At 42.3% G+C, this 144,179-nt stretch overlaps 2 protein-coding genes across 2 annotated transcripts; both read left to right on the top strand.

Annotated features, from left to right (window-relative positions):
- The first annotated feature begins 52,777 nt into the window (after positions 1 to 52,777).
- actriib (activin receptor IIB) lies at positions 52,778 to 116,636 on the top strand. Its single transcript, NM_001190941.1, is given in 11 exon segments — positions 52,778 to 52,828; positions 100,130 to 100,337; positions 102,567 to 102,673; positions 103,831 to 103,979; positions 104,656 to 104,802; positions 104,888 to 105,031; positions 105,591 to 105,739; positions 107,049 to 107,163; positions 107,396 to 107,534; positions 107,733 to 107,863; positions 116,442 to 116,636. Coding segments are annotated over 11 exon segments (1,533 nt in total). The 5' UTR covers positions 52,778 to 52,779.
- A 10,138-nt stretch (positions 116,637 to 126,774) lies between these two features.
- On the top strand, positions 126,775 to 140,472 carry exog (exo/endonuclease G). The gene is made up of 6 exons (XM_021562575.3): positions 126,775 to 127,873; positions 128,103 to 128,252; positions 128,397 to 128,536; positions 128,725 to 128,801; positions 129,031 to 129,145; positions 139,565 to 140,472. Exons 1-6 carry the CDS (start codon positions 127,576 to 127,578, stop codon positions 140,048 to 140,050), a joined length of 1,266 nt encoding a protein of 421 aa, XP_021418250.2. The 5' UTR covers positions 126,775 to 127,575; the 3' UTR covers positions 140,051 to 140,472.
- Positions 140,473 to 144,179: the final 3,707 nt, after the last annotated feature.

Here is a 144,179-nt window from a genome sequence, read left to right as displayed (position 1 = left end):
TACAAATGACGTCAATTACCTCAACTTACAAGTACCCACTGTATATAGCCTTGTCATTATTATTTTGTTGTGTTACTTTTTTCAACTTTAGTTTATTTAGTAAATATTTTCTTAACTCTATTTTCTTAAAAATGCATTGTTGGTTAAGGGCTTGTAAGTAAACATTTCATGGTAAGGTGTACCTGTTGTATTCGGCGCATATGACAAATACAATTTGATTTGAACTCCAGTGTAGATTTGGCCTTGCGTTTTAGGTTATTTGTCCTGCTGAAAGGTGAATTAATCTCCCAGTGTCTGGTGGAAAGCAGACTGAACCAGATTTTCCACTCAGATTTTGCCTGTGCTTAGCTCCATTCTGTTAATTTTTTTATCCTAAAAATCTCCCCAGTCCTTAACGATTACAAGCATACCCATAACATGATGCAGCCACCACTATGCTTGAAAATATGGAGAGTGGTACTCTCTGTGTTGTATTGGATTTGCTCCAAACATAACACTTTCTATTCAGGAGAAAAAGTGTATTTTTTGCCAATTTTTTGCAGTATTACTTTTGTGTCTTGTGGCAAACAGGATGAATGTTTTGGAAAAATGTACAGGCTTCCTTCTTTTCACTCTGTCAATTAGGTTAGTATCGTCTGAGATCCCTAAGGATTGGAAAGCTGCCGCAGTCATCCCCCTCTTCAAAGGGGGAGACACCCTGGACCCAAACTGTTACAGACCTATATCTATCCTGCCCTGCCTTTCTAAGGTCTTCGAAAGCCAAGTCAACAAACAGGTCACTGACCATCTCGAATCCCACCGTACCTTCTCCGCTGTACAATCTGGTTTCCGAGACGGTCACGGGTGCACCTCAGCCACGTTCAAGGTACTAAACGATATCATAACCGCTATCGATAAAAGACAGTACTGTGCAGCCGTCTTCATCGACCTTGCCAAGGCTTTCGACTCTGTCAATCACCATATTCTTATCGGCAGACTCAGTAGCCTCGGTTTTTCTGATGACTGCCTTGCCTGGTTCACCAACTACTTTGCAGACAGAGTTCAGTGTGTCAAATCGGAGGGCATGCTGTCCGGTCCTCTGGCAGTCTCTATGGGGGTGCCACAGGGTTCAATTCTCGGGCCGACTCTTTTCTCTGTATATATCAATGATGTTGCTCTTGCTGCGGGCGATTCCCTGATCCACCTCTACGCAGACGACATCATTCTGTATACTTCCGGCCCGTCCTTGGACACTGTGCTATCTAACCTCCAAACGAGCTTCAATGCCGTACAACACTCCTTCCGTGGCCTCCAACTCCTCTTAAACGCTAGTAAAACCAAATGCATGCTTTTCAACCGTTCGCTGCCAGCACCCGCACGCCCGGCTAGCATCACCACCCTGGATGGTTCCGACCTAGAATATGTGGACATCTATAAGTACCTAGGTGTCTGGCTAGACTGTACTCTCCTTCCAGACTCATATCAAACATCTCCAATCTAAAATCAAATCTAGAGTCGGCTTTCTATTCCGCAACAAAGTGTCACGGCCGTCCTCCTCTTCATCTGAAGAGGAGACGAGATGGATCTGAGGACCAATACGCGGCGTGGTAAGTGTCCATGGCAAATCTTTAATCAAGAAAGACTGAACACTATACAAACGAGTAACAAAAACAATAAACCAAATTCGACCGTGAAGCTACAAAATGAGACCTGTGCTGAAACAAGCCATCAACATAGACAATCACCCACAAACAAACAGTGCAACCCAGGCTACCTAAGTATGATTCTCAATCAGAGACAACTAATGACACCTGCCTCTGATTGAGAACCATACTAGGCCGAAAACATAGAAATGCCCCAAAACATAGAAAAACAAACATAGACTGCCCACCCAACTCACGCCCTGACCATACTAAATAAATACAAAACAACGGAAATAAAGGTCAGAACGTGACAGTACCCCCCCCCAAAGGTGCGGACTCCGGCCGCAAAACCTTGACCTATAGGGGAGGGTCTGGGTGGGCGTCTGTCCGCGGTGGCGGCTCTGGCGCGGGACGCGGACCCCACCTCATCATTGTCTTAGTCCGCCTTATTGTCCGCCTCCGTGGCTTTCTCAGCATGACCACCCCTCTCAATGACCCCACTGGACAGAGGGGCAGCTCGGGACAGAGGGACAGCTGCTCGGGACAGAGAGACAGCTGCTCGGGACAGAGAGACAGCTGCTCGGGACAGAGAGACAGCTGCTCGGGACAGAGAGACAGCTGCTCGGGACAGAGAGACAGCTGCTCTGGGCAGAGGGGCTCCGGCAGCGGCGCCGGACAGGCGGGAGGCTCCGGCAGCGGCGCCGGACAGGCGGGAGGCTCCGGCAGCGGCGCCGGACAGGCGGGAGGCTCCGGCAGCGGCGCCGGACAGGCGGGAGGCTCCGGCAGCGGCGCCGGACAGGCGGGAGGCTCCGGCAGCGGCGCCGGACAGGCGGGAGGCTCCGGCAGAGGCGCCGGACAGGCGGGAGGCTCCGGCAGAGGCGCCGGACAGGCGGGAGGCTCCGGCAGAGGCGCCGGACAGGCGGGAGGCTCCGGCAGAGGCGCCGGACAGGCGGGAGGCTCCGGCAGAGGCGCCGGACAGGCGGGAGGCTCCGGCAGAGGCGCCGGACAGGCGGGAGGCTCCGGCAGAGGCGCCGGACAGGCGGGAGGCTCCGGCAGAGGCGCCGGACAGGCGGGAGGCTCCGGCAGCGGCGCCGGACAGGCGGGAGACTCCGGCAGCGGCGCCGGACAGGCGGGAGACTCCGGCAGCGGCGCCGGACAGGCGGGAGACTCCGGCAGCGGCGCCGGACAGGCGGGAGACTCCGGCAGCGGCGCCGGACAGACAGGACCACCTGCAGGGAGGAGACAGAGAGACAGCCTGGTGCGTGGGGCTGCCACAGGTACCACCAGGCTGGGGAGCCCTTCAGGAGGCTTGGGGTTAGGAGGAGGCACCTGAAGGACCGGGCTGTGGGGGAGCACTGGAGCTCTGGTGCGCAACCTTGGCACCACCTCCCCAGGCTGGATAACCACTCTAGCCCGGACCGTCCAGAGTGCAGGCACAGGTTGAACCGGGCTGTGGGTAAGCACGGGAGATCTAGTGCTTACTACACGCACCTCTCCCTTCGGCTCCATTCCCACATTCGCCCGGCACGAGCGGAGCGCAGGCAGAGGACGCACTGCACCCTCCCAGCGCCCCGGAGACACAGCACGCAGAGCCGGCGCAGGATACCCTGGACCAAAACTGCGTACCGGCGACCAGACCCGCTGAGCAGGCACCATACGCCCTGGCTCGATGCCCGCACTCGCATGACACTCTCGGGGGGCTGTCCTATAGCGCACCGGGCTATGGACACGTACTGGCGACACCGTGCGCTTAACCGCATAACACGGTGCCTGCCCAGTATCGCGCTGCTTATAATAAGCACGAGGGGTGAGCGCAGGTCTGCTACCTGGCTTAGCTCCACCCCTCGTGTGCCCCCCCCCCAAAAAATGTTGGGGCTGTCTCTCGTACCTGTCGCACTGCCGTGCTGCCTCCTCATATCGCCGCCGCTCAGCTTTCGCTGCCTCCAGCTCTGCTTTGGGGCGGCGATATTCCCCAGCCTGTGCCCAGGGTCCCTCTCCGTTCAGTATCTCCTCCCATGTCCAGGAGTCCTGTGATACCGGCCGCTGTTGTTGTTGCTGCTGCTGCTGCTGTCGTCGCTGTTTTCTACCACGCCGCTTGGTCCTTGGTTGGTGGGTGATTCTGTCACGGCCGTCCTCCTCTTCATCTGAAGAGGAGAGACGAGATGGATCTGAGGACCAATACGCGGCGTGGTAAGTGTCCATGGCAAATCTTTAATCAAGAAAGACTGAACACTATACAAACGAGTAACAAAAACAATAAACCAAATTCGACCGTGAAGCTACAAAATGAGACCTGTGCTGAAACAAGCCATCAACATAGACAATCACCCACAAACAAACAGTGCAACCCAGGCTACCTAAGTATGATTCTCAATCAGAGACAACTAATGACACCTGCCTCTGATTGAGAACCATACTAGGCCGAAAACATAGAAATGCCCCAAAACATAGAAAAACAAACATAGACTGCCCACCCAACTCACGCCCTGACCATACTAAATAAATACAAAACAACGGAAATAAAGGTCAGAACGTGACACAAAGCCTCCTTCACTCTCGCCGCCAAACTTACCCTAGTAAAACTGACTATCCTACTGATCCTCGACTTCGGCGATGTCATCTACAAAATAGCCTCCAACACTCTACTCAGCAAACTGGATGCAGTTTATCACAGTGCCATCCGTTTTGTTACTAAAGCACCTTATACCACACACCACTGCGACCTGTATGCTCTAGTCGGTTGGCCCTCGCTACATATTCGTCGCCAGACCCACTGGCTCCAGGTCATCTGATGAAACAGTCAGAGATCACCTAGCGCAACATAGCTTCTGCGTGTAAATCAGCTAGAAAGATGTGTCGGCATCGAGTAATTGTCTCTGGCCCCCTCACAGTTAGGGGGAGTGATGAGCTCTACAGCAGAGTCTCACAACTCAATCGCTGGTTGAAAACTGTTTTCTGCCCCTCCCAAAAGATAGAATTTGTAGATAATTGGCCCTCTTTCTGGGACTCACCCACAAACAGGACCAAGCCTGACCTGCTGAGGAGTGACGGACTCCATCCTAGCTGGAGGGGTGCTCTCATCTTATCTACCAACATAGACAGGGCTCTAACTCCTCTAGCTCCACAATGAAATAGGGTGCAGGCCAGGCAGCAGGCTGTTAGCCAGCCTGCCAGCATAGTGGAGTCTGCCACTAGCACAATCAGTGTAGTCAGCTCAGCTATCACCATTGAGACCGTGTCTGTGCCTCGACCTAGGTTGGGCAAAACTAAACATGGCGGTGTTCGCCTTAGCAATCTCACTAGGATAAAGACCACCTCCATTCCCGTCATTATTGAAAGAGATCATGATAACTCACATCTCAAAATAGGGCTACTTAATTTTAGATCCCTTACTTCAAAGGCAATTATAGTCAATGAACTAATCACTGATCATAATCTTGATGTGATTGGCCTGACTGAAACATGGCTTAAGCCTGATGAATTTACTGTGTTAAATGTGGCCTCACCTCCTGGCTACACTAGTGACCATATCCCCCGTGCATCCCGCAAAGGCGGAGGTGTTGCTAACATTTACGATAGCAAATTTCAATTTGCAAAAAAAAAAATGAAGTTTTCGTCTTTTGAGCTTCTAGTCATGAAATCTATGCAGCCTACTCAATCACTTTTTATAGCTACTGTTTACAGGCCTCCTGGGCCATATACAGCGTTCCTCACTGAGTTCCCTGAATTCCTATCGGACCTTGTCGTCATAGCAGATAATATTCTAATCTTTGGTGACTTTAATATTCACATGGAAAAGTCCACAGACCCACTCCAAAAGGCTTTCGGAGCCATCATCGACTCAGTGGGTTTTGTCCAACATGTCTCTGGACCCACTCACTGTCACAGTCAAACGCTGGACCTAGTTTTGTCCCATGGAATAAATGTTGTGGATCTTAATGTTTTTCCTCATAATCCTGGACTATCGGACCACCATTTTATTACGTTTGCAATTGCAAAAAATAATCTGCTCAGACTCCAACCAAGGAACATCAAAAGTCGTGCTATTAATTCACAGACAACACAAAGATTCCTTGATGTCCTTCCAGATTCCCTCTGTCTACCCAAGGATGCCAGAGGACAAAAATCAGTTAACCACCTAACTGAGGAACTCAATTTAACCTTGCGCAATACCCTAGATGCAGTTGCACCCCTAAAAACTAAAAACATTTCTCATAAGAAACTAGCTCCCTGGTACACAGAAAATACCCGAGATCTGAAGCAAGCTTCCAGAAAATTGGAACGGAAATGGCGCCACACCAAACTGGAAGTCTTCCGACTAGCTTGGAAAGACAGTACTGTGCAGTACCGAAGAGCCCTTACTGCTGCTCGATCATCCTATTTTTCTAACTTAATTGAGGAAAATAAGAACAATCCGAAATTCCTTTTTGATACTGTCGCAAAGCTAACTAAAAAGCAGCATTCCCCAAGACAGGATGACTTTCACTTTAGCAGTGAAAAATTCATGAACTTCTTTGAGGGAAAGATTATGATTATTAGAAAGCAAATTACGGACTCCTCTTTAAATCTGCGTATTCCTTCAAAGCTCAGTTGTCCTGAGTCTGCACAACTCTGCCAGGACCTAGGATCAAGAGAGACGCTCAAGTGTTTTAGTACTATATCTCTTGACACAATGATGAAAATAATCATGGCCTCTAAACCTTCAAGCTGCATACTGGACCCTATTCCAACTAAACTACTGAAAGAGCTGCTTCCTGTGCTTGGCCCTCCTATGTTGAACATAATAAACGGCTCTCTATCCACCGGATGTGTACCAAACTCACTAAAAGTGGCAGTAATAAAGCCTCTCTTGAAAAAGCCAAACCTTGACCCAGAAAATATAAAAAACTATCGGCCTATATCGAATCTTCCATTCCTCTCAAAAATTTTAGAAAAGGCTGTTGCGCAGCAACTCACTGCCTTCCTGAAGACAAACAATGTATACGAAATGCTTCAGTCTGGTTTTTAGACCCCATCATAGCACTGAGACGGCACTTGTGAAGGGGTTAAATTACATTTTAATGGCATCGGACCGAGGCTCTGCATCTGTCCTCGTGCTCCTAGACCTTAGTGCTGCTTTTGATACCATCGATCACCACATTCTTTTGGAGAGATTGGAAACGCAAATTGGTCTACACGGACAAGTTCTGGCCTGGTTTAGATCTTATCTGTCGGAAAGATATCAGTTTGTCTCTGTGAATGGTTTGTCCTCTGACAAATCAACTGTAAATTTCGGTGTTCCTCAAGGTTCCGTTTTAGGACCACTATTGTTTTCACTATATATTTTACCTCTTGGGGATGTTATTCGAAAACATAATGTTAACTTTCACTGCTATGCGGATGACACACAGCTGTACATTTCAATGAAACATGGTGAAGCCCCAAAATTGCCCTTGCTAGAAGCATGTGTTTCAGACATAAGGAAGTGGATGGCTGCAAACTTTCTACTTTTAAACTCGGACAAAACAGAGATGCTTGTTCTAGGTCCCAAGAAACAAAGAGATCTTCTGTTGAATCTGACAATTAATCTTAATGGTTGTATAGTCGTCTCAAATAAAACTGTGAAAGACCTCGGCGTTACTCTGGACCCTGATCTCTCTTTTGAAGAACATATCAAGACCATTTCAAGGACAGCTTTTTTCCATCTACGTAACATTGCAAAAATCAGGAACTTTCTGTCCAAAAATGATGCAGAAAAATTAATCCATGCTTTTGTCACTTCTAGGTTAGACTACTGCAATGCTCTACTTTCCGGCTACCCGGATAAAGCACTAAATAAACTTCAGTTAGTGCTAAATACGGCTGCTAGAATCCTGACTAGAACCAAAAAATTTGATCATATTACTCCAGTGCTAGCCTCTCTACACTGGCTTCCTGTCAAAGCAAGGGCTGATTTCAAGGTTTTACTGCTAACCTACAAAGCATTACATGGGCTTGCTCCTACCTATCTCTCTGATTTGGTCCTGCCGTACATACCTACACGTACGCTACGGTCACAAGACGCAGGCCTCCTAACTGGCCCTAGAATTTTTAAGCAAACAGCTGGAGGTAGGGCTTTCTCCTATAGAGCTCCATTTTTATGGAACGGTCTGCCTACCCATGTCAGAGACGCAAACTCGGTCTCAACCTTTAAGACTTTACTGAAGACTCATCTCTTCAGTGGGTCATATGATTGAGTGTAGTCTGGCCCAGGAGTGGGAGGGTGAACGGAAAGGCTCTGGAGCAACGAACCGCCCTTGCTGTCTCTGCCTGGCATGTTCCCCTCTTTCCACTGGGATTCTCTGCCTCTAACCCTATTACAGGGGCTGAGTCACTGGGGCTCTCTCATGCCGTCCCTGGAGGGGGTGCGTCACCTGAGTGGGTTGATTCACTGATGTGGTCATCCTGTCTGGGTTGCCCCCCCCCCCCCTTGGGTTGTGCCGTGGCGGAGGTCTTGTCTCAGGATGGTAAGTTGGTGGTTGAAGATATCCCTCTAGTGGTGTGGGGGCTGTGCTTTGGCAAAGTGGGTGGGGTTATATCCTTCCTGTTTGGCCCTGTCCAGGGGTGTCCTCGGATGGGGCCACAGTGTCTCCTGACCCCTCCTGTCTCAGCCTCCAGTATTTATGCTGCAGTAGTTTATGTGTCGGGGGGCTAGGGTCAGTTTGTTATGTCTGGAGTACTTCTCCTGTCCTATTCGGTGTCCTGTGTGAATCTAAGTGTGCGTTCTCGAATTCTCTCCTTCTCTCTTTCTTTCTCTCTCTCGGAGGACCTGAGCCCTAGGACCATGCCCCAGGACTACCTGACATGATGACTCCTTGCTGTCCCCAGTCCACCTGGCCGTGCTGCTGCTCCAGTTTCAACTGTTCTGCCTTATTATTCGACCGTACTGGTCATTTATGAACATTTGAACATCTTGGCCATGTTCTGTTATAATCTCCACCCGGCACAGCCAGAAGAGGACTGGCCATCCCACATATGCTCTCTCTAATTCTCTCTTTCTTTCTCTCTCTCGGAGGACCTGAGTCCTAGGACCATGCCCCAGGAATACCTGACATGATGACTCCTTGCTGTCCCCAGTCCACCTGACCGTGCTGCTGCTCCAGTTTCAACTGTTCTGCCTTATTATTATTTGACCATGCTGGTCATTTATGAACATTTGAAAATCTTGGCCATGTTCTGTTATAATCTCCACCCGGCACAGCCAGAAGAGGACTGGCCACCCCACATAGCCTGGTTCCTCTCTAGGTTTCTTCCTAGGTTTTGGCCTTTCTAGGGAGTTTTTCCTAGCCACCGTGCTTCTACACCTGCATTGCTTGCCGTTTGGGGTTTTAGGCTGGGTTTCTGTACAGCACTTTGAGATATCAGCTGATGTACGAAGGGCTATATAAATAACTTTGATTTGATTTGATCTACAAGTCCATGCTAGCTAAAGCTCCGCCTTATCTCAGTTCACTGGTCACGATGGCAACACCCACACATAGCACGCGCTCCAGCAGGTGTATCTCACTGATCATCCCTAAAGCCAACACCTCATTTGGCCGCCTTTCGTTCCAGTTCTCTGCTGCCTGTGACTGGAACGAATTGCAAAAAACGAATTGCAAAAATCGCTGAAGTTGGAGACTTTTATCTCCCTCACCAACTTCAAACATCTGCTATCTGAGCAGCTAACCGATCGCTGCAGCTGTACATAGTCTATCGGTAAATAGCCCACCCAATTTAACCTACCTCATCCCCATATTGTTTATATTTATTTACTTTTCTGCTCTTTTGCACACCAATATCTCTGTACCTGTATACCTGTACATGACCATCTGATCATTTATCACTCCAGTGTTAATCTGCAAAATTGTAATTATTTGCCTACCTCCTCATGCCTTTTGCACACAATGTATATAGACTCTCTTATTTTTCTAGTGTGTTATTGACTTGTTAATTGTTTACTCCATGTGTAACTCTGTGTTGTCTGTTCACACTGCTATGCTTTATCTTGGCCAGGTCACAGTTGCAAATGAGAACTTGTTCTCAACTAGCCTACCTGGTTAAATAAAGGTGAAATAAATAAAATACAAATTGTGGAGTAACTGTAATGCTCAGTTTTCTCTTATCACAGCCATTGAACTCTATAACTGTTTTAAAGTCACCATTGGTCTCATGGTGAAATCCCTGAGCTGTTTCCTTCCTCTCCAGCAACTGAATTAGGAAGGACACCTATATCTTTGTAGTGACTGGGTTCATTGATACACCATCCAAAGTGTAATGAATAACTTCACTATGCTCAAAGAGCTTTTCATTTTCTGCTTTTACATTTTTTACCCATCTACCAATAGGTGCCCGTCTTCGCGAGACTTTTGAAAACCTCCCTGCTCTTTGTGGTTGAATCTGTGTTTGAAATTCACTGCTTGACTGAGGGACCTTACAAATAATTGTGTGTGTGGGGTACAGAGATGAGGTAGTAATTCAAAAATCATGTTAAACACTATTATTGCACACAGAGTGAGTCCATGCAACTTATCATGTGACTTGTTAAGCAAATTTTTACTCCTGAACCTATTTAGGCTTGCCATAACAAAGGGGTTGAATACGTATTGAGTCAAGACATTTCAGCTTTCGCATTTTTTATTAATTGGTAAACATTTTTAAAAACATTATGGGCTATTAAATTCAGGCTGTAACTACAAAGTGGAAAAGTCAAGGGGTGTGAATACTTTCTGAAGGCACTTTATGCTTATCACCGCCCACGAGTGTCTATTGATTGCGGTCTAATTTTACCTCCTGGAATGGTGGGTGTCAAGCCGTGGCCGATTGGTGCCTCCATGCCTGCTCCTAACATCCCCGTAAGTCTGTACACTTGGCACGGCAGATTAAAGAGTGTAGAGATGGGGCAAGGCCAGTTTCCAGCAGTGAACATGAGAGCCTGTAGGACTAAATCATGCAAGGACAATGCAGACATCGTGACTACGGTCACTGACTCTAATACTGTGGCATAATTATGTTATCATCTGTTGTTGGAGTGTAGAGCTTCCTCTCTGATTTATGTGTCCATTACTGTGAGGTTAGCACAAGGTTCACACATAGTTCATGGAAAAGTTTGAATTGAGGAGCGATTAAGTTTTTGCAGTTGTCTGTTGACATGACATGAGGTGTTCCAGAATCTGTGAGCATAAAAATGTGTATTGTAGCATTAGAGCTATGGAAGTCCCTGTCGTCTTCATGTTGTGTTTACATTGTGTTATTGTGTGCTGAAGCTACGGAACCAAATCCCCCATACTCCCCCATGGGATATTGAGTGGTGCAGCGGTCTAAGGCACTACATCTCAATGCAAGAGGTGTCACAACAATCCTTGGTTCGAATCCAGGCTGTATCACATCTGGCCGTGATTGGGAGTCCCATACGGCGACGCACTTGGTCCAGCGTCATCTAGGTTTGGCCGGTGTCGGCCGTCATTGTAAATACGAATTTGTTCTTAACTGACTTGGCTAGATAAATAAAGGTTAAATAAATACAAGGTATCATGCTTGCTATGACATTAGCATATTAAACATTCCAATTTAATCAGATAGGTCAACACGTGTGTCATTGAAAACGTCACCTCATTAACATAAATGTTATAGCCAGGATCAGAGCAGGCAGACCAATCCGATGTATCACAGTTTGGGATCATTGCTTTATGAGCCAGAGATGAGATGCTATTAGCATGTGATTCTGAATGGGTGATCTTTAGGTGGGCTATCGCTTTATGAGCCAGAGATGAGATGCTATTAGCATGTGATTCTGAATGGGTGATCTTTAGGTGGGCTGCGTTTGTAATAATTCCTTTGAAGGAGCTCATAAAGAGGCGTGGCCACAGGAGCCATAAAACAGGTTGTAAATGCCGGAGGACAAAAGGACAGTCGAACTGACCAGGAGTGGAGGCTGGCTCCATAACAGATCCAACAACACACCCAAACAGAACCTTGTTCAGTAGGGCATGTCATAGTCAAATGGTTTGCAATGGGAAAATAGCATCTGTGTTTTAATTGGACATGTTTAGGTGGTAGGTGGTAGGGGAGGGCGGCAGGGTAGCCTAGTGGTTAGAGCGTTGGACTAGTAACCGGAAGGTTGCGAGTTCAAACCCCCGAGCTGACAAGGTACAAATCTGTTGTTCTGCCCCTGAACAGGCAGTTAACCCACTGTTCCCAGGCCGTCATTGAAAATAAGAATTTGTTCTTAACTGACTTGCCTAGTTAAATAAAGGTAAAATAAATTTCAAAATGTCTTTGCCTGAACACTGCCCAGCTCTTATACGTGACATGTGATGATGTCTGTAAGAGCAGCTACACCCAGCTTGCTAATTGTGTTCTGTTACCACTTGTTTAAATATGAATCCTTATTCATGTCTTGTCTTGTGCTTATGGCATGCTAACCCTTCAACTGCTGCTCTTATACATTTCAATAGCAGTTTGGGGTTGACGGTGCATTCAGCCATTTTACAATGTATATGATTTGGTACTTTGTATGCTAAGTGAATATTGAGAGAATTGTCATACACACATTGTTTATGGCATATGAAGCACAACTCTGCCAGAATGAATGTAAGCCTTTAACACAGACATAGTTAAATATACATGTCATCAACAAAGAAGTTATAGGAAGTCACATTAACATTCTTTGTGTGCTGCAATCCTTGTCAAAATGCATTTTCTCATTAGATAGAAATAACACAATAACGCTAATAATATATTTTTAGTGGAATTATTAAACAGGTTCTGTTTGAATTCATTTCAAATATATCTCTATAAATCATAATATTATATCAGGTTTACAGCAGTGATATAATATCTCCATCTCATAGATCATCTTCATTAAGGATCATTTGAAGCCACCTAATAAAAAGACAGTGGTATTGTGAAAGTATGTGTGGAAAACCTCCACAGAGGAGATAATAGCAATGGTGGACACTGGAGCCATTATCCCAACCCCCTGAGCATTTCATCCAATTTACATTTCAGTAGACCCTCTTATCTAGAGTGACATACAGTAATGAGTTCATACATTTTGTTGTTGTTGTACTGGTCCCACATGGAAATTGAACCCACAACCCTGGCATTGCGAGCACCATGCGCTACCAACTAAGCCACACGGGACCCATAATTACACATGGGACTGATGTGGAGTCATCGACCATGAACCAGTAGCCATATGCTTCTCATATGGACTATCACATCATATGACTTTATGGGGTCTTCTTATGTGGGGAGAGACACCAACAATAGTTATGAATGACATTTCCATGAGTGATGACCCAGGTTTAGTGAAGCTATGGCTCATTCCTCATCATTTGCATCCATTAACTGAGCATGTCTGTCACTCGCGTCGAATGGCTCCGCCGCCTGGCTGATATGTACAGGCATGACACCCCTGTCATATAACGGGCCCTTAACATGTAGGAATGGCCGCTAGTTCTCCAACGCGCCAACGATTGTCGTGTATCTAAATCTTCTTCATTACAGTCTACGGTTCTGTGTTTCACCGTAGCTCCTTCTTTTTACGAGTCAACAATGTTGTGTCCTGACTCTCGGGCAGCGGGCACTCCGGAGCTGAAACGCCAGTGAATTGCACTTAATTTCATGCCATCAGCATTAATCTATGATCGGGTTTCCATCGCACACACTCACCCCAGAGTAAAGCGATCCCTGAGGGCTATCTGTGTTAGTCAATCCCCCTCCCTTTTGTCCTCAGAACAGCCTCAATTCATTGCGGCACGGACTCTTCATTCCACAGGGATGCTGGGGATGTTCACTCCAATGCTTCCCACAGTTGTGTCAAGTTGGCTGGATGTCATTTGGGTGATACACACGGGAAACAGTTGAGCGAGAAAATCTAGCAGCATAGCAGTGTTACACAAACTGGTGCACCTACTAACATACCCCGTTCAAAGGCATTTTTTGTCTTTCCATTCACCCTCTGAATGGCACACATACACAATCCATGTCTCAAATGTCTCAAGGATTAGCAATCCTTCTTGTCTCCTCCCCTTCATCTACACGGATTGAAGTGGATTTAACAATTGACATCAATTAACCTGGTCAATTGACCTGGATTCACCTGGTCAGTCAGTCTATGTCATGGAAAGAACAGGTGTTCTTAATGTTTGAATACTCAGTTTATATTTGACTGCTGAATTAAAGCACCAGATTGGGGGAAGAGCACCATTCATAGACATAGACAGTAGACACTGTTGTTCTATCTATAAAGGAATCCTAGGACCATATTTGAGAGCAAAACCCATTTGGAGACTCTACTGACCAATCCCAAAGCAACCCCTATAGCTCTTAGAAGATCTGACAGGGTTTCATACTGTAGGTGTAAGCAATATGGTAAAAAGTCCCCCTAACCTATTACCTATCCATTCCTCCCAGATCACCCCAAGTGAGTAGAGGATAGGGTTAAGGGTTGGTTTGGGATTGGACATAGGTAGGAGATTAGAGGTAAAAGAGAGAGAGAGAGAGTAAGGTAGAGAGAGGAAGAGGGGAGGAGAAAGAGAGGTGGGTAGAAAGATACATATTTTTATTACATATGAAGAGTGAGAGGAGGGAAAGTCAAGTAGCTCCTCCATGCTTATGAAACAGTAAACTAGCTCCGATATACATTCTCCCCATTTAGGTTTCCGGCGTCAGCGAATGTTGTATCCACTTACATGTTTTCCTTTCCCTTTCAAGGCGGGATAAATAATGAATTTTCAATCATGTGCTTGAGACGAACGTGAATGCAGGGATATGCACCCCACCCTCCATCCAGTCCATACATACAGCATGAGCTGAGCTGTTAACAACATAGATCTGTCTGTGCCTCCTCCTCGCCTCTGCGCTCAATTCACACTGTACTGTAAATGTTGCCATGTCTCTGTCACTGTCCTTGGACCCCAGCAGCACATCTGGGTGCTATTCATTAGGCCCCAGATGGACGAAAATGCACTAAAACACAAATGTACTACCTAGATTTGTCACAAAATGTTTTCTGTTTCAAAATGTTGTCTATTGCATGCTCGAATGACTATGACCATGGTTTTGGCACCCATGCTCTTTAACACATGCAGTGTTGTTATTGATTGGTGGATGAGAGGGGAGGTGTTGGGTCGGAGGGGAGGAGTGTGGTGACACGTTGCCATGACACGTTGCCAAGTTTCTCTCCATGGTGGTGGGCGTGTTCCCCTGTTGCCATGGTAAGTTGCCTGGGAACGTGGAAGTGAAAGTGTAGAATGTTTATGCTTATTAAATGTCCCCACAGACACCCACCTCAACCCTCCACAATGACACCCCACCCCATTCATCTGTCCAGCACTGGTCCTAGACAATATTTCTGTGTTCAAAATACACACATCCAATATACTTCACAGTTGTAGGATGCCAGTCATATTCTGAGAAACCCCCCCTATGAATTTATATAGGATTTATAATAGTGGTTGCATGTTTGGACTTGAAATGTGGGTGTTGCACAGCTATTCGATATACTAGGCTTTTGCTTTGAGAAACTCGGGGTCGGGAATCCTTTTTTCCAGATTTTTTCATCATGTCGCCCTTGGTGACATCATACCGTGGTTGCCAGAGGCATATCCAGCAGCACTATTAGGAAAGAGAGCTCTCAAGGTCTGTCTATGTACTCCTGGATAACACATTAGTGTACAAGTCCGGCGGCTTATAGATAGCCAAGAGCAACAGTACATCACCCCCTTCTCTTAATAGAGCCAGCCTGGGTTCCTGTGTTTGCAGTCTTATAGCTTCCCACATGCCCCCCAACCGCGTGATCCTTCATGTGTCAAACCAAGGAGAGGGAGCACACACATGTGGGTTTGTGCGCACACACATGTGGGTTTGTGCACACACACACACACACACATACACACACACACACACACACACATGCCCACACTTACACACCCAAGCAAGCCCTATCCCCCTGCCTTATTAATTATGTATACAGTCACAATAGAGGCGGGTTGCAGGGACAAGCACATGACCAATAGTTTCCTGCTTGGTTTAAGCGAATGATGGGAGGGCCATGATTTCCCTAAGGGGATGTTCTAGGCTCTCTTCTGAGGAGGAGAAACGGAGATCTTCCCCATAAAACCTGATTGTTAATTTTGAGCGAATGAGGACAGCGATTAAAATGGATGACATTTCAAAAGCATAATAACAATGTGGCCATGATTGACTGCGACTGATCTGTGGCAGGCATGCTGTTATTGTTACTTGAAGTCTCACTAGAAGCCGGGAGAGTGATATGTACCAATATTTCATATTTCTCTGATGGATTTTTTTGTGTGTCACAAATGTAACCAGGATGATATGAACATGAATGAGTTCTCTGATCCCTAGTACCACTCCAATATCTATATTGAAGGACTTTTTCCCCCTTCCATTACACGTCTGAAGTGCTATCGCGTAGACTCCTCAACTCTAGCTCATTTCAGTGGAGTGTTGCTATCTCTCTATGGGAAGATAAGCCATCCCCTGAAACCTTTATCTGCTCAGAGGGAGGAATATACCTTAATGAAGTGCACTGTACACACACTCACGCACGCGCGCACACACACACACACACACACACACACACACACACACACACACACACTTGTTTACATAATGCCTTTATTGAAGTTGTAATCTGAAAGGCATGTGTATTGAGGGAGGAGGGAGCACTTTGGAAAAGGTTGGATTAGAGGGGCCCTTGCTAGTTTAATGGATTAATGGATGGTTCTCATTTGTGTCCTTATAAACCTGTCAAGAACCTGTTAGGAACCATTACGGCCGAGGATTGTTTATAGAGGAAACAGAAAAAGAATGAGTAAGGAATGTCCTTTTGTTTTTATGTTATTCTAGACAGTATTTTTCTTGCATTTAACCAGGCATGCCAATTGAGCTTGAAAACATATTTTTTAAGAGAGACCTGGCAAGAAATCTCTCACCAGAAATATTTTTATATTCCTGTCTCTTCACTTCTTGACATCTTAACTGAATCCTAATGATATGTATCAAAACTATTTGCCCATTGGAATCCCTATTGTATGTCGGATAAACCTGTAACGTGAGAAAATGCTCTATGTCACATGAATGCAGTGAAATGGTAATTTTAATCTAAATATTCACATTGTCAGTGCTCGAAGACCTCTGGGAATATTTGACTAGCTAGACCCACACACAAACGCCTCAGAAAAAGACAACCGCCGTTCTCTCCAGCATCGTGATGTCGCAAAAGGCAGAACCTGCATGGCTAACATTGTATTTATAGCCCCAGGAAGTAGGCTACTCTCCATCGCTTACATCCTAGCATACATCTTAAACATGTTACACAATAATGCGGTTATGTAACAATTCAGAGAAGTGGCACTTAGGGGTTTCCGGCTGCAGCCCATCTAAGAGCCCTCTGCGATGTTCCGGCAATCTGGGTCTTACCGGGAATCTCTGATACATTGGTATGAAGGAGGAAGGAAGGAGTGAAGACAATATCAAGCATCCTGATCCACCCCTGCGGTGTAAACACATGTAAATCCATATGGGCAAACTATATGCATCAGGATATATAAAGAATACCCACTGGGCACACTACCTCATTTCAATGTCTAAATGTAGGTAATATTTGGTTGAGACGTTGATCAATGAGATATAAAGCTTTTTTCTCCCACTCAAAAAGACAGCCAGAGTTTTTTGTAATCTAACTGTGTTATCACTGCTAGTAGATACCCATAGACTTCCAGTCATTTTGCTAACGCTATGGAACAATGGTTCGCATAACTACCTCCAACTTTGTTCATACTGGACACAGAGACATAGAACTGGTATCCCTTTAAAGGAGATGTATCTAATGCTTGGATAGTTTCATCTGAGCCACTGGGTTAATCCTATTCTTCAACTTTTATTTTTGGTTTAGTTGGATGTGCATCCAACATATAATTTGTTAACGTGTCGACAAGTTAATAGGCTATTTACTGTATTGCATTAAATGCTATTGAATTGTGTTTGGTTGTCAACGCAAACAAATATCAACATTTGAAGGGGATGTATCTTTTGTACCACTGACTTAGTCTGGCTTTAATTCCAGTTTGTCTACAAATTAATAATTTATATGGTGGATTCACGTCTCTATTTCAAATCGAAAATCAAAGTTAAGTTTAGGACGAAATCAAACTAGAGGCCATGAGTAACTTGGTCAAAAAGAATGTAATCGATTGGCCTATGGGTGGCGCAGTTATAAGCAGTAACTAATTTTAAAAAGTACTGCCTCGTAAGCAACATCGGAGAAGGTATGTTTGCAACAGGGGCACAGTTTATATAACTAGATAGCTACTCTACAGGTGCCAACATTTGACTGTAGGTTGTCAGCAAATATAATAATAAATTAAATCAATAAGTTTACACTATTGATCTATGGCAAAGATACTTATATGTTTCCCCTCTGACACAGTTGTCATGTCAACACATCTGTCAGTGCTGCTGTGAACCGCGACATAAAACATTTTTACATCATTAGCTAGGTTTCCATCCAATTGGCGACAGATTTTCATGCGGATATTCTCAAATCTTTCCCAACAATGCACAGTTAAGAAATTAAGACACATTTGCTAAATACAAAATGAAATAGCAACACAATAAAATAACAATAACGAGGCTATACAGTATACAAGGAGTACTAGTAACGAGGCAATGTGTAGGGGTATGAGGTAGTTGAGCTAATTGAGGTAATACAGTGCCTTCAGAAAGTATTCACACTTATCGTCGTCAGTGATCAGGCATATCCCTGTCATGTTGTCGGCAACCTTAATAATGGTGTTGGAGTCGCGCACAGCCACACAGTCATGGGTGAACAGGGAGTACAGGAGGGGTCTTAGCACGTAACCCTGAGGGGCCCCCGTGTTGAGGGTTAGCGTGGTGGATGTGTTGTTGACTACCATCACCACCTGGGGGCGGGAAGGAAGTCCAGGTTCCAGGTTCCAGTTGCAGAGTGAGGTGTTCAGTCCCAGGGTCCTTAGCTTAGTGATGAGCTTGGAGGGCACTATGGTGTTGAACACTGAGCTGTAGTCAATGAACAGCACTCTCACGTAGGTGTTATTTTTGTCCAGGTCGGAAAAGACAGTGTGGAGTGCAATAGAGATTGCTTCATTTGTGGATCTTTTGGGGTGATATGCGAATTGGTGTGGGTCCAGGGTGTCTGGGATGATGGTGTTGATATGAGCCATGACCATCCTTTCAAAGCATTTCATGGCTACAGTTGTGAGTGCTATGGGACGATAGTCAAACAGGTTACTTTGGCGTTCTTGGGCACAGGGGCTATGGTGGTCTCCTTGAAACATGTAGGTATTACAGACTAGGTCAGGGAGAGTTTGAAAATGTCTGTGAAGACACTTGCCACTTGGTCAGCATATGCTCTGAGTACGCGTCTTGGTAATCCGTCTGGCCCTGCTACCTTGTGAATGTTAACTTGTTTAAAGGTTTTACTCACATTGGCTACGAAAGGCGTGATCACACAGTCATCCGTAACAGCTGGTGCTCTCATGCATGGTTCGGTGTTGCTTGCCTCAAAGTGATCATAGAAGGCATCTAGCTCTTCTGGTAGGCTAGGCGTCACTGGGCAGCTCGCAGCTGGGTTTCCCTTTATGGTCCGCGATAGTTTGTAAGCCCTGACACATCCGACAAGCGTTATCAACCTTTAGTCAAATTAAAACTAGAATTGGTGTATAAACTCAATACATTAAGCAATATCTTTAAGAAGTATTAACTGCTGCATTCAAAGATAACCAATCTACAGCACTAGACTAAACTTGCGTCATCCGTGTGGTATTGCGGGATAAACATGGTAATCTTATTTACAATGACGGCCTAACCTGGCCAAACCCTAACGATGTTTGTTTCCCAATCATGGCCGGTTGTGATACAGCCTGGAATCAAACCGGGGTTTGTAGTGATGCCTCTAGCACTGAGATGCAGTGCATTCAGGAGCCCTGATTGCACATAAAGGAAGATAGGACACAAATCAAGCACTCTATCATGTAGGAACTATCTGTCATCCTGTGAACCCCGTTCATTCCTGCTCACAGCTATCTTTTAAAGTGCATTTACTGTTTGATTTGATGTAATCCTATTCTTTAAATTTGATTTTTGGTTGAAATGGAGATGTGAATCCATCATATCAATTGTTAATTTGTAGACAAAGTGGATTTAAAGCCAGTCAGTGGCACATAAAGAATTATCCAAGCAGAAAATACATCTGGTGATATTTGGTTGTGTTGATAACCAAACACAATATCCAGTTAAATTAAATCTAACTTTAAACACATTTTAAATTAAAGTTTGATTTAGTCCTATTCTTTAACTTGTATTTTTGGTTGAGATGGACTCATGATGAAATCCAACATATAAATTATTAATTCACTTTAAGAATCCATTTGAAATCAAGTTTTTCCTAGCCACCGTGCTTCTACACCTGCATTGCTTGCTGTTTGGGGTTTTAGGCTGGGTTTCTGTACAGCACTTTGAGATATCAGCTGATGTACGAAGGGCTATATAAATACATTTGATTTGATCAATCAAAGCTTGAAACCGTATATACAGTTGAAGTCGGAAGTTTACATACACCTTAGCCAAATACTTTTAAACTCAGTTCTTCACAATTCCTGACATTTAATCTGTCACGTTCTGACCTTAGTTCTTTTTTTATGTCTTTGTTTTAGTATGGTCAGGGCATGAGTTGGGTGGGTTGTCTATGTTCCTTTTTCTATGTTTTGAGATTTCTGTGTTTGGCCTTGTATGGTTCTCAATCAGAGGCAGCTGTTTATCGTTGTCCCTGATTGAGAACCATATTTAGGTAGCCTGGTTTCACTTTTGAGTTGTGGGTGATTATTTTCCGTGTTAGTGTTTGTGACCACACGGGACAGTGTCGTTTGTGTCACTTTGTTATTTTTGTAGTGTTCAGTTTGACTTATTAAAATGGACACCTACCACGCTGCAAATTGGTCTGACCTCTCTTACTCCTCATCAGAGGAAAACGACGAACGTTACAGAATCCTAGTAACAATTCCCTGTCTTGGGTCAGTTAGGATCACAACTTTATTTTAAGAATGTGAAATGTCAGAATAATAGTAGAGTGATTTATTTAAGCTTTTATTTCTTTCATCACATTCCCAGTGGGTCAGAAGTTGACATACAATCAATTTGTATCTGGTAGCATTGCCTTCAAATTGTTTAACTTGGGTCAAACGTTTAGGGTAGCCTTCCACAAGCTTCGCACAATAAGTTGAGTGAATTTTGTCCCATTCCTCCTGACAGAAGTGGTGGTACTGAGTCAGGTTTGTAGGCCTCCTTGCTCGCACATGCTTTTTCAGTTCTGCCCACACATTTTGTATAGGATTGAGGTCTGGGCTTTGTGATGGCCACTCCAATACCTTGAATTTGTTGTCCTTAAGTCATTTTGCCACAACTTTGGAAGTATGCTTGAGGTCATTTTCCATTTGGAAGACCCATATGCAACCAAGCTTTAACTTCCTGACTGATGTCTTGAGATGTTGCTTCAATATATCCAAATCATTTTCCTCATGATGCTATTCCTCATGATCTATTTTGTAAAGTGCACCAGTCCCTCCTGCAGCAAAGCACCCCCTCAACATGATGCTGCCACCCCCGTGCTTCACAGTTGGGATGGTGTTCTTCGGCTTGCAAGCCTCCCCCTTTTTCCTCCAAACATAACGATGGTCATTATGGCCAAACAGTTCTATTTTTGTTTCATCAGACCAGAGGACATTTCTCCAAAATGTACTATCTTTGTCCCCATGTGCAATTGCAAACCGTTTTTTATGGCGGTTTTGGAGCAGTGGCTTCTTCCTTGCTGAGCGGCCTTTCAGGTTGTCGATATAGGACTTGTTTAACTGTGAATATAGATACTTTTGTACCAGTTTCCTCCAGCATCTTCACAAGGTCCTTTGCTGTTGTTCTGGGATTGATTTGCACTTTTCGCACCAAACTACGTTAATCTCTAGGAGACAGAGCGCATCTCCTTCCTTAGAGGTATGACGGCTGTAGGGTCCCATGGTGTTTATACTTGCGTACTACTGTATGTACAGATGAATGTGGTACCTTCAGGTGTTTGGAAATTGCTCCCAAGGATGGACCAGACTTGCGGAGGTCTACATTTTTTTTCTGAGGTCTTAGCTGATTTCTTTTGATTTTACAATGATGTCAAGCAAAGAGGCACTGAGTTGGAAGGTAGGCCTTGAAATATATCCACAGGTACACCTCCAATTGACTCAAATTATGTCAATTAGCCTATCAGAAGCTTCTAAAGCCATGACATCATTTTCGGGAATTTTCCAAGATGTTTAAAGGCACAGTCCACTTAGTGTATGTAAACATCTGACCAACTGGAATTGTGATACAGTGAATTATAAGTGAAATAATCTGTCTGCAAACAATTGCTGGAAAAATTGCGTGTATCATGCACAAAGTAGATGTCCTAACTGACTTGACAAATGTATAGTTTGTCAACAAGAAATGTGTGGAGTGGTTGAAAAATGAGTTTTAATGAATCCAACCTAAGTGTATGTAAACTACCGATTTCAACTGTACATACACTAGTCACTTTAATAATGCTTACATAATACATACATTTCATATGTATATGACTCCAACCTAAGTGCATGTAAACTTCCGACTTCAACTGTATGTGTTTTCAAAGTTTAGTTGAACCCTCGGTTGATTTGAAACAATAGCTGTTGATGACTTTGCAAATGCTATATAGTGTAGGTCTAAATAGTATAATTGATGATATGTGACTTATAAAGTATGGTTACATTTTATTTGTTGTTAAACCTTCCCTTTGGAATGACTTCGATCGCAACAGTGAATCTATATACATAGTTAATGAGAGACTACTCAATAATCATTCTCGCGATATCACATTGGTAGTAGTCAGTGACAAATATCAAAGCCAAGCAGGAGTAGCCTTCGTTACAAACCTGGATGGGAGAATGAAGGGATAGCTGTAGATAGATCAACTCTCCAGTAGGAGGTGCTGCCCAGCTTACCTTTTTTTCTGGTAGTGGATATAACATTGAAGATCTGACATTTTTCAAAGTTACAAATTAATCAAATGTTATACAAGGTTTGTTGAAAATTGGTTGAAAATTGGTTACCATGATGATATAATCCTGTGGTCGAAATGTTATCCTCAAAACAACAGTTTCAGACTTTGGAACTATGAAGTTCTATCTGACATTTTGGTAAAAAAGGAGGTATTCACAAAGAGTTGCTCTTTAGGATGTCCTTCATATATCACATATGTCAAATTTGTGAAAAAGTCCATTAAAAAAACATGTAAATAAAACAAATTGTAAAGTTCTATCTGCGTAAACACCTTTGAACTTGGCGCTATAAGATTCTATCTGCAATCCAATCATACAATGCTGGGTTGTCAATAAAAAAAGTACTGTATGTAAGGTGATGTACCTCTTGAGTCATGAAAGAGGAATACATCACAAAACAGTTCTAAGATCTGGCAAGCAGCATACCACCCTGCATCCCACTGCTGGCTTGCTGCTGAGCAGGGTTGGTTGTGGTCAGTCCCTGGATGGGAGACCAGATGCTGCTGTAAGTGGTGTTGGAGGGCCAGTAGGAGGCACAGACATTGCCCTGTGTAGAGTGCTGTCTTTCGGATGGGATGTTAAACAGGTGTCCTGACTCGCTGTGGTCATTAAAAGATCCCATGTGCTCCCGAGAGGTGCAGTGATCTACTACAGACCCTGGTTCGATCCCGGGCATTATCACAACAGGCCTTGATTGGGAGTTCCATAGGGCGGCGCACAATTGGCCCAAAGTCCTCCGGGTTAGGGTCTGGCCAGAGTAGGCTGTCATTGTGAAATAAAAATGTGTTCTTAACTGACTTGCCTAGTTAAATAAAGGTTAAATAAAATAAATAAGAGTAGGGATGTTAACCCTGGTGTCCTGGCTAAATTCCCAATCTGGCCCTCATGGCCACCTAATCATCCCCAGTTTCCAATTGACTCATTCATCCCTCTATTGTCCGCTGTTGTTGCTGTAAATGAGAATATGTTCACTGTCAATTTATCTTGGAAAATACTCATCTCAATACCATACATTTTGCAGATAGAACCTTATAGTCCCAAATCTTTGATTATTCATATCATAGGTTCTGGTCCTCACGACTTTTGAGATACACAGCATCTCTGTGGTACACACACACACACACACACACACACACACACACACACACACACACACACACACACACACACACTTAAGCTCTTTATGGTAACAACTAATAAATACAGGTGCCTTAGGCCCATTGGAGAGGCATTGCTGTTTTGTCTTGTTCTATATCAATTTCACTACATTTACAAACATACCAGATTTTATTGATAACTAGCAAGAAGTTTACTGACTGGGTGTCAGAGACCAGAAAAATATATCAGTTTACTCATCCAGAGCTAAGCTTTAGCAATGTTGCTAGTTCTCCAGAGGATATAGTGTATTTGTCATTTTAGTGAACTATCGCTTTAGCAAATGTGTGATGAACATTAATTAATATATTTGATAATGTGATTAGAAAGAAGGGTTTATTTAATCATTAAATGTTTGTACGTTTCTATTGAAATTGAAATCATTGTAAAATTCTGTGCCAGATAGAACCTTATGGCTGAACCCAGATAGAACCTTATGGCTGAACCCAGATTGAACCTTATGGCTGAACCCAGATTGAACCTTATGGCTGAACCCAGATTGAACCTTATGGCTGAACCCAGATTGAACCTTATGGCTGAACCCAGATTGACATTTCAGAACCATGAGGTTCTATCTGTGTTTGCACTACCCCCAATACATTTACAAACGTCTCAGTATTTTTGATAATCTGCACTTTAGGTACCTTTAAGGTGAGGACCTTACTGGGTTATGAAAGAAGAATTCACTACAAAGCAGTTCTGAGATCTGAAAACTTTGATGCTCAAGTTCTCAGAACTATGCTTTGTGCAGATAAAACTTTATAGTCCTAAAGTCACGAGATGACGTTACTGTCTTTTTGCAAATCCAATGTGTTTTCCACGTCAAAATACGTTGACGAATGACATTGAAACAACATTGATTCAACCAGTTTGTGCCCAATGGGTAGGGAATGTCTGATTCCGGCCATAATATGGACGAGGTGATAGCAATATGTTCATGTGTTTGTCGGTGCATCGGTATGACATTTTACTGGAATAGTTAAACCCAAGGTGTCACAGATGATAGAGAACCATAATGTCATATTTGCATTGATATATGACCCAAACGATGGGTTCGAAAGTAGTAGCCTATATGGTTGCTAGGATACAATAAACCCAATTCAATAAAAAGCAGGATTAAGTCAACAATAATATTTACCCAGTGCAGCGGGAACTCGTGTGAATTGATATGAGGTTGAGTTAACATTGTTTTGTAGAAAACATGAATTCAAACCAGCGCTCCCCTGCTGCGCTTGAAGAAATACAGTGCTCTCAGAAAGGATTCACACCCATTTACTTTTTCCTCAGTTTGTTGTGTGGAGTAAAAATGGAGTAAAAGGAGGAGAATTGCATAATAAGTTGAATGGACTCATTCCGTGTTCAATAACAGTTGTTAACAAGATTTTTGAATAACTACCCCGTCTCTGTACCCCACACATACAACTATCTGTAAGGTCCCTCGATCAAGTAGTGAATTTTAAGCATAGATTCAACTAAAAAGACCAGGGAGGTTTTTCAATGCCTCACAAAGAAGGGCACCGATTGGTAGATGTGTAAGAATAGAAAAAAACAGATGCTGAATATCCCTTTGAGCATGGTGAAGTTATTCATTAGGTTTTGAATGGTGTATCAATACACCCAGTCACTACAAAGATACGGGCGTCCTTCCTAATTCAGTTGACGGAGAGGAAGGGAACCGCTCAGGGATTTCACCATGAGGCCAATAATGATTTTAAAACAACAACATTGTAGTTACTCCACAAGGCCAACCTAAATGACAGAGTGAAAAGAATGAAGCCTGTACAGAATAAAAAATATTCCAAAACATACATCCTGTTCGCAACAAGGAACTTAAGTAATACTGCAAAATATGTGGCAAAGAAATTACATTTTTGTCCTGAATACAAAGCGTTATGTTTGTGGCCAATCCAACATAACACATCACTGAGTACCACTCTTCATATTTTCAATTATGGTTGTGGCTGCATCATGTTATGGGTATGCTTATCATCGGCAAAGACTAGGGAGTTTTTTTGAGGGTAAAATGAAATGAAATAAGCGAAATCCTAGAGGAAAACCTGGTTCAGTCTGCTTTCCAACAGACACTGGGAGACGAATTCACCTTTCAGCAGGACAATAACCTAAAACACAAAGCCAAATCTACACTGGAATTTCTTACCAAGACGACATTGAATGGCCTAGTTAAAGTTATGACTTAAATTTGCTTGAAAATCTATGGCAAGACTTGAAAATGGTTGTCTAGCAATGATCAACAATCAACTTGACAGAGCTTGAAGAATTGTAAAAATAATAATAGCCAAATATTGTACAATCCAGGTGTAACTTCGAGACATACCCAAACAGACTCACATCTGTAATTTCCGCCAAAGCTGCTTCTACAAATGATTGATTCAGGGGTGTGAATACTTATGTAAATGAGATATTTCTGTATTTCATTTTTAATACATTTCCAAACATTTCTAAAAACATGTTTTCACTTTGTCATTATGGAGTATTGTGTGTAGATGGGTGAGAGAAGAAAATATATTTAATCCATTTTGAATTCAGGCTGTAACACCACAAAATGTGGGAAAATCAAGGGGTATGAATACTTTCTGAAGGACTGTATGACATGGACATTTCCCCTGAAGTCCAGTACCGCTGATTGACTTAATAGGGCCTTGTGTATATAGAATTATTCTTCCCCGTTTCAAAGGCCTACTAAAAAGGTGCCTGGAGGACACAAAGCGGCTCCCAATTCCTTAAACCTCCCCAGTATTATTAAAGATTCAATCTATCAGGCAGTAGGGCAGAAAGTATGTTCTCCCAACCGGGATTAGGAGAAGGACAAGGAGAACTGGAGAAGGCATTATATCACAAGACAGGCCAGGCCAAATAAACACGCTCCCATATGAGTTTCAGGACAGATTTTTATTAAAATTGCAAAGCTTCATAGCCTCTCACAAGGATGAGGAAGCTGTCTCATCGAATGTGGAAGAATGTTAAAATGATTTCCTCAAGACTACACGCACGATCATTTCATGTTTGCATTGATATATGAGCATATGGCTGCTAGAACACACACATACACAAACGTTCCTGCCACCTCCCTACATGAAGTATATAATGTGACAAGTCTCCTTGACGACTGCTGTCATATAAGTCATGGAAGGATGAAAAAGGACTCTGTCATCATGTGGTGTTCCTCATTGACATTGCAGAAGAAGCAATATATCGGACGCCATTTTCCCCTGTTAGAATGGGAGGGATGGTGTGTGGCGTGGTGTGTTTATCTCTGTTCTGATGGTGATGGTGTTACCTAGGAGGTGAACTGTCGTTGAGGACAGACGGGCAATTTCTCCTAGCTAATGGTCTCTCCCCTACCAGATAAGCTGTCATGGAGGACACATGGATGATTAGTGAAATTCTCTCTCTCTCTCTCGCTCTCCCCCTCCCTCCCTCCAAATGGATGATGTATTGGCAGCGGTCTCAGCTGATTTCCACCTTCTGCTGAGGAGAGATGGATTGGACAGCCTGGTGGGAGAGAGCCAGATGTGTGTGTGTTTACCACAAAAACACTGTGTATCTCAGTCCTTCTCTGCTGTGGAAAACATGCAAACTGCATATGAAGATATATACATTCATCCTCGGTCATTAACTGCCATTACCAAAGAAAGAATATTCAAAGAAACATCTCTTTAGTAAGCGTTTAAGTAATACATATAGCCAAACATTCCTAAAAACAACTAACTACATTGAACTAAACAACAATATTCAGCATCAATTATTTAAGAATGTCACAATTCTCTGATTCTGAGAACTAACTATCAGTTAAAGAATTGTTTGTGTCTCCCTGTCAACCATGCCCTTGGGACTTTGCAGCTGTGGTATCTTATCAATAAAGGCCGGAGGCTGATACTGTCTCCAAAGGAGAACAAGGAGTATACTGCATCTCCAGAGAATGTCATACCGCCGAAATAATTGCATTTATCATAGCAACGGATCATTGATTGGCAGCCCTTTCTCCTTTTGTTCTCCTTAGCAGATGAATGTGGACAACAGGGTGCATAGGAGGCCTTTAATAAACATCTATAACAGGTCTTCTCATTCATCCTGACAAAGGAGACGTTGGCTCTGGTGAAAGAATGTATGAAAACTTATTGACAAGCTGAAAAAGAACAGATGACTGGCTTTTCTTTCTACTGCTGCCATGGCAAGTCTGTCTGGTCGTCACAAACCCCCTTAAAGAAGAATGATTACTGACTCAATCTAAAGGACATGCTGATGATGACGTCCAAGCTATACAGCAGAATATATCTTTTATACTTCATCCAATAAATTTTTTCACTTTCATTTTTCCTTTTAGACACCCGCAAAAATATAAAATATCACCAGTAAATCAGATTTACCTGACTAATGATATTTATGATATTAGATATATATTTATTCCCATTGTGTTATAGAATAAAAAAATATCATAAACAAAAATATTCTTTAAGATTATGTTTGTGACAACCAGACAGTAGGAAGAAAGGAAGTTACTTATTCTTGTCAATAAGTATTCATCAGACGGCTGATTGAGGACCATTTTTCTATTTATGTGTATAGTTTTTGTGATTACAGGGCTCATCTTTAATAAGAGACCTTGGTGTCAGCATGACTTCCTGTTAAGACAAAGGTTAAATAAACTCAGCCTTGCACATGATGGAGTGTTATTGAGTGTTTTGTCACCACTGCAGAAATAAGGACCAAATAAAGGTGAAAATGGAGTAAGAAACAGTCTTGACAAATCTCCCACTGGGTGGCCACGGACGTCCGTTCAACGTCTAGTTTTGGCCTACATTTGGTTGAGTCATCAAATAACATGAATTCAGTGTGAAATCTTTTTTTTTTTTACATCACCATGTCATTGGATTTAGGTTTAAAGATGGGTGAATTTCGCTTAAAATTATGACTTTATTAAAATCCAATCAGTTTTCGACGTTGATTCAATGTCATAACATTGAATTTTATGATTGAAATACGTGGAAACAACATTAATTTAACCAGTTTTTGCCCAGTGGGCAATTATTTTTTCAAGACTCTCTTGGCATAGCTCCAAGATATAACCTGGTTCACTATAAACTTCATTATAAACTGGGTGGTTCGAGCCCTGAATGCTGATTGGCTGAAAGCCATGGCATATCAGAACGTATACCACGGGTATGACAAAACATTTATTTGGACTGTTCTAATTACGTTGGTCAAATGTTTATGATAGCAATAAGGCACCTCGAGGGTTTATGGTATATGGCCAATATACCAAGGCTAAGGGCTGTATCCAGGCACTCCGCGTTGCGTCGTGCTAAAGAACAGCCCTTAACCACACCCCCACGGGCCTTATTGGTTAAATATATCACATCAATATAATAAAATAACGCTCAACAGTGACAACAGGATTAAAATACCAGTTGAAGTATTCTTTCCCGGAAATCAAGTCATCAATGTATTTCTCCAATATGTCACAAGCAATTGTTCGGGGACACCAGAAACCATTCTACCAGCCCTGGGTTCAAAAATATATTATTTATTTCAACAACTTTCGCTCACTGCAACCTAATCCTTTGGAGTTTGTGCTGTGCTTAATTGAGCTTTATCCATTCATTCTCATACCAAGTGGCCAGTCAGGACTGATTGCTCCCATTGTGAAAATCTTTATTTCCCCTGATTCTTGCCCGAATTGTGTAAGCAGTTAGCGTCGCATTCAATATGCCTCTCAGTATATTGTGTCACATAGCTCGATGGCTTCACCATGGCTACTTTACCCAGTCAAGGAGGCTGGATGGGCTAAACAGGGGTCCCTTGGCTGTCAGATGGGGATATAAGCAGCGGTGTAATTCTACCATTGATTTAACACACTGAAATGAATGACCATCTCATCCAGGTGTTTCTGTGTACGTTATTGATGAGCAGCAGAATATACGGATGTGTTATTCTTATCATCACACACACACACACACACACACACACACACACACACACACGGAGGCACCACCCCACACTAGGGCTGTGAAGATACCAGTATTTCAATATTTTTCCATGGCAAAAATGTAAACACAAAGCAGACCAAACTGTTTGGTCAAATATTGTGTGCTATAGTTTGGAAAGGAAATAAATGTGATTCTGGAAGACAACATAATGATGTTTGCTTCCAACATCATGTCTGTTTTCCTAAAGAAGTTAAATCTTCTTTGTGCTTTGTTTCCTTCCCACAATACTAATGATTATCACGATACTAATATCGTCCTGGACCGACCCCACATCTACTTGCACAACTCCTGCAACACCCTCACTCCCAGAGCAAAGTCTGCCAAAATAGAAAAGTATGGAGAGAGAAATGACAGTATAACATATAACTGGACATCAAATATACAGTACCAGTCAAAAGTTTGGACACACCCACTCATTCAAGGGTTTTCTTTCATTTTACTCATTTCTATATCGTATAATAATAGTGAAGACATCAAAACGATTAAATAACACAAAGTGTTAAACAAATAAAAATATATTTTAGATTCTTCAAAGTAGCCACCCTTTGCCTTGATGACAGCTTTTCTCACTCTTGGCATTCTCTATTTATTTATTCATTTTTTATTTTACCTTTATTTAACTAGGTAGGCTAGTTGAGAACAAGTTCTCATTTACAACTGCGACCTGGCCAAGATAAAGCAAAGCAGTTCAACACATACAACAACGCAGTTACACATGGAATAAACAAACATACAGTGAATAATACAGTAGAAAAAGTCTATATACAGTGTGTGCATATGAGGTAAGATAAGGGAGGTAAGGCGATAAATGGGCTATGGTGGCGAAGTAATTACAATAGAAGAAGATGAATGTGCAAGTAGAGATACTGGGGTGAAAAGGAGCAAGATAAATAAATAAATAAATACAGTATGGGAATGAGGTAGTTGGATGGGCTATTTACAGATGGGCTATATACAGGTTCAGTGATCTGTGAGCTGCTCTGACAGCTGGTGCTTAAAGCTGGTGAGGGAGATATGTGTCTCCAGCTTCAGTGATATTTGCAGTTCGTTCCAGTCATTGGCAGCAGAGAACTGGAAGGAAAGGTGGCCAAACGAGGAACTGGATTTGGGAGTGACCAGTGAGACATACCTGCTGGAGTGCGTGCTACAGGTGGGTGCTGCTATGGTGACCAGTGAGCTGAGATAATGCAGGGCTTTACCTAGCAGAAACTTGTAGTTGACCTGGAGCCAGTGGGTTTGGCGACGAGTATGAAGCAAGGGTCAGCCAACGAGAGCGTACAGGTCGCAGTGGTGGGTAGTATATGGGGCTTTGGTGACGAAACGGATGGCACTGTGATAGACTGCATCCAATTTATTGAGTAGGGTTGGAGGCTATTTTGTAAATGACATCGCCAAAGTCGAGGATCGGTAGGCTGGTCAGTTTTACGAGGGTCTGTTTGGCAGCATGAGTGAAGGATGCTTTGTTGCGAAATAGGAAGCCGATTCTAGGTTGATTTTGGATTGGAGATGCTTAATGTGAGTCTGGAAGGAGAGTTTACAGTCTAACCAGACACCTAGGTATTTGTAGCAACTGCCAGAGGTCCGGACAACAGGTCCTCTGATTTGACACACTGAACTCTATCTGAGAAGTAGTTGGATGAACCAGGCGAGGCAATCATTTGAGAAAACAAGGCTGTTGAGTCTGCCGATAAGAATGTGGTGAATGACAGCGTCGAAAGCCTTGGCCAGGTCGATGAATACGGCTGCACCGTATTGTCTCTTATTGATGGCGGTTATGATATCGTTTAAGACCTTGAGAGTGGCTGAGGTGCATCCATGACGCTCTGAAACCAGATTGCATATCGGAGAAGGTACGGTGGGATTCGAAATGGTCGGTAATCTGTTTGTTAACTTGGCTTTCGAAGACCTTAGAAAAGGCAGGGTAGGATAGATTTAGGTCTGGAGCAGTTTGGGTCTAGAGTGTCTCCCTCTTTGAAGATGGGGATGACCGTGGCTGCTTTCAAATCTTTGGGAATCTTAGACGATACAAAAGAGAGGTTGAACAGGCTAGTAATAGGGGCTGCAACAATTTCGGCAGATCATTTTAGAAAGAGAGGGTCCAGATGGTCTAGCCCGGCAGATTTGTAGGAGTCCAAATTTTGCAGCTCTTTCAGAACATCAGCTATCTGTATTTGGGTGAAGGAGAAATGGGGAGGCTTGAGCGAGTTGCTGTGGGGGTGCAGGGCAGTTGACCGGGGTAGCCAGGTGGAAAGCATGGCCAGCTGTAGAAAAATGCTTATTGAAATTCTTAATTATAATGGATTTATCGGTGGTGACAGTGTTTCCTAGCCTCAGTGCAGTGGGCAGCTGGGAGGAGGTGCTCGTATTCTCCATGGACTTTACAGTGTCCCAGAACTTTTTTGAGTTTGTGCTACAGGATGCAAATTTCTGTTCTGCCTGTGTATATTGGTTCCTAACTTCGCTGAAAAGTTGCATATCACGGGGGCTATTTGATGCTAATGCAGAAACACCACAGGATGTTTTTGTGCTGGTCAAGGGCAGTCAGGTCTGGAGAGAACCATCTGTTCCTGGTTCAATATTTTTTGAATGAGGCATGCTTATTTAAGATGGTGAGGAAGGCACTTTTGAAGAATAAACAGGCATCATCTACTGACGGGATGAGGTCAATATCCTTCCAGGATACCCGGGCCAGGTCGATTAGAAAGGCCTGCTCGCTGAAGTGTTTTAGGGAGCGTTTGACAGTGATGAGGGGTGGTCGTTTGACCGCAGACCCATTACGGATGCAGGCAATGAGGCAGGGATCGCTGAGATCTTGGTTGAAATCAGCAGAGGTGTATTTGGAGGGCAGGTTGGTTAAGATGATATCTATGAGGGTGCCCGTGTTTACAGCTTTGGGGTTGTACCTGGTAGGTTTATTGATAATTTGTGTGAGATTGAGGGCATCAAGCTTAGATTGTAGGATGGCTGGGGTGTTAAAGCATGTCCCAGTTTATGTCACCTAGCAGCACAAGCTCTGAAGATAGATGGGGGCAATGAGTTCACATATGGTGTCCAGAGCACAGCTGGGGGCAGATGGTGGTCTATAGCAAGTGGCAACAGTGAGAGACTTGTTTCTGGAAAGGTGGATTTTAAAAGTAGAAGCTCTGACAGAACTCTGTAGGCAATATCTGCAGTAGATTGCAACACCGCCCCCTTTTGCAGTTCTATCTTGTCGGAAAATGTTATAGTTAGGGATGGAAATTTCAGAGCTTTTGGTGGTCTTCCTAAGCCAGGAATCAGACATGGCTAGGACATCCAGGTGGGCAGAGTGTGCTAAAGCAGTGAACAAAACAAACTTAGGGAGGAGGCTTCTAATGTTAACATGCATGAAACCAAGGCTTTTACAGTTACAGAAGGGGGATAGGAGTGGAGCTAGGCATTGCAGGGCCTAGATTAACCTCTACATCACCAGAATAACAGAGGAGGAGTAGGATAAGGGTACGGCTAAAGGCTATAAGAACTGGTCGTCTAGTACGTCCAGAACAGAGAGTAAAAGGAGCAGGTTTCTGGTAGCGATAGAGTAGATAGAGTAGATACAGTGGAGGTATGCCTAGGCATTGAGCGATGATGAGAGAGATATTGTCTCTAGAAACATCATTTAAACCAGGTGATGTCATCGCATGTGTGGGAGGTGGAACTGAAGGGTTAGCTAAGGCATATTGAGCAGGGCTACCGTGCTTCTACACCTGCATTGCTTGCTGTTTGGGGTTTTAGGCTGGGTTTCTGTACAGCACTTTGAGATATCAGCTGATGTACGAAGGGCTATATAAATACATTTGATTTGATTTGATTTGGCTAGAGGCTCTATAGTGAAATAAGACAATAATCACTAACCAGAACAGCAATGGACAAGGCATATTGACATTAAGGAGAGGCATGCGTAGCCGAGTGATCATAAGGGTCCAGTGAGCAGTGAGGCTGGTTGGAGACACGGCGATTCAGACAGCTAGTGGGCCGGGGCTAGCAAGCTAGCAGAAGGGCCTCAGAGGGACGTCGCGGCGGGGGAAGTCTGTTTATAGCCTCCTCGTGCATTTACATCGGTAGACCAGTCGTGATGGATTAGTAGGGTTCCGTGTGGTAAAGGGCACCAGTCCAATTGGCAGAATAGGTATAGTGGCCCAAGAAATTGTCTATATTTTACCTATCGGCAGTTACCTATTCAGCTAACTGCCGATATGCTCCAGACAGCAAGCAGGCTAGCAGATGGGCATTCATGGGACGTCTCGACGGAGGGGCCAGTTGAATAACCTCCTCGGGCAGATTACGTCGGTAGGCCAGTCTTGAAGGTCCGGCAGGGCTCTGCACCGGCAGTAAAATGGGTCCAGGCCAATTGGCAAAATAGGCATAGTAGCCCAGGAGTAGCTGATGGAACTCTTCAGCTAGCCAGGAGATGGGCCTAGCATGGGCTAGCTCCAGGCTAGTTGGTGCTTGCTTCGGAACAGAGACGTCGCTGCGATGATCCAGGTGAAAAGGTTTAGAGCTTGCGGTGGGAGTCCGGGGAAATGGAGAGAAAATAGGTCTGGTATGTTCTGGTTTGAGTCGCGTTGTGCATACTAGCGAGAATTTTCTGAGCTAAAGGTTAGCTAATGACCGCTAGCAGTGGTTAGCTGACTACTAGCTAGTAGCTAGTCAGCTGGCTAGCTTCTGTTGGGGTACCAATTCAGGAGTAAAGAAAATACTTTAGAAACAAGCACATCTACACCACATTGGGTGAGGCGGGTTGCAGGAGAGTATTTTGAAGTTGAGGATTCGAAAAAATATCTAAAAAGGTATGCAAAGAAAAAATATAGAAGATAAAAGATACGCCATCTTGGAATTCTCTCAACCAGTTTCAACTGGAATGCTTTCCAACAGTCTTGAAGGAGTTCCCACATATTCTGAGCACTTGTTGGCTGCTTTTCCTTCACTCTGCGGTCCAACATACCATCTCAATTGGGTTGAGGTCGGGTGATTGTGGAGGCCAGGTCATCTGATGCAGCACTCAATCACTCTCCTTCTTGGTCTAATAGCCCATACACTGCCTAGAGGTGTGTTGGGTCATTGTCCTGTTGAAAAACAAATAATCCGTTATTCTACTCTCCCTCTCACAAAGACACTGCGGTTAGAACCAAACATCTCAAATTTGGACTCATCAGACCATAGGACAGATTTCCACCAGTCTAATGTCAATTTTCTCGTGTTTCTTGGGCAAAGCAAGTCTCTTCTTCTTATTGGTGTGGTGTAGTGGTTTATTTGGGCCTGATTCCCGCAGACTCCTCTGAACAGTTGATGTTGAGATGTGTCTGATACTTGAACTCTGTGAAGCATTTCTTTGGGCTGCCATTACTGAGGTAATTTCTACAGCAGAGGTAACTCTGGGTCTTCCTTTCTGTGGCATTCCTCATTTTCGTCATAGCTCTTGATGGTTTTTGCGACTGCCAAAGTTGGCTACTTTGAAGAATCTCAAATATAAAATTATTTTAATTTGTTTTACACTTTTTTGGTTACTACATGATTCCATATGTGTTATTTCATCACTAATATTCTACAATTTAGAAAATAGTAAAAAATAAATAAACACCATTGAATGAATGGGTGTGTCCAAACCTTTGACTAGTAATGTATATCAAAAGGTATTGTAAAATATCATAAGGATGGTATAATGAGGATCAGAAGTCAGAGTATGATACATTTCTTCCCCTTGGCCCAACAAACCTCTGTTCTCCCTGGGCTTGAAGATGTGATGAAACGGCTGCTGGGTCCGTAGCATGGCCGGCCAGCCCATGATTTATTGAGATGATACCAATGACTCCAATTTGTTCATTTTAACAAAGCAGCGTCAATTATGCATGCACCTTTATTTCTGTCCGGCAAATTAATTACCCTGTTTGGTTTCAGAGAAGAGCAGAGCAACCGACCATAGTCCAATTGTGAGTTCATCTTCTCGATGGCAGCAACGAGAGAGAGAGAGAGAGAGAGAGAGAGAGAGAGAGAGAGAGAGAGAGAGAGAGAGAAACTGTACTGATCATCCGTCATTTAGGAGTTCAGGAAATGGCAACACCGGGCCAAGCGAAATGGTAATGGAAAATAAGTGGTGAAAGAAACAATGATGATTGAGGATATTCATCCTTTTCTGCTGCCTCATTGGAGAGAGAAGGGCCGTTGGAAATGCTTGACTTCACTCAAACGACTTTAACCCTCTATTGTTAGCTCTGCTCGTTTTGAAATGGCCAGTGGTGGAATGGTGTCATTGTGGAGCCACTTCATTTGAGCTGTTCCCCTCGAGAATGTGATTGTTAATAAGTAATATGAAGGTCGGATTCGAACACATTCCATTTTTAAGCGAGATCGGCAACGTTCTGATCACAGAATTACAGTAGAATATTATATTGTATCTTTACGGTTCTGATCCTGATAGGCCTGCAGTTCATTCGAATGTGTAGTCAAGAGTAGACCAGACTTCACAATTGCTTCATTGAAGCTGTTTTTTTGGTTTACCTAACTATTTTCCTATGTTCTGCCCTCTGTGCATTTGCCAGTTTGTGGGATTTTTTTCCCTCCCAGCTTTTATGACCCTTGTCTCCATGCTGGCATGCCTACCCTTCCCATCGCCTCGGCAACAGTATTTGAACATCTGCCTCTGCCCGGGCACACCACACTGCTGGGTTAGATTAGAGGCTTCATACTGGACTGGACAGACGCTTTTCTCTCTCTCTCTCTCTCTCTCTCTCTCTCTCTCTCTCTCTCCCTCTCCCTCTCCCTCTCCCTCTCCATTTTCCCCTCTCCCTTGCCAGTGGTGTTGATTTTACCTCAGATGATTATACCTACAGGTGTAGGATCATAATTTGACCTTTAGTTGCTGAGAATTTTCCTGAGCCTCACGAAATGCAGATGTGATTTGTGATTTACATAAATTCACTGAAATCCGACAATATTAACAGTATTGCACTTTTCATGTAGCCTACTTTTGGCCAGCTAATAGACTAACCACCGATCAAGCAACATTAAAATATTAAAATCCTGTTGCTGCAGGATTATTTAGCTATGACAATATAGGTCAAATTAAGATCCTACACATGTACACTCACAAAAACAGACAACAAAGAAGCCTATATATCCACACAGGAGACCACTGGTCTTTCAGATACAGTTATAAATTACTTCATCATACTCAACAACTTTCATGAAATGTACAATAAGTGTTGCGGCCTTTATTACAGTGGATGTTTTAAGTCAAATTACACTAATATTACTGTAAGAGAATGTAAATACTTTCCCCCAATTGCCATTGGAGATTGATGCGGGCTTGATCAAATCTCTTCTGACTCCTCATAATAATGGATCTCTGAGACCAACCCAATAATGCCGTGCAAATTACTTCTGATCTTATCTCAAATTTGTCAGACTACAGTATATTTCTGCTAAACACAGAGCCAGGGAAGGGAAAGAGACCAACTGTCAGGTTCTTCCCCCTTCTTTTGGTATGAAATGTTTCCCTATCAAATAATTAAAGATGAATTAAGTAGTTTTTATCGGTTTTCGTTTTCTTCCCCGATTTACGATCATATAAGTGTTAATAATAAAGCCAACTCAAATGAACCCAGATAAAAATCTGCTCCGGATATAAATAAAACAAGCCAGGTTTTTTTTAAACAAAAGGCCACCATGATACATGTTCCCCCTGCAGCAGCGAGACTTCTTGTAGGAGATATGCATCTGATGCGTTTGTGAGGCTGAATTGCCTTCATCAAAAGCGAATGCATTGTTTGTGTGCATATGTTTACTGGAATGGAGGCATGAAGATGGAGGCACACAAACCTGCAGTGCTGGAGGAACCCTCTGCCTCAGCTTGGGAGCTAATTTGCTGCCACAGGGTTGACAGATAGAACAGAGCTATGCCACCTGGGGGAATACACACTCACACAAACACATGCGCACGCACACACGCACACACACAGCTGTCAAATTTGGCATGGTTGCTCTCCCTCTCTCTAAACTACAACCCCCCCCACCCCACCCCAACCCAAAGACAATACAAATGCAATGTCAGGTCAAGGCTGTAGAGTCTGTGACTCTTTGCATGTCCAGGTAAAGACAGGATGATTTATGATAGCCATACTGGCAATATAGGCAATTCAATTGTATTATTTTGTTTCCCTCAGGTTTCATTTTACTACATTAAGTGTGCTCATATGAGTCATATACAAGACCTTTAGCGCATAGGGAAAACATTACTGAGAAAATGTTTTTGACTGGTAAACATTTGAAAGGTGAAACATGTCTCCATTGTTTCAACAAGGACCCCCCCCCCCCCCACACACACACACAATGGCTCCATTGTGACCTACTGTATACAAGATTTCAATTTGAAATTTAAAGTTTCTCATAGCAGGAAAAAGTATCCTGCAGCCACAGGAAATGTAAATTATTGTGTGGATTATAATTAATGGACACTTTTGCCGGGGGTCGATACATTTATCGTTAGGGCAAATCAAGAGTGAAATTTAAAAATGGAAATCAGAAACTGTAGAAGTCTTTCTAAACCTTGAAGACACTAAGAGTGTCCTGCAACAACAGGGTGATCAAATTAAGATCCTACATTTGTATGCTGTCTTTTCTAAAGAGTCTATGATATTTTCTCACCATATGAAGGTCATCCTTGAGCTGCGTATAGATCTTTCTCCTTCGTGCTTTGGCTCTCCTTTGTTCCTCTCACCGGAGAAGCCTTGCAGTTTTGAAAGTAGCCACACGTAGTGTTGCCTCCCTCCTTCCCCTCACTCTCTTTTTCATTCTCTCTCTCTCTCTTTTTCATTCTCTCTCTCTTTTTCATTCTCTCTCTCTCTCTCTTTTTCATTCTCTCTCTCTCTCTTTTTCATTCTCTCTTTCATTCTCTCTCTTTCATTCTCTCTCTCGTTCATTCTCTCTCTCTCTCTCTCTTTTTCATTCTCTCTCTCTTTTTCATTCTCTTACTCTTTTTCATTCTCTTTCTCTCTCTTTCATTCTCTCTCTTTCTCATTCTCTCTCTTTTTTTCATTCTCTCTCTTTTTTTCATTCTCTCTCTCTCTTTTTCATTTTCTCTCTCTTTTTCATTCTCTCTCTCTCTCTCTTTTTCATTCTCTCTCTCGCTCTCTCTTTTTCATTCTCTCTCTCGATCTCTCTCTTTTTCATTCTCTCTCTCTCACTCACTCACTCTCCCACTCTCTCACACACACCATACACTGAAAATGCACCCAGTTGCTATCGACCATTCTGGTCTGCTGTTCCGGTCTCTTTCCTCAACTGATGAATCGGATTAAATAAACATTAACAATTAGGAAAAAGGCCATACAGTGGGACAAGAGTTGAAACACCAGCTATGTACAGTGCCTTGCGAAAGTATTTGGCCCCTTTGAACTTTGCGACCTTTTGCCACATTTCAGGATTCAAACATAAAGATATAAAACTGTATTTTTTTGTGAAGAATCAACAACAAGTGGGACACAATCATGAAGTGGAACGACATTTATTGGATATTTCAAACTTTTTTAACAAATCAAAAACGGAAAAATTGGGCGTGCAAAATTATTCAGCCCCTTTACTTTCAGTGCAGCAAACTCTCTCCAGAAGTTCAGTGAGGATCTCTGAATGATCCAATGTTGACCTAAATGACTAATGATGATAAATACAATCCACCTGTGTGTAATCAAGTCTCCGTATAAATGCACCTGCACTGTGATAGACTCAGAGGTCCGTTAAAAGCGCAGAGAGCATCATGAAGAACAAGGAACACACCAGGCAGGTCCGAGATACTGTTGTGAAGAAGTTTAAAGCCGGATTTGGATACAAAACGATTTCCCAAGCTTTAAACATCCCAAGGAGCACTGTGCAAGCGATAATATTGAAATGGAAGGAGTATCAGACCACTGCAAATCTACCAAGACCTGGCCGTCCCTCTAAACTTTCAGCTCATACAAGGAGAAGACTGATCAGAGATGCAGCCAAGAGGCCCATGATCACTCTGGATGAACTGCAGAGATCTACAGCTGAGGTGGGAGACTCTGTCCATAGGACAACAATCAGTCGTATATTGCACAAATCTGGCCTTTATGGAAGAGTGGCAAGAAAGCCATTTCTTAAAGATATCCATAAAAAGTGTTGTTTAAAGTTTGCCACAAGCCACCTGGGAGACACACCAAACATGTGGAAGAAGGTGCTCTGGTCAGATGAAACCAAAATTGAACTTTTTGGCAACAATGCAAAACGTTATGTTTGGCATAAAAGCAACACAGCTGAACACACCATCTCCACTGTCAAACATGGTGGTGGCAGCATCATGGTTTGGGCCTGCTTTTCTTCAGCAGGGACAGGGAAGATGGTTAAAATTGATGGGAAGATGGATGGAGCCAAATTCAGGACCATTCTGGAAGAAAACCTGATGGAGTCTGCAAAAGACCTGAGACTGGGACGGAGATTTGTCTTCCAACAAGACAATGATCCAAAACATAAAGCAAAATCTACAATGGAATGGTTCAAAAACAAACATATCCAGGTGTTAGAATGGCCAAGTCAAAGTCCAGACCTGAATCCAATCGAGAATCTGTGGAAAGAACTGAAAACTGCTGTTCACAAATGCTCTCCATCCAACCTCACTGAGCTCGAGCTGTTTTGCAAGGAGGAATGGGAAAAAATGTCAGTCTCTCGATGTGCAAAACTGATAGAGACATACCCCAAGCGACTTACAGCTGTAATCGCAGCAAAAGGTGGAGCTACAAAGTATTAACTTAAGGGGGCTGAATAATTTTGCACGCCCAATTTTTCAGTTTTTGAATTGTTAAAAAAGTTTGAAATATCCAATAAATGTCGTTCCACTTCATGATTGTGTCCCACTTGTTGTTAATTCTTCACAAAAAAATACAGTTTTATATCTTTATGTTTGAAGCCTGAAATGTGGCAACGGATACTTTCGCAAGGCACTGTATGTGTGTGTAGGGTGAGCCATGACTAGAATACAGTATATTCATTTGAAGAGGTAAAGCAGTATGTAAACATTAATAAAGTGACCAGTGTTCAGTGACTATCTACATAGGGCAGCAGTCTCTAAGGTGCAGGGTAGAGTACCGGGTGGTATCCAACTAGGACAGTGACTAAGGCTAGTAGTGACTCTTTAACATTTTGATGGCCTGGAGATAGTCTCTCGGCTCCAGCTTTGTTGCACCTGTATTGTCTCCGCCTTCTTGATGGTAGTGGGGTGAACAGGCCGTGGCTCGGACGGCTGAGATTCTTGATGATCATCTTGGCCTTCCTGTGACACCGGGTGCTATAGATGTCCTGGAGGGCAGGCAGTGTCCCTGGTGATGCAATGGGCTGACCGCACCACCCTCTGGAGAGCCCTGCGGTTGTGGACGACGCAATTACCTTACCAGGCGGTGATACAGCCCGACAGGGTGCTCTCAATGGTGCATCTGTAGAACTTTGTAATGGTCTTCAGGGCCAAGCCAAATTTCTTCCGCCTCCTGAGGTTGAAGAGGCGCTGTTGCACCTTCTTCACCACACTGTGTGTGTGTGAAGGACCCATTTCAGGTTGTCAGTGATGTGCATGCCAAGGAACTTAAAGCTTTCGTATGAGCGTAATATCCGTTAATTCAATTTTATGACACCATCTGCGACATGCCGAAATGCCAGAGCAGCAGTTAGCACTTCACTAAGCCCTCGCCTCACCTTAGCTTACCTCTGATTTACAAGGGGTCATACAAGTGTGACTGCGGAACCACTGCCACAACACAACCATAATGGCCTGGTCCCTGTCGTGAACATAAACAGACTCCATACAGACCAGCTGCTAATGCATGCCTGTTAACACGTGCAGTATGTATCCATAAGGAAAATGTGTCATTAAAAAACAGACCTAATAACCTGCCCAGGGACTGCGGTAGAAAATTTGCCGGCTGGCTAAAACCGTCACATTTTACTGAAACGTTGATTAATGTGCACTGTCCCTGTAAAAATCGAAACAAACTCAAATTCAAACCTCAACCAGGCAATGAAAGGTGTCTGGGAAATAGGTCTACATCACAAAATACATCATGTGACGTGGGAAAAAACGTCAGTTTAGTCCGCTTGTTATATGCTATGTGCTTATCACATTTGGCTTATAGCTGTGTTCTATAAATACAGCATACAGACTCAGTCCTCTCTCTTTCTCTTTCCAATGGTTAATGGGGGTGTTATACACCAAAGCGCTGATGATAATTCATGAAACCCCTGAGCAACTTGTTTTGCTGTTTCCATGGGGGTTCTATAAATTGGTAAGCTGTTGATTATTTTGTGGTAGAGGCAGCAATGCATGGGGGGCATCAGGGCAGCAGGGGATGGGGAGCATCGGGGCAGCAGGGGATGGGGGGCATCAGGGCAGCAGGGGATGGGGGGCATCAGGGCAGCAGGGGATGAGGGGAAACAGGGCAGCAGGGGATGGGGGCATCGGGGCAGCAGGGGATGAGGGGAAACAGGGCAGCAGGGGATGGGGGGCATCGGGGCAGCAGGGAATGGGGGGCATCGGGGCAGCAGGGGATGTTGCTTTTTACCTTTATTTAACTAGGCAAGTCAGTTAAGAACAAATTCTTATTTTCAATGACGGCCTAGGAACTGCCTGTTCAGGGGCAGAACGACAGATTTGTACCTTGTCAGCTTGGGGGTTTGAACTTGCAGCCTTCCAGTTACTAGTCCAACGCTCTAACCACTAGGCTACCCTGGTGACATGGGAGAGGAGCGTGTGGGGTTATAAATCAGTCGCTGCGCTGCGCTGCCTGCACAGACTGGTGATCTACTCAGCAGGAAGGAAGAGGGGAAGGGCCAGAGTCACCCTCCCCTCCCTGACCTCTCCACCCCTCCTTGGGGCCCATCCAGGCCCATAAGAATGCAGGTGGTGACCTGGAAGACCGTCACCTCGGCTAGGGAGCGCTAAGCGACAAGGGCTGAGCGGGGAGCAGGAACTATGGGCAAGATTAGAGGAGTGGCTCAAGACATCATAAACCAACATGTTCAGTGCCCTTGCATGGAGTTCCACAAACACCCACTCGCACACATGCATAGATGTACAGACAGCAAACTGGGTGTCCCATGGCACAAACAGCCACATACACACAAACCCTCCCACATGCTCACAGTCACACACATTAATACAGAAGCAAATACATTGATGACTTGCTGACACGCACAGCCACAAACAAGCACATACATAGAGTTGAAGTCGGATGTTTACATACACCTTAGCCAAAATACATTTAAACTCAGTTTTTCACAATTCCTGACATGTAATCCTAGTAAAAATGTCCTTTCTTGGGTCAGTTAGGATCACAACTTTATTTTAAGAATGTGAAATGTCAGAATAATAGTAGAGAATGATTTATTTCAGCTTTCAGCTCTTTCATCACATTCCCAGTTTACATACACTCAATTAGTATTTGGTAGCCTTGCCTTTAAATTATTTAACTTAGGTAAACGTTTCTGGTAGCCTTCCACAAGCTTCCCACAATAAGTTGGGCGAATTTTGGCCCATTCTTCCTGACAGCGCTGGTGTAACTGAGTCATGTTTGTAGGCCTCCTTGCTCGCACATGCTTTTTCAGTTCTGCTCACAAATTCTCTATAGGATTGAGGTCAGGGCATTGTGATGGCCACTCCAATACCTTGACTTTGTTGTCCTTAAGCCATTTTGCCACAACTTTGGAAGTATGCTTGGGGTCATTGTCCATTTGGAAGACGCATTTGCAACCAAGCTTTAACTTCCTGACTGATGTCTTGAGATGTTGCTTCAGTATATCCACATAATTTTCCTGCCTCATAACGCCATCTATTTTGTGAAGGGCACCAGTCCCTCCTACAGCAAAGCACCCCCCCAACATGATGCTGCTACCCCTGTGCTTCACAGTTGGGATGGTGTTCTTCGGGTTGCAAGCCTCCCCCTTTATCCTCCAAACATAACGATGGTCATTATGGCCAAACAGTTCTATTTTTGTTTCATCAGACCAGAGGACATTTCTCCAAAAAGTACGGTCTTGGTCCCCATGTGCAGTTGCAAACCGTGTCTGGCTTTTTTTATGGCGGTTTTGGAACAGTGGCTTCTTCCTTGCTGAGCGGCCTTTCAGGTTATGTCGATATAGGACTCGTTTTACTGTCGATATAGATACTTTTGTACCTGTTTCCTCCAGCATCTTCACAAGGTCCTTTGCTGTTGTTCTGGGATTGATTTGCACTTTTCGCACCAAAGTGTGTTCATCTCTAGGAGACAGAACGCGTCTCCTTCCTGAGCGGTATGACGGTTGCGTGGTCCCATGGTGTTTATACTTGCGTACTATTGTTTGTACAGATGAACGTGGTACCTTCAGGCATTTGGAAATTGCTCCCAAGGATGAACCAGACTTGTGGAGGTCCACATTTTTGTTTCTGAGGTCTTGACTGATTTATTTTGATTTTCCCATGATGTCAAGCAAAGAGGCACTGAGTTTGAAGGTTGGCCTTGAAATACATCCACAGCTACACCTCCAATTGACTCAAATGATGTCAGTTAGCCTATCAGAAGCTTCTAAAGCCATGACATCATTTTCTGGAATTCTCCAAGCTGTTTAAAGGCACAGTCAACTTAGTGTATGTAAACTTCTGACCTGCTGGAATTGTGATACAGTGAATTATAAGTGAAATAATCTGTCTGTAAACAATTGTTGGAAAAATGACTTGTGTCATGCACAAAGTAGATGTCCAAATCCACTTGCCAAAACTATAGTTTGTTAACAAGAAATTTGTGGAGTGGTTGAAAAACGAGTTTTAATGAATCCAATCTAAGTGTATGCAAACTTCCGATTTCAACTGTACATACACTAGTCACTTCAATAATGCTTATATAATGTTTACATACTGCTATACTAATTTCATATGTATATACTGTATTCTATTCTACTGCATTTTAGTCAATGCCACTCCGACATTGCTCAATCTAATATTTATATATTTCTTAATCCCATTATTTTACTTTTAGATTTGTGTGTATTGTTGTGAATCGTTTTTATATACTACTGCACTGTTAGATACTACTGCACTGTTGAAGCTAGGAACACAAGCATTTATCTACACCCGCAATAACATCTGCTAAATAAGTGTATGTGTCCAATACAATTTGATTTGATTTGATTTACAAATACACACACACGTGCACGCACACACACACACGCTGGAGGAATGCTGCAATTGGTAATTGTAGCCACAGGGCAGCATTTAGTATTTTTCATGAGGAGGTTGACCCCAAAGTGCCTTTCACTCTCTATTGCTAAACTCCCCAGCCAGAAAGAAATGGCTCTACGTTTTCAAGCCCCAGTACCACAGCTCTCTGTCAGCTGTCATCTTTACCCATCCCATGTCTGCTCTGGGCTTTCTTTACATGATCAATTGTCAAATAGGGGAATAGTTTTCAACTAAATGTTTTTGTTAATAATGATGACATACGACAATCCTCTGAAGTATCAACAACTGTGTTTTTTGTTTGATTGATCATCATTTTATATCAAAATGCAATTATATCAAAATTAGATTGAGCAACATTTACAAACAAAATTATACGAGCAGAAATATGCATTCACATGAGGCCATCATTCATAAGGTTATTACGGTACATTTCAGACTGGATACTTACATTTATAGATTTATTGCATATAATTGCTGTTCTATCTTCATCTCCATAATGCCCCATACCTACTGACAAATGGTGAAATAAATCATGTGTGATTTTTAAATTCATGACCTTTCGTTTGAGGGGAATTTATGTAAATCAGGTGTAGCGTAGTGGATCCCTTCAGACCAGCTATCCATTTCATTATGATTGATGTGAATTTATGCATTTTTATGGCCCAAAAATATCACTATGGTAGAATGAGTTAAGTGGAATTAAATTGACTGTGTTTTTGTCTGTGCATCTTGACCATTGAGATCATTTTGCTAGTTTGTCTTCAGGTTACCTCATCTAAACTACAAGCACCAACCCATTTCTACTAAATGAATGCCTACTCTTTTCCAAAAACATGATACCTTAGGCCAGTCGTTCCCAAACTGTGGGGTGTGAGGGGTTGGCGGAGTAAGGAACTTAGTCCGGCTTTCAACTTACTCTTAAAAGTTGTAATAATAGAATGCACAAGGTCACATTTTTTAATTGGTTAGTTTTTCTCTTGTCATGTCAGTCATTGCATAACTTGTCAGAAATGTCCAGATCAACTAGCCCATGTCAGCTAACGTTTTTTAGCCCATAGATTTAGTTGTAATCTTTGAGTCACTCAAATATCACATGAATACACATTAGACATGCCAAAATGTATAAAATTGCAAGAAAATGTGCTTTAAAACTGCTAAATGTTATCGGCAACCTTTCACAAAATGTGTGAATTGCGGGAAACAAGTTTTAAACTTATTGTGTATCCACCAACAAGAGGGGTGTGAACAGTTTGTGTCTTGAACAGTGCTTGTGCCCTTAGAACTGGACGTGGCGTGCGCTGTAGGCAACATTTTTGTGGTGCAAAAGAGCAGACATCTGTGCTAAAAAAATACAATGAACCCCATTTTAATCTGGCAGCGTGATATTATTTTGAACTTTTTTTCAACTGTGTGCAATGTAAATCATGCTGCCAGATTTTGGCTTATTGGCACCACGAAAATGTCAAAATAATATTATGTCCTGAATTTAAAAAGAGTGAGTAGATCATTTCACAGTTCGCCCACAGATTTTCCTGAAGAAAATACATTTGTCTCATCAATGGTGCATAGGCCTACAGATAAGAGCTTTTGGACATTATTAAGTAGCTGGATATGTTTCACCTCCATTTAATTGCTTATGATTGATTTCATATATGCCAGAGATATTGTTTTGCTGGAAAATGATTTCCTCCACTCCGTCAAATATTGACACAGTTCCAGCTCTGTGAGTCATACGAGATGCTTCCCTCAAGATCACCACACAGCAAATGTAAATGTACCAATCACTCCAACACATAGAGGACATAGGACAGAATGGCCTAGATCTTAAACAAGAGTTATATTTGTATGGAAACATAATCATATTTTTGATGTGGGTAAAGGATTCGTATAGATCTGTGGATGAGAGTTCCATCTTCTATATGATGATCACCTCTTTTTATGAAACATAATAGGGAGCGTTAATCATTGATGGACATTAGGAACACATTGTGACCATAGAGGACTTACATCATGATATTCGCCTGCTAAGATCACAGCCATATACTGTATATATTAGGCTCTTCTGATGACGGGGCACTTATGCAAGGCCATCATGTGATGTTCCCTGGCCGTGCATCAAATCCTCCAGCCTCACAGAGACATAATGCTGGTGCCTACGTGCATATACTACACGTGTATCAGTACATTAACTGAATGTGCCGTAGTGTGTGTGTGTATGCGTGTGTAATGTGATACAAGCAACGCCAAGAGGAAACAAACAACATGTTGACACAGAGATTCACATCACTTCTATCATATTGTCTCTCCTTCAACAGAACGCAATCACACACCACATGCCATTCAAAGAGTACTGCCGCGTTGGCCTCTCATGAGCATACCCGTTTCCATATCTGAAAGCTAGCCGTCCGCTAATCTCATGGCTAACTGTCGTAGTCATAATTGATAACCAGATACTGGTAACTGCCAAAAATAATGGAAACACTTCTATAGCCCAACACCCTATTAAGACACTTTATGTTGGTGTTTCCTTGGCAGTTACATTTTTAGTTTTTTAAAAATGTAACCTTTATTTAACTAGGCAAGTCAGTAAAGAACATATTCTTATTTACAATGACAGCCAACCCCGGACGACGCTGGGCAAATTGTGCGCCGCCCTATGGTACTCCCAATCACGGCTGGTTGTGATACAGCCTGGAATTGAACCAAGGTCTGTAGTGACGCCTCTAGCACTGAGATGCAGTGCCTTAGACCACTGCACCACTCGGGAGCCCAACATGTACGTCCTCCTCCAGCTCGGCATGTCAGTATGGTTTGACTGAATCATGGAATACCTGTCCTGCCTGTTGAGTCATGGTGTGCCCTCAAGGGCGCCATGAAATCGATACACTCTGACCAGAAAGGACTGCTAGCACGCCATTCACCTGTGTGTGTGTTTTTGGCTGTGTGTCTGTGTGTGTTTGTGCGTTTGTGTGCCGTGTTGGTGTTCCTCTGTAATGTATGCTGATACATATCATTAGTGTGTGTCCTGTACTTACAGAAGTACAGGACACACACTATTATTCACCTGAGGCTGTTTGTGTGAAAATGACTCTCAGTGACATGTTGTCTTGAGCATAGCCGCCCGCAGGAAGTACAATTCTGAATACAAATATTAAAATATGAATACATTTCTCTCTCACTCATTTTGAGGACATATGGTATTGAGGACACATTGTATGGTATGCTACTGTTGACATGTGGTTAACCTGTACATGTCAAGTTACATACAGTTATGTTAGGGAGACAGTCTACTGTCATGCCATTCACTGGTGTGTCTGACAAGCCCTTCAGCGATGAGTACTGCTGACTGACTAGTTTGTTTACCTGTGCGTAGCATGTAGAGTGGGGCAAAAAAGTATTTAGTCAGACACTAATTGTGCAAGTTCTCCCACTTAAAAATATGAGAGAGGCCTGTAATTTTCATCATAGGTACACTTCAACTATGACAGACAAAATGAGGGAAAAAAATCCAGAAAATCACATTGTAGGATTTTTTATGAATTTATTTGCAAATTATGGTGGAAAATAAGTATTTGGTCAATAACAAAAGTTTATCTCAATACTTTGTTATATACCCTTTGTTGGCAATGACAGAGGTCAAACGTTTTCTGTAAGTCTTCACAAGGTTTTCACACACTGTTGCTGGTATTTTGGCCCATTCCTCCATGCAGATCTCCTCTAGAGCAGTGATGTTTTGGGGCTGTTGCTGGGCAACACGGACTTTCAACTCCCTCCAAAGATTTTCTATGGGGTTGAGATCTGGAGACTGGCTAGGCCACTCCAGGACCTTGAAATGCTTCTCACGAAGCCACTCTTTCGTTGCCCGGGCGGTGTGTTTGGGATCATTGTCATGCTGAAAGACCCAGCCACGTTTCATCTTCAATGCCCTTGCTTATGAAAGGAGGTTTTCACTCAAAATCTCACGATACATGGCCCCATTCATTCTTTCCTTTACACGGATCAGTCGTCTTGGTCCCTTTGCAGAAAAACAGCCCCAAAGCATGATGTTTCCACCCCCATGCTTCACAGTAGGTATGGTGTTCTTTGGATGCCACTCAGCATTCTTTGTCCTGCAAACACGACGAGTTGAGTTTTTACCAAAAAGTTATATTTTGTTTTCATCTGACCATATGACATTCTCCCAATCTTCTTCTGGATCATCCAAATGCTCTCTAGCAAACTTCAGACGGGCCTGGACATGTACTGGCTTAAGCAGGGGAACACGTCTGGCACTGCAGGATTTGAGTCCCTGGCGGCATAGTGTGTTACTGATGGTAGGCTTTGTTACTTTGGTCCCAACTCTCTGCAGGTCATTCACTAGGTCCCCCCGTGTGGTACTGGGATTTTTGCTCACCGTTCTTGTGATCATTTTGACCCTACGGGGTGAGATCTTGCGTGGAGCCCCAGATCGAGGGAGATTATCAGTGGTCTTGTATGTCTTTCATTTCCTAATAATTGCTCCCACAGTTGATTTCTTCAAACCAAGCTGCTTACCTATTGCAGATTCAGTCTTCCCAGCCTGGTGCAGGTCTACAATTTTGTTTCTGGTGTCCTTTGACAGCTCTTTGGTATTGGCCATAGTGGAGTTTGGAGTGTGAATGTTTGAGGTTGTGGACAGGTGTTTTTTATACTGATAACAAGTTCAAACAGGTGCCATTAATACAGGTAATGAGTGTAGGACAGAGGAGTTTGTTTGTAGGTGACCAAATAATTATTTTCCACCATTAATTTGCAAATAAATTCATTAAAAATCCTACAATGTGATTTTCTGGATTTTTTTTCTCATTTCGTCTGTCATAGTTGAAGTGTACCTATGATGAAAATTACAGGCCTCTCTCATCTTTTTAAGTGGGAGAACTTGCACAATTGGTGGCTGACTAAATACCTTTTTGCCCCACTGTACAAGCCTGATCTGAGATTTGATACAATGTTCAGAATGACATATCTCATTCCACATTGTCCAAGAGGCCTTGTAAGACGTGTTGCCTGGCTCATACATAGGAGTGCATGAAGTAGTGTAGTGCAAAAGACAAGGAGCCCACTGCCACCACGGGCCTTCTGTCAACTGATAAGCACTGTATTAGTACTGTTCTATGAAATCTGGCACTAAACGGAACAGGCCATTCTATATTGGCAGTGGTTGCTATACAATTGTTCCTGATGTATGGTCAGTTGCTATTGCGCTTTCCTTGTGGTCCATCATCACTACCTGACATACAACAAACAGAGTAATTACACTACAATTGTACGGGATGGGTTGTATGAGGGAGGTCATCAGGACTATGTGTTGACTGATGATAGTATCACACAGTTTGTATTTTTCTAAAAGCTACAGAGTTTTTTCAAACTTAGCTTTTGTGCACCATGCCATTTGATTAAGTGAGATGAATGTTTCATACAAACATGAAAGAGTAAACTGATAGTGTTTAACCACAAAGGATGCATTGGCTATAAAAACATCTGTCGGCAGGTTAAACAAAAAGTGTCGCTAGGATCAACCACTGTCTTAAGGATATGTTAACCTTTTCTGCTGTTCCCATGGCAACCATTAAGGGTAGAGGGATGTATGAAGTACATAAACGTGAAGAGGGAGCATTTTACACACTACTGCCGGTCAATCAGTGTATGTGAATATCTCATCTACTGATATCACCAATGCAATTTCCACTGGTTTGATCTCATACAACTAACTCTTGACACCAAACATCCCTTTTTTCAAGGATATGTCTAAAACTGAAAGTGTGCTATTTCATGATCCATCTCTCTATCTATTAAATTTGTTGTAGAATTGAAATGAACTAAATCTGGGACTTCAGTGCTAATCTACCGATACGTCCAAAACTGAAGTGTCTTTGAGATTTAAAAAAATGACTGCGATAGAATATCTATCAAGGCCCATATGTTAAGGGACAAGGGATTCAATTGATCATCAAGCTTTGAATCAGCTGTGTGGTTTTAGGGCAAAAAAACTAACCGTGCACCCCTTGGGGTCCCCAAGACCGAGTTTGGGAAACATTGTGCTTCATGCTGAAGCTCCAGACAAGAGGAGATATTTCATTGTTAGGCTTTAATGTTCTCCAAATCTTCAGCTCCTGGCAAGAAAGGATCTAGATCAATAGTTTCACTTTTCACAGAGAGACAGAGAGAGAGAGAGAGAGAGAGAGAGAGAGAGAGAAAGAGAATAGCCATGGACAAATGAGATAAAAAAAGAGAGATTGGCAAGAGAGAGAGGGAGAGAAAGAGAGCATGAGAGAGCGATGCACTATAAAAATAATAACAGGCAGTCACATATTTCGGTGGGTGTTAAAAATATGTTGCTGAGGTAGCAAATGTTTATAACATGCCATTGCATAACTTGAACTAAAATGCCATGTCTCACTCAGTGTATAAGAGAAGGCTCCCAAGCAGATCCACTGTTGGTGATTGGCCGACATATTCTCCTTAGTTCAGGAATGCTTTTCTACACCAATTTCACAATGAATGCAATTTATCTTTGGATGAATTCCAATGTGTACACTGTGTAAAAACAAAGACATGTGTTTCCAAGTTATGACATAAAACCATTTAATGTGTGCAATACTTTTTTGAAGGGCTGACAGATTTCGATAAAGCTGATCTACTTTCTTACAACTACAGACTAATCAAGATATGCATGGCTTTTTTTTTAGGCTATAGGCCTATGGCTTTATATATGGCTATAGGCCTATGGCTTTATATATAATTAAAATGCTAACATACATTATAGGCTACATTATTATCTGTCATTGTTAGCAATTTAACCTTTTTTCCAGAATGTTGTATCTCTAAAGTAAATAACCATGTAATGAAAGCAGACTTACCTTAATAGCAGAACGAAAAGTGTACAGCCTTTTCCAGAAAAAAGACCCAGGGTTTTCTTTCCAAGCACTGTTGTTCTAAAGCCAAAAATAGGCTTATGTTTAGATGTGGGCATCAGCAATATTAATATTATTATTATTTTATTGTTTTGCCTGTTGACCTTTATTACCAATGTGTATAATTGAATTCCCTTTCTAAGTCGTACTTCTTGTCTAGTATATTAACTGAAATGAAAGCATTGGTTAAAGCTCCAACATTGCTGCACTCCCTACCCATGCCTCTTTGATTGTGTTCCTGTCTTTGTATTTAAACATCCGGGTTTTCCCACTGACTGTGCTTACTCTGGCTTACTCCCCCTCTCAGAAGCCATTTTGGACTCAGTTCAGTTTCTTGCATGTGAATATCGGACCCTGTCCTCAGCCATTCCCCACTACACAGTAGAAAAGGTTAACGCGCACCGCGGAGCGAGAAAATTGTTTATTTGAAACATCGAGTTTATTTTACCTTGTCGATTTTACATCCTGGATTCGACCGACCCTTTCCCAATGGATTTGTTTATATTTAAAACTTGTTTTTAGCCCGTGCAATTTTGTTGCATTGGGGGGCTGTACACACAAAAGCAACGCAAACTCTTGGTGCGGTGGACATCGAAGGCCTTGGGACATTTGGCTCGTTGTGTTGTGCTATCATCTTTTTAAATGTTCGCAAAGGAAAATAGGTTAATAAGGAGAACATCTGGTGTGTTTCTTTTTAATTAAAGGAATATGTTTGCTTCCTGTCTGACTTTTGCACTTCTGGGAACTTTTTGTGCAGGTAAGCACCCTATTTATGTAATAGGCTATCGCTTACTCTTATGGTTTGAATTGGCAATCAGAGTGTATTCAGTGATTTCACACTAACAGAAAAGCAGAACACAAATTCGGATTATTCTAATGTACCCAAACCAGGGATAACGTGCTGTAGGTAGTCACTTGACTATTGATATTGGCTCTATCGAATGGTACAAAAATGACACATTTAATGGCATTACAATAGCTAAGGCAATAATTAAATGGGTAACATTTTGCATGTTTGTTATTTTGAGTATTGATGCGAAAGGTTATTTAGGCTTTTCGGTGCATTGGTTCACTGTAGATCAATAAGTAATTCGCGACAACATACAATTTCGAATGAGTTTGATACATTTCCTATAACAATCTTCAATGATTAGTCATTAAAATATGTGTCGCATTTATTTGAACGACAGTTTATCGTATTTGGCTGAAATGTGAAAGCAGGACCGTTTAAAAAAAAAAAAAAGAAGCCTACGATGAAGTCATGTGGCCTTAAATGTTGCAAAGATATCGTTGCTTTAGAAGTGTTTGCGACTCTATTAGGAATGCATAGATGGAGAAACACAAGGTGATGCATTTGGAAGTGTTTACACGTGTATCAGACTTATCAGTGTATTTTGACCTATGTAGACTAAATTAAACCACATGATAGATCTTCAATCTCCATTGAAGCGCGCTGACAGAGGTGTTGTGAATGATGCTTAGAATTCCACTTATTTCGCACAGCCCACATCACTTGTAGCCTAATTGGTAATTAATGTATTTTTTGGCATGTATTCTCTCAGAGCAGTAGGATGAGTACTCCAAATAACTATATTTATTTATTTAGTTAGCATTCTTACTCTGGATTTCCACGCGAAATGTGATTGTTCATGTCCTCATTATCTAGTTCAGTGACGCATACATTTAGGCCTATATACCTGTAGGTTCGCAGATTTCATTTTTGGCAATTTGTTTATCACTGCTGCTTTGTTGTGTAGTTCCCTCCTTGTTTAGTCGACTTAGGGGGAGGGGTGCGTATGGGGTTGGGGTGAAAATGGCTCTTGTGTTTATTTTCGCTTTTGCTGAAATAAAATGATTTATTTATTTTTACCTGAAATGTAGATATGTTAATGAATCCGTTTGTGTATGGTTATGGTTACCATTCATCCCAGTCAGACACAAGTTATTTGTCATTTGGCTGCATGATTGTTGTCAAACACTATCCTAACATCTCTGATATTTTGGTAATTGGTTAAAGTGGCAATTCTTGATACTTAGCCAATACATTCTACAGTGACTTGGTTAGCCTACATATTGAAGTGCTGAGATTTTCATTTTACGTCTCTTCACCTTAGTAGTTCTTGGAATTTCTGCAATTTTCTAATTCAAGGATTTGTTGTGAATGACCGTAGTCCCCTATTTGATTATGGTGCCATGGTTGTTGCACTCTTCAGACTTTGATTGAAAAGGAAAATGGTTATTGCTTCAAAACAAAAATAGAATTCGACAGAATAGCCACTGTTACTATTTTACTATTTCTATTCATGAATGAGTTTCTAGATTCAGTTATGTCATGAGGTTTTCAATAACTTACAATTTAATACAAGGAGTGTTTGATAAGTGTGGTTGTGGGAAACCCACAGGACTTTTCTCAGCACGTGGGACCAGCTATTTTGTATCTCCATGACATTTCAGCTGAATACAGTCAGTCAGTTCCATTTCTTTCTGAATAACTTTGAACTGATTTAAGGATTTATTTTTGTATATGGCACTTACTCACCCAGTTCAAATGCCTCTACGCCTGTTGCTTACTATGGTTTTCACACTGAAAGCAAAGCCAGTCAAAAATCGTAATCCCTTCAACCATCTAATCGTAAAGATCACTAGTTATTTGATAGAAGGGTTGTGCAGTATTCAGATTTTCATACTGTGCCTGTGCCATCCTGGGATAGACGGTATTACCGGCAGGGCTTCCTTCTTTTTTTTTCCCACACGAAAAACAAAAACATCCCAAAAAACGTTGCCTACCAGAACAATAACAAAATGATAGCAAGTATGGAATCCCCATAGTGGATGCTAGGTAAATGCTAATGAGCGAATGCAAACATTCACTACTAAGACGGATGACAACCCAGCTAAAGTTACGCATACATCTCAAAATTCAGGTTGCAGCACTCACAACAAAGGAAATGAGATGGCAAGATCTTAATCCAGGAGGTGATTGTTTTTGCTGCTCTTACCAAGAAACTTGATCCTGGAAAGTTAACGTTAGCAAAACCCAGCTGGAGAGAATGTTATCTGGCGCAACTTAAATAGATATAGAGCACCAGCCAAGTTTGGACATACTTACTCATTCCAGGTTTTAATTACTATAATTTAAAAAAAAAAGTATTTTCTACATTGTAGAATAATAGTAAAGACATCAAATCTATGAAATGGCACACGGAATCATGTAGTAACCAAAAAAGTGTTAAACAAATCAAAATATATTTTAGATTCTTCAAAGTCAAATCAAATTTTATTGGCACATACACGTGTTTAGCCGATGTTATTGCAGGTGTAGCAAAATGCTTGGAGCCACCCTTTGCCTTGATGATAGCTTTAAACACTCTTGGCAGTCTCTCAACCAGCTTCACATGGAATGCTTTTCCAACGGTCTTGAAGGAGTTCCCACATGCTGAGCAGTCGTTGGCTGCTTTTACATTTTATTTTATTTACATTTAAGCATTATTTAACTAGGCAAGTCAGATGAGAACAAATTCTTATTTACAATGACGGCCAAACCCGGACGACGCTGGGCCAATTATTCGCCACCCTATGGGACTCCCAATCACGGCCCGATGTGATACAGCCTGGATTCAAACCAGGGACTGCAGTGATGCCTCTTGCGCTGAGATGCAGTGCCTTCGACTGCTGCGCCACTCGGGAGCCCTTCCGTCATTCTGCGGTCCAACTCATCCCAAACCATCTCAATTGGGTTGAGGTCGGGTGATTGTGGAGGCCAGGTCATCTGATGCAGCACTCCATCACTCTACTTGGTCAAATAGCTTTTACGCAGCCTGGAGGTGTGTTGAGTCATTGTGCTGTTGAAAACAAATGGTAGTCCCACTAAGCGCAAACCAGATGGGATGGCGTATTGCTGCAGAATGCTGTTGTAGCTATGCTGGATAAGTGTACCTTGAATTCTAAATAAATCGCAGTGTCACCAACAAAGCACCATCACACCACCTCTTCCATTCTTCACTTGGGAACTATACATGCAGAGATCATCCGTTCACCTACTCTGCGTCTCACAAAGACACGGCGGTTGCAGCCGAAAATCTCAAATTTGGACTCATCAGGCCAAACAACAGATTTCCACCAGTCTAATGTCCATTGCTTGTGTTTCTTGGTCCATGCAAGTCTCTTCTTCTTATTGGTGTCCTTTAGTAGTGGTTTCTTTGCAACAATTTGCCCATGAAGGCCTGATTTTAAAGCAGTCTCCTTTGAACAGTTGATGTTGACATGTGTCTGTTAATTGAACTCTGCGAAACAATTATTTGGGCTGCAATCTGAGGCTGGTCACTAATGAACTTATCCTCTGCAACAGAGGTAACTCTGGGTCTTAACTCTGGACAGACAAATCTGTTTTGAGGTGTTCTGATCTCAAAGAAGAACATTTGTGAGACACAGAAAAAGTGAGAAGATGCTGGAGGAGTGCTTCACTGCTTGGTATGGCAACTGGTTGGCCTCTGACTGTAAGGCACTACAGAGGGTAGTGCGTACGGCTCAGTACATCACTGGGGCTAAGCTGCCTGCCATCCAGGACCTCTACACCAGGCGGTGTCAGAGGAAGGCCCTAAAAATTGTCAAAGACCCCAGTTATAGACTGTTCTCTCTACTAACGCATGGCAAGTGGTACCGGAGTGCCAAGTCGAGGACCAAATGGCTCCTCAACAGTTTTTACTTCAAAGCCATAAGACTCCCGAACAGGTAATCAAATGGCTACCTGGACTCTTTGCATTGTGTGCAACCTCTCTTTTACGCTGATGCTACTCTTTTTATCAATAATACAGTCACTTTAACTATACATAACTATACATTCATGTACATACTACCTCAGCCTGACTAACCGGTGCCTGTATATAGCCTCGCTACTGTTATTTTTCACTTTTTTACTGTTTTTATTTCTTATCTATTGTTCAACTAATACCTTTTTAACTTAGAAATTGCACTGTTGGTTAGAGCCTGTAAGTAAGCATTTCACTGTAAGGTCTACTACACCTGTTGTATTTGGTGCACGTGACAAACTTTTATTTTGATTTGAAATCTCTTCAGATTATCTCAACAAATTGACTAGAATGACAAAGTTCTGCAAGGCTGTAATTGTGGCAAATGGAGGATTCTTTGACGAACGCAAAGTTTGAAGCACACAATTATTTCAATAAAACTATCATTATTTATAACCTAGTTCCTATTCATTTCGCAACGCTCTTCATGCATGTTTTCATGGAAAACATGGACATTTCTAAGTGACAACTTTTGAACAGTTGTTTGTGTGTGTATGTATGTGTGTATGTTATACACACCCACCCCCTCTATGATTTTCCAAATGCGTATATATTTCAAAATACCCCGAGATACGGTATACTGCCCAACCCTATTTGATAGGTCAATGACAATACCCTTGGTTTCTTGCAAGCAGCAAAATATTATAGTCCTATGCTGTATGGTCACGCCAGTACACAACCAAAACATTTTGGCTACTATTGAACACTCAAATGTATTCTCCCTATTCTGCACAAGTCGATCACAAGAGACAAGTCATTGTAATGAAACATGCCAAATAACAGCTGCTAGACCATTGGGAGCCAGAATAGTAAATGCTTTTGTGGGGGGGGGGGGGGTCATAAAACCAGCTGTTTTCACTGTGCTGGATGTATTGTGTAATGGTCTCACTGAGTGCATTCTGTGGCTCCCTGGCTAGCAGCAGAGGTAGTAGAATGCAGCTCTGGTCCTCTGCTCTTATCAACTGACTCTGTTGAGACAAAGGAAGCCGGATCCCTACCAATGGCTCGCTTGCTCTCGCTCTCTCGCTACTAGGAGGAGATGCTGACCCCGAGTCATAGCATCTTTCCTCACTCACTCTTGTCGATTCATTGGCTTTTGCTGAGTGGAGGAGAGTCTGTGACTGTCCTGGTATCGCCTATGATCGCACAGTGTCAACTGAGGCAGGGGCTGCGCCCCCCTGTGCAGATTGGCCTTGCCCACCGATCCGTTAGTGTGTTTGTGAGAGCAGGGCTTGGAATGCTGTTAGTGCTCTCTCATCGCAGCTTTACTGAATCCGTAACAATGGTGTGTGTGCTGTGCTGGATTTTCTAAGGTTCGGCCACATGGTGTAGTGGAAATGGGGGGAGGGGTGGCTCTGCTAGGATGGATTACTCCTGAGTTGTAATGGCCACTGCTTAACCCGCTCATCTGTTTTCTGCCTTAGAAACATATCTACTAGTTACTGCATATCGTCCCCATATTTACCGGTGAATTCATGTATCATATGGATACAATCTATAGTGCATGGACAGGAAATGGGGAGGGGGGGAAAACACTGGGAAATGGGGGATGGGTAGCCTCTAGCAGGAGAAGGGATTTAAAGTGACAGTGTGTATGTCCCCCCCTTGCCTTGGATTAAAGATGTTGAGCTGTAGAAGATTCATTGCATAGTTGTTTCTGTGAGAATAGGCCAGATATGTTTGTCGGGACAGCTGGTACTGTAATTCCAAAATCTAGTATTGAATATATATATATATATAATTAATTTTATTTATTTTTAGTTTGGTGTAATATACAAACACTACATGACCAAAAGTATGTGGACACATGCATCTCATTTATACATCTGTCAGCAAAATAAAATTGCCAAATCCAGTCATTTGATGGGCTGTCCCCACATACCTTTGTGTGGAAATCGGCATTTTTGGACACCGATTGTGGCCGATTTAAAAAAAAAAAAAAATAATAAAAAAATAATAATAATAATAATAATTTTTACAAAATTATAATAAAAATTCTATATGTATGTATGTATGTATGTATGTATGTATGTGTGTGTGTGTGTGTGTGTGTGTGTGTGTGTGTGTGTGTGTTTTTATATATATATATATAAAATGTTTTTATGGGTATATGTTTTTATATATATACACACACACACACACACACACACACACATACAGTGCCTTGCGAAAGTATTCGGCCCCTTGAACTTTGCGACCTTTTGGCTTCAAACAAAGTTTTAAAACTGTATTTTTTTGTGAAGAATCAACAACAAGTGGGACACAATCATGAAGTGGAACGACATTTATTGGATATTTCAAACTTTTTTAACAAATCAAAAACTGAAAAATTGGGCGTGCAAAATTATTCAGCCCCTTTACTTTCAGTGCAGCAAACTCTCTCCAGAAGTTCAGTGAGGATCTCTGAATGATCCAATGTTGACCTAAATGACTAATGATGATAAATACAATCCACCTGTGTGTAATCAAGTCTCCGTATAAATGCACCTGCACTGTGATAGTCTCAGAGGTCCGTTAAAAGCGCAGAGAGCATCATGAAGAACAAGGAACACACCAGGCAGGTCCGAGATACTGTTGTGAAGAAGTTTAAAGCCGGATTTGGATACAAAAAGATTTCCCAAGCTTTAAACATCCCAAGGAGCACTGCAAGCGATAATATTGAAATGGAAGGAGTATCAGACCACTGCAAATCTACCAAGACCTGGCCGTCCCTCTAAACTTTCAGCTCATACAAGGAGAAGACTGATCAGAGATGCAGCCAAGAGGCCCATGATCACTCTGGATGAACTGCAGAGATCTACAGCTGAGGTGGGAGACTCTGTCCATAGGACAACAATCAGTCGTATATTGCACAAATCTGGCCTTTATGGAAGAGTGGCAAGAAGAAAGCCATTTCTTAAAGATATCCATAAAAAGTGTCGTTTAAAGTTTGCCACAAGCCACCTGGGAGACACACCAAACATGTGGAAGAAGGTGCTCTGGTCAGATGAAACCAAAATTGAACTTTTTGGCAACAATGCAAAACGTTATGTTTGGTGTAAAAGCAACACAGCTCATCACCCTGAACACACCATCCCCACTGTCAAACATGGTGGTGGCAGCATCATGGTTTGGGCCTGCTTTTCTTCAGCAGGGACAGGGAAGATGGTTAAAATTGATGGGAAGATGGATGGAGCCAAATACAGGGCCATTCTGGAAGAAAACCTGATGGAGTCTGCAAAAGACCTGAGACTGGGACGGAGATTTGTCTTCCAACAAGACAATGATCCAAAACATAAAGCAAAATCTACAATGGAATGGTTCAAAAATAAACATATCCAGGTGTTAGAATGGCCAAGTCAAAGTCCAGACCTGAATCCAATCGAGAATCTGTGGAAAGAACTGAACTGCTGTTCACAAATGCTCTCCATCCAACCTCACTGAGCTCGAGCTGTTTTGCAAGGAGGAATGGGATAAAATTTCCGTCTCTCGATGTGCAAAACTGATAGACATACCCCAAGCGACTTACAGCTGTAATCGCAGCAAAAGGTGGCGCTACAAAGTATTAACTTAAGGGGGCTGAATAATTTTGCACGCCCAATTTTTCAGTTTTTGATTTGTTTAAAAAGTTTGAAATATCTAATAAATGTCGTTCCACTTCATGATTGTGTCCCACTTGTTGTTGATTCTTCACAAAAAAATACAGTTTTATATCTTTATGTTTGAAGCCTGAAATGTGGCAAAAGGTCGCAAAGTTCAAGGGGGCCGAATACTTTCGCAAGGCACTGTGTGTGTGTGTGTGTGTGTGTATATATATATATATATATATATATATTTTTTTTTAAACTAGGCAAGTCAGTTTAAGAACAAATTCTTATTTTCAATGACTGCCTAGGAACGGAGGGTTAACTGCCTTGTTCAGGGGCAGAAGGACAGATTTTTACCTTGTCAGCTCGGGGATTCAATCTTGCAACCTTCCGGTTACTAACCACCTGTCTTACATTGTACTCCACGAGGAGCCTGCGTGGCAGGTAAGTTGCTTGTTAGCATTAAACTTATCTTTTAAAAAACAACCAATCTTAACCACTCATGGTTGATGATATTACTAGTTTATCTAGCGTGTCCTGCGTTGCATATAATCGATGCAGTGCGCATTTGCGAAAAAAGCACTTTTCCTTGCTCCAATGTGTACCTAACCATAAACATCAATGCCCTTTAAGATCAATACACAAGTATATATTTTTAAACCTGCATATTTAGTTAATATTGCCTGCTAACAGGATTTTCTTTTAACTAGGGAAATTGTCACTTTTCTTGCGTTCCGTTCAAGCAATCAGGGTATATGCAGCAGTTTGGGCCGCCTGGCTCGTTGCAAACGGTGTGAAGACCATTTCTTCTTAACAAAGACTAATACATTTTCCAGAATTGTGCATAATTATGACATAACATTGAAGGTTGTACAATGTAACAGCAATATTTTTAAAATTTATTTCACCTTTATTTAACCAGGTAGGCAAGTTGAGAACAAGTTCTCATTTACAATTGCGACCTGGCCAAGATAAAGCAAAGCAGTTCGACAGATACAACATCAGAGTTACACATGGAGTAAAACAAACATACAGTCAATAATACAGTATAAACAAGTCTATATACGATGTGAGCAAATGAGGTGAGAAGGGAGGTAAAGGCAAAAAAATGCCATGGTGGCAAAGTAAATACAATATAGCAAATAAAACACTGGAATGGTAGATTTTCAATGGAAGAATGTGCAAAGTAGAAATAAAAATAATGGGGTGCAAAGGAGCAAAATAAATATAATTAAATACAGTAGGGAAAGAGGTAGTTGTTTGGGCTAAATTGTAGGTGGGCTATGTACAGGTGCAGTAATCTGTGAGCTGCTCTGACAGTTGGTGCTTAAAGCTAGTGAAGGAGATAAGTGTTTCCAGTTTCAGAGATTTTTGTAGTTCGTTCCAGTCATTGGCAGCAGAGAACTGGAAGGAGAGGCGGCCAAAGAAATAATTGGTTTTGGGGGTGACTAGAGATATACCTGCTGGAGCGTGTGCTACAGGTGGGAGATGCAATGGTGACCAGCGAGCTGAGATAAGGGGGGACTTTACCTAGCAGGGTCTTGTAGATGACATGGAGCCAGTGGGTTTGGCGACGAGTATGAAGCGAGGGCCAGCCAACGAGAGCGTACAGGTCGCAATGGTGGGTAGTATATGGGGCTTTGGTGACAAAACGGATTGCACTGTGATAGACTGCATCCAATTTGTTGAGTAGGGTATTGGAGGCTATTTTGTAAATGACATCGCCAAAGTCGAGGATTGGTAGGATGGTCAGTTTTACAAGGGTATGTTTGGCAGCATGAGTGAAGGATGCTTTGTTGCGAAATAGGAAGCCAATTCTAGATTTAACTTTGGATTGGAGATGTTTGATATGGGTCTGGAAGGAGAGTTTACAGTCTAACCAGACACTTAAGTATTTGTAGTTGTCCACGTATTCTAAGTCAGAGCCGCCCAGAGTAGTGATGTTGGACAGGCGGGTAGGTGCAGGTAGAGATTGGTTGAAGAGCATGCATTTAGTTTTACTTGTATTTAAGAGCAATTGGAGGCCACGGAAGGAGAGTTGTATGGCATTGAAGCTTGCCTGGAGGGTTGTTAACAGTGTCCAAAGAAGGGCCAGAAGTATACAGAATGGTGTCGTCTGCGTAGAGTTGGACCTCATTGATGTATACAGAGAAGAGAGTCGGTCCAAGAATTGAACCCTGTGGCACCCCCATAGAGACTGCCAGAGGTCCGGACAGCAGACCCTCCGATTTGACACACTGAACTCTATCAGAGAAGTAGTTGGTGAACCAGGCGAGGCAATCATTTGAGAAACCAAGGCTGTCGAGTCTGCCGATGAGGATGTGGTGATTGACAGAGTCGAAAGCCTTGGCCAGATCAATGAATACGGCTGCGCAGTAATGTTTCTTATCGATGGCGGTTAAGATATCGTTTAGGACCTTGAGCGTGGCTGAGGTGCACCCATGACCAGCTCTGAAACCAGATTGCATAGCAGAGAAGGTATGGTGAGATTCGAAAGGGTCGGTAATCTGTTTGTTGACTTGGCTTTCGAAGACCTTAGAAATGCATGGTACGATAGATATAGGTCTGTAGCAGTTTGGGTCAAGAGTGTCCCCCCCCTTTGAAGAGGGGGATGACCGCAGCTGCTTTCCAATCTTTGGGAATCTCAGACGACACGAAAGAGAGGTTGAACAGTCTAGTAATAGGGGTGGCAACAATTTCGGCAGATAATTTTAGAAAGAAAGGATCCAGATTGTCTAGCCCGGCTGATTTTTAGGGGTCCAGATTTTGCAGCTCTTTCAGAACATCAGGTGAACGGATTTGGGAGAAGGAGAAATGGGGAGGCTTGGGCGGGTTGCTGTGGGGGGTGCTGTGCTGTTGACCGGGGTAGGAGTAGCCAGGTGGAAAGCATGGCCAGCCGTAGAAAAATGCATATTGAAATTCTAAATTATGGTGGATTTATCAGTGGTGACAGTGTTTCCTATCTTCAGTGCAGTGGGCAGCTTTGAGGAGGTGTTCTTATTCTCCATGGACTTTACAGTGTCCCAGAACTTTTTTGAGTTAGTGTTGCAGGAAGCTAATTTCTGCTTGAAAAAGCTAGCCATGTAGACTTAGGGATGCCACCCCTTAGATAAGATACGGAACGGTTCCGTATTTCACTGAAGAATAAACGTTTTAGTATATATAAAAATCTTAATTTCCGGATTTGACCATTTAATGACTTAAGGCTCGTATTTCTGTGTTATTATATTATAACTAAGTATATGATTTGATAGAGCAGTCTGACTGAGCGGTGGTAGGCAGCAGCAGGCTCGTAAGCATTCATTCAAACATCACTTTCCTCAGTTTGCCAGCATCACTTCACAATGCTTCAAGCATTGCGCTGTTTATGACTTCAATCCTATCAGCTCCCGAGATTAGGCTGGTGTAACCGATGTGAAATGGCTCACTAGTTAGCGGGGTGCGCGCTAATAGCGTTTCAATCGGTGACGTCCCTCGCTCTGAGACCTTGAAGTAGCTGTTCCCCTTGCTCTGCAAGAGCCGCGGCTTTTGTGGAGCGATGGGTAACGATGCTTCGAGGGTGGCTGTTGTCGACGTGTTCCTGGTTCGAGCACGGGTAGGGGCGAGGAGAGGGACGGAAGCTATACTGTTACACTGGCAATACTAAAGTGCCTATAAGAACATCCAATAGTCAAAGGTTAATGAAATACAAATGGTATAGAGAATAGTCCTAAAATTCCTATAATAACTACAACCTACAAACTACAACTTCTTACTTGGGAATATTGAAGACTCATGTTAAAAGGAACCACCAGCTTTCATATGTTCTCATGTTCTGAGCAAGGAACTTAAACGTTAGCTTTTTTACATGGCACATATTGCACTTTACTTTCTTCTCCAACACTGTGTTTTTACATTATTTAAACCAAATTGAACATGTTTCATTATTTATTTGAGGCTAAATTGATTTTATTGATGTATTATATTAAGTCAAAATAAGTGTTCATTCGGTATTGTTGTAATTGTCATTATTACAGATTTAAAAAAAAAAATAAGAATAAAAAAATATCTATAAAAAAATAATAAATTATTTCGGCCGATTTATCGGTATCGGCTTTTTTGGTCCTCCAATAAATCGGTATCGGCGTTGAAAATCATAATCGGTCGACCTCTATTCCTGAGTGGACTTGTTATAGTTGACTTAAAATCAGCTTGAAAATCTATGGCAAGACTTAAATGGCTGTATAGCAATGATCAACAACCAACTTGACAGAGCTGCCAGATGTTTCAGTTATTTGCTAAGCTAAAGCATAAATAGAATCTCCCCTATCCATTATTTATATAGGCTGTTGCATTAAACAGAAATGCATAAGCCAGAGCAGGCTGCAGTTGTTTGGGGTCATCTTACGTGAACAGGCTGGTTAAGAGTTTTTATGTTAAACCTTGTCCTATATCTTTATCTTTCCTTCCCTGGTGGGGCACTGTTGACTCCCATAGGTAACTGCCATAATGAGGCCTCATGCTTAGTTGTTTACCAAGTGAAAACTGTCATTGACTATGCTCATGCTTGGGGATGGGCAACCCTTATTAAGCCTATAGAGATGATGTTGGTTTACTTTTAAGTGAAAGAGGTTAATTTGCACAGTATCTACGGCCTTGTGAACTATTTTCCTCTGCTTGGGTCTGGGAAACATGCCGAGTGCCGCTGACAAATGGGAATTGCTTGCCAAGCCTTGGATAATGTCCCAATATAGCTATATCCTTGTGTGCCCAAATCTCTTATTTCTTAAGTGTGAGCTCCAGCTTTTGAAGTGGGAAGGGAGGACGCTTGTGAGCGTTCCCGCTCAGTCGCGTGCTGCTGAGAAGCCACACTGTTCTGGCCCCAGTGTTTGTTTACCTTTGCCGATAACACTTATCTGGGCAAAGCTGCATGGGTGGAATGCGGTACGTAAACAATGATATTCGGCAGGGCCTTATCTTTGTGTAGGCCGCGTCGTACATTATACGCAGCACTCAAAGTCCTGCTGAACATGCAGTGGGATGGGATTAGCCAAGCGTTTAGTTCCAGAAGATACGTGCCACGTTTCATAGTATGGTAATTCATTATCAATGTTTACTGTTTAGCACAAAACGCAGAGATCAAGCTTTTAAAGTCCATTCCAGATCCCTCTTTGGAAATGGATGGACAACATCCAATGATCTATACTGAACAAAAATATAAATTAGACATGTGAAGTGTTGGTTTCATGAGCTAAAATAAAATATCCCCAAAATATTCCATGTACAAAGTTTATTTAGCTACAATGTTGTGCACAAATTTGTTTACATCTCTTTTAGTGAGTATTTCTCTTTTGCCAAGATAATCCATCCACCTGACAGGTGTGTGGCATATAAAGAAGCTGGTTTACACAGGTGCACCTTGTGCTGGGGACAAAAAAAGGCCACTCTAAAATGTGTAGTTTTGTCACAACACAATGCCACAGATGTCAAGTTTTGCGGGAGCGTGCAATTGGCATGTTGACTTCAGAGCTGTTGCCAGACAATTGAATGTTCATTTCTCTACCAAAGGCCGCCTCCAATAATTTTTTGGGCTGGGCCTTGCTCTCCAGTGGTTGTGCCCCTGACCAGTTGTGAAATCCATAGATTAGGGCCGAATGAATTTATTTCAATTGACTGATTTCCTTGTATAAACTGTAACTCTGTGAAATTGTTGCATGTTCGGGCCATATCCACTTTCATGTTTTTTCTCTCCAGAAAGTAAATGAGATTCCAATTTGACTCTTGGCCTCTTATTTTATTGTAAACAAATCATTCATATAAAACAATGGGATAGGCTTGACCATTAGGAGGCGCAGCAGAAGCCTCTAGTTATTGAAGTAATGTATGGTAAGGACTGATGCTGTCTTCTCTGCCTTGGAACTGTTCTGTAGTAGGAGTACCATGTCGTTCTCTATCCATTTAAAGTTGCCAGGATATTCTCTTCTCTACATTTTGCGGTGATCACCAATACCCAGACTGATGTAATGACATCAACCTTATAGCCCCAACCGCTAGACACTTTGATCTGCAAGAATCAAATGGGTGTAAGCAAAATGGTGGAAACTAATTTTATAAAGCCATTTAGCAGATGCTCTTCTCCAGAGCGACTTACAGGAGCAATTAAGGTTAACTCAACCTGGCCTGCAACAGAGAGAGGTTAGGTGGAACAATTTTTTTTAAATTTTATAGTACTTCCTCCAACCTAATCTATCCGGAGCTACCGGAAGTGTCTAGAGAGGATGTAAAAATATTCCTGTAGGTAGCGTTGGCTAACACTAGTCGGATGGACCTGCGACAAAACTCCAGTATTTTTCATCCTATAGCTTGTTCTTCATCTTTTTGAAAATAGTGAGCCAACATGTTTTCAACACTTATTTTCCTGACTGATCAAAAATATTGCTATACTGGTATTGTCACAGCCTTAGTATCAAATCGCAATTCATATTGTATCGGCACCTAAGTGTCATTATAATATCATCTCGTGAGGTCCCTGGCAATTCCCAGCCCTATAGGCTAGGGGTTAGTTTTGGCACTAGTTAGAATTCTCTTCCTCTGTTCTCTGATTTCCTGCTCCATCCATTCACCCCATTTCAGAGAGCAGTGGTTTGCAACAACTTTTACTCACTGAGTGCTAGAGGGGAAGGGGGTTGGGCACTGGTTTTGAAGTTCCTTTCACAGTGGGATTGATGGCCCTCATGCTCCTGTGTCTGAAAGAAGCCTCCCTTTCCCCCAGAGGACCTGCGCAGTGTCTCTCCACTCCACATCCAGCCCCTGTGGAGGGCCCCTCTGCTTTTGTGTCCCACGCACTGACCCCCCCCCCTCTTCTGTGTGGAGATGTGTCAGGCAGGCTGCTGCTGTGGCCTGTTTGTCAAGCCCTTGTGCCCCATGCTGGGGGATTTGAGGCTGGGCGTGGGACTGGGAGAAGGGGCATGGGGCATGGTGGTCACCCACTCCCCTTTGAGTTTAGCATGATATTGACACCACCTCCCTCAGATCCACATGTTGTTCCTGTCAGGGGTGGAATGAAGAGTACTAAGATTCCGTCTTACTTCTGGGTTGGACTCTGGAGGAAGAGGACGTGTGAAGAACCGTTCTGTAATTGTGTGTGTATATAAGGGATGTTAACTTAAACCACAAAGGTTTAAACAATAAGGGAATGCAAAACATTTAGCATTCATCTTTGAGTTGATTTTTTTTCCTGTGTCACCGCAACTTGATGTCCAATGCTCATTCAGGTTTCATTCAACATGGCCTACTTCCCTTTCAATTCTCCTTTGCTGTGAATGCTTTCCATCGACACCTCCTTTGGCATGCTCTCTGTCAGGGGAACCGGAAGAGCAACATAAATGTAACATTTGTTCCATATATGGCCTACATTTTTCAACTACCTAAGCAGTTAGGCTAGTTCACCCCAGATTCTCACACTTTTTTTTTGTATCAAAATAGGTGTCCGTCATCTAGATAGGCCAATCCTTACTATTCAGTTGGTGTGTAGGCCTGCGGATTTGGCAAAAAAATGAATTGTATTATTATGAGTTCAGTTAAATTTTTGGACCACTTCTGAAAACATGTAACTAACTTCCTGGGCTGACCTATCCCTTTTAGCTCTCTGGATCTAGACAGTGTTTCTTTCTCTCAGATGGACGAGTGAAGGCATTTGATCAGGCTGCAGACTGGTTTCGTTCAACACTCTTCTACCCCTCCCATCTCCATCAAACCTCACGCCCCATGCCTGTGCTGTGTGTGGACTGTGGCGCTAGTTCACCTTGCTTGCTTGAACTTGGGGTTTTTTCAGATGGAGATGACGGCGGCAGCTGCTCATCTGGCTTACTCCTGGTCTGCCGTCTACAAATGGAGGCGTACGCTGGTTCATGTTGACTCCCAGGCTGCTCTGATGACCCTCGCGTCTCTGGCCCATCTGTCGCACCGTCAACACACACACTTACACAAACTTCTGTTTGGCAATTTCTTTGATGTCTTCGGCATCCTGTTCCAGTATGCCCTTGAGGTGGCCAAGAGTGAGCAACGTGGAAAAACCCTGCTGCATGTGTTGTGTGGAGAATGTTTGGTTGTACAGAAAGGGAACATTTCAGACCTTGAAGCCATTTTTCTGTGGCTTTAGAATGATTCCTCTTATGACACTACCTGTGACTCGACTTCATCATATGTATCATATTGTAAGACAAGGCAACAGCCAACACGTTGCATGAATCCTTGGTTTTGTTCTACCCTGGTTTTAATTGATGGCTACCGTGACCGTCTAGAGAATTGCCATTCACTATTGATGGACAATGATGTTTTGAGGAGTGTGGGAGAGGGTCACATATTCCCCCTAGCCCTAAGAATGGTAGCAGGCTGAACCATAGACATGTTGATGGGCAAGATTCTCGCCGGGGAGGGAAGGGCAGCAACAACAGAGGGAGAAGGTCACGGGGTGAGTCTTTTGTCATGGTAAACCTAGTAACTTGACCACCTGCTGTGCATAAGGCCCCAACAATAGATGTCTACAGCTGCATGGAAAATGAACAGCCCCCAAGGATGTAGACTAACTCTGAAAACTTTATCACACCACCAGGGGAAATGTAAAGATTATAGGCTTATTTTGGGGGAATTGAGAAGCTTAAATTTACAGAGCTAACATTTTCTCTGAGCTTAATAAAACTAAATGATGAGCGAAGGTCATGCTCCAAGGTGTGTGTGATTTAGCCTAAAATGTAGGCCAGACTACCACTTGCTGGCCAATAGGTGGCTCAGCATTTTCGTATTGTCTATATTTGTTAGGATCACTCTCAGGTCTGGCAAACGTCCCCCAAGGCCAAATCCTACAACTAAATATTTACACAACTCAAACCTTTGAATTAGTTAGGATTTAGCCCCTAACATTTCTGTCTAGCAGTTGAGACACCTTGAAATGGAACATTGGGAGTTGTCCCCCCCTTCTCCCTGATGCTGCTGAGGCTCAGTTGGTGCATTGTGGGTCCATTGTCTAGGGTCCTTTTGTACTGTCACTGAGGGAAAACACTGATTGCCACACATTGAGCAAGAGGCTGATATTATGCTGTCACTGTCAGATGAGCAGAAATGTATTCAGAGCCATGCAGACCCAAAATGAGTCTGAAACATTGAGGTTTTGAGGTTAATCATATCCTCGTTTGAAAACTGTGCAGCTGACTTGCCTTGAGCTATGTTTTTTTATTTTATTTTACCTTTATTTAACTAGGCAAGTCGGTTAATAACAAATTCCTATTTACAATGACAGCCTAGGAACAGTGGGTTAACTGCCATGTTCAGGGGAAGAACGACAGATTTTCACCTTGTCAGCTCAGGGATTCGAGCTGACAAGTCCAACGCTCTAACCACTAGGCTACCTGCCACTACCTGTGGCCAGAGTTATTTGTCCTGCTTATGTTGCTTGTAGTGTGGTTGGTGAACATCAGTTGAGTGTTTTACCCTCCCACATTACACACACACACACAATGGCAGCTGTATTAATTGTCCTTGAAATATCAATGGTTTATATTGTGACGTCAACAGCGTTCAGACTTTGTAAACAGACCTTGTAGACTACTGAATGTGCTGTGCAGTAACTTCAGACCTATGCTATGCTGCCACCTCTGCATAAGGTATGCGGTTCAGGCCTTGTCTTGACCTAGTTTCAGAGCCCCACTACTCACACGTGAGATTCCACCAGGAAGGTGCTCTCTGCAGACCAGGCCTGTTGGTTTTTGACGGGAATGCGGTCCAATGGCTGCAGCCTGCCCGTATCCCCCTCTCTCTTCTCTCTGGAAACAGGCTGGCCTCAGAATCTCTCCCCTACCGTCTCCCTCACACCACCGCGTGCCACTGCTCCATTGGAAGGCCCTCCCGCCCACTCCCGTTCCCTGTCCCTCTCTCTTAATATGTATTCTTGACCCCGATTATTATTATTTTTGCCTTGGTCCGTGGTTATGTGGTTGAGTTGTGGTTGGTGTCTTGCCAGCATCTATAAATAGCAGAGTGTTGGAGTAAGTATCTGAATGAGGGGGAGCGGCGCAGCACAGAAGGAAAAGTCCTTTTTGGCATCCAGCTGGCTGCCGGCCAAGGCCTGGCTGTGTGTAGCCGTGGCGGGGGAGTGTTTTTTGTGTGTTTTTTTTTTTTGAGGTGGCGTAGTAAAGAGCTGCTTTTTTTGTGTGTGTGTGTGGGGGGGTGATTTCTCTTTCCTTTTTAAAAATGGATTGATTGAAGTCATTTTTATCCAGAGCGACTGACAGTAGGGAGTGTGTACTTTTTTCGTACTGGTCCCCTGTAGGAATCGAACCTACAACCATGGCGTTGCAAGCGCCGTGCTCCTCCAACTGAACCACACGGGACCATGGAGCATTATGAATGGGAAGAGGCGCTGTCTTGTTTTTGTATCTCCTTAGCCTGCGTAGTCATTATCAGAACTCAATTGAGTAACGTTGGGGTTGCTAATTGCAATCATTTGGGGTTTCCTCGAGTAGGCCGTGGGTTATGAGAGTTCAATTAGGGCGGGCTTCAATGCTAGAACAAAAGTCTTCTGGTATCCTTAAAATTAAAGGCAGCAATGTGAACTTAATTCAGTCATATACACTGAGTGTACAAAACATTAACACCTTCCTAATATTGATACCACCCCACCCCCCTTTTTTAAATTATATATATATATATATATATTTTTTTTTACCTTGGATTGGCCTAATTCGTCGAGGCATGGACTACAAGGTGTCAAACGCGTTCACAGGGATGCTAGCCCATGTTGACCAGTGGATTCCACAGTCGTCAAGCTAGCTGGATGTCCTTTGGGTGGTGGACCATTCTTGATACCCACGGGAAACTGTTGAGCATGAAAAACCCAGAAGCCTTTGCTGTTCTTGACACACTCAAACCGGTACGCCTGGGACCTACTACCATACCCCGTTCAAAGGCACTTAAATATTTCGTCTTACCCATTCACCGTCTGAATGTAACACATACACAATCCTTCTTTAAAAAATATATAATAATATCTTCTCCCCTTCATCTACACTGATATTGAAGTGGATTTAACAAGTGACATCAAAAAGGCTTCAAAGCTTTCACCTGGTCAGTCTATGTAATGGGAAGAGCAAGTGTTCATAATTTTTTGTACACAGGACTAGGGCTATAGAAAAATAAGTAAATACCTTCTCAATATATCAGAAAATACCATATATAGATATGTACACTGCTCAAAAAAATAAAAGGAACACTTAAACAACACAATGTAACTCCAAGTCAATCACACTTCTGTGAAATCAAACTGTCCACTTAGGAAACAACACTGATTGACAATAAATTTCACATGCTGTTGTGCAAATGGAATAGACAACAGGTGAAAATTATAGGCAATTAGCAAGACACCCCCAATTAAAGGAGTGGTTCTGCAGGTGGGGACCACAGACCACTTCTCAGTTCCTATGTTTCCTGGCTGATGTTTTGTTCACTTGAATGCTGGCGGTGCTTTCACTCTAGTGGTAGCATGAGACAGAGTCTACAACCCACACAAGTGGCTCAGGTAGTGCAGCTCATCCAGGATGGCACATCAATGCGAGCTGTGGCAAGAAGGTTTGCTGTGTCTGTCAGCATAGTGTCCAGAGCATGGAGGCGCTACCGGGAGACAGGCCAGTACATCAGGAGACGTGGAGGAGGCCGTAGGAGGGCAACAGGACCGCTACCTCCGACTTTGTGCAAGGAGGAGCAGGAGGATCACTGCCAGAGCCCTGCAAAATGACCTCCAGCAGGCCACAAATGTGCATGTGTCTGCTCAAACGGTCAGAAACAGACTCCATGAGGGTGGTATGAGGGCCTGACGTCCACAGGTGGGGGTTGTGCTTACAGCCCAACACCGTGCAGGATGTTTTTCATTTGCCAGAGAACACTAAGATTGGCAAATTCGCCACTGGCGCCCTGTGCTCTTCACAGATGAACGCAGATTCACACTGAGCACATGTGACAGTCTGGAGATGCCGTGGAGAACGTTCTGCTGCCTGCAACATCCTCCAGCATGACCGGTTTGGCGGTGGGTCAGTCATGGTGTGGGGTGGCATTTCTTTGGGGGGGGGCGCACAGCCCTCCATGTGCTCGCCAGAGGTAGCCTGACTGCCATTAGGTACCGAGATGAGATCCTCACACCCCCTGTGAGACCATATGCTGGTGCGGTTGGCCCTGGGTTCCTCCTAATGCAAGACAATGCTAGACCTCATGTGGCTGGAGTGTGTCAGCAGTTCCTGCAAGAGGAAGGCATTGATGCTATGGACTGGCCCACCCGTTCCCCAGACCTGAATCCAATTGAGCACACCTGAGACATGTCTCGCTCCATCCACCAATGCCACGTTGCATCACAGGTTTGCCAGATGTATGTCTGAGATGTATATTATCATGCAAAATGACCATATTCATGTCATTAACACATTTTGCTGTCATGAGACTCGGGGTCACACACACATGCAAATGACACTATTTAATCATATGGATTTGAAGATGAACTGCTCAATGGAACCGCATGGCCCAAACCTTGTTCTGGGCCTGGGTTTCTTTAGACAGAACAGAGCATCTGTCTTTTTTAAAGGAAAGTAATGCAATTTTTCAGCCTATTTACGTGAATGTATCTGGCAAAGATTAATCAGACACGTTGATGGGTTGTGTATAGCATGGTTAGGAGAATCCTTTTTTTCTCTGCGTTTTCCTGTGTGAAAAACCTACACGTAGTTAATGTCCACATCGGAGCTGAATCTCTTGTCATTGTCACCACCGCCTGCCTATTCACCGTGTGAGAAAGGTGACTTTCCCTAACTCTACAGCCATAGGCTTCCATTCAGGGGTATAGTCAAGCCTCTGTTCAGGGAAATGACGCGTTTTAAATGTAAGTCCATCTCCATAGTGATGAAGGGCCTAGGCCTTCTCTGTTAGGAGGATATTGAAAAACAGAATGGAGCTTTTGTGAGCGGAGCTTAAATCGGCTTTTCCATTTAGTTATTTCATAAATGAACCACAATGTTATTTTCCAACCTCACAATCTTATTCAGTTTCTCTCAGCAGAACAACTTGATCTTGCACCTATACAAAACTTGTGTAATATTTTTCTGAAAAAGAGTATTTATTTATTTTTATTTCATCATTATTTAACCAGGTAGGCTAGTTGTGAACAAGTTCTCATTTGCAACTGCGACCTGGCCAAGATAAAGCGCAGCAATTCGACACATACAACAACAGAGTTACACATGGAATAAACAAAACATACAGTCAATAATACAGTAGAACAAAAGAAAACAAAGTCTATATACAGTGGGTGCAAATGAGGTAAGTTAAGGAAATAAATAGGCCATGGTGGCGAAGTAATTACAATATAGCTATTAAACACTGGAATGGTAGATCGGCAGAAGATGAATGTGCAGGTAGGGTGCAAAGGAGCAAAATAAATACCAGGATGAGGTAGGTAGATAGATGGGCTGTTTACAGATAGGCTAAGTACAGGTGCAGTGATCTGTAAACTGCTCTGACAGCTGGTGCTTAAAGCTAGTGAGGGAGATGTGAGTCTCCAGCTTCAGAGATTTTTGCAATTCGTTCCAGTCATGGGCAGCAGAGAACTGGAAGGATAGATGACCAAAGGAGGAATTGGCTTTGGGGGTGACCAGTGAGATATACCTGCTGGAGCGTGTGCTATGAGTGGGTGCTGCTATGGTGACCAATGAGCTAAGGCAGGGCTTTACCTAGCAGCGACTTGTAGATGACCTGGAGCCAGTGGGTTTGGCGACGAGTATGAAGCGAGGGCCAACCAACGAGAGCGTACAGGTCGCACTGGTGGGTAGTGTATGGGGCTTTGGTGACAAAACGGATGGCACTGTGATAGACTGCATCCAATTTGTTGAGTAGGGTATTGGAGGCTATTTTATAGATGACATCACCGAAGTCGAGGATCGGTAGGATGGTCAGTTTTACGAGGGTATGTTTGGCAGCATGAGTGAAGGATGCTTTGTTGCAATATAGGACACAGATTCTAAATTTAATTTTGGATTGGAGATACTTATTGTGAGTCTGGAAGGAGAGTTTAGTCTAACCAGACACCCAGGTATTTGTAATTGTCCACGTATTCTAAGTCCGAGCTGTCCATAGTAGTGATGCTGGACGGGCGAGCAGGTGCGGGCAGCGATCGATTGAAAAGCATGCATTTAGTGTTACTTGCGTTTAAGAGCAGTTGGAGGCCACGGAATGAGAGTTGTATGGCATTGAAGCTCGCCTGGAGGTTAGTTAACACAGTGTCCAAGGAGGGGCCAGGAGTATACAGAATGGTGTCGGCTGCGTAGAGGTGGATCAGAGAATCAACAGCAGCAAGAGCAACATCATTGCTGCATACAGAAAAGAGAGTCGGACCGATGCACCCATGACCAGCTATGAAACCAGATTGCATGTGATTTGAAATGGTCAGTAATCTGTTTAACTTGGTTTTCGAAGACCTTAGAAAGACAGGATAGATATAGGTCTGTAGCAGTTTGGGTCTAGAGTGTCTCCCCCTTTGAAGAGGGGGATGACCGCGGTAGCTTTCCAATCTTTGGGAACCTCAGACGATACGAAAGAGGTTGAACAGGCTAGTAATAGGTGTTGCAACAATTTCGGCATATCATTTTAGGAAGAGGGTCCAGATTGTCTAGCCCGGCTGATTTGTAGGGGTCCAGATTTTGCAGCTCTTTCAGAAACATCGGCTATCTGGATTTGGGTAAAGGAGAAATGGTGGGGGCTTTGGCGGGTTGCTGTGGAGGGTGCCGGGCAGTTGACCGGGGTAGGGGTAGCCATGTGGAAAGCATGGCCAGCCGTAGAAAAATGCTTATTGAAATTCTCAATTTTAGTGGATTAATTGGTGGTGACAATGTTTCCTAGCCTCAGAGCAGTGGGCAGCTGGGAGGAGGTGCTCTTATTCTCCATGGACTTTACAGTGTCCCAGAACTTTTTTGAGTTAGTACTACAGGATGCAAATTAGTGTTTGAAAAAGCTTGCCTTGGCTTTTCTAACTGCCTGTGTTTATTTGTTCCTAACTTCCCTGAAAAGTTGCATATCATGGGGGCTATTCGATGCTAATGCAGAACGCCACAGGATGTTTTTGTGCTGGTCAAGAGCAGACAGGTCTGGCGTGAACCAAGGACTATATCTATTCCTAGTTCAAAATTTTTTGAGAGGGGCATGCTTATTTAAGATGGTGAGGAAGGCACTTCTAAAGAATAGCCAGGCATCATATATTGATGGGATGAGGTCAATGTCATTCCAGGATACCCCGGCCAGGTCGATTAGAAAGGCCTGCTCACAGAAGTGTTTCAGCGAGCGTTTGACAGTGATGAGGGGTGGTCGTTTGGTCGCAGACCCATCACGGATGCAGGCAATGAGGCAGTGATCGCTGAGATCTTGATTGAAAACAGCAGAGGTGTATTTGGGGGGCGAATTAGTTGGGCACCATCATAGATGTCATCCAGTGTTTACTGATTTGGGGTTGTACCTGGTAGGTTCATTGATAATTTGTGTGAGATTGAGGGCATCAAGCTTAGTTTGTAGGATGGCCGTGGTGTTAATTAAGCATGTCCCAGTTTAGGTCACCTAGTAGTACGAGCTCAGAAGATAGATGGGGGGCAATCAGTTCACATATAGTATCGAGGGCAGAGGGAGATCAAGAGCAAGTGGCAACAGTGAGAGACTTGTTTCTGGAAAGTAGAAGCTCAAATTGTTTGGGTACCTTTACTATCTTTGCAGTAGATTGCAACACCGCCTACTTTGGCAGTTCTATCTTGTCTGAAACGTTATATTTAACAATGGAGATTTCTGGGTTTTTGGTGGTTTTCCTAAGCCAGGATTCAGACACGGTAAGACATCTGGGTTGGCAGAGTGTGCTAAAGCAGTGAGTAAAACAAATTTAGGGAGTAGGCTTCTAATGTTAACATGCATGAAACCAAGGCTTTTACGTTTATAGAAGTCAACAAATGAGAGCACCTGGGCAATGGGAGTGGAGCTATGCACTGCAGGACCTGGATTAACCTCCACATCACCAGAGGAACAGAGGAGAAGTAGGATAAGGGTACGGCTAAAGACTATACGAACTGGCCGTCAAGTGCGTTCTGAACAGAGAGTAAAAGGAGCAGATTTCTGGGCACAATAGCATAGATTCAAGGCGTAGTGCACAGACAAAGGTAAGGTAGGATGTGAGTACATTGGAGGTAAACCTAGGCATTGAGTAATGAAGAGATATAGAATGAATATGAAGATATGGTTTGGTTGAACATGAGTATTTGGCGCTCTTGGTAATGTTCAGAACAAATGATGCAAGAATGAGGTTGAAGAAACACTAAGATATTGTTTTATCTTATAAGGTCTGCTGTTTTGGTCACCTGCTTTGCCTGACAAGAATGGGTCCAAAAAACTAAGTGTTCCAATGTTCTATTTGTACCTTTTTTGTTTTTATGTCAGTATAAACCTGCACCCTCTAGGCAACGCAAACAACCCGCTCAATAAGTTCTAAGCCCATTACTTTTTCATTGGCCTTTTCCTTCCACTGGTCCTTGCTGACATCAATTTATAGAAACCGGTCGAAAGTCGTTTCTTGCTACTCCTTTTACCTTTTCTATGGAGCTCATGGAAAGGTTGCACTCTAGCCTTGACATTAATGTACAGAAAGCAGTTGACATTTGCTGGGCCCACGTTGTAGGCTAGGCCTAGTTTTAGCTTTTCTTTCACAATGACAAACGCCAACCTGCCTGATGAAAAGCTCTTATACCTTGCGTTATATGGAACCTTACAGTGGTGGGAAAAGTACTAAATTGTCATACTTGAGTAAAAGTAAAGATAACTTAATAGAAAATGACTTCACTTGAGTAAAAGTATTTGGTTTTAAATGTACAGTGGTATAAGTACTACATTGACATACTTGAGTTAAGTAAACGCTGTACATCAAATTCCTTATATTAAGCAAAACAAACGACACAATGTTTTTTTTTTTTGTGAGGACAGACTGGCACACTCCAACAATTTACAAACACAGTATTTGTTAGGTAAGTCCGCCTGATTAGTGGCAGTAGGGATAACAATACGTTATATTGGTAGGTGTGTGAATTGGACCATATTGCTGTCCTGCACGAGCATTCAAAATGCCATGAGTACTTTTGGGTGTCGGGGAAAAGTACTTGAGTAAAAATTAAATATTTTCCTCAGGAATGTAGTGGGTTAAAAGTTGTCAAATATAAACCGTAAAGTACAGATACCCCCAAAAAACTACTTAAGTAGTACTTTAAAGTATTTTTACTCAATCACTTTACACCACTGCAGGAGTGTTGCATAAATTCTAGTCTGTTTAATTAACCACCTAGCTCTGCAGTGTCTGGTAACTAGCTCAAGAGACTACTCTTACTTAGTATTTTAAAATCTTGTATGGATGGCAGTTTCTTGTTACTTCTCTCTAGGTTTTATGGTCTTTAATTTCACTTGAAATGCTTTGTAAAACTATCAACCTCTAGAAATATAGTTGTCAATTTGTACCTACATCCTCTACTTTATAGTTCGGGTTTATTTTGATGTTTGTTAGATCCACTCGTTCTAATATTTTAAATTAATATTGTATGTTTTCAAGATTTGTATTCAGCGAATCACCTTTGGTACAGGTAGGAAAAACTATACTTCTTGTTGTGTAAGTCCCCCAGCTTTAGAGTCAAAGCAAGTCATTATTAATGAAATACTATTGACCTGTGAAACTAACATATTAACCAGGCAAGAATGACTTTGTTCAAGGAGGTAACCAAGAACCCATATGACCACTCTGGAAAAACAACAGATTTCCTTGGCAGAGATGAACGAACCTTCCAGAAGGACAACAGTCTTTACATCTTTACAGCACTTCACCAATCTGGGCTTTATGGGAGAGTGACCCGACTGAAGCCACTCCTGGGAACAAAGCACATGACCGCACGCCTGGAGTTTGCAAAAAGGCACATGGAAGACTTGAGAGCATAAGATTCTGTGATCTGATGAGACAATGTAACTCTTTGTCCTGAACGCAATCCCATCGAACAACATCCCTACCGTAAAGCATGATGATGGCAGCATCATGCAATGGGAGTGCTTTTCAGCGACGGACTGGAAGACTGGTAAAGAGCGAGGGAACAATGGATGGAGCCTAATATAGGCAAATCCTTGATGAGAAACTGCTTCAGAGTGCAAATGACCTTAGACTGGGGGAAGATTTATATTCCAACAGGACAATGACCCCAAGCGTACAGCCAAAGCAACACTGGAATAGCTTCAGAACAAGAATGTGAATGTCCTTGATTGGCCTAGCCAAAGCCCAGACTTGAATCTCATTGAAAATCTGTGGAAAGACTTGAAGATTTCTGTTCACTGCTGCTCCCCATCTAAATGAACACCGCTTGAAAAAAATCTGCCAGGAAGAATGGGAGAAAATCCTCAAATCCAGATGTACAAAGCTTGTACAGACATACCAAAGATGACTCAAAGCTGTAATCACCGCCAAAGGTTCTTCTACAAAGTATTGGCGTGTGTGTGTGAATCCTTATGTAAATTCGATTTCTCTATTTCCTTTCCAATAAATTATGTAAGCAACAGCAGTTGGCTACCAACAGCTGTCAGACATGTTTACATTTGGTTAGTTTTATCAGTGCTATTTAGATGGAAGATGTGAGCTAAATGTGCTATAGCTAGCTAATATTAGGTAGAAAAATGGCTCTTTCACTTACCCGATTCACTTCCAATCTCACGGTTTCTGCTGGTGTGCTACTGGCTCTTTGAGATTCTTAGAAGCATTGATTGTAGGGACAGCATCCACTTTGAAAAACAACTTATTGCTGAATCCCTCCTTCCATTGATAGTCAAAGTTCTCAGGGATGAAATGTGCCTCGCAGATTATCGAGTAGACACCCAATTCTATCCCCAGCTCACTGGTCACCTTAGCAACACCCACCCGTAGCACAGCTCCAGCAGGTATAATTCCCCAAAGCCAACTCCTTCCAGTTCTTGAATAAATTGCAAAAATCACTGAAGCTGGAGACTTATATCTCCCTTACTAACTTTAAGCATCAGCTGTCAGAGCAGCTCACCGATCACTGCACCTGTACACAGCCCATCTGTAAATAGCCCACCCAACTACCTCATCCCCATATTGTTATTTATTTTTGCTCTTTTGCACCCCAGTATCTCTACTTGCACATCATCTGCACATCATCTGCACATCTATCACTCCAGTGTTAATGCTAAATTGTAATTATTTCGCCACTATGGCCTATTTATTGCCTTACCTCCCGAATCTTACTACATTTGCACACACTGTATATAGAGTTTTCTATTGCGTTATTGACTGTACGTTTGTTTATCCTGTGTTACTCTGTTTTTGTCACACTGCTTTGCTTTATCTTGGCCAGGTTGCAGTTGTAAATGAGGACTTGTTCTCAACTGGCCTACCTGGTTAAATAAGGTGAAAATAAAAATTTGCCCTCATTCTCATTCATGTATTTAAGTTTTTTGTTCATCATGTGGGACATTGTGGGATTGAAGATGGAGTTGATTTGGGGAACCGTAAACCCTACTTTTAAAACAACATAACATTTGATTTAAGAGTTTGTAATTTGGCAATGTCTTTTTGGGGTGCTCCAAGTTACATGCGTTTCTGGCATTAAGAAATACATCCCCTGTAACCGAACGAGTCCCACTGTAATGCCGTTTTGAATGCTTCCTTGTTTGTTTCGTGCTGCATTTTTGAAGACCCTGAAAGTCTCCTTTCCTTGCTTCTGAGGTCCAGTCAATTTGGAATTATTTTTTTGGAGACAAGGGGAGCTCCTTGTCTATACTGTACTAAGTACAGTGCATTCGGAAAGTATTCAGACCCCTTGACTTATAAACATTTTGTTACCTTACAGCCTTATTCTAAAATGGATTAAATAAATATAAATCCTCAGCAATCTACACACAATTCCCCTTAATGACAAAGTGAATTTTTGTTGTTGACATTTTAGAAAGTTTATTTACAGTAATATTCAGCCCCTTTGCTATGAGTTTTGAAATTGAGCTCCGGTGCATCCTGTTTCCATTGATCATCCTTGATTTTTCTACAACTTGATTGGAATCCACCTGTGGTAAATTCAATTGATTGGACAGGATTTGGAAAGTAACACACAAAAAACAAAGGAATTGTGAGTAGAGCTCTGAGACGACAGGATTGTGTCGAGGCACAGATCTGGGAAAGGGTACCAAAAACGTCTCCGCAGCATTGAAGGTTCCCAAGAACACAGTGGCCTCCATCATTCTTAAATGGAAGAATTTTGGAATCAAGACTCTTCCTAGAGCTGGCCGTCTGGTCAAACTGAGCAATCTTGGTGAGAAGGTGCCTTGTTCAGGGAGGTGACCAAGAACCCAATGGTCACTCTGACAGAGCTCTAGAGTTCTTCTGTGGTGATAGGAGAATCTTCCAGAAGGACAACCATCGCAGCAGCACTCCACCAATCAGGCCAGACGGAAGCCACTCCTCAGTAAAAGGCACATGACATCCCACTTGGAGTTTGCCAAAAGGCACCTAAAGACTCTCAGACTATGAGAAACGAGATTCGCTGGTCTGATGAAACCAAGATTAAACTCTTTGATCTGAATGCCAAGTGTCAAGTCTGGAGGAAAGCTGGCACCATCCCTACAGTGAAGCATGGTGGTGGCAGCATCATGCTGTGGGGATGTTATTCAGTGGCAGGGACTGGGAGACTAGTCAGGATCGAGGCAAAGATGAACAAAGCAAAGTACAGTGGTTTTTGATGAAAACCTGCTCTAGAGTGCTCAGGTCCTCAGACTGGGGCGAAGGTTCACCTTCCAACAGGACAATGACCCTAAGCTCAGCCAAGACATCACAGGAGTGGCTTTGGGACAAGTCTCTGAATGTCCTTGAGTGGCCCGGACTTGAACCCGATCGAACATCTCTGGAGAGACCTGAAAAATAGCTGTGCAGCAACACTCCCCATCCATCCTGACGGAGCTTAAGAGGATCTGCAGAGAAGAATGGGAGAAACTCCCCAAATACAACTGTGCCAAGCTTGTAGCATAATGCTTTCATTATGGGGTGTTGTGTGTAGATCGAGAAAAAAAAAATATTGAATCAATTTTAGAATAAGCCTGTAACAAAATGTAGAAAAAAATCAAGGGGTCTGAATACTTTCCGAAGGCACTGTATATGAACAATGGTCTCCAAGTGGTGGTTCTTCATTGATTGTACACAGGGTTAAGGTTCTTACAGCAGATTGATATGGCCCCTCATGCATAGCCTATGGTGCTCAAGGATACTCTATAAAACCATGGCCCACAAGTGTTGATAGCAAATTCAAGAATGAAACAATGGAGTGTCTCAGCATCTTTTGTGGAAGGCACCACAACAGCTTCAGCTCTGCAACAGTAATTAGACTTGTGTGCCCAGTGGCCATGCAACAGTGGCATCCTCTCTTCTGCCCAGCTGACAATACAGTCCAGTGTACACAACTCCGCTCTTGCCTTTCTGCATCAATTACACATTTGCTTTCCCCTGCTCCATGTCGTTCCTCTAAGAATCCCTCAAAGGCCAGATGTTTGTAATGAACTTCTCCTGCTGTGCTGATGAATGGATTCGCTTTATGCCGTTAAGGCATTGTAGTAAGACTAGAGCTGGAGCTGTCAATGATTATATAAACTCTTATGCAAGCAGGTTGTCATTGCTTGCTGTGTTTAATTCAAAGGCTGCTGATTGTAGAGAGCATGGTATGGTATCTGATTTCCATGTCTATTTTAATCATTTGGTTCTCAGGTAGACCTACATTTTAGCTCCACTCTTACCTTGCATTGTCCTATTTAATGTGTAGTAACTGTTAGCACTCACCTTTTTCAGTTGTTTAGTACAGCTGTATTAATGCAATCCTCCCCTAGATGTTAAATTGTGACCACTGGCATGTTAAAGGATCAAATCAATAGGTATTTCACTTGCATCACTCCTTAGTGGACTACAATTAAGTGACCCAAAAGCATTGCTGCTTGTGCAAAATGAAACTAAGCCCTACTGATTTCCATATACAGTGAGTTTCAAAAACTCTGTGCTCCTTCCATGACAGACTGACCAGGTAAGTCCAGCTGAAAGTTTTTGTACACTCCATGTAGTCTAACACGCTGACCAGACTGGCTCTGCACGTGCACATGTTGATTTTTTTTCTATCCCGACCAGGCGCATTCTTGAAACTCGGGTTAAAATACTAAAACCAAATGTGAGCCAACTATGTATTAATTTGGGGACAGGTTGAAACATACATGGACATTTTAACTAGCTTGCTATTGCTAGATAATTTGTCCTGGGAAATAAACATTGGGTTGTTATTTTACCTGAAATGAATGTTATTTTTTGCTGGATCATTGTAGAATTTGGACCCATTTGTAGAGTCATACAAAATCATGTGTTCTCTACTTAATCCACAGATATAATAAAATAGGGAACCTAGTTCGTTTTTAGTGTTATTTTGATAAATCTGTCCGTCCTTCTTCTGTGGATTTTATATGGTGGTTGTCAACCAACTTTATGGTGCACTACCGCCACCAACTGGACAGGAGTGTGGACCTCGTTCATCTTTCAATCACCCATGTGGCTACACACCAATGAGTAGATGGTAGAGGTGGGACATGCAATGCGTCTAAAATAGAACCAAGTTGTATTTTAGCGCCTGGCTACACAGATGCGAGCAGTTTGGGTTAAATGATTGAATAACGTATGTGTATACCTATTTTTGCAACGCTCGTGTTTGCAACGTGGGTGATCTTTTCCGCATGTAAACTGTATGTTAGTGCTTTGAGGACACGTGTCATACATAGAGTGACGCAATTTGCAGCCTTAGGCTTGTCTTTTTTTATTAGCTAGGCACCCAGATGTGCAGAAGTAAACATATAACTCTCAAATGAGTAGCCTTTGACCTCATCCAGTGACCTAGTTTCCTCTGCAGGAAGTGACTGGCTCAGTGTGGGGATCAGAGATGGAAGTGTTCTCTGCTCAGGTAGCTGCATCTGCCAAGAACAACACTGGACTTCTCCAGTTACTCAGACAGGGCTGAGAAATAGACTGTGTGTGTGTGTGTGTGTGTGTGTGTGTGAGAGAGATGGGACTGTGCGTGCGCGCGCAAGAGGGAGAGATGGGACTGTGCGTGCGCGCGCGAGAGAGAGCTGGGACTGTGCGTGCGCGCGCAAGAGGGAGAGATGGGACTGTGCGTGCGCGCGCGAGAGAGAGATGGGACTGTGCGTGCGCGCGAGAGAGAGATGGGACTGTGCGTGCGCGCGCGAGAGAGAGATGGGACTGTGCGTGCGTGCGCGCGAGAGAGAGATGGGACTGTGCGTGCGTGCGCGCGAGAGAGAGATGGGACTGTGCGTGCGTGCGCGCGCGAGAGAGAGATGGGACTGTGCGTGCGTGCGCGCGCGAGAGAGAGATGGGACTGTGCGTGCGTGCGCGCGCGAGAGAGAGATGGGACTGTGCGTGCGTGCGCGCGCGAGAGAGAGATGGGACTGTGCGTGCGTGCGCGCGCGAGAGAGAGATGGGACTGTGCGTGCGTGCGCGCGCGAGAGAGAGATGGGACTGTGCGTGCGTGCGCGCGCGAGAGAGAGATGGGACTGTGCGTGCGTGCGCGCGCGAGAGAGAGATGGGACTGTGCGTGCGTGCGCGCGCGAGAGAGAGATGGGACTGTGCGTGCGTGCGCGCGCGAGAGAGAGATGGGACTGTGCGTGCGTGCGCGCGCGAGAGAGAGATGGGACTGTGCGTGCGTGCGCGCGCGAGAGAGAGATGGGACTGTGCGTGCGTGCGCGCGCGAGAGAGAGATGGGACTGTGCGTGCGCGCGCGAGAGAGAGATGGGACTGTGCGTGCGCGCGCGAGAGAGAGATGGGACTGTGCGTGCGCGCGCGAGAGAGAGATGGGACTGTGCGTGCGCGCGAGAGAGAGATGGGACTGTGTGTGTGTGTGTGTGTGCGCGAGAGAGAGATGGGACTGTGTGTGTGTGCGCGAGAGAGAGATGGGACTGTGTGCGCGAGAGAGAGAGATGGGACTGTGTGTGTGCGAGAGAGAGAGATGGGACTGTGTGTGTGCGAGAGCTGGGACTGTGTGTGCGAGAGAGAGAGATGGGACTGTGTGTGTGCGAGACAGAGAGATGGGACTGTGTGAGAGAGGGATGGGACTGTGTGTGTGTGTGTGTGAGAGATGGGACTGTGTGTGTGTGTGTGCGAGAGAGATGGGACTGTGTGTGTGTGTGTGAGAGATGGGACTGTGTGTGTGTGCGAGAGAGATGGGACTTGGCCAGGACCAGTTAAGCAAGGCTGAACACCACAAAGGAGTGAGTGGTGGGCGTGGGAGGCAGCTGAGTTAAGTGGGCGTGGAATTCCAGGGCAGGCCAGGAGTTTATGGAGTGCTTTATTTACACGGCCGGAGGGAAGACAGAGAGAGGAGGGTCTCCACATCACACCCTGCAGGACCCGCTAACTGGAGCAGGAAGACCCCCTCCCCCCTTCAGCAATTCACCTTGTGAAAATCCACCTGAAACAGCTCTGAGCTTCTCCTCGTAGACCTAGAAAATATGACCCTGCGGCAATGTCTGATTAAATGACAAAACTGCTTTGTTATTGCACCTCATACCCCCTGCTTTACAATAGCATTAGGATGGAAATAAGAATATACAGGATTGATATAGGGCACATTTTATGATTTGTGCTTTATATCAGCACAAACAATATGTGCTTTATTTGTATAATAGCCTGGCTATAAGCTTTCACCATTCTGGAAGTCTACGTCACATTGGTTATAAGGACATAGCACTTACCTACATGACAGTAGCGCGCAGCTTACGTGACAGACCCACTTCGCCAAGCTCTTCAATGGTCTGACAGCAAGCAAATGGCTTGGAAGACCCTCTTTTACTTGCAGCAAAAAATGCTCATCTCAGGCTTGTCAATACGTAGCCTGCAGGCATTTCATTATGTAGCCTGTCGGCATTTCACGGCACAGATACCACTTCCTTATGGGAGCCATCTCTCGTTCTGAGCTGCTTGATTTTTTTTTGGGGTGCTCTGTGGAGCTATATAAACTAACATATGGATTTAAAAAAAAGTCATACCAAGGATAATTTAGCTATTTGATACGGAATTTATGGACCCCTTTAAGTATAAAATATATATGTAATGTACCAGTGAACGTTTGGGGACACCTACTCATTCAAGGGTTTTTCTTTATTGTATTATTTTCTACATTGTAGAATAATAGTGAAGACATCAAAACTATTATATAAAACATATGAAATCATGAAGTAACCAAAAAAGTAACTTCTCTAGGGTAGGGGGCAGCATTTCAGAATTTTGGATGAAAAGCGTGCCCAAATTAAACTGCCTGCTACTCAGGCCCAGAGGATAGGATATGCATATAATTGGTAGATTTGGATAGAAAACACTGTTTCCAAAACTGTTAAAATAGTGTCTGAGTATAACGGAACTGGTTTGGCAGGTGAAAACCTGAACTCCATTCAGGAAGTAGGATTTTTTTGTTTGTTTTTCTATTCAATGCCATTACAGTATCCATTGACTTATGACTCAAATTGCAGTTCCTATGCCTTCCACTAGATGCCAAGAGTCTAGAAATTGTTTCAGGCTTGTATTCTGAAAAATGAGGGAGTAAGACCAGTCTGAAGGACTGGACCCTAAAGTGTCAGAGCTTTTTCATATGCACGCCTTTCTTGTTTACCTTTTATATTGACAATGTTATTGTCCGGTTGAAATATTATTGATTATTTAGGCTAAAAACAACCTGAGGATTGAATATAAACATTGTTTGACATGTTTCTATGAACTTTTTTTTTGTCTGCCTGTTGTGACTGTGTTTGAGCCTGATTACTGAAGAAAACGCACAAACAAAACTGAGGTTTTTGGATATAAAGAGAGACTTTATCAAACAAAACAAACATTTATTGAGTAAATGAATGTCTTCTGAGTACAACCATATGAAGATCATCAAAGGTAAGCGATTAACTTCTTAGGGCTGAGATCCCGTTAACGGCATCGATATGACAACAGCCATTGAAAGTGCAGGGCGCCAAATTCAAAACGACAGAAATCCTATAATTAAAATTCCTCAAACACAGAACAATTTCACACCATTTTAAAGATACACTTCTTGTTAATCCCACCAGTGTCTGATTTCAAATAGGCTTTACGGCGAAAGCACCACAAACGACGAAGTCATAGAAAAACACAGACATTTTTCCAGCCAACGAGAGGAGTCACAAAAATCAGAAATGGAGATAAAATTAATCACTAACCTTTGATCTTCATCAGATGACACTCATAGGACTTCATGTTACACAATACATGTATGTTTTGTTCGATAAAGTTCATATACAAAAAATCTCAGTATACATTGGTACGTTTATGTTCAGTAGTTCCAAAAACATCTGGTGATTTTGCAGAGAGCCACATCAATTTACAGAAATACTCATAAATGTTGATGAAAATACAAGTGTTATGCATGGAACTTTAGATACACTTCTCCTTAATGCAACCGCTGTGTCAGATTTCAAAAAAGCTTTACGGAAGAAGCAAACCATGAAATAATCTGAGTACGGCGCTCAAAGACCAAACAAGCCAAAAAGATATCCGCCATATTGTGCAGTCAACAGAAGTCAGAAATAACATAAATATTCACTTACCTTTGATCTTCATCAGAATTCACTCCCAGGAATCCCAGTAACACAATAAATGTTTGTTTTGTTCGATAATGTCCATTTATGTCCAAATAGCTACTTTTGTTAGCGTGTTTTGTAAACAAATCCAAACTCACGAAGCGCGTTCACTAGGAGCAGACGAAATGTCAAAAATTTCCATTACAATCCGTAGAAACATGTCAAAAGATGTATAGAATCAATCTTTAGGATGTTTTTAACGTAAATCTTCAATAATGTTCCAACCGTAGAATTCCTTTGTCTTCAGAACTCTCACGTGAACGAGCGTCACAAGCTTGTGGCACTGTGCCAGAGCCCTTATGAGCCCCTCCTTTGCAATAGAAGTATCAAACAAGATTCTGAATACTGTTGACATCTAGCGGAAGCCTTAGGAAGTGCAACATGACTAATATCCCACTGTATCTTCAATAGGGAATGAGTTGAAAAACGACCAACCTCAGATTTCCCACTTCATGGTTGAATTTCTTCTCAGGTTTTTGCCTGCCATATGAGTTCTGTTATACTCAGACATCATTCAAACAGTTTTAGAAACTTCAGAGTGTTTTCTATCTGAATCTACGAATAATATGCATATATTAGCAACTGGGACTGAGTAGCAGGCAGTTTACTCTGGGCACCTCTGGGCAACTTATTCATCCAAGCTACTCAATATTGCCCCCAGCCATAAGAAGTTTAAGTCCAATAATGGCGCCAGATGAGATGGCTGCCATTTTACGATCCCCTAGCCAATTGTTTTTTGTAACTTATTTGTTACATAATGTTTCTGCCGCTGTCTCTTATGACCGAAAAGAGCTTACTCACCCCATACTGGAAGAATACTTAATGTTTTTCCTTTAACGAGTCTGGCACGAAGGATTTACTCCAGACACACGACAAGGCCCTCATCCCAGTCATTTTTAGGAGGCTGCCTTGTAAGGATCCGATGGCGAGTGGGTAATCTACCGTCGGACAAATTAGCCAACGTACATGGGTAATCTACCGTCGGTCAAATTAGCCAATGTACAATCAATGGATAATAAAATAGACAAACTACGATCACGTATATCCTACCAATGGGACATTACAAACTGTAGTTACATATGTTTTACCAAGTCGTGGCTGAACGACGACATGAATAACATACAGCTAGCCGGATTTCCGCTTTTTTCGGCAGGATAGAACAGCGGCCTCTGGTACGACAAGGGGGGACAAGGGGTGGGGGTCTGTGTATTTGTAAACAGCTGGTGCACGAAATCTAAGGAAGTCTGGAGGTTTTGCTCGCCTGAGGTAGAGTATCTCATGGTAAGCTGTAGACCACACTATTTACCAAGAGTTTATCAATATTCTTCATAGCTGTCTATTTACCACCATAAACCGATGCTGGCACTAAGACTGCACTCAATGAGCTGTATATGGGTGTAGACCTTACATGCTGACCAGACCGGACACGTCGCATGCTCTAGAGTCGCAAATAAATGTAGAAATCCAAGTTATTCAATTATTGCACCCACACTGCTCGCGCATGCCAACGAGCGTCTGCGACGCCAAGGGCTAAAATAGCAGTCATTCCTATTTCTGACGCAAATCGCGCATGAAAATCCTGTCTCTCCAATCTCTTCATTGGTTTATAGAAGCAGGTACCCACGTGCCATCTCCTCATTGGTTATACCCATGTGGGTGATTGAAAGACAAACTTTGTTGCCGGTTGTCGTGGTAATGCAATGAAAGTTTAGATGCGATCACCATATAAATTCATAGATGAAAAAGCCTGGAAGGAGGAGAGAGAAATAGAAACGATTCGGTTGGCCGTTTTATGTGTGGATTAATTGTCGGAGTAGAGGTCCTTGTGCATTTCAGGTAAAATAGCAACTCAATGTTTATATCCCAGGACAAATTATCTAGCAACAGCAAGCTAGCCAAATAGGACAAATTAACGTTAGCTAGCAAGTGCAAGCTAACTAGCTAAATTCCCATACATGTTTAATGTTTTTCGACCTGTCCCCAAATTAATGTCATTGGCTCAGAGTTTGTTTTGATATATAACCTGCGTGTCGTGATCGCGTTTGCTGTGGGGGGGCAAAATACATTTATGCACAATGGCGTTTGGGTTCTGTCTTACAGTGAAATGCTTACTTACAAGCCCTTAAGCAACGATGCAGTTAAGAAAAGATCCCCCCCAACAAACAAAAATAAAGTAAGCAATTAAACTAGGCTGATTATTGATCCTATAGTACAGTATCCTATGTGTTAAGATCTGTTTTATGAGTCCTTAGATTTCAATGCCTGCCCTTTTGGAAGTTAAACGTGTGGGTTATACTAAGCCTTAAGTATTATACTAGGCCTATTTCAGACAATTCATGGTGTCTTCTAACCAAGTCATTGCATTGCACAATCCCTCTCAGATAGGCCTACTTAAGAAACATGTTAATTTCGGTACATTGACTTTTATTGGTCTTTGGCTTAACAATGCTAAAGTTAGCAGTTGGTGACCATGGTTAGGTAAACAAAACTAAAGCGTGGATTACCGTCTCTCCCTGTCCAAACTCCTTTCATGGTAAGTGTCATAATTTTGGTGAACTATCCCTTTTAATATATGTCCTAATTGATTAGTGGTTCAACTGGTACCCTTATAGATCAGAGGAACTATGCTACACATCTTAGGTTTTAGTCTTTACTGTTCTGACACTCCTTCAATAGTGCCCGAAGAAGAGAGCTGATGAAAGTGGAAAATTGATATATATTTTAAGGTTCAAAGCATGTATTGTTTTGGTATACATTTTTCATCCAGATAGCCACATCAATGCAAAGTACTTTCTCGTCTGAACACATTTCTCATTTATCTTAATCTCCATGATATATGCAGATCAGCGTTTGATAAAGCCAATGATTGATGCAGACTCTCTCCCTGTTTTACAATTTGGTTGTTTTCAGTATGGAAAAATTACTGAACTTGTTCCATAATAACACTTTCTTTTTCAGTTTCAAAATGTTTTGCTTAAGTGTGTCCTTCTGAACATGACCTAGGTATTTAGGCCTCAGTTAAGTTATCAGTAAGAGTTGAGTAGGAACTTCAGTTTTATAGGGTCTACAAGTTTTTAGTCCTGGGAAATGTTGCTCTACGGTATTCAATGACTGACGAGGGAAATTGATAATCCACTACCCAATTTCCAAATTGCACCTTGTGCATTTTACTATTACAACTTTCAAGAGTAAGTTGAAGCCAGGCTGAGTTCCTTAACTTCTTATGGTATAGGGGACGCTTGCGTACCACTTGGCCAAAAGCCAGGGAAAATGCAGCATGGCAAATTCAAATGAAATTATATAAAAAATCTAACTTTAAATTATTCAAGCTACACTCGTTGTGAATCCAGACAACATGTCAGATTTAAAAAAAGGCTTTTCGGTGAAAGCATAAGAAGCTATTATCTGATGATAGCACAACAGTAAACAAAGAGTAGCGTATTTCAACCCTGCAGGCGCTACACAAAACACAGAAATAAAATATAAAACATGCCTTACCTTTGACGAGCTTCTTTTGTTGGCACTCCAATATGTCCCATAAACATCAAAATTGGTCCTTTTGTTTGAATAATTCCGTCCATATATATCCAAAATGTCCATTTATTTGGCGCGTTTGATCCAGAAAAAAACAGCTATCAAATTGTGGAACGTCACTACAAAATCTCAAAAGTTGACTGTAAACGTTGCAAAAACATTTTAAACTACTTTTGTAATGCAAGATTAGGTATTTTAAACGTTAATCGGTCAAATTGAAGACGGTCTATATATTTTCAATAGAGGACGAGAGGAAACTAACGCTACTTTTCAAGTCTTGCGCAACTCTCAACAGTGTTACCCATTTCCTAGATGGCCATACTTCTTCATTGCACAAAGGAATAACCTCAACCAAATTCCAAAGACTGGTGAAGCGGTGGGAACTGAAAACAAGTGCCTAAGAAATATAATTTCCCAATGAGAACCCACTGAACAGACAGAGACCTAAAAACTAACATTCTGAACGGTTAGTCCTCAGGGTTTTGCCTGCTACATAAGTTCTGTTATACTCACAGACATGATTCAAACAGTTTTATAAACTTCAGAGTGTTTTCTATCCAAATCTTCTAATAATATGCATATTTTATATTCTTGAAAATGCTGCCCCCTATACCATAAGAAGTTAATAACAAAATATGTATTAATACCACTTGCATGCCCCACAGTTTGGGAACCACTGCCTTACATGTTGCCCAAACCTGACGCGTCAAGTGCGTTGCAAAATACATTTACACATACATGTCATTCAATCATTGCACCCACACTGCTTTGCACGTGCCTTTGAGCATCTGCGTTACCAGGCGCTAAAATGGAAGTTGCTTCTATTTGTGACGCAGAACGGGGTGCAAGCCCTGCCTCTCCCATCTCCTCATTGGCTTTTAGAAGCATATACCCACGTGCCATCTCATTGGTTATATCCACATGGGTGATTGAAAGATGAACTGAGGTCGGTTGTGGTAATACACCTTATTATGAAGGTTAGTTGCCATTGCCATATGAAGTCTAAAGAAGAAAAAGCCTGGAAGGAGCAGAGATGACTAGAAACAATTCGGTTTAACGTTTAATGTGTGGATTAATTGTCGGAGTAGAGGACCTTGTGCATTTCAGGTAAAATAAAAACTTGATGTTTATATCCCCGGACAAATTAGTTAGCAACTGCAAGCTAGCTAATTAAATTGCCATCAATGTTTAATGCTTTTCGAACGTCTGGTTTGAGCATAGTGTTAGAGAATAAATGTCGTGTTTTGGCACCCAAGAATTTGCCAGGATTTTGTCAAGGATTCACAGCTCAATTCTTAGAAACCTGTTGGAAAAGAGGAATGTATGAGAATATATGGATGCTCCTTGGTTTGTTAATGTCTCATTCTTATAGTAACCTATGTGCATTCTTATTAGTGATAAACCTGCCCCAGCCATTCCTGTGTAGAGCTATGCTAGTCCCACTGTAGCTACTTTAGTTAGAAGCTTATGTGCCTCAAGCAAATTCTGTGCTCTTCAATGCTGTCGAAATTCTATAAGATCAATCAAGGTGCCTCATTTGTACATTTAAAGCCCATTGGAGAGTGTAGAGGAAGCTTGTGCACTATAAGGGTATATTTGGCCATATAGATTATTTATTTACACAATACCCAGGACCTTGTTCATATTCTAGCTCAGCAATATTGTGTACATTTTATTATCCTTGGCTCTTCTACAGTGTTGAGTAATGTTATTTCAGTGAAGCTGCAAGAATGTTTGCGTTCTGCTGGTGAGAGGACAATGCTCTAGCCACGTGCCTGGGCTCAAGGCCTAAAAATGAACTCTGACAGACGAGTCTCAACCATAGTGGGTGAACCGCAGGCTTTTCATGTGGTCCCATCCACCATGCCAAACCCCAAGCCAAACCCCAAGCCAGAGAAAGAGAAGTGATGACAGATTGTGTATCCAACATAATCTCTGTCTCTTTCTCAATTCAAGGGGCTGCTCTCGCACTCTCACTCGCTCTCTCTCATAAGTAAAGTTTAGGCCTGCATACAAGGCTCCCTATTAACCAGAGGCAAGACAATTAGCACAGTCAACAACTCAACGGCAGGTAATGACCATCTTTGTAGGAATTTAATGGCTTGATAAAAGATTTTCATCCAAAGCATGGTTGAGTTCCCCAGTGCTTATTGTCCAACTGTAGATGTTTGTACATGTGACTCACATTTGCTTGTTGAGCAAGACTGACATTTTAAGTAAGAATGCAGTTGGTAGCAACTAGTAGTGTGTTTGACTGTTTTGCTACAGATATTGAGACCTATTTCCCTGGAAGCATGCGTCCGTGTCTTGTATAGGCTTTGTTGTAAGTATATTTTTCATAAAGCATGATGTTTTCTTTTTTTGTAGGCCTGTTATCAAAGTTATCCGGTTGGTTCGGGAAATGTAGGACTCAAGTGTTGTGATACTCCATGTAGCCTATCCTGTTAGGGTGAACGCTTCGAGTACCCAGTCATCGTAAAGCCCCCCCCCCCCCCCCCCCAAAAAAATCCAAGTCATAGCTCATTCCGGGGCTACAGATGTCCCCAACAAAATGAACACGCATCGTAATATAATTCCTCTGTTGTTTATACAGCAAACAAGCCTCGGAGCCTAGTTGAGAAGACCTCAATATGTTTTGTGTGATAAAGCGTTTGCCGCTGTCTTCTTGTGGTTTGCCAAATTCTGCTTCTAATTACACAGAGGTACTTGCAAGGAATGCGGGAGCACTGCTCGCAGTTGTTCCTCGTTCTGTTCTGACCCCGTGTGTGTGCACGGGTGCAGACTGCCGCCGTTTATGAGCCATATGAAATTAGTTAGACTTTCCCTGTTCTTTTTTTCCTCATCCCCACAAACCGCCCAGCCGTCTTCATGTAAGTCTGCGTTGGAGACCCACTGCTTTTTCTTCCCCTTTGAATTGCTGTGATGGTACAGGGTTCCTAGGAATAGGCCTGTAGCCGAGAAACTATTGATGGGAGAGAAAAATGTATGTTACATATCGGGATTATTATTTTTGACGCTCTATATTGTATCGTTCTATCGCAATATTATTTTTGCGTTAGTTGGCTGTACCTGCACCAAAACTCCAGTATTTTTCCGTCATAGCTTGTTCTCCATCTTTTTAAATAGGTAGCCGATTTTTTGTTTTATTACCATGAATGATCAATTTCTCGTTGCTCTCACCTTGTCCCTCTGCAGCAGACATATGGTGAGCAATACGTTTGGAACATCAAATCGCAACAATCACAGTATCGAATAGCAATACATATCGTGTCAGCACCTAAGTATCATGATAATATTGTGAGTTCCCTGGCAATTCCCAGCCCTATGTGAAACAGCATAGTTCTGGCCTTTTTGTTCCGATAAACACGTTTGGTTCATTTCACGTGGTGATATCTAGACTGAGCGGTTCTTCTCACATTCTAACCGTTCTTTGGATGGCGAGTTCACATGTGTGACAAATGTTTAGGTCGATATTGTTGTGCCTCTGAGTCGAATGCAATTGTTTTACTGTATTCTTTGAATTTGGCACTATTCACTTTGGTGAATTTAAGCTGATGAATCTATTTTTTTGGCATGCATCATTTACCTATAAGTGAGTCAACCATTTGTGTTATTGTAGTTAAGTTTCAACAAGCCTTGATGATTCATAGTGTGGTATGTGGACAAGAGAACTGGAAAATAAGTGAATTTAACTGAGAGGATTTTGCAATTGCCCAGTGTGCTTCTGGGAAACTGGATTTAGAGTTTCTCCTTTGGCTTCATGACTGTGTGGAATTCGAAGGGAATTTGCCTCCGTTGAGTGTGAATTGGTTTCTGATTGCCTTTTTGCTCTATAACCAGTGGCTATTTCGCACCAGAGTTCGCCAACTGCTGTGGATAAAAAGCAGTGTTTGGTTCGGCCATTTCAGATTGGTGCCACAAACCCCCTTCAAAATGCTGCTGTATAGCTAAGATTGAACATTGTACTGACATGTTGCACCGTCTTCCTGGGGAAATGAGTGTTTTTGCTAAGTCGCTCCATTTCAGGCAGTCAGTACTGAACAAGATGTTCTGTTTGAAGATGTGCTAGAACAGATGGTTTTGTCTTTTGTTCCTGAAGTAGGGTAAAGCTGTTTGGCTGGCCTTTTTCTATTGACTAGGAAGCAGCAGGCCTCTCTAGCGTCTCTGTAGTGAGGCCTGGGCTTAGTTGACTTCGCTTTTACGGCGTCCCAATTTTAGTGTATTTTTTGTAAGACCACCAATGATTATCAGCACTAACTTGAAATATTAGTTGTTTTTTTTTTAAAGCTTTTGGTTATGTCATACTGTCGTCAATTAGCCTGCTCAAAGCGCTGTTGCCAGCCCCACTGTACACGGGCCAGAAAAACTGGTAACAGTAAAATTATATTGCCCACATAATGTAAAGGGGGAGATCAGTGGTAGTAACGTGCACCTTAAAGGCCCAGTGTCTGGAGCGGCATTTTGAGTGCATACTTCCTTTTGTTGCTCCTGACATCTGCTATTGCCATTAGCCTTAATATCCCCATGGAACCCTGTAAATTCAGCTCCTGAATGTTGATGAGGGTCCATTGCTGAGGCAGCGGGGTTTTAAGTATTCAACCCGTCGTGCAGCAACACGAACAGGACATTGGCATCGAGCTCCATTTCCAGTCTCACACTGATCCCGGGGTGTGTGTGTCTCTGCCGTTAGTGTTTATGTACACTGTGTGTGTGTGTGTGTGTGAATGAGGGGTTGAATAGGGCTTTGTCTGGGGGAGTGGGGCGACGTCGTATGCTCCCACATTTCCCGTCGCCTAGCGACAGTAATGCACAGATTGGCAAGAACATCTGCCGTGGTAGGCGCTGCCAAATTTGTGTTGTATAGTAAACACTGCTCCTCTCTCTCGTTCACCCTCTCTCACTCCCTCGCTCCAGCGGAAAGGGGAAGAGGAGCTCTCCTTCCTGCTGTTCTTTTGGTCTGTTTTCTTTCTCTTTTCTCTCCATTCACACACACCACCGGGGTAGTCTCCTTGATGACCTTTCACTTCTCTGCCAAGGCAAGGATACGCCACCCTTGTCAAACGGCCAATTGTAATATTCCAGGAAATGCAGAGATGAGGCCTCTATGCCTGCGGGGATTGTTGCCGGGATGAGCATTTGAAATGTTGTGGCTGTTTGAATAGTAACATTTTGGTTGAGTACTCAAATAATAAAAAAATCATATTTTTAGAGCACAAGTCCCACACTGGAAACAAATATGTGCACATTTATCTATACTGGGAAAAAAACATAAACGCAATTTCAAGATTTTACTGAGTTACAGTTCATATAAGGAAATCAGTCAAATTGAAATAAATGTGTCACTAATCTATGGATTTCACATGACTGGGCAGGGGCACAGCTGTGGGAGCCATTTGGGAGTTGTAACACATTTCCCTACCTCAGTCAACAAGTCCATTTTGAATTTGTGATGTAACTGTCGTCATTTGGCAAGGAATGTAGCCTGTGTATCCCATCAGGTACGTTTTTCTAGGCATTTATTTCTGTAGGCCTAACGGTAGCTTGTGTGTGTGTGTGGAGGAAACGGTCGGAACACAGTGAAGTGAGTGTGAGATGGGGAATTTAGGGAGAAGAACTGTGATGCTTGGTTTATTTTTGGTTGTGCCCCTCAAATGCACATGTACAAATGGTAAACTAGAGTCCAAGCAATTTTAATGTTGTTTTCAAGACAATTTCACTTGCTCGTTCAGGCAGCCTCAAAGCACAATCCACCAAATAGTTTTACAGTATTTGGTGAAAAAAATATGACTGCTGGTTAAAGATCAAGCTTTGACGTCTGTTTTGAGTTTTCGATTACTCATGCACATCCCTAATTGTTGCTATGGACTGCTAATTCCACTGGCTGTTAAACAGTTGAGTGAAGATTTGTCGACAATGCTCTTAAACGGTTGGTAAAATGTATTTTGGGTGCTGAAAAATGTGGCTTTTACCACTCGAGCTCATTTGGTTTGCAACAGGTTTTTAATGTGTTCTTCTTCCAGCAAGTATTTCTTCTATCAATGAAAAACCGTTTGGCCAATATCAGGATGTATCTTCAATTTATATTTCTGGATATCTGACATTTTGTTAGATCTAAGGAGTAAGGATGTTCCAGATACTCATGTCCTTCATTTTATATGCAGAGCTAGGATATGCTCAATACCTGGACAGTTTCTACATGCAGGGATATATCTGGGGTGAGAGACGCACCTGATGCGCATGCACCCGCTTACATATTTGTATAATATTCTAACATGCATATCAAGATCCTGATATGGACCTCAGTCAAGAGCATATGCATTGTATGTGCTGAGTAAATATACTGTGTAGGCTTAGTGTCAGTATTTGTCATCATATAGAGGGGGGAAAAAAGATACTAATGATTCACATACTAATGATTCAATATATCCGGAGGGAATCCAAAAATGATTAGTGCATGAAAGAAAAATAGGGATTTCATATTTGTCAAATTATTGAGCCTGTGGTAAAAACTCAGAAATGCATCAAATCATCCTGTACAATATCAAAAACGTAATGTAAAGATAACCCCTGATTATCGACCCTTTTCTCCTGGTGTTTTTTTGTCAAAGAAAAATGCAGCTCTGTGTTTCTGTACCGACGAGGTTATCTGAATGACCTCACTTTCTGGGTAGCAGAGAATATCAGAGGTCAAAGGTCTGTCCCTTCACTTCCCCCGGCCATGCTCTTTGATGATCACAGCCGTGGCTTTAGATGATGATGATGATGATAACCATCCCTCTTCACTGAGGCGCGTTGATGCTGCTTTGTGTGCTGGCAAATGCTGCACTTGCCTTCAGTCTGTTGCAGCCTACTGTGTACTCTCCCTATTTTCCTCTCTCCCCTAAACTACTCTACTTCTCTCGTTACCTCTTTTTTTCTCGTAATCCGCTTTCATGATCAGAAAATGTTCACCCTCTGCCCCGTTATCAAAATAAGGCGTGAGTAACGTCTCGAGTGCTGTTTTGACAAAAGAGGAAACTGAGACAAGTTTCTGTGCGCCGCAGGGTGGTGGCTCCGGTGCTTCTATTTGTGGCGCCGTGCCGGGAGCCATGTCCTCATCAAACACGCCCACCACCGCCACAGAAATCACCGCTACTGTACCACACTACGTGATACCGGAGAATCCCCTGCCTCAGTTGGAGTGCTTCAGTAGCAAACTTTTCTTTTAACAAAAACACATTGAGACACAGTGGTTGAGTGGTTTTACAGATCATCTGTGATTTCTGATCGGTCCTAATCTTTGTATAATATCTGAATCCTGACTTGCATATTTGGTTGTATTTAAAGGGAGAGCATATTTTTGATTGTTTATGTCTAGATGTGGAACTTCGGAGAAGGTTCTACCAAACACAAATGTGTTTTGGTATAAAAAAAAAGGACTGTAAAATAACCAGGAATTCAGCCAAAAGTGAGTTGTGTATCAAAGTATGACATTATTATTTTCAAATTCGATCTCTTTTTGGGTTTAGTTGTCAATTTGCAGTGTACAAATTATTATAATTATAGTATGTCTTCCCGACCATCCTCTCCGACAAAAATAAGCCCGCAGCTGAATCTAGTGTTCTACCCCTGTTACAGGGTGTGTTTAACCATCAGTTACCGGGTGTGTTTAACCATCAGTTACCGGGTGTGTTTAACCATCAGTTACCGGGTGTGTTTAACCTTTCTGATCTCCCCATCCCGGATCCGGGATCGTGAATACAGACTCAAGCTCATTACCATAACGCAACGTTAACTATTCATGAAAATCGCAAATGAAATGAAATAAATATGCTAGCTCTCAAGCTTAGCCTTTTGTTAACAACACTGTCATCTCAGATTTTCAAAATATGCTTCTCAACCATTGCAAAACAAGCATTTGTGTAACAGTATTGATGGCTAACGTAGCATTTAGCATTAGCATTCAGCTGGCAACATTTACACAAAAAAACAGAAAAGCATTCAAAAAAATCATTTACCTTTGAAGAACTTCAGATGTTTTCAATGAGGAGACTCTCAGATAGCAAATGTTCAGTTTTTCCTGAAAGATTATTTGTTTAGGACAAATCGCTCCGTTTTCTGCGTCACGTTTAGCTATGAAAAAACCCCTGTATCCAGGATTGTGTAAATCTATCAGCAAGCTCATTAGCATAACACAACGTTAACTATTTATGAAAATCGCAAATGAAATGAAATAAATATGCCATCTCTCAAGCTTAGCCTTTTGTAAACAACACTGTCATCTCAGATTTTCAAAATATGCTTCTCAACCATAGGAAAACAATCATTTGTGTAAAAGTAGCTAGCTAGAGTTAGCATTTCGCGTTAGCATTTAGCGTTAGCATTAGCGTTAGCATCCAGCACGCAACATTAACAAAAACATAAAAGCCTTCAAATAAAATCATTTACCTTTGAAGAACTTCTGATGTTTTCAATGAGGATACTCTCAGTTAGATAGCAGATGCTCAGTTTTTCCAAAAAGATTCCTTGTGTATTAGAAATAGCTCCGTTTTATACATCACATTTGGCTACCAAAAAAAATCCATAAATTCAGTCCTCAAAACGCAAACTTTTTTCCAAATTAACTCCATAATATCGACTGAAAACATGGCAAACGTTGTTTAGAATCAATCATCAAGGTGTTTTTCACATATCTCTTCATTGATACATCGTTCTTGGACACATGCTTTCTCCCCTGAATCAAATGGTAAAGTAGAAGCAGCTGGCAATTGCGCACCGAATTCGACGCAGGACACCAGGCGGACACTTGGAAAATGTAGTCTCTTATGGTCAATCTTCCAATGATATGCCTACAAATACGTCACAATGCTGCTAAGACCTTGGGCGAACGACAGAAAGTGTAGGCTCATTCGTTGCGCAATCACAGCCATATAAGGAGAGAATGGAAAACAGAGCTTCAGAAATTCTGCTAATTCCTGGGTGATGCATCATCTTGGTTTCGCCTGTAGAATGAGTTCTGGGGCGCTTACAGACAAAATCTTTGCAGATTCTGAAACTTCAGAGTGTTTTCTTTCCAAAACGGTCAAGAATATGCATAGTCGAGCATCTTTTCGTGACAAAATATCGCGCTTAAAACGGGAACGTTTTTTATCCAAAAATGAAATAGCGCCCCTAGAGCTCTAACAGGTTAACCATCAGTTACAGGGTGTGTTTAACCATCAGTTACCGGGTGTGTTTAACCATCAGTTACCGGGTGGGTTTAATCATCAGTTACCGGGTGTGTTTAACCATCAGTTACCGGGTGTGTTCTACCCCTGTTACAGGGTGTGTTTAACCTGGGCCAACAGTGCCACTATGATACTTGACCAAACTAACGCACCTCGTCTTTCTGTCTGACAGGACCAAGCCATGGAGAGGTGGACACACAGGAGTGCTTGTTCTATAACATCAACTATGAGATTGAGAAGACCAACCAGAGTGGGGTAGAGCGCTGTGAGGGTGAGAAGGACAAGCGGTCGCACTGCTACGCCTCATGGCGAAACAACTCGGGTACCATAGAGCTGGTGAAGAAGGGCTGCTGGCTGGATGACTTCAACTGCTATGACAGGTAGAATCTCCTACCGTTGTGCCTATCGACTATTTAATAAATCTGTATTGTACATTCGATGAACTCTGCCTTCCTCCGCCTAAAACATTAGGGTCCTTGTATTCACAAAGAGTTTCTCGGGATGGGGGTGCTGATCTAGCATCAGGTCCCCCCTGCCCATATAACAATATTCCATTAAGTTCTAAAGGCGGCAACTGATCCTATATCAGCAGTCCTACTCTGAGACGCTTAATCAAAACAGTCCCTGGTGTGGAGCTGAGGTAGAATCTGTGTCCCCCTCTATGGTTGGTATCAAATGTTTAATTTTCCCAGTGTGATCAAAGGCTCAACAAATGTTAGAGTATGATAATAATGACTGTTCATCTAAACATCAGATATCACCATATATAAAACATCATTAAAACACAGTTGGATTTGTCATTCACTCCTTACTGCATTGACTTCACAGCTGGCATGTGTGTGCAAACTCACACAAGGTAGTCTCTGACGTTTGCTCGCATTACCAACATTTTTTTGTTTTCATTTCGTTTATCGGAAGCTTTATTGGACTCTATATTAAATGTTTCTCCGTCAAACTGGAATATTCAATTATCCCGTGCCTGGCGGGTCCCGTAGGTGCTCGATAACGTCTCGGGAGAAGTCAGGCGGAGTGGTGCGTTAGATTTTTCTACCACTTGCCTGCTGCCATTGCAATCTATTTCCGGCCTTGCTCCCGAAACCAAGAGAAATCATTGAATAAATGGATCCGGATAAGAAGCTTGAATACAGTCACTTCTCCCCAGATACACATTAGAGAGGAGCAAAGTGCCTTAAGTTTTGACTAGGACCAATCCACTGCATTGTTTACAGAGCGAGACAAATGTTGTGTGGCTGTGTACATGGTTTGAATGATCAACTCTAAAATGTTTCTGCAGGATATTTGTATAAAAGCTGAAAAACATGTTGTAGTGTTGAATGAGAACAGCCAAGGTACCAATGCATTAAGGGCTTTTGTTTTGAGGTATTTAACCAGACCAATTCTAAAACTGTGTTTGCCTTTATTATAGTGGGACGCTATCTATGAAACGATTCCCCGATCCCTCATCATGTGAAAGTGGGCCAGCAACAATGACTGATCTGAAACGCAACGGCAGCAATTCGAGGTTGCTTAAAACTAGAGGTCACCACTTCTTAAAATAGCAGACGAGTAGAGTCTCCGGTGCATGTTTGAAATACCAAACACTGAAGTGTGTTGAGTGACAGGCTTAAGTCTGAAAGCTTTTTTTAAACGCTCACAACTGTTGTAGATTAGATTTAGGTAAAGGGATGTTACTTTGCCGGCACCAGTGAGGTGGTCCGACCTGCTCTGAATTAATTGTGTACATTTAATACCCTGCGGGATCAAAGATCCAGGTTCCTCAAATGCATTGAAATAGTAAAGCATTTAAGTTGATCCTGGAGGCCACAGTTATCTCAGTGTGATCCCGCTTCTCTAGACATACAATGATGTCTTCAAATGTCAATCTTAATTCCATCATGATTACAAGCATGTTTCTTGTGGGAGTTTTGAGTTCATATCGGGACAGCTTGAGGAGACTCTCACAAGGCTAAGCAGCCCTTAATCCCGGCCTCCTTTCAGCGTTGTCAGGGGCGACTGGCTGGCCTCACCATTGGCTCTGGCTCTCTGAGGAGAGAGGACACTGCCCAATGACCCGCCAGGCCGCCACATTGCTGACATGGCCCGACGCTGCCGATGTGCCTGGCGCCAGCAGAATCATGGCGACACCGCCAGTCCTCTCCCTCCTTCCAGTCCTGTCCTCCACAGAGGTCAATAAGTCGTTTCGCTGTGGGCCCCGCATCAGACCAAGGCCAATAGTGTGAGCGTTGCATGGTGAGGGAAGGGAACGGAGGGGGGTGGTTAGCTAAGGGTTAGTTAGGTATCTGAGCAGGTCATATAGGATCTAGCTCTGTCTCCGGGGTCATGTTCAGTAGGGCACACTGTAGCAAAGCTTTTTAAAACGTCTGGCAACGGAAAATATAAGAACAGTTTCTGATTGGACAGTTTCAGGTAGAACCTTTCTGTTTCACTGCTTTTCATGGCGTTCTGAACACAACCCTTCATAGGGTATAACCACATTCCCTCTGAACTACTGAAGTCAATAGAAAGCGGAGGCGCTCCCTTCGCTACCCTAGACCAAAACATTTCCCTTTGACGGTCAATTAAATGTTATCTCCCATTCTTTCTCTCAGGCAAGAATGTGTGGCGACAGAGGAGAATCCTCAGGTGTTCTTCTGTTGCTGCGAGGGGAACTTCTGCAACGAGAGGTTCACTCACCTGCCTGATATCAACGGACCATGTAAGTGAACCTGTAGGACTCTACCTCTTTGTTTTACACCCATAGAAATAGAAAGTAGATAGGGCCGCAGGTCCAACCGTCACAGAGCACAAAAGGAAAAGTCTGTGCTACTAATTACATTTCTATGGTTAGGCTACACCTCGATTGCAATGTTCTAAACAAATTCTGCTCCGGCCTGTGCAGATCAGAAGATCCATATATGATTGGGTTCCTGAGACGTTAAAACACCTCAAGGCATTGTTAAGATCTGATATAGTCTTTTGCAGACCTGAGTAGAATTTGTGTTTCTGGATCGTACCCCTGATGACTCCCGTACTCCTCTGTCTGGGGTCAGATGTCAAGGGCTAGTCAAATGTAGATGTTATATTGACCCATGTCTCAATTAGCTTGTCGTCATTTTGGAATATTTGATTTTCCCAATCACTGCTCGCTCCATTTGTTTCCCGAGCCAATATCACCTGCTTTGCTGTGATATCTTGGTATGTTAACTTGGTATTCTAACCCTGCCTGGTGTGACGTGAAACCCAGTAAGTTGATATTATATTTGACATCCGTGTAAGACCTATACCAGCTTTAAACCGAGTTGGAAGCTCCACGGGCCTCACCCAGGGTTAAGTATTGACTTTGTTCCCCGAAAGGTCCTCACAGTGGGGTATTGTAGGATCTTAAACACGATGGACAGAAATGTGCAAGAGGCCACACGAGTATTGAATTACACCGCCTGTTTGCAGACTGAAGCTCCAAAAGTTAGGGGCAATTCTGCCCAGGAGAATAGCACCTCTTATATTTTACAGCTCCCTTTCCTCTCCAGATTTTCTTGAGCACACAGACATCCAGACAGGCAGCAAACTTATTTGTGTGTGTTAAAGCCAAAGTTTGGTGGAAAAAACTATAGTGTGTGCCTAACTATTCCTATATCTCTGCCAGTTTCCCCTTCCCCTCTTTCTACCCTCCCTCAATCTACCTCTCTCCCTATCCTTCCCTCCTTTCCACTACTCCCTCCTTGTTTTTCCCCCTTCTCCTGGTTTCTTCTCTCCCCTTCTTCCTTCCTCTCCCTCTTTACCTATCCTCTTGTCATTTTCTCCCCCCCCCCCCCCCCCTCCGCTCCTCGATGGCCGCTGGGTAACACTGTGTTCTGTCCCTCTCTCTACCGCCAGTGATCAAGTCGCCTCCCCCCATGCCCACACTACTCAATGTGCTGGTCTACTCACTGCTGCCCATCACCATGCTCTCCATGGCCCTGCTGCTGGCCTTCTGGATGTACCGCCACCACAAGCCACCCTATGGCCATGTGGACATCAATGAGGTCGGCCAATTCCCTCCCTAGCTACGCATCTTTCACTTTTGCTTCCCATCACTCTTCTGTTTTCATCTTTGAATGACTGAATTTATTTGACATGTTTAAAGTGCATGTAGACTTCCCTCAGCTAAGTGGAACAATACACACACAAAACAAATAGAGGATTCAAATCAAAGGAAAATTACTACTTATTGTGGTCCTCCTGTCTGTCGGTATTGTTTACTCTCTTTGTCTGTAGAGCTGTTTGCTTATCTTCTGTGGTGCTACCTCTTTGTGGTTTCTCACTCCTGTATTCTCTCGCTCTTGCCGTTTTCATCCCTTGTTTTTCGGAGGCCATCTTGTTAGTAGCCCCAAAGCTGCCAAGTAGGCCACACAGGACCTCTGTTAACGACTAGCCCCATCTAGAGGTAGTCGGGTGCCACTGGCGTGATACAGGTCCCACCTATAGGACCATTGTTAGTTTACTACTGTCAGTTTTCAGCATCTGTACATCTACTTTACACAAGCCATTGTGCATAAAGCCTTATCTGACTATTAGAATTCATATTTTACATTGATATAAAATCTCCAGTTATTATATAAATTGTAAGTATGTCGCGAGTGGCAATCAATCCTCATAACCTTGTTGAATATAATGACCCAGTGTTTACCTGTTCTGACCTCTGACCTCTTGATCTACCAGGATCCCGGCCTCGTTCTCCCTCCCTCCCCCCTGGTAGGTCTCAAACCCCTGCAGTTGCTGGAGATTAAGGCCAGGGGGCGCTTTGGCTGTGTGTGGAAGGCCCAGATGATGAACGACTACGTGGCTGTCAAGGTCTTCCCCATTCAGGTAAGTTGCTGAAAGGTTGATTCAACTGTCTGTGTCCTCTGAAGCCTTGGTGTAACAACACCTCTTTGTTTGTGTCCTCCCACAGGATAAACAGTCGTGGACGAACGAGCGGGATGTGTTCCTAACACCGGGGATGAAGCACGAGAACCTGCTGCGCTACATCGCCGCCGAGAAGCGCGGGACCAACTTGGAGATGGAGCTGTGGCTCATCTCTGAGTTCCACGAGAGGGTGAGGAGCGAGACTGGGGTGGAGGGAGAGGTGTTAAGGTGTGGGGAGGTTAGGTTAGGTTTGGGGGAGGAAGTATAAGAAGTATAAAACCAGCTGTAAGCCTGGGACATACGTTTATATCAGTTAGCCTTCACAAGGTCCCGCCACTGAGCTTTAGCAATGTTCTCTAAGCTTTCGTATCAGGCTTGCTACAGAGATCCACTATTTATTTATTGGCACAGAGGAAGCTGCGTTTTGTTGCTGAGAGCTATTGCCATTTAATTTTCCTCGCTGTTTAATTTTCAGTAGCGTGAACGTTGTTTGCTACAATTTAATAACACTCAATTTGACTGACCACAGTGGGTTGGCTGGCATTTCTCAGACGACAAACGATGTGAACCCTGTCTCTGCAGTCGAGTTCACTTGTATTTTTCCCAGTTCAATCATTGACAAGCTATTTAGTGTGCTCTGGGGATGTCTTACTGTAGCTAGTTGTTAACAGCGCCACTTCTTTCTCACTCTTTCTCTCTTTTTCTGTGTATGCGCGCGGCGTGTGTGTCTCTCTCTGTCTATGCTCCAGGGCTCCCTGACGGACTATCTGAAAGGGAATGCAATCAGCTGGACTGAGCTGTGCCACATCGCTGAGACCATGGCCTGCGGGCTGGCCTACCTGCACGAAGACGTGCCTCGCTACAAAGGAGAGGGACCCAAACCGGCCATTGCTCACAGGTAGGGCACACGAGCTCAGCATGTAGGTGTGTGTTTAGAGCTGAGCGATTAAAAGAAATGTTGATTATTTATTTTTAAAAAAGAACTACTTGAGTGACGTCGGTTCAATTATTTGAATTTGATTTCTTTTGATACTTTTCTGTGAGCTCAATACAGACATTGCACAGTTTCTCTAGAAAAAAATTAGATCCAGCCTAAACTGTGCGATGTAGAAGGGAGTTGTAGTTTCCAACTGGCCAATATTCTACATAATTACCACATTTTATGTGCTAAACTAACTACAATGACCATAATCCATTGCGCATATACTTGTCCTGTCTGTTTCTTTTACGACTGCTGCTGAAGAGCGAAGAATGCGAGATTATGAGGTGATATAGAGAGCAGCTGTTGCTTCGAGGCATCTCTATCTGAAAATACATGATCCATGTGATTGATGGTTGGTATTCCGCTGTCATAAAAAAGTATGCCTTAATTACGCTGAACTACAAAATGGGTATTTTGTCAGACAGCATAGGCAGCAGCCCTATAGAGATGACTTATAGTCAAGTAAAACAAATGTTAATATACACAAATGAAATATTTTATTAAAGTAATGTGAATAAATTATGTTTAATAAGGGATGAGCAGTCACTACCATCAGGACTTCCATTAATAGTTTTATTCTGTGTTACAGCATTCAACCCACATAATGTATTGGGCATTTAATGTTAAACAAATAATTGAAACCGAAATCGAAAACTTTATTTATTTTTTTAAAGAATCAAAACTAAACTGAACCGAACTCAAAAATGTGTGTGTAAAAGAGAGAAACATTAGACTTGGCCTGGTTCAAGCATCTTGTTGTTTTCTCAATGACCCATCTGGCTAAGTAAAGTTGAGGTTAATCCTATAGCGTATTGATGTTTATGCTGAATCTTCGTTCTGTCTGCGGTCCCCTGTGTCTTCATTCTGCAATCCGGAGGCATCTAATCCTGAGGGTGTCTGTTGTTGTTGTTATTATTATTATTATTATTGCACTCAAATCTCTGGACTGCAATTTTATTTTTCTGCATGGCATCAAAATTGTTTACAGTTTATTCCATTGGGAATTCACTTCAATTCTGTTACAATCAAACCGAGCCATAAGTCTAGACGGACCATTCTTGGTGGGCTTTATTTGTTTGTAGTTCAGGATAAGTTCAGGCTTGACAAAGGGCAAACTGATCCCAAGTCAAGGGGGGAAACTCTCAGGCCAATCACCGACGTTAATTGATTGGCTAAAAAAGAAAACTGTCGATGAACCCCCGTCCTCTCTTCCTTCTTCTTCCAGGGACTTCAAGAGTAAGAATGTGATGCTGCGGACAGACCTGACGGCCATCATCGGGGACTTTGGGCTGGCGGTGCGGTTCGAGCCGGGCAAGCCCCCAGGGGACACTCACGGCCAGGTGAGTGGGCTACCATCAGTCTGGTTGCGTCCCAAGGGTTAGCTGCTTTTGACTAGTGTACATGAATTAGGGAGCCATTTAAGCCGTGAAAATGTATCATACTAACTATGAACAAGTGCCATCATGGAAATACTGTTTTAAAGTTAGCTCCACATACTCACACGACAAGGAAGTGTGTGTGCGTAGTGGACCTTGTCTGACAGTGTCGTGTCCGTCTATCTCTGTCGTCCAGGTGGGTACCAGGCGCTACATGGCCCCAGAGGTCCTGGAAGGTGCCATCAACTTCCAGCGGGACGCCTTTCTCAGGATAGACATGTACGCCATGGGCCTGGTGCTGTGGGAGCTGGTGTCGCGCTGCAAGGCGGCGGACGGTGAGTCATAAACACGCAAGCACACACACCGGATCCTACTCTGCGATTTATCAGCAACCATACCACATTGGAATCAGGATGAGACCTTTTAATGCTGTGTAATAGACAAATGAGAACGCATAGCTTATGGGTAACGATGTAGCATAGCCTGTAAGGCGTTCTGTGCTAAGAGACGTTGCTGTTGTGTTGATTGGTCAGGCCCAGTGGATGAGTACATGCTGCCGTTTGAGGAGGAGATCGGCCAGCACCCGTCCCTGGAGGACTTACAGGAGGTGGTGGTCCACAAAAAGATGAGGCCAGTCTTCAAGGACTGCTGGCTCAAACACGCTGTGAGTATGCCAGCTCTGTCTCCAACGCAGAGAGCAGTGGGTCAATGCTGGGATGTACAGTACTTAAAACCGTACAGTTTGATTCACATTTCCCACAATATGTCACCCAGGCATGACTTGAGTGCGTAAACATGTTGGCTTTTTTTTCCACCCCCCCAACCCAAAGAGACAAAAACATAACCCCCAAACATTCAACAGACAAATAAAATAAATGAAGTCCTCACATTTCCAAAAATAAAAATGCATACGTATAATATGTAGTCGCAGATAATGCAGAATACGCTTAGACTATAGCCAAGATTCACCTAAAAAAAATAAAGAATATACAGATTTATAATTCCAATGCTTCTACAGTATCACTGGTTTGCAAAAACTCTGGTGCTTTCTTTTTTACTACTGAGTACATTTTTCAAGATCTAGGCTTGACGTGAATTATTTTAACCAATGACCAAGTGATGGGGAACTGACATAGTGGAGAGATATTGAACATCTAGCTCAGGGGTGTCAAAGTCAAATGGACGGAGGGCCAAATAAAAAAATCAGCTACAAGACGAGGGCCGGACTGTTCGAATGTTCATTGAAAATTTTTTAAATGACGCATATAGTCTAGTGAACCTAATTGAACCTACTGAAAACCTAACAAATATATTACAATATGATCAGATAAATAAAGCAATATTTTCTTATGGCTCTGTCAGTAATCTTTAATTTTCAACAGACACAAAAGACAAATTTCCTTTATATAAATCTCCCCATAACATGAACATTAAATGAAAGAAACCGGTATTCAAGGCACCATCAGTAGACTATATTTTCTATTTTAGCAAAAGTGGGCTAAATTTACTTCAAAGAAAAAACAATAATAGCAATTTTCTATCATCCACTCAACTGAAATATTTTTAAAATATAATTGGATTGAAATACAAAAAAATAAAGTGCAAAAATCTATTAATCAAAAACAACACTTTGTTTAAGGAGAAGTAACATGCAGTGAAAACAAATATTAAATTTTAACTTTTAAACTTGAACTGAGTAAAAACTCTAAATATGTGATTGCACAGTAATGTTCACTTGTTTGAGGTTGAGGGTGATACTTGGTGGTGTCCCATCTTTTCCACAAGTTCATCAATGTTCGGGGTAAGGCTCTGAGCTGAAGAAATCCTCAGAATTGAGTGGAGGTGTTCAGCAGTAAGTCGACTTCTGTGTGATGTTTTGTTCAGGTTCATCAAAGAAAACAGTTGTTCACACAGGTATGTGCTGCCAAACATAGACAACGTTTGAGCAGCCTGGATGCGCAGCTGGGGCATTGTGCCGGGGAGGAAACGGGCGAACTCCGCAGCACCCACTGCCGCATATTTTGCCCTCAGTGCATCATTGCATTGGAGGTCAATCAACTCCATTTGGAGGTTTGGTGGTGAGCTTTCCACGTCAACAGCAAATGGGTTACCGAGCAGTTCCAACCTGCTTTTTTGTGCTTCAAAGTCAGCAAATCGGCGTCGAAAGTCAGCGGCAAGCATACCTATTTTATCAGCCAACTGTGTGCTCGGGAACGCACTGGTAGAGAGCTTCTCTTTCATGGTCTGGCAGCTGGGAAAGTGGCTCAAATTTTCTTTCCGCATCTGCGTCTCCCACAGAGTCAGTTTGGTTTTAAATGCCTTCACTGTACTGTACATATCAGAGATGACACGATCCCGACCCTGCAGCTGCAAGTTTATTGCATTCAGATGACTCGTAATGTCACACAGAAAAGCCATTTCACACAGAAACATTTCGTCTCGGAGTTGTGTTGTGTCTTTCCCTTTGCTGTCCAAGAACAGACAAATCTCCTCACGAAGCTCGAAACATCTTTGAAGCACCTTTCCCTGGCTTAGCCATCGCACCTCTGTGTGATAAGGCAAATCACCATGCTCCGTTTCTAACTCCGTCAGAAATGCCTTGAACTGGCGGTGATTCAAACCTTTGGCTCTGATAAAGTTAACTGTGCGCGTGATGATGCTCATTACATGCTCCATTTTCAAGGCTTTACCGCACAACGCTTCCTGGTGTATGATACAATGATAAGCTGTCAGCTCACCTGTCGCGTTTTCCTCTTGCATCTTTTCCCGTATCTTCGCCACCAGTCCGCTCCTGTGTCCACACATCGCAGGTGCTCCGTCGGTTGTCAAACCCACGAGTTTTTCCCAAGGCAGCTCCATCTCATTTACACATCTTGACACCTCTTCATACAAATCATGCCCCGTAGTTGTGCCATGCATAGGAAGTAAAGCCAAAAACTCCTCTGTCACGCTTAGGTTGGAGTCCACTCCGCGGATGAAAATTGACAACTGGGCAATGTCAGAAATGTCGGTGCTCTCATCCACAGCCAAGGAATATGCAATAAAATCTTTTCCCTTTTTCACAAGCTGCTCTTTTAGATTGATGGACAACTGGTCTACTCTCTCGGCAATGGTGTTTCTGCTCAGACTCACATTTAAAAAGAGTTGCCTTTTTTCTGGGCAAACTTCGTCACAAACTTTAATCATGCAGTTTTTGATGAAATCCCCCTCCGTAAATGGCCGGGCTGATTTAGCGATCTCTTCTGCCAAAATAAAACTGGCCTTGACAGCAGCCTGGCCTTGTGATTTGGCTTTTTTGAACAGAGCCTGTCGAGATTTGAGGCCTCGTTTTAATTCCTCTGCCTTTTGTAGCCTTTGTTCCATGTCCATATTCTTGTTTTTGTCCGCGTGTTTCGTTTCATAATGTCGTCTCAGATTATACTCTTTCAGTACCGCCACACTTTCTCCACACAGAAGACACACAGGTTTTCCAGCTACCTTCGTGAACATATACTCCGACTCCCACCTTGTTTGAAACCCCCGGTTCTCAGTATCCACCTTCCGTTTTGCCATTTTTGATGGGTATCTGAAAGTTAATTTTACTGTGATGCTGACGACTGCTGTGCCAATAAATATTGAAATGAAGCAGCCTACTGCTCGGTGCGTCACCTTTGCATTGTGGGAAATGTAGTATTGGTGCGTGTAAAAGATCTGCGGGCTGCCGGCTTGCTGCGGGCCGGTTCTAATAATAAATCAAGATCATCCCAGGGGCCGTAAAAAACCTTCTTGCGGGCCGGATGTGGCCCGCGGGCCTTGACTCTGACATATGTGATCTAGCTTGTAATAGACAGAGGTCAACCATTTTCTTCTCTCTCCTATGTAAAGAGATATTCCCTCTGTAAAGATTTAGGATGCAAAGTTTAGGGATTAATGGTATTGGGGTAGAAGTAATCTCAGAGATATAGTGCAGTACTGAGCTCAAACATTTGTATCTCAGCACATTCCCACAGGCAATGAAACAAGGTGCCTAAATGCGTGTTACATTTAAAACACAGGTCTGGGGTATTAGGGTCAATTTTGTGGAGCTTAGTTAACATGGGTGTGATAAATATGTTCTCATTATCCAATTGTATTGCAGCAATCTCAGGCAGGTGTTTGTCTGTATCTGAGCTCTAGAGCATATCATAACCCAGTCCTCTGCTGAAATATCTTCCTGCAAATCATGTATCCACTGAAGTCTACCATTTTACCATATAATGATGTCATCTGACCTCTCCCGTAACGCATATTAACAGAGAGCGTTTCTCTAGTGGTCAAAGGAGGTTGTAGGGCAGATTGTTATAGACTGGAAAGGATAAAGCTTCTCAATTGTCAGTATTTGAAAAAATGCTTTTGTGTTAAGTTAAATCTTACCTTTAGTTCTTCAAACAACATGAGCCCCTTTTCATTGTATAAATCCATTACTTTAACAATTCCTTTTCTTGCCCATTCTTTAAGGTGTGACATTGTCATTGCACCAAATTGGTGTAAAACTGGATAATACAGGGGATTCGCACAGATATTTCTGTACTTCGTGCCATATAGTTAGGGTGTTTGTTAAAAGGGGATTAGTAGTATTCTTCTTTAGCTTCTTAAATGGAGCAGAGTACAAATATCCATCCAAAGTTAAGCCTTTTGTGGATAGCATTTCAGTCTGCAGCCAGGGTAAGTATGGTTTCTTGGAGAACCAAAACATTGCAGCCCTAAGTTGTGTAGCCCAGTAATAAAACTGTAGGTTTGGAAGTTGCAAACCCCCTCTGCCATAGGTCAAATAAAGAAGAGAAAGTCTAAACCTTGGTTTTCTGTTGATCCAGATACAATTTGGAAGTATCTTTCTGAACTTTGGGCGGGAAAAAAAGGTGGTGGAGCCAGAAGAATTTATTGAAATGGATAAAACATTTGTGCAGGATATTCATCTTAATGATATTTATTCTACCAATAATAGATCTAGGCAATGATGTCCATCTGTTGATGGGTTCTGTTGCACTCGTTACCATGGGTTCATCATTTGTTGAACTCAAGCTTATTTCTGGTGTGATTTTAATACCAAGATAAGTGAAACCTTGTTCTCTATTAACCGAAGGATGCTGTACAACTGGATGCAGTCTCTCTTGCTTGTTGAGGAAAAGGATAGAAGACTTGGTTTTATTAACTTTCAACCCAGAAAACTGCCCAAAGTTATAAATTAAATTGGTGAGGGAAGAGAGAATTCTTTAGATCTGTTAGGAATAAGAGGGTATTATCGGTATACAGGGCCACTCGATGTTCAAAATCCAATTTTATAATTCCACTAATTGACGGGTGGGACCTTACTGCAATGGCAAGGGGTTCAAAGCCGAAGGAAATAATCCTGGACTGGCTGGACATCCTTGTCTCGTGCCCTGAAAAAACTTAAGGTTGTGAGATCAAGTTGTTAGTGTCAACTTCTGCAGTGGTGTCTGTATATCATATCTTAATCCATTTATAGAAGTAGTTCTCAAACCCAAATCTCTTAAGCACTTCAAATCTATCAAATGCCTTCTCTACATTAAGGTAGAGTATGGCAGTGCAGTCCCCTGATACTATGTTTAGTACGCTCCTCACATTGTGAAAACCTTGACGGTTTTTCACGAAACCATTTTGGTCTTTGTGTATTATATGGGAGCACTCTATCCAATCTCCTGGCTAAAGCTTTAGCAATAATTTTTGAGTCCAAGTTCAGAAGATAGACCAATTTAACCTTCACATTTTGTCTGGGATTTATCAGGCTTCAGAATAAGAGTGATTTAAAGGTGAAACAACCTTGCTGAAAGGATTCAGCATACATATCCAAAAGTGGACCTAGAAGTTTGTCCTTAAATATCTTCGAAATGTCTATTGGGAGCCCATCTGGACCTGGCGCTTTACCTCCCTTCATATTTGAAATAGCATCAGATATTTCAACACCATCCAATTCCTTTTTCCGGGTCCAATTTTGTGTCTTCTGAAATAGAGGAGAAAATCAAGACCATCCAAAAATGATGTCTGATTAGTTAAGTTCTCAGGAGTTTCAGAGTAAAGTGTGTTGTAGTAGGAACCATATGTTTGGTTTATTTCTACAGGCTCCATTGATAATTGTCCTGGTAAATAATGAATTGCATTAATGGCTCTGTCTGAATTTAACTTCTTCTTAATGCACTAGGCAAGCAAATGACCAGGTTTTTCACCTTGATCATAGTACTGTTTCAGCCTCGTTAAGCTGTTTGTGGCCTTTGAGGGGAGGAAGTTCTTCATACTGAGCTTTAAGAACAAATAATTCCTTGTCTTCTAAGTTATCCAAAAAAGCTTCCCTCTCCAATTTTCAGATTTGGCTGTCCATCTCTCATTTTTAGATAGATTTGATTTGAAACTGGTAAAAGTCTTGTAAAAGTATTGGTCCTGTAACCATCTGGGATGCAAATGTCATCTAGAAGATCCTTTTACTAGTTTTGTATCCCTATAGAATAATGACACGGGGGAATGGTCACACCGAACAATACTATCATATCCATTTCCTGCTACATTGGGAAGCAATCAGCAAGAATCATAAACGTTGTTTATACGAGAATATGATTTAAATGTCAACGAGTAACATGAATACGCCTTTTTACTCGGGTTCTGAGTTCTCCAAGGTTCACATAGATGTCATGAAATGCTTTAATTCCTTTCTACTCTGCGAGTGTGAAGAGGAGTGATCTAGATGAGGATCAAAAGTGCAATTAAAATCCCCTGCCATTAGACTCCCTTCCTGGTAAAGTCCTATCAATAGAAATACATTCTCAAAGAATTTGGGATTATCATCATTAGGACCATAAACATTAACCAGATTAATACGATTATTCAAAAGAGTTTCCTGTATCAAAATGTATCTACAAGCTGTATCAGTTATTATATCGTCCACTTGAAACGGAACAGAATTTTTTTAAACATAACACCACGAGAATGAGAAGAGAAACGGAATGCTATTACCTGCCCTTGCCACCTCCTGTGTACTTTAAATAGCTCATCCTTCAACAAGTGAGTATCTTGTAGAAACACAATAGAGGAATGAAGTTGTTTAAACCTAGTAATAACCGTTTTAAGCTTGGGTAGTTTACAAACTCCATGGACATTCCACAAAGTACATTTGTTTTACATTTGAAGTCATCTAACCAAAGATGTAAACATGGAATAAGCTATAGCATAAAGGCATATCTAAAATATGCTTAGTAACCACAAGGACCGCATTAATATTTTGTAGTGAGGAAAATATGTAAAGATCTGTTGGAAAGAACATAAATCTATCCTAACAGGAAAACACTGAACCCCATTCCCTTGTCTCCCTAACCGAGACACCCAACGCTTCCTCTCCCACCTCCCTCTAATCGTAGAGTGTAGTCTGGTGGACGACTGATCCGTTACAGGGAGCAGTCTAACCAATGTGACGCTCAACAAAACAGTGTCTCCTGCCTTCTCGACCATTACTCCTCATGAACAAAACAAAAGGCATATCTTGAAAAGATGTTGTATGAAATATCACACCAAAAGGCATATCTAGGAAGATATGTGAAATATAATGTAGTATTCGTTTGAAAAGTAGCGAAGAATAGCTCCACCTAAAACAGTAACGCTAGTTAGTGAATCCTAACTAACGTTACAATATGGACAGTCCTAAATAGTTGTAGATGAGCCACAACACAGGGTCTACCAAGTAGCAAAATGGCCCATACATATAGTGTTAACGTAGTATACCATTAGTAAGTTTATAAACCCCCAAAAAATATCAAAGCTCAGAAATGAACAGGCTACTTGAGATAAAGCGATACCATTGAATATGCGCTACGTTACCCAAAGACCCTTGCACATGATGTTGATGTCAGGCTTGCACGTCAGTGTCAATCATTTTAGTCCAAGGATATGATTGAAACTTAAGTCATCATATAAAGTAGTCCCGATGCTTCTCTGTGGTCCAGAATGAATAAGGTCCCGATGTGTCCGTTGACATGGAGCTAAACATCTTGTCTGACATTTTAGTGTTTTATGTAATCCAATGGAAGAGAGTGATTAACATAATTAAACTTAACATGGCGTCCAATGCTCAATGGACAGCTATCTCGCCTGTCATATAGAGAGATTCAAACTCGTGTGACCGTCGATTGTAAGTCAGACGTAGTTTAGCTGGGAAGGCTATTCCAAAGGCAATGTTGAGGAACCTGAGCTGGCGTTTCACCCCATCGTAGCCTTTTCTTTTTTTTGGTGCAGGTCCGTGGATAGGTCAGGGAAGAACATGATTTCTTGGGTACATCACCTTGCCCATACACAGACCTGGCTTTCTGCATCACTTGGAGTTTGTCTTGAAAGTTGAGAAACTTAATGATAAGGACTCTGAGAGGGGTGGTTTCTCGGGCCTGTAGGAGCCTGAAGCGAAGGGCTCTTTCAATGCGCAAGGCGTCCGGAAAGTTGTCCGGCCCCAATGCCTCGGTAAGCCATCTCTCTCTTGCAACTACGTCACCTTTTTCCACTTTTTGGGGTGGATTAACCAGTCTCAAATTAGACCTGTGGCGGTTCTCGTGCGAGCTTAGTTTTGAAGTAAGGTCCGCCACCTGTTTATCCAACTTTACGGTCATTGAGTCGAAAGGGACGACAGTAACTTCCACCATGCTAATGCGTTCCTCTGATTCGTCCAAGCGTGTGAAGTAGTCTTGATGGTCACGTTTAACCTCACTAATCCCCGTTAGGACACCTTCAAGTTCGATGAAAAAGCCTGCCCCCATGGCAAAGATTGCTTCCATAACCCCTTGGTTCTGGTTTAGGTCGTCTACATCGTTGGTTGTCATGTCAGACTCGTGGTGTGAGGAGCTTGCAGAGCTAACTGGGTTAGTAGAGCTGGCTGAATTAGCAGGGCTAACTGGTCTAACCTGGACCACGTTGTTTGTGATATGTTCTTCATGTTTTAGGAGCACTATGTTTAAGTCGATTCATAATGGATGTAGATACGCCTGACATTGTCCTGTTTGTTACGAGGATTTAAAATAAGAGATTAAGAGAAAATAAGAGATTAAAAGAAGTTTAGCCGAAATTGGCAGGAGAGCACTAAAAACCATGTCAGCTCCGCCCCGTTAATACACATTTAATACATCTAACAAACACTGAATAAGATGTTAATACATGCATGTAATAACACTTAAATTACAATAAATAAGCAGATTGGTTTTGCTAAATCCTGTCCTAACTGATGTGTCTCCCAGGGCCTGGAGTCTATGTGTGAGACGATAGAGGAGTGCTGGGACCATGACGCGGAGGCGCGCCTCTCTGCTGGCTGCGTGGAGGAGCGCATCTCGCAGATCCGCCGGCTGACCAGCCCCCCTACCTCGGACTGCCTGGTCTCCATGGTGACCTCTGTCACCAACGTGGACTTGCCACCCAAAGAGTCCAGTATCTGAGTCTCAACACGACCACCACCAACCCTCCCAACGCAGAGCGGCAAGCAAGCATACAAAACAACCACTCGTCTTCTTCTTAAGCCTCAGCGGATCTCAGAAAAAAAACATGAATGCAGCTGCTATTTTATCCTGATTTTTTTTAATTATTAATTATTATTATTTCTATTTGATTTCCGATCGGATCACTATTACCAGCACACTTCTTCTATACTGTTTTTTTTTTTTTTATCAATACAGGACAAAAAAAGCTAAATGGACATCTCAAAGCGCATTCAGGTGCCGACTTATGAATGCTGACAAGGTGCAGGTACCTCAGATGTTTTCAGCTCTCAGTAGTTTCTTTGGGTTTAGTTTATTCCTCTTTTTCTGTCTTCTGGACAGGATTGCCTGTGACAGAACCAACCAACTCACCCACCAACCAAGCAACCATCTACCACGTTGGACAATACAACAATGCTGCATAAACCTTGTAGGAACATTTAAGACTGTTACACACAACTAACCTTCCTCAAGGGATTTTAGTTTTCAGAAAACATTTCCTTTCCGACAGCGTGTCCCATACAAACCTTCGGAACTAACGGGTGTCTCTAGAACACAGGGCAAAGTGGAAGACAACTGGACTCATTTCTTTTAGTTTTTTTCTGTGTTCAGGCTGGTGACTATGGATGGGGTTGGCTACAGCATTCTTATGAGTGCATGTTGAAAAGTTCAAAAGGAAATGGCTTACATTCAGAGATTGGACATCACATCATCTGGATAGTGCGTTTGGTATGGAACTACTTCTCAGGTAACCAGTCTCAAGGGGCAGGAGATGTTGATTTGAGGTGATATCGCAACGCGTCCTGTAAAGTAGGGCGAGAGCCACAACTGCCGCCCTTGAGTGGTCGGAGGGGGCAAACTTTAGTGGGAGGGGCTTTTCTGACTTGGTTCAGAGCCTTTTTATCTGAGATCAAAATGGAGTCTAAACACAGAACGTGCCCAAACAACCACAAACACAATCGGTGCAAGACCCTGGGGAAGATATGTATGCATTTTGGGTGGGTGTGTGTTTGCGTGTGACTGCTTGTGCAGTGTGTGTGTGTGTGTGTGTGTGTGTGTGTGTGTGTAGCGGAGAGGGATGGAGATTAAGACCATAAAAAGTTTCAGCCGTAAACATCTGAAGATAAGTTAAATGTATTTTTGTTCCGTTTTTTTTCTCCTCCTTTATTTCAGTCAGTAGATTGGACATTGGGAGCTAAGGACCTAGACTCTTCTCCACAGAGGCCCATCCTAGGCCTCAGCAAAAGCCTATATCCTTCACTAGTGTTGAGCAGGAGGAAATACAGTTGAATCATCACTGCCTGGTCCCTTTGTTATTTACCTCTTTCGCACAGGGACCAAACTTAGTTTTGACCGGGTAGGTCCTGCATTGTAGAACCGTTTTTGACAGGGCACCAAGCGTAACAAGCGGTTTAAACTTAACTTCATTACGATTAGTTACACGTTCTCATTCATTAGAAGGAAAAAAAGAAACTGAAAACGAACATGGAACTTTTTTTGTCTTAAAAGTGGCACGCAAGAAACCACATTTCCGTATGCCATAATGTAACAGTGAATGTCCACAATGCTGCTGTTTCAACTCAAAGATGAATATATTTCTGTGTTCCTTTTTTTCTGTGCATTACACGTGCAACTCTCAGTAGTAAAGGAAACATGCATAAAACAGCAAAAGTCATGTCTACCAACGTACAAGGCTTCCGAGGTGAACAATAAAATCTAGTAGAGAAAACATAAAACGAAACGCAAAAAAAACAAAAAACATTAATGAACCACAGACCACCTCAAACCAGAAATACCTCAGATTTTTCTACGTGTATGAGTTCTGTTATATATTTTGTTAGTTGTGTTGACTTGTATTAAGTATATTTTAATGTGAGTTTTTTTGGCTTATATGATTAGGGAGTTTTGGAAAAATAGTGCTACCGCAACATGTTGTATAAATGAAAGAAAATAGTGTAAATAGCTGTATACAGTTGTAGTATTCTACCAATATATGACACCTAGGCATTATTCATGATTTGTGCTGGCTCCCCCCCTCTCCGTTACCTAAAGGGACATTGAACCTTGCATTTGATTTTCCTCCCAGAAAAACGAATATACACCCACCACCACCGTGTCTCACCTGTAATATTTTTGCATACCCCAGGATATACCTTGGGTTTGTCATTGCTTTTAAAATGTATTTTAATGACTTATCCCATTCCTCTATAAAAAAAGAAAGCATTTATACAGAAAATACAAATTGAGAACTAAGAGATACCATTGAATTTCCTTATACAAAGCAACGCATCTCCAAATTAGTTTCTCGATTTATAGCGTTCTAACTTTTTAAAGCATAGTCATATTTTTATGAAATTGTTCTCAATTGATGATTGATTTGATAGCGCCTTTGGGGGGGGAAGTAGTGTCCCTGGATTCTCATCCCTTCATCTCCTTTCCTCACACATTGACTGACAAGAGACACCATGGCGGCGGCTTCAGCACCTTAGCACTACATCCTACAGACGAGAGCTTTAAGTTTTATTCACGGTGTCATACGTTCTTTTAAGGTTCTACATCGTTTACCAGTGTTCCGCATGTGTGTAAGTGGAACCATGTGCGCAGAGTCTTTCAGGGTGTTTTAGGGATACCCATGGAGAAGTGAGAGCATTGAGACACTCATGACTTCAATCTCTTGTCATCATGAACCCCAGTGATTGATGTGGGCCTGCAGATCGCTGCGATCCAGCTACTTTGAGTAGGAAAACCACAGCTAGCTTTATTTGAGCTTTTGGGCTTAGGAAACTTTAACATGTATTTAGGTCTGTTAAGAGACTACCTTTCAAGGAGCCCCACTTTCTCTGTAATATTTGCCAAGTGGGCAAGAAAATAATTTCTCATTCTGCCAAGGTAGCGCACGCTTGTTTAGCACTTTTTAGTTTCTCTGGATTGACTCCCCACCATTTTATCATTAACCAGAATGGAGGTATTCTTGCTTTGATTTCAATGGCCTGTTAGCAAATCGGGGTTATGTTTGTGTCAAATTATCAGGTTAGTGTTTGATGTCTATCTTTTCAGGAAGCTTATTGTAACACTGGTTTACAGTATTTCTGCTATAAATGTAATGGGATCAAGAAATTGCAAGTTTGGATATAAATGTAGCAAGCAATATCTACAGCAATAGTCCTACATTATGTTTCTGGTATGACAGAATAACCTCATAGGTACTGCAATAGTCCCTTGAGCTAGTGACCAACCAAAACATCTTGTTCAAGATGCGCTTTGTTGTCAAGAGGAAGGTTGGTGGGTTTGCTGATCCCCAAGTCATGGTCATAAAGCTTGTTGAGTTATGATAGGTTTACCTTCTTTTATAGACCTTTGACCATGAAAAACATGTAGCCAAATCCTTGCACCTAAGTCTGAAAGAAGGGGAACCAAAGTCTTTATTTTTTTCTTATATTTGAGAGTTCTGTTTATGTGGAACAGCAGAGACAAAATCCTTCTGTCCTATGATCCTTTGACTTTGATGATTTGAGACGCTAGACAAAATAATCTGACGTATTTTCCTTGCTTTGACATTTTTGCCACCTTTTCCAGAGCTAAGTGGATTAATTTGATGGGGAGGGAGTGTCAGTGCAGGGAGTAAGGTCTACAAAAGTGAGTTGTTAGACCTCCAAATGAAAAGCTCTAAAGTTTCTTTCCAAATAGTGGCCCGTTGCACTCTCAGCATTACATATGTCGTGCGGTCTTAAGGGTTTAATTCTTTCAATTTGGGGGGGGGGGGTCACTGTTATGATGAATTATGCAATACCAATCGGTGGTTTTAAAGTTTTAGCCACGATGGGAAAGGCAAGTATTACTCTGGTCTTTCATCATTGTCTGGGTTTTTACTCTGGTGCCATTTTAATGATTCTACCGTCACTCTAGTTTAGTCTTATCTGAGAGCAGAGGGATGGGAGCTGGACTTAACACATCTTTCCAAATGAATATTTTAGCTTTAGTACATTGGACATAGGGTAAAATCAGTGATCTATTATTACCAATACTCACATTTGGGTTCATGATGACAAATCTGAAGTCTTGGAATACAAACAGCATGTAATATCAGTAACATTGCTATTGCTGGAGCTTTGGACTAAAATCCTGAGGTGTTCTGATGTTGTGCCTTTTATTTTCCTCATCGTCGTTGCTGAAGCCACTGCTGCGGCGCCCCTCTTTGTTTGTTTGTTATTAGTACCTGACAAAAAAATGCTATATATATATATATTCATCAATCTATATATATTAATCTATATATATTAATCTATATATATATATATATATATATATATATATATATATATTAATAGATTAATATATATATGGATTAATAGATTATATATATATATATATATATATATATATATATATATATATATATATATATATATATATATATATATATATATATATATATATATATATATATATATATATATATATATATATATATATATATATATATATATATATATATATATATATATATATATATATATATATATATATATATATATATATATATATATATATAAATCTTAGTGACCAGCTGTAATTCTGGATGCAGTCTTAGATCCAGGTTGTTCAGGAACCAATTACCTCAGACCTCACGTGAAACAGTGTTGCTAGCTGGATAGTCGTCTACTACAGAAAAATTATGTACACTTTCGTCATACCAACAGGAAACCTCGTTTGTACTGGTGTAACATGTATGATCCACCCCTTGACAATGTGAAAACCCTCTTCCTTTCCGAGCTTCTCGCCTCTCGTTTTCAACAGCTAAGAAATGGTATTGTATGGAAAACCATGTTCAAGTGCTTCCTCTGCTACTTTCCCAGCTGAAATTGTTAGTGTACACTGGTTTGACAGCTCACTCTGTCATCTGACAGAACTGAAGAAAAAAAAAACATTTAAATTAGCCGAGATTTCATTATAGTCCTGTCTACCTCACTAAAAAAGTCCCAACAACACTAATTACTATTGTACCCTTAGATTGGTCATCAATCCCTCTTAGACGTCTACTTCTTTTTACTTTACACAACTCTCTATGAGCATATTTTAGTGTTATTACGTTACTTATTTACTGTGCATAGACAGTCACTCAGGCCATGTGAACGTTACCTCGTTTTCCAAGAGATCAGTGTTCAGGTCCTGTGTCAAACAGCAGCAGCGAGCTGTGAGCCCGGGCAATCGACTTACCCTCCTTAAGTATTAAGATCTTCCCCAGCAGGGGAGAACTATTGATTCTAAATGCCAATGACTAAACACTAAGAACGTCCAATATCTTTGTAGCCTCTGGGTTAGTAGAGCTTGCTGCTTTAAAAAGCCACTTCCATACAGTGCCAGTTTCTTTCGCTCCTTTAAAACCAGGTGGAATTTGCTGTTGGTAAACAATGTCAATGTGGAATGTTTTTTGTTCCTCATAAGAGCTCATCAGTGGCTCTTTGCACATGGAAGTGTTCAAACAAATCCGAAAAACTATCCCACTGCAAAGAACTGATTCACCACGTCTTTCTTCCAAGACCCACCAAAACAAGGGTGCAGGATTCGGCAAACGGGTCAAGGGGGGTTTCTTGTTTTGTCAAGGGGTCTTATTTAAAAGTGATGTTTCTATACCAGGATACGTGAAATGTAAATGTTGTAGGTTATGTTTCACTATTGTAGCTAAATTGTAGAACAGAGATGGCTTGTACTACTGATTTTAACATAAATATACTCAAATAAATCTGTATAAGATAAAATGTATACGGAGAGTTGAGATTGTTGCTGTAAACCCCTCTTTTGGATTGAAGAATATGTTTAAAAGTTTTATGTATATGAAATGCCCTGGAAAAATCCAACATCCATTGTATTGCCGTAATGACATGAGGACTTTTTGAACGATCAGTGTAACATAGTTCTTTAATTTGCAGTGGATCATTGTTCCTTTTTACTGTGGTAATTTTAGAACTCATTATCCAAGTAGATTTGCCTAGTTGTTGGGGTGTGGCTGTTTCTACTCTGCACTTGGTGCCAGAATAAACCAGTATGAATGTAGTATTTGCCCAGTGTGAAACAACTACACCCTGACTGTTAGAGAAAAAATACTAGAATGGATTATTTCAATTGTATCTTTTTGTATATGAAAGTAAACAATAAAATACTGTTAAAGCATTTGATTGCATTATTTTCCTACTGTGTGTTGTCCATTTAGAATGACTGTTCATCAAAAGGATGTTTAAGTTTTCTAATGTGCTAGGATGTTAATCATCACACCATAATAGAGATTCTATCCATCACAAGTTTTTGTGATAATGTTGCGTGTGTTCTGTGTAGCCACAGTGGCCTTGAAGGGAGCTGACCATGTTTATTCTCTGGAATTCAAAAATGCTCTACATGCAGTGAACTACCATGCAGGAGTGGGCTAAATGCCTCAACTATTGATAATTACACAAGATTACTGCACATTCTAGCATATATGCAAATGAAATATGAACTCTCCAAGGCTCTTCTATGGAATGTCCTAAAGGGACTTATATTAAAGCACAACAGCAATTTAGTGATTTCATTGACTATTCTCAATTTGTTCTTGCTTGAGGTAGTGTAGCCTGTTCAAGTGCTTTGTGCTGTGTCCCCAGGCTCAGTTGCTACCACATAAATATAACATGTTATTGTGTCATGATACACTGAAAATCTATTCATAATTTTTGCAAATCAATTAAAGATCTTTTTTTATTTTCACTTTGAATTTAGGCTCTCCATACAAACACACCCTGTGGTTTGGTTATGTGATAGGCTAAATCTATTGATCGGTGATGAAAAGGGCATTCTTTCGTGCAAAACGTGTTGATAGAAATTCAATAAACTTTAATCCAGAAATCCAAGACCAGTAAATTCCTTTGATGCCACTCTGTTTATACCCCTGCCACCAGAAAGCAATGTTTATATTTCTAGTACTTCCTTCACCAAGCTTGCGTTGTTGTTGACCGCATGTGTTTCAAGTTCAACAGTTTCAAAGAAACCTCCTTGGAAAACGAAACCAACCGGCAACTTGATTAGCGTCATGGCAGCAACATTAAGACTTCCGGTTTTCCTATTTTGCCTTAAGTGTTAGATACGAAATGTATTTTGCAGCTTTGTAACATTTTAATATTATGCACTACCCCAAATTATAACTACATTGTGGAAAAATCTAAACTAAACAGATTACTACTTTATAAAATATATATATTATACATTGAGAAATGGTTAAATGAATGTAAAGAACATAAGATTCTACAGACCCTATTGAGTAAAGCCAACCCCACTTTTACTTCAGCACCTAGAATAGTTTTATTTCTACACTTAACAAAAATATAAATGCAACATGTAAAGTGTTGGTGCCATGTTTCATGAGCTGAAATAAAAAATCCCCAATATCTTCCATACACACAAAAAGCTTACTTCTCTAAAATGTGGTGCACACATTTGTTTACATCCCTGTTAGTAAGCATTTTTCCTTTGCCAAGATAATCCATCCACCTGACAAGTGTGGCATATCAAGAAGCTGATTAAACATGATCAATACACAGGTGTACCTTGTGCTGGGTGTACCTAGTGGCCTTTTACCTTGTGGTTTTGTCACACAAAACAATGCAACAGATGTCCCAAGTTTTGAGGGAGCTTGCAATTGGCATGCTGACTGCAGGAATGCCCACGAGCTGTTACCGGAAAATGTAATGTTAATTTATCTACCATAAGCCGCCTCCAACGTTGTTTTAGAGAATTTGGCAGTGCGGCCTGACAACTGCAGACCGCGTGGAACCACGCCAGCTCCGGCTTCTTCACAGGCGGGATCATCTGGGGTGGGTATTTCTGTCTAATGAAGGCCTTTTTGTAGTGAAAAATTCATTCTGATTGGCTGGGCCTGGCTCCCCTGTGGGTGGGCCTGAATGCCAAGTGGGTGGGCCTGTACCCCTGCCCACTCGTGAAATCCATAGATTAGGGCCAAATGAATTTATTTCAATTGACTGATTTCCTTATATAAACTGTAACTCAGTAAAATCTTTGAAATTGTTACATGTTCTGTTTTTGTTCTATATATAAACTAATATGTAATTTAGAGGCCTATAGTGTATTGCATTGGGACCAATGGAGTGTGTGGAGTAGAAAGTGTTGTTGGGCATATAGACCTGTTGAGGTCTATTTCAACAAAACTAGCACACGTTACAGAACATTTTAGAACTTTTGCAGCGCGCTGGTTTTCAACGCATTAATTACTCTGTTATTTCGAGATGAGCTAAAGCTGCAACAAGAGGGGAGGAAATGGTCAACAATGCTGACCATATCATTTTTTATTTGGACATTTCTGAATTGATATTTGGCTGTAAAGGTAAATATGAGGGACACGAAGCAGCTAGCCACAATGACGTTCATTTTGAGAAGTCTAACTTGTAAAATACCTAGGGTATAACTGGCTAGCTACTAGCTAGTTCAGTTTCTCTCACGATTATAAAGCCAACATTTTAAGAAAAATGGCATATTATTGACCTAAAAGGTTAGCCGTTGTTAGCGTATCCAGGGTCAGTGATACATAGATAAACCATGGAAATTATGCAGACAATTACATTGATGGAAGCCACAATCTATCAGCAATATTAAAGCTGAGCCAACCCCCTGAAAAAACATCTGCAATCATGTTCTTAGCAACATTGCTAAAATGAATTAAATAAAATGTTACCTGTAATGGGGACCTCATGTAGTTTAATTGTCATCTCCTTATTTTCCCACTGTACCTAAATTACAAGGGATGGATTCGCACTAAACAATTTTATTTGCCAGCACTTAAAAGGCCAAATCTGGTATATGGTTTGCCTCATATTCATTGTCGACTGGTATCATTTTAAATTGAGCATATAGCTCAACATGTAAACAATGTGTGAGGTTCGCTATTCTCTGCTTCAGATGACAGATGTCCATAAGGTAAATTATGCTATCATACTCTATCTAGATTTATGGCTGCATTGGCAACGCATGCCATGTGAAAAGCTGAAAAATGTATTCACATAACGGATATACTGAGAGAGAGTGACAATCAAATAAAACAGATCTTCATGATCTTCTTCTCATGTCTTCAACGTGTACAAATAAGATCATATGTAAAGATTAGACATCTTAGTCTAAACAACAATAGGTACTTGAGTAGTAACAAGTAGGCTATTATTACTAAAGCATCATTTAAGGTGAACAAAAACAACTCCATACCAGCGGTGGCTAACCTTGCTCCACTGTTCCCTGATCTACTGGGTTAGCAGATTTATATTCCAGCCTAGAAATAGCCCCCTTGATTATCAGGTGTATTATTGCTGGGCTGAAAGAAAACCCTGCATATCCAGCAGACCTCCAGCAGGGTTGGCCTGCTCCAATTGCAATATGTTTATACATTTTGTGTGATGTTTAACTGTATTTATGTATACAATATTTGCTAACATAGGTAGGCCTACACATGTCATACAGGATCTACCCTTAATCTCTTAGGACATTCATTGGGACCTCTCTCTTCATCGCAATCAGGCTTTACATATCTTGAGGACATAGACTTTACATAGACTGGAACTGGAGAATATTGTCAAGTCCTCCAACGTAATTACCTCACCCTATCCAGTAGTCTACTGTACACTCCCTTTACTGACAGCTGGAGCTGCAATTTCACCCTGTCCCATGGCTGTTATCTACAAATGCATTTGGAGTCTGTATTTTTAATTTACAAGGATTACATCAAGATAGCTAGCTAATAAGAAGTTAGTTAGCTGATGACACTTAATTCACTTAGCAAATTTTACAGCTACCAGCTCAGTTGAGTGTTGAGTTAGCCTATAACGTGGCCTACTATAGCAGCTAGCTAATAATATCGTTTTTTTTTACTTAAAAAAAATGTATTCTCCCACTGCCTGTTTTTTGTGTCCTTACAAAAACAAAATAATGTTCAACCGTCACAATATTTTTGGTGGTAGCAAAGCGCAGCCATGTTGACAAATGGAATGGGGGGACAGGTGTGTTTTGTCACCAGAGCGGTTTAGAACGTGCGCGTGCTGCTCTCTCCTCTCGCTCACGTGACTCAGCCAATAGCTCTACTGCTCTCTCAACACACACACACACACCGCTCCAGCACTCCCCACCACTCACTCACTCAGCAATAGCCTGGCAGTCAGCAGCAGGTCACAGTGAAACATATATATGTTTAAGAGAAATTCCATTGCGGCTGCGGTGCAACTTAGAAACAACCTGCGACAACAACAACAAACATTCACAAGCGACATCGTTTTCAAATTAGCCTATTTAACAGGAAAACCGCGGACATAGCAACACTGACTGAATCTAGCAGAGGCAACAACTACAATGACGGAACAGTGGCTCACATGACATACAGCACCTCCTTCTACGGGCGTTTAAGGGGAGGGTTCTTGAAATGTAACATCCAATCAAAATATTGCCACTGGGAGCCAGCGGACCATTCAAACCGTTTTTTGCTATAGAACGTTATTCAGACTTCCAAGGGAGATATGACAACGACGTGATTTGGGAGGTATGGCAAGACGAGACTACATTGGGACGAATGGAGTGGGTGGAGTAGAAAGTGTTGCTGGGCACATAGACCTCAGTCCCCCATTAAATAACATATATAGATTCTACATTCTCTAGTGTGTAACCTCAACCCCACTTTTACTTCAGCATCTGGAGTAGTTCTCTAAGCCAATATGTAAGCCAATAACATAATAATATAATAAGCCAATATGTACTGTATTGCATATACAGTGTATTTCCTTGGGGCATTTATTTGACCCAAATAAAAGTGCAAATGTCACTTAAATATAAACAAATATGGATCATTGTTCTTGTTTAGACTAGTATTTTTTCACATATCATGAACGTAGGAGACTTTTATTTTGAACATTTTCGAAATTTCGTGACCCGGATGTACTTTTCTTTGTGTTGCCCACGAGACGCTGGTGATAGCTTCTACCTAAAAACACAAAGCAACAAGACAAATTATTTCAAAGTATTTTATCAGTTGAATATTATAAAGATGGCAGGGAATGTTAAATTCTTTAGATTTGTTGGTGGTTATGTGTGCGGCGCTGCCGTCACCACTGGATCATGTGTTGCAGTGATGAAACTTTACAAGGTTGAGGACACAGAGGACCAGAGAGAGCCCGAGAAAGGTTTGCTTTTAAGTTAGTATTTAGCTAGCTAAGTTAAGTTAGCCGTTACCTGTAATGAAATTAGCCAGTATACACAGATGATACGTAATGAACAATTATCATAGCTGATACACAAGTACCTAAATGATTAATATTAAATTTAGCCAGTTCAGAAGCCAGCCAAATGTGGTAGAATTTTGCAATATTTGTTAGTTCTGCCTATGTAAATAACATCAATTCTTTGTTACAGTTCCTCAGGCACAGCAGGAGATAGGGCGGTATGGCTTCCCCTTGACAGGAGCTGAGATACGATACTACGCCAACCACACATTGTCCTACAACCAAGCCATGAAAACACCAAGATGGGTCGCAGAGCACCTGTCACATGAGAAACTATTGGGTAATAATGTTGTAATGATAAATTAATAATGTAGTCATAATATCCCTATGAGCAAAAATGTATTGTGCTCACTGGGATAGTCATAGGCAGCTGTTATACAGACATTCTAGATATAGGCTAATTCTCTTCTTCTTGCTGCCGCAGGGAAAGCCGACAGAAAGCACTGTAAATTCAAGCCAGACCCCAGTATCCCAGAACCCTTCACTGCACACAATGCTGACTACCTGGGCAGTGGCTGGTCCAGGGGCCACATGGCCCCCGCAGGAGACAACAAGACCTCCGAGGTACCCAGCAACATCACACCTATCCAACATATTGGTGACATTTAGTGTCGTAGATTGAGCTTGGAGTAATGTCTTGTTCTTAGTTGATGTGGTTTACACCAGTGGTTTGTTAAGACCTTTTCTCGTTTTGATGGTATGTGAGGTGAACTGGTCTTACAGAATTCTCTCCTTTCTGTTCCTATTAACAGCAGTCAATGGCTGAAACCTTCTACCTATCCAACATTGTGCCCCAGAACTATGAAAACAACGCTGGATACTGGAACAGGTATATGGGAACCCCCAGTGATATTCATTGCATTTGTTCCACAAGTTAGGTGATACTACTTGGTCCTAGTACTGTATATAAATGGAATGACCTATGCTGAAATAAAACTCTCTCTTAATCTAAGCTATTGTACCTTGAAGCCAAACTTGACTTATGATCAATGTAATGATCATTTTGAAGTCTGTGAACTGTGTGTTGCCCCAGTATAATATACTGTTTTGTATTTCAGACTGGAGATGTACTGCAGGGACCTGGCCAAGCGCTTTGATGACGTGTGGGTCATATCAGGACCTCTGGTCCTTTCTGAAGAGGGGGCTGATGGGAAAAAGACAGTGTCCTACCAGGTAACTGAAGCTGTTAGGCGGACCACACTGTGCAGTCCAGGGTGCACAGCTCTAGGATCTCCCCAAATCCTAACCTTAACCATTAATGGGGGAAATGCGACATGGGGCAACTGTACAGTGTCCACTCAATGTCAGTGGTTTGTCTGAGAGCTCCAAAAAGAAATGCACTTGTAAAGTATTTAGACCCCTTGACTTTATCCACATTTTGTTACGTTAAAGTCTTATTCTAAAATTGATTAAAAATAAAACATCCTCATCGATCTAGACACAATACACCATAATGACAAATCAAAAACAGTTTATTTTTTAGATATGTTTGCAAATGTATAAAAAAATAAATGGAAATATCACATTTCCATAACTATTCAGACCCTTTGTTCAGTACTTTGTTGAAGCACCTTTGGTAACGATTACAGCCTCAAGTCTTCTTGGGTATGACGCTACAAGCTTGTCACACCTATATTTTGGGAGCTTCTCCCATTCTTCTCTGTAGATCCTCTCAAGCTTTGTCAGGTTGGATGGGGAGCGTTGCTGCACAACTATTTTCAGGTGTCTCCAGAGACGTTTGATCGGGTTCATGTCCGGGCTTTGGCTGGGTCACTCAAGGACATTCAGAGACTTGTCCACGAAGCCACTCCCGCGTTGTCTTGGTTGTGTGCTTAGGGTCATTGTCCTGTTGGAAGGTGAACCTTCGCCTCAGTCTGAGGTCCTGAGCGCTCTGGAGTAGGTTTTCATCAAGGATCTCTCTGTACTTTGCTCTGTTCATCTTTCCCTCGATCCAGACTAGTTTCCCAGTCCCTGCTGCTGAAAGACATCCCCACAGCATGATGCTGCCACCACCATGCTTCACAGTAGGGATGGTGCCAGGTTTCCTCCAGATGTGACGCTTGGCATTCAGGCCAAATAGTTCAGTCTTGGTTTCATCAGACCAGAGAATCTTGTTTTTCATGGTCTGAGAGTGGGCTGTGATGTGGCTTTTACTGAGGAGTGGCTTCTGTCTGGCCACTCTACCAAAAAAGCCTGATTGGTGGAGTGCTGCAGAACCTGTCCTTCTGGAAGGTTCTCCCATCTCCACAGAGGACCTCTGGAGCTCTATCAGAGTGACCATTGGGTTCTTGGTCACCTCCCTGACCAAGGCCCTTCTTCCCCGATTGCTCAGTTTGGTGTGGTATATGGGGGTGTGGTATATGGCCAATATACCACGGCTAAGGGCTGTTCTTAGCACAACACAATGTGGAGTATATTGGCCATATACCACAAACCCCCTAGGTGCCTTATTGCTATTATAAACCTGTTACTAACTTAATAAGAGCAGTACAAATAAATGTTGTGTCATACCCGTGGTATACAGTCTGATATACCACCGCTGTCAGCCAATCAGCATTCAGGGCTCGAACCACCCAGTTTATAAATAAGGGATAATCAACGAGGAGCTATGCGTTCTCGGGAGAAAAAGTGTATGATATGGAAGGTGTATTCCACGACACACTGGGAGAGTGGAACTAACCTTCCAAGGAGTTACAGTGCCTTGCGAAAGTATTCGGCCCCCTTGAACTTTGCGACCTTTTGCCACATTTCAGGCTTCAAACATAAAGATATAAAACTGTATTTTTTTGTGAAGAATCAACAACAAGTGGGACACAATCATGAAGTGGAACGACATTTATTGGATATTTCAAACTTTTTTAACAAATCAAAAACTGAAAAATTGGGCGTGCAAAATTATTCAGCCCCCTTAAGTTAATACTTTGTAGCGCCTCCTTTTGCTGCGATTACAGCTGTAAGTCGCTTGTTCACCATGTTTGACAGTGGGGATGGTGTGTTCAGGGTGATGAGCTGTGTTGCTTTTACGCCAAACATAACGTTTTGCACTCAAAATGCTGCTCCAGACACTGGGCCTTTAAGGTGCACGTTACTACCACTGATCTCCCCCTTTACATTATGTGGGCAATATAATTTTACTGTTACCAGTTTTTCTGGCCCGTGTACAGTGGGGCTGGCAACAGCGCTTTGAGCAGGCTAATTGACGACAGTATGACATAACCAAAAGCTTTAAAAAAAAAACAACTAATATTTCAAGTTAGTGCTGATAATCATTGGTGGTCTTACAAAAAATACACTAAAATTGGGACGCCGTAAAAGCGAAGTCAACTAAGCCCAGGCCTCACTACAGAGACGCTAGAGAGGCCTGCTGCTTCCTAGTCAATAGAAAAAGGCCAGCCAAACAGCTTTACCCTACTTCAGGAACAAAAGACAAAACCATCTGTTCTAGCACATCTTCAAACAGAACATCTTGTTCAGTACTGACTGCCTGAAATGGAGCGACTTAGCAAAAACACTCATTTCCCCAGGAAGACGGTGCAACATGTCAGTACAATGTTCAATCTTAGCTATACAGCAGCATTTTGAAGGGGGTTTGTGGCACCAATCTGAAATGGCCGAACCAAACACTGCTTTTTATCCACAGCAGTTGGCGAACTCTGGTGCGAAATAGCCACTGGTTATAGAGCAAAAAGGCAATCAGAAACCAATTCACACTCAACGGAGGCAAATTCCCTTCGAATTCCACACAGTCATGAAGCCAAAGGAGAAACTCTAAATCCAGTTTCCCAGAAGCACACTGGGCAATTGCAAAATCCTCTCAGTTAAATTCACTTATTTTCCAGTTCTCTTGTCCACATACCACACTATGAATCATCAAGGCTTGTTGAAACTTAACTACAATAACACAAATGGTTGACTCACTTATAGGTAGATGATGCATGCCAAAAAAATAGATTCATCAGCTTAAATTCACCAAAGTGAATAGTGCCAAATTCAAAGAATACAGTAAAACGATTGCATTCGACTCAGAGGCACAACAATATCGACCTAAACATTTGTCACACATGTGAACTCGCCATCCAAAGAACGGTTAGAATGTGAGAAGAACCGCTCAGTCTAGATATCACCACGTGAAATGAACCAAACGTGTTTATCGGAACAAAAAGGCCAGAACTATGCTGTTTCACATAGGGCTGGGAATTGCCAGGGAACTCACAATATTATCATGATACTTAGGTGCTGACACGATATGTATTGCTATTCGATACTGTGATTTTGTTGCGATTTGATGTTCCAAACGTATTGCTCACCATATGTCTGCTGCAGAGGGACAAGGTGAGAGCCACGAGAAATTGATCATTCATGGTAATAAAACAAAAAATCGGCTACCTATTTAAAAAGATGGAGAACAAGCTATGACGGAAAAATACTGGAGTCTTGGTGCAGGTACAGCCAACTAACGCAAAAATAATATTGCGATAGAACGATACAATATAGAGCGGCAAAAATAATAATCCCGATATGTAACATACATTTTTCTCTCCCATCAATAGTTTCTCGGCTACAGGCCTATTCCTAGGAACCCTGTACCATCACAGCAATTCAAAGGGGAAGAAAAAGCAGTGGGTCTCCAACGCAGACTTACAGTGCCTTGCGAAAGTATTCGGCCCCCTTGAACTTTGCGACCTTTTGCCACATTTCAGGCTTCAAACATAAAGATATAAAACTGTATTTTTTTGTGAAGAATCAACAATAATTGGGACACAATCATGAAGTGGAACGACATTGGATATTTCAAACTTTTTTAACAATTCAAAAACTGAAAAATTGGGCGTGCAAAATTATTCAGCCCCCTTAAGTTAATACTTTGTAGCGCCACCTTTTGCTGTGATTACAGCTGTAAGTCGCTTGGGGTATGTCTCTATCAGTTTTGCACATCGAGAGACTGACATTTTTTCCCATTCCTCCTTGCAAAACAGCTCGAGCTCAGTGAGGTTGGATGAAGAGCATTTGTGAACAGCACTTTTCAGTTCTTTCCACAGATTCTCGATTGGATTCAGGTCTGGACTTTGACTTGGCCATTCTAACACCTGGATATGTTTATTTTTGAACCATTCCATTGTAGATTTTGCTTTATGTTTTGGATCATTGTCTTGTTGGAAGACAAATCTCCGTCCCGGTCTCAGGTCTTTTGCAGACTCCATCAGGTTTTCTTCCAGAATGGTCCTGTATTTGGCTCCATCCATCTTCCCATCAATTTTAACCATCTTCCCTGTCCCTGCTGAAGAACAGCAGGCCCAAACCATGATGCTGCCACCACCATGTTTGACAGTGGGGATGGTGTGTTCAGCTGTGTTGCTTTTACGCCAAACATAACGTTTTGCATTGTTGCCAAAAAGTTCAATTTTGGTTTCATCTGACCAGAGCACCTTCTTCCACATGTTTGGTGTGTCTCCCAGGTGGCTTGTGGCAAACTTTAAATGACACTTTTTATGGATATCTTTAAGAAATGTCTTTCTTCTTGCCACTCTTCCATAAAGGCCAGATTTGTGCAATATACGACTGATTGTTGTCCTATGGACAACTCTCTCCCACCTCAGCTGTAGATCTCTGCAGTTCATCCAGAGTGATCATGGGCCTCTTGGCTGCATCTCTGATCAGTCTTCTCCTTGTATGAGCTGAAAGTTTAGAGGGACGGCCAGGTCTTGGTAGATTTGCAGTGGTCTGATACTCCTTCCATTTCAATATTATCGCTTGCACAGTGCTCCTTGGGATGTTTAAAGCTTGGGAAATCTTTTTGTATCCAAATCCGGCTTTAAACTTCTTCACAACAGTATCTCGGACCTGCCTGGTGTGTTCCTTGTTCTTCATGATGCTCTCTGCGCTTTTGACGGACCTCTGAGACTATCACAGTGCAGGTGCATTTATACGGAGAATTGATTACACACAGGTGGATTGTATTTATCATCATTAGTCATTTAGGTCAACATTGGATCATTCAGAGATCCTCACTGAACTTCTGGAGAGAGTTTGCTGCACTGAAAGTAAAGGGGCTGAATAATTTTGCACGCCCAATTTTTCAGTTTTTGATTTGTTAAAAAAGTTTGAAATATCCAATAAATGTCGTTCCACTTCATGATTGTGTCCCACTTGTTGTTGATTCTTCACAAAAAAATACACTTTTATATCTTTATGTTTGAAGTCTGAAATGTGGCAAAAGGTCGCAAAGTTCAAGGGGGCCGAATACTTTCGCAAGGCACTGTACATTATTTTCCAGAGAACACATAGTGCCCCAAGTTGATTATCTATTTTATACCATGGCTATAATTTAACACATTTGCAGCTAGAAATGTGTTCAACATCTACTGAAATAATTAGCAAGTTCACTAGATAGCTACAGTAGTTGCCTTGGTAACCAAACAAACAGACTTACTAGTTTAGCTAACCAACCCATTAGTCCTTGCTCGCTATTATGAAAATAGAATTCAGCAATGCCAATAACTTCAATTTGACCTTTGCTTCCAAATGCAGCTTGTTGATTATCCCTTACGTATACAATGAGGGAGGAGGTAACATGATGGTTATTTCCTGGACATATCACAGTGCAGCCTCATGGCCACTAGATGTCACTGTTGCACAAAAAATCCCACTTGTCGATGAAGCCCATCTTTTTTTCAAGTTTTTCCAACCCACAGAAAGCACACAAGTACTAAGTTGTTATTTATTCACTGAGACTTCTGTACACTGCCCATATTGTCATTAATAAAATATGCCAACACTCTCGTAATATTAGTCTTACTCAACATCAGACAACACTCGCTAGATTCTGACAGTGGCTGTTTAGTAGCTTTTAATTTAAAAAAAAGTGAATATCTGGATGCTGTTGGCTGGTTAGGTTAGTGTTTGTTTTCCTCTGCGTTAGTTAGGTTTGCATCGATGCTTTGCCCCCCTGTGGCTGTTCTATCAGAGAAAGTGTGCTATGAATGTTTCTTTGTCCTCCAGTGAGGCCCAGAGTGTAAACCCACAAGGACAGACGGTTGCCCTAGGGCAGGGATCATGAACTAGATTCAGCCGAAGGCAGATTTTTTCTTGAGTCGATGGTCAAGGGGCCAGAACTGCAAATTGACTGCAAATTGACCGCAAGACGCCCCAAACAGATATAGTATTTGACTAAAACATAATTTCAAACCTTGCTTACATTTGTATACGATCACATATCTCTATTATTCGTGGGAATACTTTGGAACAGTTTTTTTTTACATCAAAATAACTTGGGAGCTGATTTGCTGGTGTTTTTACACTCTTTTATGTCTACCAATAAAAAATTATAATAAATAAAATAACACTTTTTCGGGGGCCAAATAAAGTCACAGTGACAGGTGTATGGGTTCCCCGCCATTTGGGGAACCTAAGCCCTAGGGCTGTTACCTAGACTCACAGATCATCTGCGACAGGGGCCGTGTTCCACCCATTGAAACCCCAAACCCACCTGGGGCCTGAGCTGCAGCGGTGGGGATTAAACACACACGACACACCCACAGTTTATTATTTCCTTTTGCTACCTCTCCAGTTGCCATGGCAGTGCCCCCTGGGCATTGCCAGGCGGTCCTTGTTTCCTGTGAGGGATTGAGAGGTTTAGAGGGCTCCGGGGATGCCCGCCTTAGGTTGGTAATGCCAGCCTCTAACATCCGTGGTGGAGAGGCCTGGAGTGCCTTTATCTTTATCCCAGATGAACTCCCCTGGAGTGGGGTCTCCCTGTGGTTTATCAGGGGCCAACACACTGTCCCCCCATCAGCAGGAACAGGACTCCCACGTAGAGTGGAAGAAGAGAGAATGACAGGAAGATAAAACCGAGAAAGCGGAAGGGAGGGAGTGGGGAAGGAGAGCGTAGAGAAGGCCAACCTTTTGTCCTTATGTGTAGTAGGCCTACCTTTTGTCCTTATGGGGATATTAAATATATATACACTACCATTCAAAAGTTTGGCGTCACTTAGAAATGTCCTTGTTTTTGAAAGAAAAGCACATTTTTTTTGTCCATTATAACAATTAGAAATAAAAGCTGAAATAAAGAATTCACTCTAGTATTATTCTGACATATCACATTCTTAAAATAAAGTGGTGATCCTAACTGACCTAAGACAGGGAATTTTTACTAGGATTAAATGTCAGGAATTGTGAACAACTGAGTTTAGATTTATTTGACTAAGGTGTATGTAAACTTCCAACTTCAACTGTATATATATATATATATATATATACACACATATAAGCTCAGTTGACATTTAATCCTAGTAAAAATTCCCTGTCTTTTTAGGTCAGTTAGGATCACCATTTTATTTTAAGAACGTGACATGTCAGAATAATAGTAGTGAGAATGATTTATTTCAGCTTTTATTTCTTTCATCACATTCCCAGTGGGTCAGAAGTTTACATACACTAAATTAGTATTTGGTAGCATTGCCTTTAAATTGTTTAACTTGGGTCAAATGTTTCCGGTAGCCTTCCACAAGCTTCCAACAATAAGTTGTGTGAATGTTGGCCCATTCCTCCTGATAGAGCTGGTATAACTGAGTCAGGGTTGTAGGCCTCCTTGCTCGCACACACTTTTTCAGTTCTGCCCATACATTTTCTATAGGATTGAGGCCATTTTGCCATAACTTTGGAAGTATGCTTTAGGTCATTTTCCATTTGGAAGACCCATTTGTGACCAAGCTTTAACTTCCTGACTGATGTCTTGAGATGTTGCTTCAATATAATTATTTTATATAATTTTCCTACCTCATGATGCCATCTATTTTGTGAAGTGCACCAGTCCCCCCACAACATGATGCTGCCACCCCCGTGCTTCACGGTTGGGATGATGTTCTTGCAAGCTTCCCCCTTTTTCCTCCAAACATAACGATGGTCATTATGGCCAAACAGTTCTATTTTTGTTTCATCAGACCAGAGGACATTTCTCCAAAAAGTACGATCTTTGACCCCATGTGCAGTTGCAAACCGTAGTCTAGCTTTTTTATGGAGGTTTTGGAGTAGTGGCTTCTTCCTTGCTGAGCGGCCTTTCAGGTTATGACGATATAGGACTCGTTTTACTGTGGATATAGATACTTTTGTACCTGTTTCCTCCAGCATCTTCACAAGGTCCTTTGCTGCTGTTCTGGGATTGATTTGCACGTTTCACACCAAAGTACTTTCATCTCCAGAACGCGTCTCCTTCCTGAGCGGTATGACGGCTGTGTGGTCCCATGGTGTTTATACTTGTGTACTATTGTTTGTACAGATGAACGTGGTACCTTCAGGCGTTTGGGAATTGCTCCCAAGGATGAACCAGACTTGTGGAGGTCTACAATTTTTTTCTGAGGTCTTGGCTGATTTCTTTAAAATGTTCAATGATGTCAAGCAAAGAGGCACTGAGTTTGAAGGTAGGCCTTGAAATACATCCACAGGTACACCTCCAATTGACATTAATGATGTCAAATAGCCTATCAGAAGCTTCTAAAGCCATGACATAATTTTCTGGAATTTTCCAAGCTGTTTAAAGGCACAGTCAAATTGGTGTATGTAAACATCTGACCCACTGGAATTGTGATACAGTGAATTATAAGTGAAATAATCTGTCTGTAAACAATTGTTGGAAAAATGACTTGTGTCATGAACAAAGTAGATGTCCTAACCGACTTGCTAAAACTATAGTTTGTTGACTCCAACCTAAGTGTATGTAAACTTCCTATTTCAACTGTGTGTATATATATATATATATATATATATACACACACAGTTGAAGTCGGAAGTTTATTTATATATATATACAGTGGGGCAAAAAAGTATTTAGTCAGCCACCAATTGTGCAAGTTCTCCCACTTAAAAAGATGAGAGAGGCCTGTAATTTTCATCATAGGTACACTTCAACTATGACAGACAAAATGAGAAAAAAAATCCAGAAAATCACATTGTAGGATTTTTTATGAATTTATTTGCAAATTAATGGTGGAAAATAAGTATTTGGTCACCTACAAACAAACTCCTCTGTCCTACACTCGTTACCTGTATTAATGGCACCTGTTTGAACTTGTTATCAGTATAAAAGACCTGTCCACAAGCTCAAACATTCACACTCCAAACTCCACTATGGCCAATACCAAAGAGCTGTCAAAGGGCACCAGAAACAAAATTGTAGACCTGCACCAGGCTGGGAAGACTGAATCTGCAATAGGTAAGCAGCTTGGTTTGAAGAAATCAACTGTGGGAGCAATTATTAGGAAATGTAAGACACTGGAAGACCACTGATAATCTCCCTCGATCTAGGGCTCCACGCAAGATCTCACCCCGTGGGGTCAAAATGATCAAGAACGGTGAGCAAAAATCCAAGAACCACACGGGGGGACCTAGTGAATGATCTGCAGAGAGCTGGGACCAAAGTAACAAAGCCTACCATCAGTAACACACTATGCCGCCAGGGACTCAAATCCTGCAGTGCCAGACGTGTTCCCCTGCTTAAGCCAGTACATGTCCAGGCCCGTCTGAAGTTTGCTGGAGAGCATTTGGATGATCCAGAAGAAGATTGGGAGAATGTCATATGGTCAGATGAAAACAAAATATAACTTTTTGGTAAAAACTCAACTCGTCGTGTTTGGAGGACAAAGAATGCTGAGTGGCATCCAAAGAACACCATACCTACTGTGAAGCATGGGGGTGGAAACATCATGCTTTGGGGCTGGTATATATATATATATATATATATATATATATATATATATATATATATATATATATATATATAGTAACTGTCAAGTTTGGACACAGCTACTCATTCAAGTGTTTTTCTTTATTTTAGTATTTTCTACATTGTAGAATAATAGTGAAGACATCAAAACTATGAAATAACACATATGGAATCATGTAGTAACGATTAAAGTGTTAAACAAATCAAAATATATTTTAGGTTCTTCAAAGTAGCCACCCTTGATACTATGTCTAAGCCTATATATGTGTTTTATTTTCGGTACTTTCCTTCACAACCCCAATTTTATTTTATGACCTTATGAAGGGAAATGTGATCTTAGTGTACAGTCTGTACTCCCGTTTATTTGAGTAATGTAACCGATTGAGAGGTCTCCCTGATTTGTCAAGGCCTTAGTTGGAGCCCCGGGCACTGGGCAGGTGTGGTGAATGATTCTCCCTTTAACTGAATGGTTATTGCCCCTCTAACAAAGCAATGGCATTGTCCTATTTAGGTGCCGCTTGTGGATTTGACAGCTCTAATGCAGTTCCACCTCAGACACCATCAAAACAACAGCTACAGATATGCGGATGTCGGCTGAAGCGGATCTGCCTGGCTCCTGGATTATTTGATGAGGCTACTTTAATCTAGAACAAACAACCTTTACCATAAATCAGCGTGGACCTCTCCTTGAGATCTCAGGGCGCTGAAGGCATAAGTCCATCTGTTCTTTACGAGGCCTCCATAAACTAACACTGTCGTATCTCGGAACAGCCTAGCCCACAATCTATCGAGGCACGGGTAGACCAAAATATGCAAAATGCAAAAAAAATGTGTGTTTTAACATGATTTAACGTAATATGTTGTTATTTGTGCAGGTCATAGGCAAAGACGACGTGGCCGTCCCCACCCACCTCTTCAAAGTCATCCTTGTCGGGAAAGACCAATCGGCATCGGGCAATTTGACTAACAACCAATCGGCATCAGAAACCTTGGCCCTCGGGGCCTTTGTCGTACCCAACCAGCCAATCGGCTTCAAGCGCCCACTGACGGACTTCCAGGTGAGTCTATCGGAACTAGAGAAGATCTCGGGCCTGACCTTCTTTCCCAAAGTGGAGCGGACAACTCCGAGCCTCCCCAACTTGTGCGATAGGGATTCCTGCCAACTGATGGACTTTAAGGATTTCACCTTGTACCTCACGGCCAGGAAGGTGGGCAGTGCCCGCACCACGGTGAAGCTGGAGAAGAGCATGGCGGAGCTGAAAGAGCAAGGAATTGCCCCGGACGACTACGTACTCAAACTGTACCAGGAGAAGAAGAAGGAGCTGGAAAACAAAGAGCATAACCGGGCTCATCTTCCTTAGGGCACTAAGAGAAAACGTTTTGTAGCAGAAACAGAAAATGAGGGTTTCTAATTGGACAAGTCCACATAGTCCCTCCTGTTTTCATTGGTTTGGTGCCTAATGAACACAACCCTGGATGGAATGTCCATTATGGCTCTGTGAAACGAGCAGCTGGTCAAGTGGCTGTTTTGCTATGGGTTACATAGTTTGTTAGATTGTTTATTGAACAGATTTTTCTGTATATTTCTTCGTTTTTTTTTCCCATTGGAAGGTGTATTTCCCATGCCAGAATTACAAAAAGTATTTTTTAAATGTGGATAGTTTTTTTTAATTTACCCTGAACAAAAATATACATGCAACAATTTCAGCATTTTACTGAGTTACAGTTCATATAAGGAAATCAGTCAATTTAAATAAATGTATTGTCCCCCCGTCTAACTCAATCAGCTTATCAGGCTTTTATGGGTACTAATCGTTAATAGAGACCCAGGCGGAATCATGTGTTTCCTGTCGCCACTAATTGCATTGAGACATTTCAATTGGACCGCAGGAAAAGAAGGGCACATGTATCACCAGTGTAATGGATCAGTTTGTTACCGAGAAGCACTATGGGTCGCTTTATTGTTTGTATTACCTCATAGCTGACTTCAGGACATTACCACTCAACCACTGCCGTCCGCCAAATGGACCACGCAGATAGCAGATATACAGTAATATCACATCACTAAAGACTAGCCTAGACCCCATCACTCACCCATCATCCACCTTACACAAACACAGGATCCTACTCAGCCAAAGAAAAATCAACCATAGCCTATTGGAACCAGGATGAGAAGTATTAGCCCTAATGCAGTGTAATTGACAAATGAGAACACATGAACACACACTCTGTCTACTGTACACACACTGTCTGGCAGACCAGAGCTGCATCTCAATATTACGAAGCAGTTTACTCTGCTTGTGTTCTCTCCTTGAAACTCATGCTTGATGCCTACCAGGAATTTGCTTGGACCTCTCCAGTCTTGTGAGATTACTAAAGGTGCAGCCTCTGTTGCAGCTTGCCGCGACTGGGAGACCGATGGGGCGGCGCACAATTGGCCCAGCGTCGTCCGGGTTAGTGGAGGGTTTGGCTGGCAGGGATGTCCTTGTCCCATTGCACACTAGCGACTCCTGTGGTGGCCCGGGCGCAGTGCACGCTGACACGGTCGCCCGGTGCACGGCGTTTCCTCCGACACATTGGTGTGGCTGGCTTCCGGGTTAAGTGGGCATTGTGTCAAAAAGCAGTGCGGCTTGGTTGAGTTGTGTTTCGGAGGACGCATGGCTCTCGACCTTCGCCTCTCCCGAGTCCGTATGGGAGATGCAGTGGTGAGACAAGACTGTAACTACCAATTGGATACAATGAAATTGGAGATAAAGGGGTAGAAGTTAAAAAATAAAATAAAAAGATTACTAAAGGCGACTAAAAGGATACAGGGGATAGATAGGTGGCCATTTTCAACTATTGAGATGCTATATTTGTAATTCGTCTAGCTTAAATGATTTGATGCCACTTTACAGTAGGTTGGGGCGACAGTAATCCAGTCTGAGCTCAGCTGGCACTGCTTTACCGGTTAGATTCCCACTGTGCCACTGTGTTTGTCAGGGATCCTCAGCCAGGGAAGGTCAGGGGCAAGGGTGGCACTGGGAACCATGTGATGATATATTATGTAGAAATACGTTGTTACTTTTCCAATGTATGGCATGGTTTTATTAATAATCAACTGTACATTAAGATCAAGTTCTCCCAACAGCTAATAAATATGGAGAGCAGAGAAGTTCTCATTTGGAAGATGGGACCTTGTCCCATTTTAAAGCAGATTTTCCTTTTAACTTTTTTTATCACCTACATCCTCTTAACCTTACTAATAAGGCAGACGCCATAAAGGAAATTGAATGCAGCTGGATCAAATGTAATCACATTTTTTGTGTAATCCAGGTCATTACATTGTAAATTACATGAGAGAGTTCATAACTTCACATGGCCTTTGGGAGATATCATAATATTTTCAAAGGTGTTGGCTACAGGTGTTAAAAATGTGAATGGAATCTGAATAGGCTAGCAAGAGAAATACTTGATACACACAATAAAGGCAGATCCAAACCGTATTGTGCTGCTCGGTTGCATGGTTACAAGAACTATGGCGTGGAAAAGGGTATGTTTAATTCCAAGCTGGACTCAGGGGTAGATGTAACATAGCAAGTGTAACTCTTGTAACTCCCTCCATTTAGCATGAAATGTTACATGTTATATGGTATGTATTCATTTGTGGATGTCCATCACCCATTTTGTAGGATATGTTATTACAATTTGTTGTGGCTAACATTAGCTAGGTGGCTAACTTTAGCTAGGTTAGGGGTGAAGGTTATGGGTTAGGGTTAAGGTTAGGGGAAGGGTTAGCTAACATGCTAAGTAGTTGCAAAAAAGTAGTAACTAGTTGCTAATTAGCTAAAGTTTTCTGTGATGTGATGTGAACCCGCAACCTTTGGATTGCTAGACTTTTGCATTATACACCTCCCTGACCAACCTTCCTCCTTTGGTTTTTGGCTTAAGTAACCTTCTGTCTTATGTAACCATACCAAACGTAACATATCATACTAATTTGAGTGTCACAGACTTACGTTTACTATTGTACGTCTAACATTTGAGGCCAGGTTGAATTCATGTAGGCCTGCTATTTGCACCACCCAAAAATGAAGCTTAAATATATTACTGCCCTGTTTGGAAGCATTGTTATTCATATTAGACCAGATTTTATATCCCACAGGGCTCTATCAAGCATTGCAGGTTACTTTTGCACGTGTGCATTAAACATAAAATTAACTCTATTTTTCACAGTGCAGCTTAAGTCATCAGAAACTACTACTGACACAGGAGCACTATCGGGTGTCTTTCCACCCCTGAGAGCATTCAGAAACTACTAGTTGCTGCCCACGACCTCCACAGGACTTCAAATCTCCAAAAGCAGGAAATAGTGTGAGCGAGCGGTGGCATTGGCGGATTTGACGGTGGCATGGGTGGTTTTGACGGTGGCGTGGGTGGTTTTGACGGTGGCATGGGCGGTTTTGACGGTGGCATGGGCGGTTTTGACGGTGGCATGAGCGGACTTAACGGTGGCATGGGCGGTTTTGACGTTGGCATGGGCGGTTTTGAGTAGCGTCTGTGAGTCTTGTGAGTGTCATATCTGCAAGTGAGTGGGTGTACCTGCGTGCATGTGAAAGTGTGTGTCTGTGTAGGCTTTCATGCATGTGTGTGTGTATGTGTGAAGTTGCAGTGTTTCTCCTCCCCATGCAGACCTGTGCTGTTACTGTGTGTGGAGCAGCTGCGTTGGCCAACCCAAGGCTGTAATTAGCTGCCCCAGTCTGCCACGGTGTCGGAGTGAATTCCCCCTCAGAACAACATGCCATGTAAGCAATTAGTCCATCTATGCTCTGCCCATCCTCTGGTTTACAGCACAGTAGGAGGGCTGATCTGGCTTGCACAAGGCTACTGTGCTGACTTATAATCAACATTGCTATGTATGTAGGCCTACACACTTCTGGGAGGGGGGGAAAAAACATTTCACTCTCACATTGTCCCTCACTTCCTCTGTGTCCCTTCATAGACCAAGCTCAAAGTTGTTGTGAATCTGACATCAATTTATTGAACCACTGTCTTTAATCCAGTGTTTTCCAAGCTTGGCAAAGCTATAGCTAATTGAAATACCCTGACTCATCCATTTCTTCCATAGAGTACATTACCATTGGGGCTCTATAGGCTCAATACAACTTACTCTCCTCATCTCCTTCCCATCATCTGCTCAGATCTGTAAACACTGGATACTGACAATGAGTACTACTGACTATCTCCGCTCAGTCAAAGCAGATATAAGGGAAACTGTTGGTAATTCCTTCGAGGGTGTGTCTCCTTCAGCCGAGAGCAGGTTATCTGTGTTCAGGACACTCTTGGTTCCTACCTGTAGAATCCAGCAGGGGGAGATGTTAGACCATGTACTGACAGTATCAGTGCTATATTATTAGTGAGTTGATTACCACACGTCTTTAGAGTTGATGGTAATAACAGTGTAGTTTAATACCAGCAGGTTTAGGATCTTGCTCTGGAGCACAGAAGTCT

Source organism: Oncorhynchus mykiss, chromosome 15 (genome assembly GCF_057628025.1).
Source record: "Oncorhynchus mykiss isolate SJ-2025 chromosome 15, ASM5762802v1, whole genome shotgun sequence".
In the NCBI taxonomy this organism is placed as follows: domain Eukaryota; kingdom Metazoa; phylum Chordata; class Actinopteri; order Salmoniformes; family Salmonidae; genus Oncorhynchus; species Oncorhynchus mykiss.
Note: the sequence above shows the minus strand (reverse complement) of the source record. Positions and strands in the feature narration are given on the sequence as shown.

Excerpts from the sequence above, each read along its gene's own strand:
- exog (XM_021562575.3), top strand. The coding sequence starts at position 127,576 with ATGAACGTAGGAGACTTTTATTTTGAACATTTTCGAAATTTCGTGACC. Across the intron at positions 127,874-128,102 it reads CCAGAGAGAGCCCGAGAAAG|TTCCTCAGGCACAGCAGGAG; the intron begins GTTTGCTTTTAA and ends TCTTTGTTACAG. Across the intron at positions 128,253-128,396 it reads GTCACATGAGAAACTATTGG|GGAAAGCCGACAGAAAGCAC; the intron begins GTAATAATGTTG and ends TTGCTGCCGCAG.